We start from the raw sequence: 144,179 nt of genomic DNA on the forward strand, positions 1-144,179 counted from the left end.
AACACAGTTTGTCTCGGACTTCAGCTAGAATGAAAAAAAGACACAAAACTGGATTTATTCCGTTTGTTTAGGCTGCACAGCTGTTTCTTCTTCTCTCGTTCTCTCCCCCTCTCTCTCCTGTTGCTACTTCAATCATGAAAGGATCAATGATCAGCTGATCGGCTTTTCTGACGCAAGTCCCGTCTATCTTGTTTGTTTATCTCCCACTTTGCCAGAAAGAGGAAACCGCAGGATGTCGCACTAAACAACAGCAGCACGTTTAAGCTTGATCAGCTGTTGTTAGAATTAGTATCAGCTGATGTTTGCTGGAGCCACAGCTGTAAAGCTGCTGGTCATAATATCGGTTTGGTTATGTGGTGAGAGGGAAACATGAAGATGAAACCAGGAGATGTCCTCACTGGATCATCAGAGCTGAGCAGGTGATGGAGAAACAGGTTTACCTTTTAGGTGACATGAATGAGTTGAAGGGAAGTTATGAACTGTTTCTGAGAGACAAATAACACCAGGATCCTTTTCTATGTAGCTGACAGCTGGTAACTGTGCAGGGGCGGATCTAGCAAAGTTTTGCCAGGGGGCCAGGTAGGGCATTAACAGGGAAAGGGGGGCACAAAGAAATACTTTTCTTTCTTATTCTCATTTAAAATGTCTCACTTTTAATGCACCTTATAATCCTGTGTGCCTTATGGTCCGAAAAATACGGTAAATTTAAATCTGCATTTTACTGAAGCCAGTATAAGGAGTTGAGAAGTGATATGCTCTCTCTTCCTATTTTTTGTTAAAATTCTAGCAGCCTGGTTGAACTTTACCTGTCTGATAGTCTTTTTTCAAGCTGTATTACACTGCTAAATGCAATTCAATACAATTTTCAGTTGAGTTTTATTCATATAGCACCAAATCACATCACATGTAGAGCCAAACAAAAATTGCTCAAGGCAGTTTGCATATTTATGAATCCCGAAAAGGGGCCTTTCTGTGGGTTCTCTCTGGGTACTCGAGCTTCCTCCCACAGTCCAAAGATTGACTGTGGATATAAACAGCATAAATGTCTCTCTACATCTGTGACTGGCCACCTGTCCAGGATGTGCACTTTCATTTTATGACATCTGACATATTCTACAGCCTATCTCAGATGTACCCATTACTAGTAATAACACTACAATTTCCTGTAATGGAGCAAGGTATTGAGTTACTCTCCTCTGTTTAGTAATCACTTGGAATTATGTTGTTACTTGTGTATGATTATGTTGATGATGGGTGCATGAAAAAACCCTGAATATGTCTTTTTCTTTCTGTGCACTCACTCTATAATCAGCTGATTTCAGTTCGTGTGCAGGAAGGACGAACTTGGAGTGGTCTAAAACTTTTGCGAGGAGGAGACATGAATATTATTTTATTTTTCATTTTTTAGCATGTAGGTGTGTGCAGATGCTTGCAAACACAAAGCTAGTGAACAACCTAGAGTGATGATGAAGCTGAGTGCAGGCTGACCCCAGCTGAGCAGCCAGAGCCTGGCAGGAAACAAAAGCAGAGATGCACAGTCAGCCTTTGTTGCCTCCATTTCTATCTGTACCTATTTCTACTGCAGAATCGATTTTCTGTCCTCTTCAGGCTGGCTTTTGCCAGCTCTGCTTTCGGCATTGTGGTAATGACTTAAATCCCCCAAATAAACATCTCGTGAGTCAGTTGTGTTGGTGTGGGACTGTAAGTTGAAGTTTTACATTACTCCATAGCATGGCCTGAGATGCAATGTTACACACCAGTTAGCAATGCAAAGTAATGCAGTAAGTAACATACCATACCATACCATACCAACTTTATTTCTAAAGCACTTTAACATAAAACCAGGGTTTCACAAAGTGCTGTACATGTTAATAGCATACGTAAAGAAAATTAAAATGAGATACGATAAAATAAATAGATACAATAAATTAAAACATGTTAAAACAAATTGAGTCAACCCCTCTAATCAATGCCAAAGGCTTCAGCGAATAAATATGTTTTAAGAAGACTTTTAAATTCAGAGACAGAAGAGGCCTGCCTAACATGCAAGGGCAGATCATTCCACAACTTTGGAGCAGCTACAGCAAAAGCACGATCACCTTTAAATTTATACTTAGTTTTCGGTACCTTAAGGAGCTGCTGATTGGCGGACCTAAGGGAACGGGCAGGTGTATATGGTTGTAGTAGCTCCGAGAGGTAGGGGGGGGCCAGGCCATTAAGAGATTTAAAAGCAAATAAGAGAATTTTAAAAACAATCCTAAAATGTACAGGTAGCCAGTGGAGTGAAATTAAAATAGGGGTAATGTGCTCAAACTTTTTTGTTCCAGTTAAAAGACGTGCTGCAGCATTTTGCACAACCTGCAGGCGCCTAATGGACGCATCACTAATCCCAAAATAAAGTGCGTTACAATAATCCAGCCTAGAAGTAACAAAGGCATGGATTACTGTCTGAAAATGCTGTTTCGATAAGATAGGCTTTATTTTGGCTAATTCCCTCAAATGAAAAAAGCTAGATCTTACAACAGCTCTGACCTGGCTTTCAAGTTTAAGATTTGCCTCTATTTTAACTCCCAGATTAGTGATGACTGGTTTAACATACTGTGCCAGTGAACCAAGATCTATAATAGTGGCCTCAGAAGCGCCACCAAAAACCATCACTTCTGTTTTCTGTTCATTAAAATGTAAAAAGTTCAAAGCCATCCAACATATTAAAGTAATTAGGCAGTATAAAGCATAACTTTAAAAAAGAACCTGGTACTATGTGGGTTCTTCTTGAGTGGCAACTCTGGTAGTGGCAGTGATGATGTAGTTAGCGTGGCCTTGTCTACATTACATACATTCTTGAACCACAATATTAAAAGCAGCTGCCTAAAAAAGTATAGGTCTGAAATGTCGCACTTGTTAACAAACTATTGGATTGGATTCTGGGAAGACTGGAGACCAGTGCTGTGTTCTGCAGTGCGATTTCCATTATGGAAGTGTGCTCGGCCTGTTTATCTTGGTGGTCTGTGGCAGCATGTGTTTGCATGCAGCTAAGGTTTAAATTGATCTCCCTCCAGCTCCAGCTGCCTGGCAGGTACAGTGCAGTAAGTTTGTCACAGATTTTTTTTTTTTTTTAGAGTGAATGGGATTAAACCAAATCAAAACGCTCCATTAAACAACATGCTGCAGTAAAGTAAACAGGAGTGTGTGAAAACATTTCACAATCACTCATAGTGTTATAGTTTGATCCCTATAGCATGTACTTATCGACAGTATTTGTCATTATCAGCATCTGACTTCAGCTGGACATATACCATAAATACAGTAAAAAACAGCTTTGTGAAACCTTAAGATGAAAATGTGTTACCTGCACTTTACATGTTACATACAGTGTCAGGAAATCCCACCTGTGGAAGCAGCAACAGCCCCGATGAGGGCAGGAGGGATTCCCAGTATGGCAATGACAATGGCAGCAGCATAACAGGTTAACTGGGCTGTTTGTGATGAGGAGGCAGACAGCGTCCTCTGGTGGAAACTCTGAAATGAGAGACTGCCGAGACCCTGGGAGAAAAATAGCAGGATATGGGAGGAAAGTGCAAGAAAATGAGTGAGGCAAGGAAATGCAAACTTCAGCCAGCTCAGTGTTGCCCAACATTTCCCATCTCCATCGACTTCTATCTGCCTAAATCTGCTTATGGCCTCTTATCAACTGTTTAACCTTTATCATCTGCCTGCATTGGCTTTGGTTTTGTTTGAAAACTGGGAGTTTGCCAGCTTTTACAAACTTCACTCTGCTACTTGTCTGTGGTTTCGGTATAATTTTTAATTTAATAGTTTTTTGACAATAATGAGGCAAATATTAGTGACAAAGTAGGGAAAACAGTAAGTAGAAATTTTCATGTAAAATGGGTGTGTATCTGAAGTGAATGCTGAATAATGCTTTGATTGTGTCAGAAATACTTTCCCTGCTTCCCTTTCTTTTTTGAAATGTACACTAGTGTGCAAAAGTCTTGAACCAGCATTCATTTCTTCATATTTTGCTAAGAAAATTGGAAATATGTGCAGCAATTAATTGAAATGTGGAAAACATACATGGAAATAAAGTGTATAAGGCAAAAACAGAGTTTGTGCAATTCTAATGAGCTTGAAAGTCTCATGTTATCATTTATTTTGTATTTCCTCCTTTATTCTTAGCAGTTTTCTTGTGATTTCTTTAAGTATTCTTCAGAAACAGTTCTCCAGGCTTTTTGAAGCTCTTCTTTGGATGTGGGCTGTATTTTGTGCATGTCTGTCAAGATATCCAATACTACTTCATTAATGTTGAGTTCAGGGTCCTTTGTCAGCTCTTTATTGTATTTTGTTCCAACCGAAGGACTTGACTTTAAGATTCTGTTCCTTCTCTGCAGATACTTTTTCAGACCTGCCAGTTCTTCTAGTGTCCTCCACTTGTCCAGTTTCATTTTTAAGGACATGCTGTACATCATGCCAAGACAAGTTTTCGGTTAATAGCTCTTTGGGAATTACCTTTTTGTTGAAAAAAAAAAATACTATATTATACCTGTCAAACTGTGTTATGTTTGACATCTTTATGCTCGAATTACTTATAGGTCAGTATTTAGTGGCTTTAAAAAAATAAGAAAAATAATTTCTCTGGAAATGGTCTGGTACAAGGACTGGACTGAAGACCACTTTAAAAAATACAAGAAAGTCTGGCACCTTGGCAATGACCTATAAAGAAATGAGGAGGAATAAAGACCTCTGCACAATACTGCATACATGCAAAATGCCTTGAAGTGCCTATTTGTAAAGAGGCCGTTAGCCATCCAGTCTTAATGTCTAGAGGCAGTGAACTTGCTAATTTCCATTAAACAATTTTAAACAGGGCAAAAGAAGCAGCTGACAAGAAGTACAGTAGTGCTAGTGTTCACACTGGGAACAAATGATGTGTTTTTGTGACAGGCTTCTAGTAAAAAAGTGCCTTAAGATGCAGTTCAACATTGGTCCTTTTCTAAATTGTCTCATGTGTAGACGCAACACTGGTTCATCACTTGAGTTAAGTTGCCTTTTTATGCTTGAATGATTCATAGATTAGTGTTAAGTGGTTCACATTACTAGACATTTCCACCCACGGAAAGGTAAAAACTAAAGCTATAATGTAAACCAAATTCACATACCCAGTGTTAAAACTGTATGATTTATGTGGATGAAATTCTGTGAGATACACTCAGTATAACGAAACTCTGCTGCCACCCTGCAGACAGAAAAGCCGTTCTTTACAGTGAAAATGACTGCAGTGAATTAACATATATAAAAGAACATACAAGGTCCAATCAAAAAATTAAGTAACAGTGCCTGTAGAAGAATCTCATTCCTTACTGTAGGTGTACCATTACATACCCAACTTCCTCTGCACAAAGAGGAATCAAACTGGTGGATGCTCAGCTTGCCAGCATTAAGAAGTCATCAATCCACTTCCAGATATTGTCCTTATTCAGAGTGCCAACCCAAGGCTCCTGGAAGGTGTGGTTGAAAGCCGTCTCAGCGATGTTTACGGATGTTGTATTAAGGAGCGCAAAGGGGACACACCACTGCAAACAGATTGACATGATCACACCTAAGGCCTGAAAAAATTATATTGTAGTGCAGATGGCAGAATTATAGCAAATAAAGGACATCTTTGGTAGCACTGCAACTCACTAAACTGAGGAAAGCCACAGACAGCTGGATGATGTCGGTGTAGGCCACTGAATAAAGGCCTCCCAACAAAGTGTGGCCACAGCTGCAGAGATCCAAATAGAGTAGCCATAAGGTAAGTCCAGTATCACGCTCATAGTTGCACCTGTTAGAAAAAAACAATAAGCACAATCTTTTAAATGTTGCATAAGGCTAAGCTAAATAGTTTGTTAGATGCTAAGCATGCATGTTTACCTAAGCCAAGCAGAGTACACGACACCCACAGGACGTCGACCAGCAGACATGGCACTACAAGAGCACCGCTCAGTAATTTTCTATACTTTATCTGGAACGGGTCCATCATAGTGATGTATTTTCTCTCCCTCAATGGTTTGGCAATGAAAAGACCGCCTTAGTGGATGAGATACTGTTTGAACTATGTGATTTGGATTACGCTAAGCTACACAGAAACAATGTGCTGACATGTCTGATATGATTAGGAAGTGCGCATCACAATGGCACATGAGTGGTCTTACCTAATATGAAGGACACTGAATACTGTAAAGGCATGAGAGCCCATATTAAACCCATGTTGGGAGTGTACACCCTCAGCCACACCCAGGATAAATCCTCCTCTGACCCACGTAGCTGCAAAAGGAGGACAAAAACACAAGTTTATAGTAGTGTGGGTTCTTGTGCAAGACGAGCACAGTCGCAAGTGTGAGCATATACAGTGGGATGCAAAAGTTTGGGCAACCTTGTTAATAGTCATTGTTTCCCTGTATAAATCGTTGTTTGTTACAATAAAAAGTGTCAGTTAAATATATCATATAGGATACACACACACAGTGATATTTGAGAAGTGAAATGAAGTTTATTGGATTTACAGAAAGTGTGCAATAATTGTTTAAACAAAATCAGGCAGGTGCATAAATTTGGGCACTGTTGTCATTTTATTGATTCCAAAACCTTTAGAACTAATTATTGGAACTCAAATTGGCTTGGTAAGCTCAGTGACCCCTGACCTCAAGGGCGTAGATTTGGCATGGACGGAAGGGACATGTCCCCACCAATATTCAGCGATTATTGAGTTGTCCCCACCAATAAGTTGATCTATTCGAGTAAAGAAAATCAAACCCGATAGAAAGAAAAAAAAAAAACGAGCTGTCAACGTCTCATTCACCCAGCGGTGCAGAAAGAGTTAAATTACGTTCTCTACTGGAGTGCTACCTCATGTGACAAATACGGCCAATGTGATTGGCTGTGCCTTTCAGGGAGCTCTGTTTAGTTTTAGCAGCGGCAAACCTGCGCTGCGAGGAGGAGAGGAGGATGGCAGCAAAAAGGAAGAACCTGGATATCAGTATTTTTCATAGAAACTTGCAAGTCACTTAAAGCCAAATTAACTCATAAAATGTGTCCGTCATAATAACGTTACAGGCTATGTAGGCTTTGGCCCTGTTAGTTAGGGGTGGGTTTTTATAATCGATTTATTGATTAAAATCGATTCTGGCTTGGATAACGTGAAATCGATTCATTAAAATCCTGAATCGATTTTTTAATATAAATTTTTTTGCCCGAAATGCCAGAATCTCTGGTGAAACCTCACAAAATTTCAACAACCACCAAATTGTATGTAACCACGAATAATGTGTTTTGGAAACTAACTGCACAACTATTACACTATTAGTTCTCTCAGTCTCAGAGCAGCATTTCTATTTTTGATTGAAACTGTCAGAGAAAACTGCAGCCTCGAGCAAGCCCGGATATTGGGTTACAGAGGCTGTTAAAATTATATGTCTAACATTAAAATGTTGGTGACACAATAATTTCATCCTAATGGTACTGACATATTCATAGGGTTAATTTTTTAGACAAAATGTCACGAGGTAGTGATGATTTTGCAAATATTCCACCTTGTAGTGCAGTTTGCACAAATTGTTTTAAAAATGCACTCACCCATCACTGATGAGTCAAGATCTGCACAAATTGACAGAAACACTGAAGCAGCTACACATTTTATTCTTATTGTCATGTATGTCCTATTTGTCAGGTGACAGAAGAACCAACACAAAGCTCAGAGAGTAATGGTGACACAAGATCACAGGTGAAATTGGATGATGACTTGTTGGTTCATTACTGTATTTGAAGCACATGTGTGACTACATGTATGTGGAATGTCTCACTGTTTTTCATCAGGTGACAGAGGCAGCTCTGCCATGTTGTAGCTCGGACAGAGGTGAAGAGGCGAGGTCACAGGTGACTGACTGATGATTTGGTGCTATAGATTAACTAGTATTTATTATCATAACAATTGTTAGGCTGTTGATGTAAATTGATTCATTAGTGTATATTTGACAAAGAATCTGAATTGACACGTCTCACTTTTTATATGGCACGAATCCATGTGTTATTTTATCAGGTGGCAATATGTCCTAGTGCAGTCAGAGGGGAAGAGCCAGGGCCAAAGGTGAGGCACATCAAGCACAGAATAATAATTTTAATCTGAGGATAAAACGCATGCACTGAGGCTGAAAGAAGTGTCAGTGCTCTCAGAAGACTACAAAGATAGGTAAGGTTAACAATGACTCAAATGAGTTTAAACAATGCTGCTGTATGTCCACCAGGAGAGACTGGACGGTATAGATGTAAAACAAATATGCCAGCAGTTTATCTCAGTTAACGAGAGGAGCAGGCATGTGTTTGGCTCCTTCACATAGTGGACATTGAGTTGTTGTGTGGGACACCAGTAGCTGTAACAGTAGTTCATGTTTAGAATAGAAAATCTCAGCTCACTGATCTGATCGGGGCAGTATAGTTATAGTACACATTACTTCAGTGTACTATAACTGAAGTAATGTTGTTAAGTCCTTAAAGTCATATTCTTTTATTGTCATGACTGTATTTGAAGCTATTTATATTTTTGTATGATACCTGGTTTATATGGATTATGGCTGAAGTAAACTAAAGCCTAAAATACTTAGTCAGTCATTTGTTTAATAGTAATTTAACATTATGTAATTCACATATAAAACTATGAATTGTGATTTTAAATGGTTTAAAAGCATGTAGAATAGCATATGTAGGCAAGTATATTTCTCCTCTTTTTATTAAGAAGCAAAAACGAAAAGGAAAAAAAAGAAACAGGGCAGAGTTCGGTGGTTGAATCATCCGTCCCCACCAATGCCAAAACCAAATCCACACCGTTGCCTGACCTACATACACAGGTGAATCCAATAATGAGGAAGAGTATTTAAGGAGGTCAATTGTAAGTTTCCCTCCTTTTTTAATTTCCTCTGAAGAGTAGCGACATGGGGGTCTCAAAACAACTCTCAAATGACCTGAAGACAAAGATTGTTCACCATCATGGTTTAGGGCAGTGGTTCCCAAACTGTTTTTGCTAGGCCCCCCCAAGAAAAATCCCCCCCCCGCGCACACGCATGCACAAACACATCCTCCAACCACACACGCCCATATTTTGCTCCATTGCGGTTTATTTCACACCTCAAACATTTAGTAACCAATTAAGCAAATAGAAGTAATCTGCAATAAATTACAGGTAGTAAGAAAATAAACTACTAACTCTTTTACGCTACGTCCGCACCTACACGGGTATTTTTGAACACGCAGCTGTTTCGTCCACACGTAAACGGCGTTTTGAATCACCGAAAATGGAGATTTTTTAAAACTCCTTTTTTGCGTTTATGTGTGGACAGGAATACAGAGTTCATCACGCAACGTCAAAGGTATGTGCCTTTTTTCATGTCACGCTGTGCGCCACGTTATTGTTTACATGAGATGAATTGCAGAATGGCAGATAGTCAGAGACAAAATACTGTTAATCTATCTGCAGGTTTTACATGCTTACATATAAACATGCAGTTACTGTCCCTCCATTTACAAAGGCAGAGGCGTCACGGTGTAATTATTTTACATGTAGTTGTTTTTTTTCTCCTGTTTAATAATATTCAACATTGCTATCAATACATTTTTCAAAAAATGCCTCTCTGTGCAAAATGGGTTTTAAAAAATAAACAGCTGTGGGATACTGTTTGTCCATGATTTGAACCGGGGAAACAAATCGTGGCAGGATCAGCCTGATATTATTTGTATCCCACTGTAACTTTACTGTATAAAGATCTAACATCTCCAAAATGTCAGGAGTAGTTAGTCATTACAAGAAGTGTTTGTGAACTAAAAAATCAAGAATGTGGGATACTGTCCGTAATTTAAACAGCCCAGCGTTGCTCCTGACGAAGGGAAAACCAATTCTGCAGGGGAGACCTACCTCAGCACTTGTGCAGGTGAAGCCAAAGGGAAGATATGCCTCACCATATTTTCTAGTCTTTGGCTTAGAATGAAGTTGGTTTGGAAACATATTCAGCTATGCTTCATCTCCTGCTTTGCATTTGTGTGGGTGCCCGTGCTAGCAGTGTCGAAGCATTGTTTTTTTTCCCCCCCTTTTCATACTGCGCCCCCCCCCCCCTGCAATGGCTCTACGCCCCCCCTAGGGGGCGGGCCCCACACTTTGGGAAGGTCTGGTTTAGGGGAAGGATACAGAAAGCTGTCTCAGAGATTTCAGCTGTCTGTTTCCACAGTTAGGAACATGTTGAGAAAATGGGAGACCACAGGCTCAGTTCAAGTTAAGGTTCGAAGTGTCAGGCCAAGAAAAATCTCGGATAGACAGAAGCGACGAATGGTGAGAACAGTCAGTCAACCCACAGACCAGCACCAAAGACCTACAACATCATCTTCCAGCTGATGGAGTCACTGTGCAAAGCGGAAGCTGCACCGGGGCTGGATCTTTCAACAAGACAACAAAATCAAAAAATCCACTAAGGCATTCATGCAGAGGAACAAGTACAACATGGCCATCTCAGTCCCCAGACCTGAATATTATTGAAAATCTGTGGTGTGAGTTAAAGAGAGCTGTCCATGCTCTGAAGCCATCAAACCTGAATGAACTAGAGATGTTTTGTAAAGAGGAATGGTCCAAAATGCCTTCAACCACAATCCAGACTCTCATTGGAACCTACAGGAAGCGTTTAGAGGCTGTTATTTCTGCTAAAGGTGGATCTACTAAATATTGATTTCATTTATTTTTTGTAGTGCCCAAATTTATGCACCTGCCTGATTTTGTTTGAACAATTATTGCACACTTTCTGTAAACCCAATAAACTTCATTTCACTTCTCAAATATCACTGTGTGTGTCTCCTATATGATACATTTAACTGACATTTTTTATTGTAACAGCCAACGATTTATACAGGGAAACAATGACTATTAACAAGGTTGCCCAAACTTTTGCATCCCACTGTAGTTGTCCAAATATTACTGAGGGCAAAGTTTAGTCTGCTGAATGCATGAGGAAACCATATACAGACAGTAACAACATCTGCATGGATCACTGGCACTATCGTAATTAATACGGAGTCTCTGAACAGCCCTCTCTCTTTCAGTCTAGGAAAGCCGGCTAAGTCTTTGGAGGCAGCATAAACTGATGCTTGCAACAATCACCTTGTTTGCTATGTGTGTTAACTTGTGAAGCCATTAATCTGCATTAACCAGATTAGCAATAACAAGAAAATTAGTGAACTGCAATAATCCATGAAGCTGCAGCCTTACTGCTTTTAAATGATGCACTTGATGTACAATGATCTCAGATTACCTGCTGCAGAACCTCGACCACAGTGGCATGCCATTATATTTAAAAAGGACACAGTGAGTCTGTGCAGAGAGCCAAGACAGCTGTAGTAATGCTGAAGTACTGCTCCTTGACTCCAGCTGAGAGGTCTGTCATTGGTAAAAATCTTGATTCAGGCTCAGATGCAGAAACTGCAAGCATGAAAAGTGCATACCCTCCCTCTGAAATCCTGAACTTTGTGCACCACATTGCTAACTCTATTTAATCAGCCAAAATAAATGGCTCATTATACTCTGCTTCCAATGTCTCTGCATTTCAGTCCATTTTTACTCTCTAAAACATGACAGATAAAACTTTCAGTTTTAATTCACCTATTTCCTCTATTTCAAGCCAGTGCTCTCACACCCTTTACTCTGGTGCTGGAGTACGATATGCATTTTGTGTAACAAACTTCATGTGTGACTTTTCTCTTGTGTTTGGATACAGTGTTTGAAACACTGTATCCAAAATTACTCGAAACTTCAAAAAAAGTTACCAGCTGTGCTTCTGTAGCTAGATGCTGACACATGTAGCCGATACAACTTTACTGACATCTGCAAGTATGACAAGCATGAGGGAGAAAAAAACGTTAGAGCAGGGATGATGTGGTGGGTGCAAGGAGTGGATGCTTGACAGTATTCGCCTTAAACTGCCTGTCAGGTTTAATTATTCCTTAATTAAGTAATAACCCAGAAAACGTTCCATTACTTCAACTGTAAAACCACAGAACAAGTGACATAACCACATATAACCAGCAGGGTGTTCTAAAGCACCAATGCTTATTGTATGGTGTCAGTAAACAGTGAATATGGTTTTGCAAAGATAAATGGTGATGTTTGGGTAAGTATATAGATCAGACTGTACTCTAGTGTCAGATATTGGTTTATCTGGACAGACGAGAAAGCAGTGAATAACATAAACAGAGTACTGCTACAAAGCTTATTCAAACTATAAAATTATCTTAAATAATCTTTAACAGACAGACGGGTGGTAAACAGCAGATTAATCCACATTGTGACTGACTTCCTACCCAAAACTGAATTTCAAAAAGGACAGATCACAGCTGTTTTACTCACCAGGTGGTGTTCCTCCTCAGTCTGCTGTACTTGAGTAAGAGCACTTTTTTTGCTTGAATTAGGTTTTTATTTTTCCATCTTCAGTGGCAGCAAAAAGTGTCATAAAGTCTATAAAACTAAATGTTTTGTTTTCTAGTCCTTTGTCATTGCTATAACTAATTACACAACCAAACATGCAATAACTCTCTAGGGGCGTTTACAGTGTCTCTGCTCTGAAAACTCCTAATTGGGAGTCTTTCTGTTCAGTGACCGTGAGGTCCTGCAAAGCAAATGCTTCCTCTGGGAGGAAGAATTACTGGGTGGAATCAGGCTCTGTGGAGAAGGTGACCCACCCCACTAAGGGGAAAGGGGATCTTGCTCCGCTCCTAACCACAAGGGTGTATCACTTGTCTTTGTTGCTTCACCACTAGTTTTCTTGATCATCTCTATCGTCCAGCTTCATCAGAAACAGAGTGTTAGAGAGGGTAAATGACAATATTTCAAGGCTTCCCTGAATTTCTTTCCTTCTGTGAACACAAAAAACTTATAGTAAAAACTGTATTATGCACTCAAACTCCCACTGTCTTTCTGGACCTCAGCTCAGGATGTGACTCTATTGACCTCTTATATGCCTCTTGTATAACAGGATGTTGGCTGACTCCTGCTGCCAGCCCTCGAGTGGACAAGCCGCTTGTCTTGGAAATGAGTTATGTCAGGTCAGTTGGCTTATTTGAACAGTCATCAGGAGGAACAATGCCACAAATTTTGTGAGCTAACAAGAAAACCAAAACATGCTAAATCACATGATTAAGGTCATGCACCACACTGTGCTGTGATTTGTTATCGTCTTCCACATTTCGTTTTTATTGGGTCTCATTTCTCAAATTGCAAATTCTCCATTCCTCTCCGTGCATCTTAGTCCCTGAAACTAGGTATGTGGCAATGGATTGAAGCAGGGGACGCAGGTTTCCTGCTCGTCCTAAAGTCCACAATCAAGATGATTGTGCTCGCACCGCATTGACAAAGGAGTCAACCACAGCCCGGTACTCTCTCTCAACACCCACACTGATCCATCCAACCACTGCAGAGTCATCAGAAAACCTCTGAAGATGACAGGTCTCTGTGCAGTGGCGGAAGTCAACAATCCAGGACACAAGAGAGGCATCCAGCTGCATTTCAATCTGATGCCACTACTAAAAAAGTCCAACAAAGACTGTTCTTTTTAAGGAAAATGAGATCCTTTAATGTCTCATCTGAGATGTTGTCTTTGTTTTGTAGTTTTATTGAATGATGTCTTTTCGCTGCCTGGTTTGGTAACCTGACGGTGAAGAATAAGAATAAGTTGGGACTTCTGGTAAAAACTACTAGCAAAATTTCAGGGCGCTGGCAAGATGGACTTTTGGCTATTTACAACAAAAATGTGCTTAGGAAGGCTCATTCTATTGTTAATTGTTTGAACCATCCACTTCACAGTGAGTTTGAGTTGTTGCCTTCTGGGCGCCGTTTTTGAGTACCTTTGAGGAAGACCAAGACTCCAGGTTTCTTTTATCCCTACTGCATCCCATCTCCTTAGTGGCAAATGACCATCCTGTGACTTTCTATTACTATTATTGTCATTATTATTTTATATTATTGTTTTGTTTACTTTTATTTTGCCTGCTAAACTAATTTCACCCTGTGGGACAATAAAGAATTTGAATTGAATTGGCTATGACAGAGTGGATAATGTCACATGTGGGGTTAGCAGAGGGAGGCACAGAAACAGCCACCAAGATTAGATGGGTAAAAAACCTGACTTCAGAGTCGAACTGTGCTAGATTTGCTATTATGGACATTGATAATTAACAGTACTGGTTGTTTGATGAAACTGTCTGAGAAGATGTCATTTATTGCATGGGCTGATATGTATCTGAATGTGAATCTAATCTTTATTTAAAACATATAATTAGCAAACATTAATAAACACTAAAAAAAACCTTATATGAAATCAGAAATACAACTATTATTAGCTATTAGCTATAAATAAATATGCTATTTCATACATAGTTTCTGTAAAAGACACATAATTAGACAGAAGAGATAGCTAAATTAAATTAAATTCTTTAATTTTCTTTTGGTATTTCTGATATCTTTTTGTGATATGTTGATTAAGGCAAATAAAATAAAAAGTGGTATTTTTTGTGTGCACACTAAATATACTAAGCGTGTATGTATATACACAACAATACATTTAACCCATTACATCATTTGAGCAGCGGGGTGAGGACGGTGTTGGTAATGACTCCAGCAGCGAGGATGAGGATCATGATGAGTATCGCCAGGCCGCGCCGTACCACCAGCTGTGACACTGACAGAACATCTCCCACTGTAGTGGTGTTGGTGGTTTGACTCTCTTCTGGTATTTGCACCTCCATGTATACGTGGTCCACCCCGGCGCTCTCACCACTGGATCCAATAGTACTGATTGGGGTCTGGATGTGATTAGAGTCTAGGGTTTGGAAAGAGAAGCATGAATAAGACACTGTAATAATGGGATGTTTCAGCCAGTTTGCCCACTCACCTCTATTTTCCATCTTGATCGTGTCTTTTTCTTCTTTGATGCGGACTCCCGCTCGCACTTCAGCCTGATCAGACACAACAGTTAATGACATGCTTTGATGAATGAAAGTGTGATAAACTGTCAATAGATGCAGGTGCGCACCTCTTCAGCAGCCTTCTTCCAATCGAGTTTGCACAAAAATGTGATGAAAAAGATCGACTGCACGAACACGCAAACCGTAAGGCCTGTCCAAAATCCTACAGCAGAAAAAACAGAAGAAGAAGAGTTTTAATAGTTTTTCTGACAAGCAGGAAGTACATTTAATTTCTGACCGCAGCACGCATTTGTCACAATCCACCTGTAACCTGAAAGACACAACATACACTGGTTATATATAGAGATGTAGATGTGTAGATGAATAGCAGCATATGGCATATTATGATACGTCTTTAGCAAAAACTAAGCAAAAAACGCAAAAGCGAGGTGCTTTGCTTGGGATGATGATTGTGGTGTGCATTGAAGTTTGCATGGCCCAACATCTCCTCTTTATTCTTGTCTGTCCAAAGAACATTGTTCCATCAGATGCAATATTGCAAACCTAATCCATGCTGCAATGTTCCTTTTGGACAGAAGAGACTTTCTTCTGTCAAACCTTCATGGACAGCAACAAATGCTTCCCCAAAGTCACTGCTGATGTCTTTCCTCCCTGGCATTATTATAACATACTCGACTAGAAAACTACCAAAATGTCTGGTTTTATTTAATGAATATAATACAATTTATTGTTATTATATAAAATTAGGGATAAATAAAGTACGACATATCTTATTTTCTCTTGTCTTGAATATGTAATATCAATCCAATGCTATGAAGGAAAACAAAGGAGCTTGGAATGCCACCCTCACTCAGTCCTCACCTACAACCCCCATTTTGGCTGCAAACATCAGAGACACACCAGTGGGTAAGCCAATAAAGTAGTACCCGACCAGGTTACACAGAGCACCAACCGACTGTTTTCCTACACCTCTGACAACTCCTCCAGCCACAGCCTGTAAACACAAACACAGATTTCTCTGAATCACATTTTATATTTGACAGTATTAGCCTGAAATGTCGATCACTGCTGTAAAATCATTTCTTACCGCAATTGCATCACCAAGATGCAAGAAACTAAATATCAACATGAGGTCAGAAACCCTCTGCAAAATATCGCTAAAAACAGTGTGCAGTTTCAGCTTCAGTACATCTGTCTGTACATTCACAAATATTGTCAAACATCAAGAACATATGAAACTTAATGAAAACAAGACCTTTAATACAATGGGACACATGAACAATGAATTTATTTGATTATAGCACTCACATAGGCTTGTTTTATTTAACTGAAACTAGATAACAAGGGCAACATGTTTCTGAGACAAAGGTATAAATGATTATCTTGAATAATACATGTAATTAAAGAAGCAATAAATAAGAGAGGAACTCTTCCTGGAATCAAGGTTAAAGGTCAAAGATACTTACGGCTCTGATGTGAAAATGTATCCGATGACATCCTTTGAGACGCCAAAAATAATACTAACAAAGCATGCAATTATGACTGCAATGAGAAAAACCATTTAAATATTAAAATCACAGGAAAAACAGAAAAACAAGGAACACAAAAGGTGGCCAACTTTACAGTTTATATACAGTTGTGGTGAAAAATGTACTGTAATTTCATTATTCTTCTTTTTCCAAAGTGGAACGATTGTACAGCATTCACGTTTAACAACAAAAACAAGTTCAAAAACAAGGCACAAGTTGAATTTATGTTAACACTTTAGAACCTAAACCATGATATAACTGCCAGAAATCTTTCATTTTTTGATAATGGACTGTTTGTTGAACCTTTAGACAAAATATATATCAAATTTTAATCAGCATATATGAGGTTTAACTTGAATCACATTCGCTACATGAGCGATATTTTTGCAATTTAGTCATTAAAATGTGTCATGCAATTTAAATCATTTGGGGGGGGGGGGGGGGGGGGGGGGGGGGAGTCACGCTGATGATCACAAAAAGGCATGTATCAAATACGATACGCTGGGATTTAAAGGGTTCAAGTTTAACTGCAGGCTCAAAATTACATGAAGTATACATAGTCCACAAATTTATTGCAGCTTATTCAACATGTGTTCTAATGCATATCAACTACATACTATTTTGCCCAGGGTCGGGTAAACAAACTGGTCCATAATAGGCAAAAGGTCACTGGTTCAATTTCAACTGGAGACAAATCCCCTTTGGGACTGTGTCAGGATGGGTATCCGGCATAAAACTGACCAGATCAATCATGCAAAGCTACCCCCTGTGGTGACCCCTTATGTTGACGGAACAGCCATGGACCCTGTATGGGTTGTGGAGGTACTCGAGCTTCCTCCCAGACCAAAGAAATGCATGTTAGGTTAGTTAATGGCTCTAATGTCACTGTATACATGAATATGAATGGTTGTCTATCTCTGAGTTGGCCCTGTGATGGACTTGGCACCGAGAGTCCACCATTAATCTACCATTAATTGGCTACACTGTTGGAAGGTGGCTGGATGGATGAATAGTTCATTTATATTTTATGAAATGTATTCTACTTCATATTCTTATGTCATGAAGCTCAGCATGAAATAAAACTAATCCTGCTACTGCTCAGTTAGCAGTATTTTTACTTTTTTCTGTTCATTTAACATAGAAAATAATACTTAGTGTGTTGGTTCTTACATGCACAGATGATGGGGACTTTGCACGACAGCTTGGCCTGCTCGATGTTTCCTGCACCAAGTGCATTCCCAACCCGTACGCTGGCAGCACTAGCAAACCCTAATGCAATCTGTGGGAAAATCCATGTGTAATTCCAAAATGTAATGCCAGGTCAACATATAAGCAAAAGTCAAAAGGTTCACTGGAGTTACCATGTATGCAGTAACAGTCAATTCGTAGGATATCAAGTGAGCTCCCAACTCGGCCTCACTGATCACACCAGCCAGGAATCCTCCCACTTCAACCACCCACCACTCCAGACAGAGCATGAGCATGCTGGGGACAGCCAGCCGGGCAAAGGGTCCCCACTCCTGGAGACAGTCGAGGGACCAACCTGTGTGGGTCAGAGTGACTCTATATGTCATCTTTCAAACTATTGGTTTAAATTATGATTTAATTATGGGCCTCGGATCAACAATTACTAATGAGGAATTTGCATAAATCAGACATTACTATTAAACAATATTTAAATCCCACACATTTGAACTATTACAGAGATGTCTTGAAGTTTATTGGAACCGCAGTGTTAAAGAATAACCTCTCCTCCACACTGCACTCCACAGTTATAGAGTATGACTATTTTTGTCAAACATTAAACTCTTGAGTATTTATAATGGAAAACTTCAGGTATGAAAGGCCAAAAGCTAAATGATGCAACATGATGAAATTATTGGACAGAATTGGAAATAAGGCGAACGACACAGCAAAATCAAAACATTTCAGCAAGTTCAGGATCCCCGTAGAAGTAAAATGACTGACCTGCCCATGTGGCCTTATGCAGACCTCTCAAGTACATGTAAATGAATAAGACCGATGCCAACAAATACTGGGAGATGGCACTGGCTGCTGCTGATCCACTAGAAGATAAAAACATTAGAGATTAAAAGAAGGAAAAAAAATGAACAATTAAAGCTCCATATTTACAGGTGACAATTCAAGCACCCTAAGACAGGCTTCAGCCCCCTGTAACCCTGTAAAAAGACAAGTGAAAGAGGATGGATGGATGGGTTTCGAATTTGCTGTCAGTTCATTATTCCTTTGAGGTTTTTGAGAAACAATTTATATTCATGTTCTACATTTTGTTATATATTTTTTTCAATAGTGCCGCTTTGTATTTCCTTGTGCTTATGGGTTTTATAGTCTTCCGAAGCCTGGTATTGATTTCTTATTAGATATATGTTGTTTGCTTCAAATTAAGCACTTTAAACTAAAACCACTATCAATGTGTATGCCTGTTACATCTAACCCTTCTTTCCTTCCATCATGTGCAGACAGAGCTTTCAACGTGTGGCATGAACTGGGAATTCATAAATTAAAAGACGTGTAATCAAACGATACCTTCATGTCATTTCAACAATTAAAAGATAGATTTGGAATACTGTGCAGCCATTTTTTAAGATATCTTCAACTACGAAATTATATCCGCACACATCTGCCACAGTTTGAAAGCATGTTGTCTGATACCTTGACACTGACACTAAAAATATTACTGTGCTCAAGCTCATGATGTTATGGTCCTGAATCGGTGACCCAGTGTTTTGTGTATTATTGGTGTTATTCTATGATTTCATCTTTGTATATGACTTCTAGCCTTCTGAGTTCTGTTTTTGTATTTTAGTTTTGAGGGTTTTTTTCTGGTGCCTCTGTGTCTAGTTCTTAGGTTTAGTTCTGTGCCCAGTCTGTTTCCTGTTTTACTTTGACGGTCAGTGTATTCTCGTCTTTCAAGTGCACAAGGATCAAATGCAGGACACTTGATCCTTGTGTCCTGCATTTGGGTCTGCAAATTTACCAACACACCATAAAACCTGTGGTAATTCACCTAAATTCACTGGATCATGAATTTAGATAAAGAATTTAAAACACATATAGTTTTCACTGTCTGAATTGAGGTTACATTCAACCAATGATGTCACAGGAATGATGGAGGAAAACTTACGCAACACCCAAATCCAGCTGATGGATGAGGACGTAGTTGAATATTGCATTAAAGACATTTCCGATTGCTCCAGTTATAACTTGAGGCCATATAATTCCCTGTACACCAAAGCACAAAATACAAATAATATTCATGTTAATGTTTTAAAAGCACAACCAGTTATTAAAGTAATGTAGGCCATATGCATGCTTCAAAAGCACTGCACCTGATTTTGAAGATACCTCCCCTGCAGATGGTACATGAAAGCAGCCTGAAGAAAGCAAACATTAAATTATAAGAGACTCGTTGACAGAAGTGAAGAACAAATTTGAGCACATGATCGGATCTTAGGTTAATCAGCACGCTAACACTTTTCAATGAAAACAATGAACATGTCAAATAATTAGTAATAAATCAAAGAAATAAAATTTATCACAGATTCTATACATTGATACACCTCCACTGCAAGTTATTAACCCTCATCCACTTTGTCTGATAGTTTATGCCTCAAAGTTCAACCAAGAATAAATGAGAGGGGGGCATCAAAGTTAGAGATTGAGCAGTATTGTTGAACAATGTAAATCTCCTTAGAAACGAATACCAAGTCAAACATGATAAATGGTGAATGCACTGATTCTTATAAAGTGCTTTTCTAATCTCTCAGAGCACTCAAAGTGCTTTTTACAACACGTCTCATTCACCCATCCGATCCTTAACCTCTTAAGCACCAACGCCCATAGATCTGGGGACAAAAGGGAGGAGATCACATATAGGGTTAGGTGAGCATGCCTAAGTGCTTTTTATCTAACATTCACACTCCAATGGATTCATTGGAGAGTAACTTGGGGTTACTATTTTGCTGAAGGACATTTGGCATGCAGACTGGAGCAGCTAAGGGGTCAAACTACCAACCCTAACCCTTAGTAGATGACTTTCTCTACCACCCCGTGTGCTGAGGTGTGACCGATGCTCTCTGGACCTTAAATAGCACTGCATCTGTTGTTAAGACCCTCAGTTCTGGATATCAACCTGCCTTTTGTTTAAATATTGAACACCTTCCAAATCTGCATCAAATCCTGTCAAACTCACCGGCAGAGCGGGCATGAAGATCTTCACATAGAGCTGGGAGAGGCTTCATGTGGAAATGAAAAAAACAAAGTAAGCCTGTGAAACTGATGATGGTGACATTTGACTGCACATAAATTAAGGTTACATACCATTTTGCTTGTTCTTTTACTTCATTCTGCTCATTACTGTTTCATGCTGTGTTACACAATGGTGGCTTTAATGCGTTATGCTGTAAAATAAGCCCACCAATGATGGTGCTTCCTTTTTATACTTATTGGGTCCAACTAATCCCAAATAGTTTAGACAAACTGAAAATGCATCTCAGGTCTCAGGATGTTAATTATCTTTTTAAAAGTTTTTGGCAGCTTTATCCAAAAGTCAAGGCACAGTAACAATGTGACAAACAAACAAACACAGCACGTAGTTTAAGTAGTGTTGGGTTGTAAACCTGTACAAGGATCTACTGAATTATTTCTCACAGGTCAGAAATGTGTGCAGTAAGAACCAGCACACATTTCCATGCATTTCCACTGCTGAGTTAACAGCTAGTTTCTGCTGCTACAGGTGGTCAAACTATGAGGTTTGGTATAATGTGCTTTTCGATTACTGCATTACAGTGACGCCCCGTTTATCTCGAGTTACGTTCTAAAAATATGTTGTTTTTAGGCTGTAAAACCCGTCACTACACCCGAAAGACAAAACGCCAAAACACAGACTTAACAACGTGGTGTATGCTGTACAGTGCAGCGAGGAATGCCCGGACCTCTACATTGGAGAGACCAAACAGCCACTTCACAAGCACATGGCCCAACGTAGAAGAGCCACCTCCACAGGACAAGACTCAGCAGTCCATCTGCATCTTAAGGATAAAGGTCACTCTTTCGAGGATGCCAATGTTCACATTTTGGACAGAGAGGACAGATGGTTTGAAAGAGGAGTGAAAGAAGCCATCTATGTCCACTGTGAGCGACCATCTTTGAACAGAGGCGGGGGTTTACGACACCAACTCTCTGCCATCTATAATCCAGTTTTGAGATCCTTCCCAGACGCCTTAACGCCCACTCACATCCTGGGCCATCTGATCTCATGATAAGGTGGGGCCAGGTTTCACAATGAACTCACCCGAAACTCTGGCTGATTGGGACCCACACCCAGTTTCACACCTTGGCTCAGGCGATTAGAGGATCATCAGGGGGTCCTTTTGTCCCTCTGTGGGGGGTTACTCCCACTAGGTTTATATCTGGGACTCTCCACCATTTGACCTTAGAACTGAAGAAGCTTCTCGGATGAGAGGTGAAACGTCTTCAAGCAACTTAAAGAAGTCCAGACGCTTTTCTTTGCAAGCTCCTTTGACCGTCACTACACACTTTATACACTTTTCTCTGACAGGCATGAACATTTTCACACTTTTCTCTCCTGTTTAAAGACTCTCAAAGTTCAAACCTTCGTAGAAAAATAAGTCCAGTATTAAAGAATGAAGCCAAAGATCAAACCCTGTTTTTATGTCCAGAACATGGGAATAGAGCAGCTGCCAGAGAATTAAACATTAATGAATCAATGGTACGGAAGTAGAGGAAGCAAGAACAATGAGTTGAGTAAAGTTTAACTCATCTGACTGTTTTGTTTTGCCTAATGCCTCATGGTCTGAAAAATACGGTAACTTCTACCTTCCTTTAGCATGTCCAGAAGTTCATCATTTGTGAGATGGTTAGCATCTTTCTCTGTATCTTGGGTGCTACCGCAGGTGCCTTTGACGGTGCAAAACGTTTCGTCGACATTGTTGTTTTTGTTGGGGAGAAAACTTACAAACATACAGTACAGCACTTCAGAGTCACACTGCTAGTGATCGAAGATTTATGTAAATTTGACAAGCTGAATGCATTCTGTACTGTACAGGAGACACGGCACGGAGGAGATCGATTGACAATGGACAGCCGATCATGGACACAATGCACTGTGAAAACAGAAAAACAAAAACAAAAAAACATGCAAAATTGCACAAAAAAATCCGCGAAACAGCGGAAGGTGAACCGCAGTATAGCGAGGGACCACTGTATTTTTTGCACAAACTAACAGTGCTTGGCATTTTGCATAATTTGTGTTTCTTTAAGAGTGAGACAGACACATGCTCAGCAGTGTCACAACATCCACGCGTCTGTTATTGCTGGTTAATAACAGCTCACCTGGCGACCTCTGGACTCTGTTTGACAGCAAGTAGGAGAGGCTCAGTGTTGATGAGGATGGCCCAACAAGGGAAACAGGCCAGCAGCAGAATCAGAACTCCCCTCTGGAGAATCACACCCACACGCTTCAAGTTACCGCTCCCATACGTCTGCGTGAAACAGGTAGACAGACGCTCGGGTGAGAAAAGTTGGAAAACACAGAATCCCACCAAAGAACAAGGGTATGACTGATCATAGAAAAATAACTCCACACAAAAGCTCAGTGTTGAGATGTTTAAAAGGGCATTCCAGGAGAACCTGGGAACCCAGCTGTGCTGCTTGTGTTTGTCTTGGTTACACAAATAAAGTGAAAGCTCTGGTGAGGACCCTACCTGAGATATGAGGGTATCACAAGTTAACGACAAACCGGTGCCAATGGAAATACCAGTGACGTTAACTACCTGCAAACGAAACACAACATGCATAAAGTGGGGTAAAAAATGATGCATATTTACAGTTCAACAACAAAGGCACTGAAATGTCTGCTCACCGCAATTGATAATGCTACAGCTGCAAGTTCAGTTTTCCCCAGGTGACCACAGAACACCGTGCTGACAAAACTGATCATGAAAATCATGAACTGGGAAATGACCTGAAGCACAGAAGAGGAGATACTGACTCTGTGTTGTATTTAGAAATACATTTAAAGGAAAAATAAATAAGTAATGAATATGGTTAAAACATTTAGTAACTTAAGGATGTTAAACATATAGCAAATATCTAAAATAGATGGATACTTCCCACAAGGGAAATTTCTGTGTTACAGCAGCACGATAAAGAGTAAAAATAGTAAAAACATAAGCAACTGTATGTTTTGGGGGCTTAAAGAAAACATGGAGGAATTTGATATGTAATCCAAATAATGCATAAAAACATAGTAACTTAATTTAAAATTAAATGATTGTAATACTAAACAGATATACACAGTACAGTCCTACAGTGCTTGAGGTCCATTCAGAAACAGGACTTCATAATAACATAAATAACATTTAATGTATTTATTAATAAGACACTAAACCAGGGTCCAGGTCCCACGTTTAAATCAAATTACAGTTTATTGACACATGGTGCATCTTCTGTAGTAAATCCGTTCTTCCTGTCAGTAACAACAGACAGAGAGTGTGACAAACTTCAAATGAGCTTCAAATTTACACACAGTCTTACCACTGGTCCCGCCAGTTTGGAAAGTTGCACAAGCTCATTGCGGTAAACTGACGGAATAAACCGAGGGACACATATGTGGCAACAGCCTCGGGAGCTCTGTGCGCAAGCAGCCGCTGCACTTTCCTTTAAATCCTCTTTCACTGCCTCGGTGCATTTTCCTGTTTTTTCCCCAGAAGAGTCCATAATTGAACAAATACAGATCCTCTTCACAAACAGCTCTGGGTGATTTCTGTCACTCAGGCAGAAGAAAATGTTGTTGGTTTGATAACCAGCGCAGGAGTCTGAGGAGGGGCCAGACACATACTGTCCTCCTCACCTTACAGCCAACCAACTCTTGACTCTGTTTAGGTGTGATTTCTGCTATTGCAAAATACTCAATACACTTGTACAAATAAAGCATTCACTTACAGTTGATCATTAAAATGACAGTTAAAAGATGCTGGTGATATTCCTTAGTAAATGGTAAATGGCCTGTATTTGTATAGCGCTTTTACTAGTCCCCCCTAGGGACCCCAAAGCACTTTACACACCCAGTCATCCACTCTCACATTCACACACTGGTGGAGGCAAGCTACAGTTGTAGCCACAGCTGCCCTGGGACAGACTGACAGAAGCGAGGCTGCCATATTGCGCCATCGGCCCTTCTGGCCAACACCAGTAGGCAGTAGGTGAAGCGTCTTGCCCAAGGACACAACGACCGAGACTGTCTGAGCCGGGGCTCGAACCGGCAACCTTCCGATTACAAGGCGAACTCCCAACTCTTGAGGTACGATTGTCCCCTAATCCAATCGAGGAAAGGCTCTAATCCTTCTGGAAAGTAGCACTTTCCAGAAGGATTAGAGCCTTTCCTCGATTGCACTGGGTCCTTCCACCTGCAAATAAAACAGGGTCCAATGAAACAGAGTGAGACTGGATGAGGTTGTAACTAAAGTAACTAAAGGTAGCAAAGGATGATTTATTTACAGAACATAATTAAGGTGAATGTGTATGTCAGCAAGTCAGTAGTGTAAAACGTGCATGAGCATGTGACAAGGTCAGTAAGAATCAAAAACACATGTTGTAGCTGAGCCAGTGTAGTCTAGGAAGCTGGTGTCCAAACCAAACAATAGCAGTGAGGAAAGGATAACCAGAGAGCAAGGGAAGGATCTGCTGCAGGAAAGAGGGAGCTTTTATAGTTAAACTCACTGGGCTTAGCTGTACCTCAAGCAGCAAGCTTCTTTAATCAGCTCCTGCAGAACGAAGCACAGCACAAAAAACAAAACAGAGACACCCATCACCTGGGGTCATCAAAATATGCAGCGCTCAGATACCAGAATACATCTTTATTAAGTTTCACTGTGAAAAAATGACTCAAAATTTCATAAAAAAAGTCTGTTCCACTTGACAGAGTATTGCAGATATTCAAATATGATGCAGTGAAATGAAAACAAAGCTGAAAAATGGCTCTTCTTTTAAATGTCATGTAAATAAAAGCGCTGGATACTGACAACAATATAAATCTCTAAACAATATTTCCCACAAATATTTGAAGACTTTTATGCAACAGACCTCAAATGGCTTGAAAATGCAAATGATTAGAGGTAATTTGTCTGGCCCTGAATACGTAACAGTCTGCTCGCTGCATCACAAAACAGTTACTTTTTAACAGAGAAAAGAAACACTGTCATCCCAGACTTGAACTGAAGATGAGAAATAAATGAACAGCTGAAAACGACTGAACCAAGATGGGGCTGAGTGGGACAGAAGTCATTACCACAGGTAGCTCAGTGATGAGCTCTGTGCTTGTCTCTGAGATGAGACTGATGACTTACAGTGAGCTCTGAGTGACTTCAAAGAGACGACTTTTTGACGTTTGCTTCAATAAGATTCTTATTTATGTATTTATTTTACAGTGGAGCTGTTTAATCATACATAAATACACACATTCACACTTAAAGCTGCCCAGTATGACCAGAAGACAGTGATTCATAAATTATCAAGTGACTGCTTCAATGCTTTGCAGACTCTTTATTGTTACATTATTATGAATCAGGACAATACTTTTACACAGCAACTTCCTCAGAGGGTTTCAGTTACCTGGACATTTAAATTCAGTAGAATCACCAGCATAAAAATATAAAACCAAAATTTTTACATTTGATTCTGGAGAAGTGGAGACGAACAGGTGAGCATCAGGGAGCAGGGTCAGGTCATTGATGGGAAACTGAGTCAGTCTGAGGGTAAGTGTTACCATGGTAACAACCCCTTGTTGTGAGAATGTCACACACTAGAGGAGCAGTTTATTAGGAACACCTGTACACCCGTTTGATTGTGATTGTACAAAGACATGCAGATATGGTCTTATTTACCATAAATGATTGTCAAACGTAATTAGACAGACAGGGCAAAATTTAATTAAATCCTTAATCTTCTTTGGTACTTCTGATTTAGCTTTTAGGCAGACAAATCAGTTTCTATGCTTAATGCTACAACAAAAATACCCCACAGTTCACAAAAAAATCCTACTAGAGACATGATTTTATCAATTTCAGAATCCTCCCATATGGAACAGATATATATAAAGCTTATAAAGTTTGTATCTGTCTTGTGTGAAACTTGTATGAAAAGCATATAAGAGTGAAAACAGATATAAGATCCCTTGAAAAATTATATAATGAAACTTGTATGTTTTGGATACTTCCTAAAACAATGTATGAAAGTAATGAGAAAGTGGCCACTTTCATGAGTAATCACATATAAGTTTCTTGTTCTTGAGTTACAGCATTCATGACATTTTCAGAAAATGTTACCTCTGACCTTGAGATCAAAGTCACTGAAATTCAAACTCATCCAAGAATTTTAGTAGCTGCACCGAAGCTATCAATTTGAAAAACTTTAAACCAACCTGAGCCGCTGAGTTGTGGCATCATGTGACATCACAGTCATATTTTTATTCTGAAAATACAGACTGTAAAGAATGTTACCTTTGCATCAACAAATCTGTAAAGTCTTCAGTAACCCAACCTGAGCTGCTGAAATATGGCATCTTAAATATCACATTCCTTCCACCAAAACAGACCAAGTGCCCAATCTGGAACCAGTTGCACCTTACAATAACCACCAATGAGTCACAAATGTAGCCTGGGATTCTGTCCTTGATTTCTTTGCATTTTACCATAATTTTTTTTACTGTTATAGTCTGTTCTCAAACTGAAATGTGACCTGGATCTCATCAGACACCATGGTCCTGCACCAACACTGGAAAAAGCTCAAGAGAAAAAAGTTTTATAATGTATAAAGATGCACAGCGCCTTCTTTTTGCTTCAAGAGCAGGTCTAGTCCCAGTGAACAGAGTGTGCCTGAAGACATCTGCTTTCTCATACTTCTGTTTTGTATCTCCTTGTTTTCACTGTCTTTATACAGGATTGTTGATAAAATGTACATTAAGTTCTATGAGTCACAAAGATCAACTGTCATCAAACTGATTATCATTATCAAACAGTGGCCTCATTTTACACACATTTTCATTAAAGGCCTTAATAAAGCTGTCCTTTGTTTACTACATATTCCGCCTTTTTCATCTTATTGAATTCATCTCTGTGGCCGGACACTGTAAGACGGGGCACAGACTGCACACAGCTGTTCCTCTGTTGAATCAACAGTGTAAGTAACCCTCCCACAAAAGAAGGTGCATTTTTATTACTTAGATAAACTTTGTGCTCCAACTCATGACTCTATTTAAGGGTGATTTTTGCTGTGAGGATTATTCATGTTAATTTAAAAAAAAAAAATCATTATTACAAGTAGCTGATGAGCCACAGCTTCCTTGGGGATTTTACAAATCAATGGCCTGTAATTCTTTAACACAGTGAAATTTAGGGAGTTTTTTTTAACAGGCTGTATTTAATTGATCTGGTATGCAACCTGATGAAAGTCATTGATTGATAGCAGAAGTTAGGTGAAGATGGAAGACTCACAATGAGAAATTTGGGAGTAATACTGGCCTTAAGGCAGGAAGTAGTATAGGAGATATGTAATGGAAAACTCGATAAAGCTCAGATACCAGATTAGCTGAGAATCTTGGACCGGTTGTCAGGATCCAGGTTTGCTGTGTGACCTAATAAAAGTGATCTTAACAGCAAAAAACCCCAAATTATGTATATATATAATTTTTTTTCAATCAGCAGAAGACACAGTAAGAAACCCAGACTAGATTAAGGTTAATTAAGATTAAGGTTAATTATTGAAGGTGTTAACAGGAAGCTTGGACTGTGCATATTATTGATAATCGAGTCAGAGAAGATGAATGTTCTGAGTTGCTTGAATGTATTGCCGCTTCATGTGAACCTAGTTCAGCATTTTATCATTTTTATTCATAATTGTTGATTTAATTGGAGGGATTGAAACTGGAACAAATCTGGATTGTAAAGCTATGTTTTCTGAGAGCTAATATACTCAGCTCACAAGAAAAGTATTTATACTCTAAATTTACACATTTTTCTTTTGCACATGAAATTTTTTTTAGTTTTTGTTTTTTTGCCCAGTTGACCGTTAAAATGAAAGTTAAAAACTGATGCCTCAGTGCTAGAGTGGTTCATGTGCTTTTTTTTTTGGTTTTTTTTTAGCACACAGAGCTTAGATATTAAAATGTATCTGTATTAAGTTACATTGTGACAGCATGACTCCAAGCACCATATTGTCTACATGACAAAGTATTACAAATATATAGTGCATCCATCGATCCTTCCTCTTCTGTTTATCCTTATCAGGGTTCCTCCTAGGAGGGCTGGATCCTAGCTCAGCTACCATATGGCGAGAGGCAGGGTTCACCCTGGACAGGTTGCCAATCTGATGTAGGGCTAACACACCGACAGGAAACCATTCACTGCTTAATCATCAATTGACCTAACCCCACTAACAGCATGTCTTTAGACTGTGGGAGGAAACTGGGCAGAACCTGCACCAACATGGGGAGAACATGTGAACTCCACACAGAAAACCTGTGGCCAGAGGGTGGAGCCAAACTCAGGACCTTCTTGTGAGGCAACAGTGCTAACCACCATTCCACCATGTGGCCCAAAAGATGACAACAGAGAATAAAAACTATTTGTACTGAAAGTGCTGAATACTGACAAAAAAATGTGCAGGTTTAAACAATATTTCCAATAAACGTTATGTTATGTTATGTAACAGGTGTCAAATGACTCAAAAAAGGAAATCTGGCCCTGAACACAGTCTGCTGGCGGTATCACAAAGAAGTTACTTTTTAACTGTGATCATGCAGAGAAAAGAAACAATGTCATCCTGGACTTGAACTGACACTCATAAATCACTAAACAGCTGAAAACATCTGAACCACGAGAGGGCTGAGTGGGACATCAGTCATTTCTACAAAATTCTCCCTGTTTGCAGAGGAGCTGTTTCATTACATATAAATACACACAGTCACACTTAACAGCTGCTGAGAATAAGCAGAAGTTTGTGATTGTTGGATCATCAAGGGAAAGAGGACCCACTTTCCACTGGGGACAAAGAGGGAACCTCGGTCCACTCCTGACCATGATGGAGTATTCTTCATCTCTGTTACTTCACCACTAGTTTTCTTTTCTTTTTTTTTTTTTGCCTGTCCCATTTGGTTCTTTAGCCGTCAGAATTGTTGTCTGAAGACCAACAAGGATACCCAATGGATTTATTTTGCCAAATGGATCAACGTGGCATTGCCGTATTGGTCCATTTGATCGACCTTTGTTTTTATTATTTAAACTTTATTATTTAAGCGCGCTTGTATTCAAATGGTTTCCACATGTAATGGTCTGCAAGAGGATGTAGAGAGCCATAGCCCCGTCCCCCAGGGCATGAAGGAGGCATGGAGGAGATCCAGGCCCCAGACATCCAGAGGCCCCAGAGTGCGAGAGCCCAAGGAGGACCACCGGAGGGGCATCCGTGCCACCTTCATGGGAAGGGCTGAGGATCCCCAGACAAGGCGTCACCCAGTAGCCACCGAGCAGAAGCTAGAGGGGGCTGCACCGGCGTGCCCGCCGGCTCTGCCGGCAGCCAGCTGTGCCAGAGTGAACCAAGCCGCAGGCCCAGAGGCCAGAGGCCTGAGGGCCCCCCGCACCACTAGTTTTCTTGATCATGTCTATGGTCCAGCTTCATCAGATGCAGCGTGATACAGAGTATAAATCACACTATTCACGGATTTTGCTCCCAGTTCTTTCTCCTAGATTTCTCCCCTTTTGTGAATGAAAATAAAAAACACTTACAGTAAAAACTGCATTGTGCATTCAAACTCTGTCTCGTCTTCCGGACGGATGTGACCATGTTATCTTCTAATACAGTGGCTTGCAAAAGTATTCGCCCCCCTTGAACTTTCCCACATTTTGTCACATTACAGCCACAAACATGAATCAATTTTATTGGAATTCCACGTGAAAGACCAACACAAAGTGGTGCACACGTGAGAAGTGGAACGAAAATCATACATGATTCCAAACATTTTTTACAAATAAATAACTGAAAAGCGGGGTGTGCGTAATTATTTGCCCTAAAGGACTATTTAGCACCTCCTGGATGTCAGCTCACGAGGTTTGTGTGTTTTATTTTCTGTAATCAAGGATTTTTGATTGATTAACACTACTTACAAGAGCGCATTTTGATGTGTTTTGTTTTATTGTTTTGTCCGTGAGCAGTTCTCACGGGTTGCCAAGACCAGAATAAACCCTGTTCTATAACTACATCGTGCGTACGTCAATCCTTGAGGGTGCTACACTGTCCATAGGACAACTATTAGTCGTGCACTGCACAAAGTTGGCCTTTATGGAAGAGTGGCAAGAAGAAAGCCATTGGTAACAGAAAACCATAAGAAGTCCCGTTTGCAGTTTGCCACAAGCCAGGTGGGGGACACAGCAAACATGTGGAAGAAGGTGCTCTGGTCAGATGAGACCAAAATGGAACTTTTTGGCCAAAATGCAAAACGCCATGTGTGGCGGAAAACTAACACTGCACATCACTCTGAACACACCATCCCCACTGTCAAATATGGTGGTGGCAGCATCATGCTCTGGGGCTGCTTCTCTTCAGCAGGGACAGGAAGCTGGTCAGAGTTGATGGGAAGATGGATGGAGCCAAATACAGGGCAATCTTGGAAGAAAACCTCTTGGAGTCTGCAAAAGACTTGAGACTGGGGAGGGGTTCACCTTCCAGCAGGACAACGACCCTAAACATAAAGCCAGGGCAACAATGGAATGGTTTAAAACAAAACATATCCATGTGTTAGAATGGCCCAGTCAAAGTCCAGATCTAAATCCAATCCAGAATCTGTGGCAAGATCTGAAAACTGCTGTTCACAAACACTGCCCATCTAATCTGACTGAGCTGGAGCTGTTTTGCAAAGAAGAATGGGCAAAGATTTCAGTCTGTAGATGTGTAAAGCTGGTAGAGAGATACCCTAAAACAGCGGTCCCCAACCCCCGGGCCTCAGACCGGTACCGGTCCGTGAGTCGTTTGGTACCGGGCCGCGAGAGTTGAGGCTCAGGTGTGAAATGTATAGTTTTCAGGGTTTTTATCAGTTTTCAGCGTTATTTTGTTATCGTTTTTATCGTTTACTCGGTTTTCCTGGGTCTTTTCACGTGTGTTATGAATAAATTTTCTTTTTTTCGGTACCGGTACTAGTTTTATTTTGTTGTATTTGTTGTACACCTTAAAGGCCGGTCCATGAAAATATTGTCGGGCATAAACCGGTCCGTGACGCAAAAAAGGTTGGAGACCGCTGCCCTAAAAGACTGGCAGCTGTAATTGCAGCAAAAGGTGGTTCTACAAAGTATTGACTCAGGGGGCTGAATAATTACGCAACTTCACGGTTTGTTGAAGACTGGCCAGTCAGTTGGCTTATCTGAACAGTCACCAGGAGGAACAATGCCACCATTTCTGTGATCTAACATCAAAGAGACCTGCTTTGGTGATAATTTATTTGAATTTCAGGAGTGAAACCACACCTCGATACACACCCTTCCAGCTCTATATATTCTCCCCCACTTCATTCACATCTTATTAGCAAATGGAGATCTACCCTTTTGCCCTTTGATTCCTTCCTCAAACCGCAACCGGCATTTCACAAAATTCAAAGTGTTTTTCAAGTGATGTCAACTCATTATAATGTTTGACAAAAATGCATAATTTTTTTCTTAAGTCAGGAATGCAGTTCCTCTTGGTGCCACTTGAGGCTGGCTGTGTCAGTCCTCAGAGAGACCCATGAACAGCTTAAGGCACTAAAAAGCATTTTCACAGCTTCTGGCATCACTGGATAGTTTCCACTCTGATAACAACTGCATGAACTTTTGAAACCCCATTCTCAGGGATACTCAAGTTAGAGGTATGGCTGCTTTGATTTGTCTGGACGCAGGTAGTTTGATCCGATTGATAACTACAAGGCCTAAAGTCCACTATTTTGAGTCAGTCAGACTTCTATTGTTGTGTCACTAGAATTATGGCTTTGAGCATTTTTAATGGACAGTCTGTCTAGAATTGTCGCTCTAAATAGTCAATATCTGTACTCGTGTTTTGTACCCACACAGCTCACTAACAAACGTTAGCTGGTATTTCAGCACGCTATCCTTTCATGTAAATGTGTTCACCGCTGGCTAAAAACAACAAAAAGTCGACTAACATTACTATATCTGTGAGTCCCACTGTGGGGCGGCTCCAAGTGGGCCATAAAAGTACTGCAGTAATGAGAGAAATTCCTTTTTAAGTTACTCCCAAATATCTTAAGTTACATATTTATATACATTATGTCCAAATTTGTATACATTTTATTTATATAAAATGTATATAATTGAATTTAAACTGGTAACAGGAGGTGGTTAGTTAGTTACTATTACTCATTACTCTGACCTAAATTTACTGAAGCTTGAGCACAGTCAGGTCACTGATGGAATCGAAAGCTCCAGAGGGGAAATCACGCCAGTCTAAAGGTAGGTGTTACCATGGCAATAACGTCTTGTTGTGAAGATGAAAGAGTCATGCAGTAGAGGAGCGGTTTATTGGCAACACCTGTTAACTGTGATTGTATCCAGTGTGCTGCAGCCATGATACCAAACAGATATAGTTCTTCAGTTAAGCTTCACAATTCATTCCTCTTGGGGGAAAAAGGAAACATAATTAGACAGACACTGCAAAATTAAAACAATTCTTTAATTACGTGACTATAACAAGTAATTAAATAATTACGTATCCACTTAACACACGCATCCACTTAACACACTGTTTACGGCAACAGCTACACCCTTTTTGCGCATGTTCTTCCTTTTTCAGCTATTTATTAATAAGTGACCTTTATGTATATATATGCCTGTATATATTGTGCTATTCTTAGTTAGCGTATTGTCTGTCTTTGTTAATGGTTGTTTATAATGGAGCACTGTAACGAAAAAGAATTTCCCCTAGGGATCACTAAAGTATTCTGATAAATCTTCTTTGGTATTTGTATCCTTTTACACAGAGAAATCAGTTATTCAATGTGTTTTGGGGACATGCTGGCAAAGGCAGTGAAATGTATTTTGTGTGCATACAAAACACTACATATATACACAGTGTTTGGGAGTAACGGAATACATGTACCGCCGTTACGTATTTAAAATACAAAATATGAGTAACTGTATTCCGTTACAGTTACCGTTTAAAAAGGTGGTATTTAGAATACAGTTACTTTGTTGAAATAAATGGATTACACTGCGGTACTTTCCTGTTTCATATTGTCGCGGGTCAGGACTGTTTGGGTTTTGTTTGACAGCTACGTTCTGTTGTTCCAGGCGGCAGCGTTACGGTTGCCATGGTTACAGGGCGACGCTCTCTCTCTCTGCGACTGTGTGTTTCCTGGGTGAGAGAGAGCGCCTTTTCGTTGTTGTTGTTGTTGTGCTAAGCTAACAAGCAGAATGCTACAAGCATAGCTCTAAAGAATGTAGCATCATGGGCATTGTAGTCCGTGCTGCAGGGAGAATGGACTGCCATACACGTTATGTGTCTGTGAGTGCGAGGAGGGAGAAAAAGGGGAGTGGAAAAGTACGAGGTGTCATCGAGCAATAACGGGAGCTGGAAGCATGTAAATATAATAATAACGACTTCAGCCAAGAAGAGTGCCTGACGAGCCCAGTTGTAAGTAAGCTATTAAGACTCGACTGTACACTGTGTTCGTGTTTTCCTCCGAAAACAATAAGTTCCGTTGAAGCAGCCTTTCAACGCCTCTCTCTGTTTCTCGCAAGAAAAGTTGACCCACACAACAAAGTAAAGCTATTTTTCAGCTACGAGCCGACAGGGACCCCGCCGTAGTAGTCAGAGCTCCCTTTACTACAGTTCGGAGCCGTGGACCTTCAGTAATAGTAATAAATCACACAGCAATAGTACATTCATGTAGTTGTAAAAAGCATGATAATATATTAAGTAATCCAAAGTATTCAGAATACGTTACTGTCATTGAGTAACGTAACGGAATACGTTACAGAATACATTTTGGGGCATGCATTCTGTAATGGAATACATTTTAAAAGTAACCTTCCCAACACTGTATATACAACAATAACCCCAAGGTTCATGCACGAACCCTCAACTAAAAAACAAACAAAACTGTCACTGGAGTTCTGTTTTGGTCAAGTAACTTCGACCTTTTATTGACAAAACGAGTACAGTTAAACAATATTTCTATAAATCATTACTGGAAGACGTCCCACTTTTCATACCACAGTCATAGTTTTATTCTGAAAATACAGACTGTAAAGAATGTTACTTTAGTATTAAAACAGTATCTTCCTTCCACCAAAATAGACCAAGTGCCCAATCTGGAACCAGTTCCACCCTACAATAAAAGTTTTTTGTTCTGTTATATTCTGTTCTCAAACTGAAATGTGGCCTGGATCTCACTGTCCTGCACCAACACTGGACAAAGGTCAGCAGAAAAAAGTTATATAGTGTGTAAAGATACACAGTGCTTTCTTTTTGCCTACAAGAGCAGGCCTAGTCCCAGTGAAGAGAGCGTGCTTTTGTGTTTCCTTGTCTTAACCCTGCCTAAGATGTACATGAAGGAAAGAGGTGGACTGCTCCAACAGTTGCAAGCAAGGATACACAGGTTTATCAGTGATGTTTAAAAGGAGTGTGACTAACTGTATGCAAACAATATCTTTAAAGTTGCTACATACTGCTACAGTGTGAATGGTATTACAGCAAAATATAAAATGAAATGAGAGGACTGGACGCTTCATAAAATGTGCATTAAATTATTTGCAGGTTCTGTATGTTACAAATTGACTGTAAAAATATCATCAAACTGATTATCATTATCAAACAATGGCCTCATTTTACACACATTTTCATTAAAGGCCTTAATAAAGCTGTCCTTTGTTTACTACATATTCCGCCCTTTTCATCTTATTGAATTCATCTCTGTGGCCGGACACTGTAAGACGGGGCACAGACTGCACACAGCTGTTCCTCTGTTGAATCAACAGTGTAAGTAACCCTCCCACAAAAGAAGGTGCATTTGTATTACTTAGATAAACTTTGTGCTTTTTGTCCAACTGTCAACTTTGCATCATTTCAGCAGTGGAGTGAGGACGGTGTTGGTAATGACTCCAGCAGCGAGGATGAGGATCATGATGAGTATCGCCAGGCCGCGCCGTAACACCAGCTGTGACACTGACAGAACATCTCCCACTGTAGTGGTGTTGGTGGTTTGACTCTCTTCTGGTATTTGCATCTCCATCAATACGTGGTCCACCTCGGCGCTCTCACCACTGGATGCAATAGTACTGATTGGGGTCTGGATGAGATTAGAGTCTAGGGTTTGGAAAGAGAAGTATGAATAAGACACTGTAATAATGGGATGTTTCAGCCAGTTTGCCCACTCACCTCTATTTTCCATCTTGATCGTGTCTTTTTCTTCTTTGACGCGGACTCCCGCTCGCACTTCAGCCTGATCAGACACAACAGTCAATGACATGCTTTGATGAGTGAAAGTGTGATAAACTGTCAATAGATGCAGGTGTGCACCTCTTCAGCAGCCTTCTTCCAATTGAGTTTGCACAAAAATGTGATGAAAAAGATCGACTGCACGAACACGCAAACCGTAAGGCCTGCCCAAAATCCTACAGCAGAAAAAACAGAAGAAGAAGAGTTTTAATGGGTTGCCTGCTTGTCAGGCCGGAGGTACATTTAATTTCTGACTGCTGCACACATTTGTTCCCAATACAGCATAACCTGAAAGACTTAACATGCGGTGATTGTCGCTTTCGCATAGCGTCAGCAGTATATGCATCATTTTAATGAAAGACAATTTAAGGTAAGATTAGATAAAGAATACTGTCTAAAATGTTTCATTTAAAAGGTTAAAGATTAAATTTTTCCTATTAGTACTTTTTTTTCTTTACATCGAATGTATTTATTTTTCTATGTAATTGTAATTCTGAGCATTTTGTATTTCATGATTTTGTGTAAAACTGTAAATAATCACCGAAAGATGACAACAACAGCAAATAATATTTTCTCTTATCTTGAATATGTCACATTAATTTACTGTGAAGGAAAATAAAAGAACTTGGAATGACTTCACTGCTCTGCCACCCTCACCTACAACTCCCATTTCGGCTGCAAACATCAGGGACACGCCAGTGGGTAAGCCAATAAAGTAGTACCCGATCAGGTTACACAGAGCACCAACCGACTGCTTTCCTACACCTCTGACAACTCCTCCAGTCACGCCCTGTAAACACAAACACAGATTTCTCTGAATCACATTTTATATTTTTCAGTATTAGCCTAAAATGTTGATCACTGCTGTAAAATCATTTCTTACCGCAATTGCATCACCAAGATGCAAGAAACCAAACACCAACATGATGTCAGAAACCCTCTGCAAAATATCACTAAAAAAATATGTGCAGTTAAAATACAGTCAAACACCATGAAGCATACACAAACTTGAAAAACGACCTTCAATGCAATGAGCTCCATGTAACATGAAATTATTTGATTATTGTGTTCGTTTTTATCTAATCAACAATGTAAACCAGTCTTGTTTCAGTTAATGAAATGGACACTGGGACAAAGGGATGAATAACAAGCGTAACTGTTTTTTTTTAATTTGGCACCCGTATGTGTCTGTGAGTCAGCATGAAAGTTAAAGCCTTACTTAACATTCAACAGTTCAAGCAGCCACATAAAACAACCTGATGTGACCTATACAAGAATACCAAAATAAGTAACGGAGAAACTCGTCCTAGAGTAGAGGTTAAAGGTCAGAAATTATACTTACAGCTCTGAAGTAAAAATGTATCCAATTACATTTTTACAGGCACAGAAAATAGCGCTGACAAAGCACGCTATTATGACTGCAACGAGAAAAAGAAACCAGAATAAAATGCATTACACTCTTTTAAAATCATTCAATTTTAATATTGAAGGAAAAAGCGATGACAAGAACACAGAAAGCACTTTAAATACAGCAGCCAGGTTTATTAGATTACATTTTTATTGATTTACTCTGATGGGTCAAGAGGACACAGGCAGCCAGTGGATTTAAACCCATGACCGTTTTGCTGTGAAGTACCTTCCTGCATGGTTTATAGCTCGGTACAGCTTCCTTCCACAGTCCAAAGACATCCATGCTAGGTTAGCTAATGATGGGATAAGCTCCCATCAACAATATGGTATTGGATAAGCTGTTAAGGAGGTGGCAGGACGGATGGATTTATATTTTATTACATTTATGCTTCATATGCTTATTTAACAATATTTTATTCAAAATTTTCTATTCATGAGGCTCAATATGAAATGAAACTAGAGCTGCTACTGCTCAGTTATCAGTATTTTTAGTGCTTTCCATTTATGTAACACAGACAATAATACGTCGGTTCTTACATGCACAGATGATGGGGACTTTGCTTGACAGCTTGGCCTGCTCGATGTTTCCTGCACCAAGTGCATTCCCAACCCGTACGCTGGCAGCACTAGCAAACCCTAGTGGAATCTATGGAAAAAGTCCATGTGTAATTCCAAAATGTAACGCCAAGTCAACATGCAAGCAAAACTGAGTGGAGTTACCATGTATGCTAGAATGGACAGCTCGTAGGTTATTGACTGAGCTCCCAACTCGGCCTCACTGATCACACCGGCCAGGAATCCTCCCACTTCAAACATCCACCACTCCAGACAGAGCATGAGCATGCTGGGGACAGCCAGCTGGACAAAGGGTCCCCACTCCTGGAGACAGTCAAGGGACCAACCTGTGGGTCAGAGTGACTCTATATGTCATCTTTCAAACTATTGGTTTAAATTATAATTTTATGATAGGCCTAGGATCAACAATTACCAATGAAGGATTTACATATATTTGACCTTACCATGAAATGTTATTTAAATCCCACACGTTTTAACTATTACAGAGATGTCTTAAAGTTTATTGAAACCCTCCTGTTAAAGAATAGTAACTGTCACGAATGACACAGCAAAATAAAAACATTTCAGCAAGTTCAAGATTCCCTGTAGAAGTAAAATGACTGACCTGCCCATGTAGCCTTATGCAGACCTCTCAAGTACATGTAAATGAATAAGACTGCTGCCAGCAAATACTGGGAGATGGCATTGGCTGCTGCTGATCCACTTAAAGACAAAAACACCGTAAAAAATAAACATTTAATGCCACATATTTAAAGTGACAATCAAATGAAACGCTATCAACAGAGCTACCCAAACTAAAATTAGAAGGTAATGTAAGTTTTATTTGACTTTTTAGTCATTTAATCTATCGTGCAATCTGTGTTAAATTCACTGAATCATTAAATAAAGAATTTAAAACACATTAGTTTTCTTTGACTGAATTTAGAGTTACATTCAACCAATGATGTCACAGGAATGATGGAGGAAAACTTACGCAACACCCAAATCCAGCTGATGGATGAGGACGTAGTTGAATATTGCGTTAAAGACATTTCCAATTGCTCCAGTTATAACTTGAGGACATATAATTCCCTGTACACCAAAGCACAAAATACACATAACATTCATGTTAATGTTTTAAATGCACAGCCAACTATTAAGGTAATGTTGGGCCATATGCACGTTCAAGCACCTGATTTTGAAGATACCTCCCCTGCAGCTGGTACATGAAAGCAGCCTGAAGAAAGCAAACATTAAATGATAAGAGACTCATTGACAGAAGCGAAGAACAAATTTGAGCACATGATCGGATCTTAGGTTAATCAGCACGCTAACACTTTTTACTGAAGATAATAAACAGCCAAAGCTGAGAAACATGTCAAATGACAATAAGTTACAGTTACTACAGATTCATTGCATTTATATGCCTCCACTGAATGTCATTAACCCTTGTCTACTCTGTCCCAGAGTTTGTGGGATTGCTTTCTGATTTTCTGCAATATAAGTGCCTTAATGTGACTGTTGTGAATTGGAGCTGCTAAAAAAATGAACTGAGCTAAGAATTTGGACAGTTAGCTAAGGTCCTTTGAATCTAGGCAAGGCTTGTATGTTGTCCCTGTGCCTGTGGGTCCTCTTTGGGAATTCCAGCTTCCTCCCACAGTCCAGAGACATGCATATTAGGTTAACTGGTGATTTTTAAATTGGCTGGAGATATAAATGTGTTCGTGAATGGTTCGTGTCTCTTCATTAGCCCTGCTATACACTGTGCAGGTTGTACCCTGCCTCTAGACCTGTGACAGCTGGGATAGGTTCCAGTGCCCCTGCAACCCTGATTTGAACAAGTGGAAGAAAATTTACGGATGGCTTGAACTGAATCCTCTGGGAATAATGAGTGTTTGATGTTAATACATTGTAATAACAACCTAAAACGTTAAGCTGCTTCTGGAGAAAAAGTCGTCATCAACCAAGATCAGCAGGCGTCAAACATGAAAGACCGCACAAACCTAACCATGTGTAAATCTATTAAACTGTTAAGAACTTTGCATCTGGAACAGAGATCTAACAGATCTTTTAGCTGTGCTGAAATTGGTTATTTAACACCTTTCAAAACTCTGTCAAATCAAACTCACCGGCAGAGCAGGCATGAAGATCTTCACATAGAGCTGGGAAAGGCTTCATGTGGAAATGAAAAGACAAAGTAAGCCTGCAACACTGTTGATGGTGACTGCACATAAATTATGGGCACATTGTATTTTTCTTGTTCTTTTACTTCATTCTGCACATTACTGTTTCCTACTTTGGTAAACAACAGTGACTTCATTGTGTTATGCTGTAAAATAAACCCTGTGTGACCAATGATGATGCTTCATTTTTGAACTTATCAGATCCAACTAATCCCAAATAGTTTAGACAAACTGAAAATGCATCTCAGGTCTCGTGATGTCAATTACGTTTTTTGCAACTTTACCCAAAAGTCGAGACATGTCACTGGCATGTTAACATAGCATGTAGTCTGAGACGCTGCTGGGCTGTAAACCAGCACACAAATCTAACCAGTTATTCCTCACAGGTTAGTAATGATGAACCCTAAACTCACTTGCATAGAAAGCTGAGTGACTTTAACAGCTGACATGCAAATTGCTGTTTTCCTGAGTTTAATTTTAAAGCCCTGCAAGTACAAAGTTAAATATTTCCATAATCTGTGTGAAGAGGTCATAATTTGTTCTCCTGAATGAAAAATTCATGCCTTTGCATTACTGAATTCACATATTTGTGTTATGTTTAGAAAAAAGTCAGTGAACAGTAAACAGTAAGAACCAGCACACTGACAGTTCAGATTAAAAACTGAACAACGGTGGTGAAGAAAGTGGAGGATTTAGCAGTTAAACAGACATTTCTAGTCTATGATACTTCAACAAATGAACAAAACTGGTTTAAAAATATTTTTACACAGCTGGTACCACAGTTCTTTTTCTTTTTGGCTTTAGCTAAAATCTTTGTTCAGGAAAACGTCTGAATTTTCCAGTGCTCAGTTAACTGTTCACTGCCACTGCAGGTATAATGTGCTTTTAGATTACTGCATTGTTTTGCACAAACTAATAGTGCTTGGCATTTTGCATAATTTGTGTTTCTTTAAGAGTGAGACAGACACATGCTCAGCAGTGTCACAACATCCATGCGTCTGTTATTGCTGGTTAATAACAGCTCACCTGGCGACCTCTGGACTCTGTTTGACAGCAAGTAGGAGAGGCTCAGTGTTGATGAGGATGGCCCAACAAGGGAAACAGGCCAGCAGCAGAATCAGAACTCCCCTCTGGAGAATCACACCCACACGCTTCAAGTTACCGCTCCCATACGTCTGCGTGAAACAGGTAGACAGACGCTCGGGTGAGAAAAGTTGGAAAACACAGAATCCCACCAAAGAACAAGGGTATGACTGATCATAGAAAAATAACTCCACACAAAAGCTCAGTGTTGAGATGTTTAAAAGGGCATTCCAGGAGAACCTGGGAACCCAGCTGTGCTGCTTGTGTTTGTCTTGGTTACACAAATAAAGTGAAAGCTCTGGTGAGGACCCTACCTGAGATATGAGGGTATCACAAGTTAATGACAAACCGGTGCCAATGGAAATACCAGTGACGTTAACTACCTGCAAACGAAACACAACATGCATAAAGTGGGGTAAAAAATGATGCATATTTACAGTTCAACAACAAAGGCACTGAAATGTCTGCTCACCGCAATTGATAATGCTACAGCTGCAAGTTCAGTTTTCCCCAGGTGACCACAGAACACCGTGCTGACAAAACCGATCATGAAAATCATGAACTGGGAAATGACCTGAAGTACAGAAGAGGAGATCCTGACTCTGTGTTGTATTTAGAAATACATTTAAAGGAAAAATAAATAAGTAATGAATATGGTTAAAACATTTAGTAACTTAAGGATGTTAAACATTTAAGAAATATTGAAGCAAATGTATGTTGTTGAGCTTTAAGCAAAATCTGGACTAATTTGACATATAATCCAAATAAGCCATAAAAACACAATTAATGCATCTAAAATTAAATAAACATGATGCCAAACTGATAGGTTTGTAGCTTGAACCTATTCGCTGGAACGTTGAAGACAATATAATTACACAGCAAAGCAAGACACAAGGCACCAAAGTTCTCTGGTTTACTCATGCATGAGGGAGACCTGCCTAGAGCCAAGTGTCGTCCCACCACTTGACCTCCATCAGACTCTCAGCCAGGCTCCCCATAGCACTCCTTTTATTGTGGTTACATGAATATGCATAGGGTCATTAACATATAGCATCTTACATAGGTATACATGTGAACAAAGAATACTGTGTGTGTGTGTGTGTGTGTGTGTGTGTGTGTGTGTGTGTGTGTGTGTGTGTGTGTGTGTGTGTGTGTGTGTGTGGTACTGCTGATCAAAGGGTCATATACATGAAAGCACAAAGGCAAACATCCTTGACACGGGAAGAGGGTAGCCCCCCCCTCACCCTAGATGGTTCACCCTAGATAACACGGTGAGGAACTCCTGCAGCTCATCTAAACAAAAAGCACTTAGACTAGAACAGACGTAGCTACGTTAATCCTACCATAAAACAATAAGAGAAGGTACGACCTCTCTCGTGCTCCCAGGATGTGGGTGTGCATTCTAGTGTGGAATACACACCAAGCCTCTGCAGCCTGTTAAAGATCACACAACCTATCACTACACAATTAATTATACACCTCTAAGCATACATGGTTAAATATTTCTAAGCATAAATGACAACCAACAATACAAAACCTAACACAAACCTGTCTAAGCAACTAAACAGATATAAACAGCTCGATCCTACAGTCCCGGGTTTGTTTAGTTTAAACAAACGGGACGAGATATAACACAGTCTTAATAACGAGTCCCAAGTTTACTGACACATGGCACAACGTCTGTAGTAAATCAGCTCTTCCTGTCAGTAACATCACACAGAGAGCGACAAACAGGGATGCCAAATAATGTCCGAATAAAAACACCACTACAGTTAAATATAGCTATTCAGTTGTGTCCACACAGTCTTACCACTGGTCCCGCTAGTTTGAAAAGTTGCACAAGCTCATTGCAGTAAACTGTCGGAATGAATCCAGGGACACATTTCTGGCAACAGCCGCGGGAGCTCTGTGCCACTTCACCTTCCTTTAAATCCCCCCTCGCTGCCTCTGTGCATTTTCCTGCTGTTTTTACCGAAGCGTCCATAATTGAACAGATCCAGGTGTTCTCTGCAAACAGCCGGACTGCTTTCTGTCACTGCTTCGCTCTCAGCAGCTACTGTATCTAGTAGAGGCTGATGTTTTGATAACGGGATCACGATGAGGAGGGGCCAGACACGCGCTGTAAGTTGAGGAGTGTCCTCGTGCATGTGTATACTGCTGCTGGGAAGTTTGGGAGTGTTTACACTTGTAAATAGCGCGTGCCACAGCACGGCGACAGACCCGCTAAGTGTGTGTTTAACACTCTCTGTCTAATCTATGGGGAAGGAAGAGAAACCAAACAAACAATTTTTATTTTAGTTCAGTAATTGGAAAAAAGATAAAAAATCTAGGTGGACAATAATTTCATAACAGTAGAAGTATGGGTGCAAAAAAACAGAACAGTCTTCCTCACACTGACTTGCATAAAGTTCGGTCCTCAAACTAATATACATTAACATACTTTCATCAGAAAAAATTTTGAAAATTAATAGTTTTTGCAGGTCAGACTGTCTGCAGAGTCTGTTTGCGATGCTGGATTGTTTTGCATCTGGGCAACTTTGGTTCAGGTGGTTGAGCAGGTTGTCTTGCAGGATCCTTGGGTACTGACCCCCGAGTGTGTGTGTGTGTGTGTGTGTGTGTGTGTGTGTGTGTGTGTGTGTGTGTGTGTGTGTGTGTGTGTGTGTGTGTGTGTGTGTGTGTGTCTGACAGGCAGAAACAGATGGTGACCAAGAGGACAAGAGAAAGAAGGTAATCTGACCCTGGACCTCAGGGGGATTCAGACCCATGCGCTTTTCTAGGAGAAATAAATGTAGGATATAATACAGATATGCTTTTAATAGCAATAACTGTTGTTTAGTTACATTTCAGTGATTCTTTTCAGAGTCTGTATGTTACAGTATTTGATATCCCATCTTTGTACTTTAGGATGCATAAAGAAACCATATAGTTTTATTTCTTGAAAATTTGAAGTCATCAGGCTGCTGACCACATGATAACTTTTCTACCATTTCAGATCTGTGACAATGTTGGGTCACAGAATAACGCTTCAGACACACAAGCCTGGAGAAACTACTAAAAACCTCTGTGTAATGGTTTTTGTTGCCATTCACAGAGCATCTGTGAATATTTCACCATTTCTTCTGTAGGTGCAGGATGGCGCCATTATCTGTCCAACGCTATCAAAAATGGTATATCCAGTATTTTCCTGGGTGTGTGTGTGTGAAATTGTAAGAAAGTCCTTAGGTATAGATAAAAGCAATATATGAACGTGTGTGTTTGGGTCAGCTGAGTAGGAAGGTGCTACACATAGCAGCATGGCTGCTTTGTTTGACAGGCGCACAGACACAGATAGCTGTAGGTGGCCTGGTTTCTCCCTCTGACCTATCCTCACTCCTGTGTTTGTGTTGTTGGTGCCTTTTAAACAATTTTATCAGAATGGCGTGATAAATAATAATAATACAGTGTGTTGTTCGCCTGCCCAAGAGGCTGTGCATTATTTGTATATTACTTAGCACTTAGGAGGTATCTGTGGCTATAAGATGGTAATATCACAACATTCCTCTTTTATATACAATCTATGTTTTTAACTCTTGAAAATGACTCTGAACAAGGTTATGCAAGTGGTGCAGGACTTCCATAAATATTAACATAGAGAGAAAAGACTGGAAATATTGATAAATGATAACTAAATAATGGGTAAATAAACAAAAAAACTAACAGTATACTATATGTAGATTAATTGTAAAATATTGGTCAAATTAAAGGTTTTTTTTTAAATTTATGTACAGATTTTTAATGTATTTATTTCGGCGTGAGTCATTTCGATCTTCTACGTCTCATGTTCACTACACCTGAATACGTCTTAGTCTAGGAATACAATTACAGGGTGTTTTATAATGTTGATAAAGATTATCTACCAGTAAGAGGTTTAGTTTAAGAAATTAATCTGGTTTAACTAGACTTATCATGGGAAAGTCACCTAAATTAGAGTGGCCCGCAGTAAGAGCTTTCCTTCATGATTAAAAAAGTACCTGCTGGACTGACACAGCATTTCCACAAGGATAGTCTTTACAGCTGGTGGTTAAAGTGAGCACCTTCAGTTAATGGAGCCGTTTCATCATGTAGCTGGTGCTACAGAAGTACAAAGTAAGCAAGGGGCAGCTAACTTCAAATGTAGTGTCTGAAACTGCTCAGCAAATTTCACCAAACACAAACTGTTACACATAAACCGCAGTTTGGCACACACTGTGTCTGCGAGCCACAGCTGTTCCAGCGGTCTACAGTCGCCGTAGTAAAGAACTGGCAATGAGTTATTCACGTCACTGTGGAGGAATTAAAATCAGCTTGCAAAAAAAAAAAAAAAAAAAAAATGCAGTTAGTCACACTTAATTCATGATTTAGCAAAGGGGGAAAGTCGCTTTTTGACATAGGACCATGTATATTTGGAAAGTTGTTTTTCACCTTAATAAATAAGATCTTCTAAAAACTGTAGTTTGTACTTACTTGGATGAGCTTTGTCAATATTAAAATTTGTTTGATAATCCTAAACCTTTTACATATGCAAAAATTAAAAGAAAAAGATCTCAGGAAGGGGGGAATTTTTCACTGCATGGTATATGTTTAAATGACATTTCCAACAAATGGTCATAGTTATGAAACAGAGCTCAAAATGCAAATCATACATAATGTGTCTGGGCCTGACTACGTGACAGTCTGTGCAACAAGTTACTTTTTAACAGTGATTATGCAGAAAGGGAACACGGTCATTCATGACAGATGATCTGGAAACTGGCGAAAATGACTGAACCAAGAGGGGGGTTGAGTGGGACAGAAGTCATTTCCACGGGTGGCTGAGCTCATTGCTACTGATCAACAGGATCAGGTTTCTTTATTGTGAATTGATGAGACCTCTGTTTGTCCCAGAGATGAGACTGATGACCTACAGTCATTTCTAAATGGGTTTTATGGAGCTGCTGTTAATGTGGAATTTCCCTACATAAGCCAACTTTTTGAAGCTTGCTTCATGAAAAGCCTCTTTTTGTTCAGGAGTTATTTATTCATACACGCTCACACTTAAAAGCCACCCAGTATGGCTACAAGTTTGTGATTGTTTAATGCTTCACTATTAAACAGTAAACTCTTTATTTTCAGATTTCCAACAGAAGGAACTCAAAAACATCAAAACAACAGAGGAAATAGAAAAGAATGGCAGATCACTCAAAAATGTATTTGTTCAGCAAAGTCTCAACACTGACTAAACAGACCTTCATCTATTCGTTTAAAGCCTAAACCGATCATGAAAATAAAGATCTCTCTGATACATCTATTTTTAAAAAAAAAAGTCCATAGTATGGTCTTTTGAAGCAAAAGGAAGATATAAGAAGACATTGTGCAGTGAAATGTTTGTTCTCGTGAAAAATGCTGGCATAAAATGTTACTGGTGGACGTTTAAGTTCCTTGTTTCCACCCAGAAAATACACATTTTCCATTTGCTTACAATTAATAGTAAACTCACTCACTCACTCACTTACTCAGCAGATTTCCTCATAGACTGCATACTAAAATTGGATACTGGATGCCCCTTGTTGGATAGTAAGCAAGTTACTCAGAGCTTCACATTTTAGCCTTTGCAATCTTCGTGTTTTGAAAACTGACAGAAGGATTGAGTGGTGACTCACTAAGAAACCAAGTGAGACTGTATACTCATACAGTGAAGTGCATAACTGCCTTTTTCCTTTGCGATGCTAATGGGACCATAATTTCCTAAGTGAACATGATGTTGTATTTAATAAGATGTAACACCTGTGACAGAGCCACAGGTGAGAAAATGTTTACTGGGGCAAGCAGAACAAGCAGAAGAATTGCTTGCTGCTGTCTGTTATAGAGAATGCACATGTAAGACACTTTAGGTATCACACTTTAGGTATCACATTTCAGACCTGAAAGCATCATCCATCTTTTGTATACAGTCTTTGGGTTTTGATACCTGATACAAGAAATTCTAAATGTGAATTTGGCCTGACGTTAGCATCCGCTCTTTTGGTGTGCAGTAAAGAAAATATGAGAGGGCTGCAGACCAGGAAATCAAAGAGTTTCTGGAAGCTGCACAGAGCTGAAGACTGGAGTAGATTCTCAGTATGGTCAAGCTGATGAGCAGCCCTATGACACTCAAAAATCCATCATTTTAACAGCTTCATTAGAAAGTGACTGATGATTATTCCAGCAAGAAGGATGATGATCATGATTATTAATGCCAAACCACGCCATACAGCCAACTGTGGTACAGACAGAACATCTCCCACTGTGGTGGTGGTGAAGGCTCTACTGCCTGAACTGGCTACAGTTGGGTCTGTGTTTCCTCCCTCAGCACTCAAACACGCAGACTCAGCTCCACTGACCTGGGCCTGACTCTGATGTGAATCTAGAGGTTTGGGGCAGTTAGAGAGAGAGAGTATTTGAGATTAACCCAAAACGTTCATGCGAGCCTCAAAGCAAGACTGTTTCTTATTACCAGTTCTTACCTGAGTGTTCCAGCTCAGCTGTTGCATTTTCCTTTGTGATGTGAACCCCTGCTCTCACAAGAGCCTGATCACAGACATCAAAGACACTGATTGTACATTTTAGCTTCAAATAAGAAAGCTTTAAACTTAAAGCAACTGATGTAGCTACTCACATCTTCTGAAGCCTTTTTCCAATCAAGTTTGCACAAAAAAGTGACGTAAAATATCATCTGAAGTAAGAGGCAAATGACAAGTCCTGTCCAAAGTCCTGTCACCGATCAAAAAAAAAAAAAAAAAAAAAGTTCCTGAAAGCTGCTAAACAAATCCTCTGAGACAGAGTAACACACACACACACACACAGTTTGGTTTTACCTACAATCCCCATGTTTGCTGCGAACATCAGGGACACACCAATGGGGAAGCCAATGAAGTAGAATGCAACAAAATTACACAAAGCACCAATCAGCTGTTTCCCCACACCTCTAAGAACACCTGCAGCCACGCCCTGCAAGTATCAAACACTGGTCATGCGGATGTCTCACGTGCTTTGTGAATGGTTATTCTGCATGATTTCTCACCGCAATGGCATCACAGATGTGCATGAATCCAAATATAAGCATGACATCAGCAACCCTCTGAATGATGTCTCTATAAAGATATAGAAATAAGACCTTTAAAAGGGTTTTTAGAAACATACTTTAAATTGATATTCATGCTTTCAATGTAACATCTATCTCTAGTCAGCAAACCAATAAAAGGAACAAGTTCAACTGCAGCAGTCAAACTGCATTTGAACCTGACATTGTTATTCCTCACTGCGGAGTTTATTGAGCGTGCTTCAGCTGCTTGACTTAATTATTTAGTAAGACCATAACATTAAACATAATAAAAAAAGTGGCAATATAGTTTATTATTAAGTGTTAGTTTTCCTTCCTTGATTCCTTGAAATTGTCCAATCTTCGTCTAAGGTCCAGTTATTCATGGTTGAGCCCAGGTACTTAATGATAAAGGCAATTTGAAAAAACCAAAAATAGACAGTCTCGAGTGTTTATTGAATATACCGAGTAACCACTCACACTGCTCATAAAAGCAACTGATCTCTTTCATTTAGTAAATTGTTGAATCTCCCTTTGGAGCAAGAATCTCAAAACTAGTTACAGACATTTACTTGAACCACTTGTAGGATTTCCACAATTGCAAGGATGGCTACTGTGTCAAGTCTCCCAGTTTATAAATAATTGTTATAATTAAACAGTCATTTTCGGGGAATGCCACAGGATTGGCTTCAGTTGGGTTAAAATCAGCACTCTGACTTGGATTTTCAAAAACCCCTATATGCTTTCAGTCATCATCTTGCCATCATCTTTACAATATTCAGCTCATGCTTCACCCCTGTCACATTTTCCTATAAATCTGCTTTTAATTAAGTTGGAATTGTTTAAAAGGCCTCTGGCCCCCGAGAGAACAAGCCTCGAAGCATAATAGCACCTCCACCGTGCTTCACACATTAGGAAGATTTAGTGTTTTGTGCCACCACACTTTTTGCTGGGCTCTTGGGATAATTTTGGTTGGCCGGCCACTCCTGGAAAGGTTCACCAATGTGCCATGTTTTTGCCATTTATGTATAAGGGCTCTCACTGTGGTTCTCTGGAGTCCCACAGCTTCAGAAATGGCTTCATAGCCTATTTCAGACTGAGAGATCTCAGTTGCTTTGTTTCTCATTTGTTCCTGAATTTCCTTAGATCGCGGCATGATATCTGCCACTTTGTCAGGCAGGTCGTATTTAAGTGATCTCTTGATTGAGAGTAGGTGTGAGAGTAATCAGGCCTGGGTGTTGCTAGAGGAATTAAACCAAAGATGTGATACACCACAGTTAATTTATGCTATAACAGGAGAGGGCAATTAATTTTTCCACTTAGTGCCATGTAGGTTTGGATTTTTCCCCCTTAATAAACACCATCATTTAGAAACTGCATTTTGTGTTTGTGTTATCTTTGTCTACCACTTAAATTTGTTTGATGAGCTGAGATATTTAAGTGTGACAAATATACAAAAAGAATAGGAAATGAGGAAGGAGGCAAAAACGTTTTCACATCACTGTATTTGAAGTCTGGGTGCCTCACAGGATGAACACTAACTATAAACTGAAGGATTTGTTAAAGGGACCTACCTGCTAAACATTAAACAGTCACAGATCACCGTTGTGCATCAACATGAAGACGATGACCACAGATAATGTATAATAGTCTGAATGGACTTGTGTAACATCACAGACTCAGCTAGACATCCATGGTGTCTGCAACAAAGTAAAACTGAGTGTGTGTCTGTGAGTGCACTCACTGCTCGGAGGTGAAAATGTAGCCAATGACGTTCTTGGTAGAGATGATGAAAGCCCCAACCAAACAGGCAACTGCCACTGTGGTGCACAAACAAAGTAAAATGCACAGCGTGAGAGAACAGCTCACATGTAGAAATTTCAAAGAGAGAAGGTGAAGACACGACCTGTGTTTTCAGGGACTGTTTGCATACGTGTTGATAACACATGTAACCAGCCGTTTGCTTTCAATTATTTCTTTTTAAGATTACTCGTTTCTTACATGCACAGATGATAGAGACTTTGCACGATAGCACGGCCTGCTTTGGATTTCCTGCACCAAGAGCATTTCCAACTCTCACACTGGCAGCAACAGAGAATCCCAGTGGGCTCTGTGAAAAGATATGTATTTACACAGTGATAATGTGAAGTATTGAATTTCATGAAAATAAATGATCTCATTAAAGTTAGTTTAAAGGGACATGGCACCACTACCATATTGGTATGATAAGTTCAAAAGTAGAGCTAGAAGCTCGTTATCTTAGCACAAAGATTAGAAACAGACGAAAACAACAAGAGATGCTAGAGCCAGTCTGATTTGTTGTAGTGTAAACTTGCACAAGCTCAAATAAAACTGCCATTAGGATGAAGACAACACAAACACACACACACACATGAAGAAACACACAAAGAAACCAAAGCAACTACTGCCAACTTCATTAGAAGAACAGAAGGAAACTGCCAATAAGGCTGGTAGTTTTCCTGGGCTGCAGCGCTGCATTGCATATAATCCAACAATGTTCCCTTGGAGTGGTGAGCATTGATGAGCATGTGCAGTGTGCTGCACAAACTGGAAGTAAACCATGCAGCAGGTGAACAGTCACTGATTTTACAATCCCACATTCATTGTCCTTTATTCATCAGGAATACAGAGTTGTATGGTGGTCATGCTTAAAGGGATCAAAGTCCTTCTTCTCAAGTATAGATTATACAAAGATTTTTTTGTTATAATCTTTTTATAAAATATGTTCTTATGAAGGATTATTAAGATATTTTAAAGCATTTTTATAGCTAAGATTAATTTAAAAGGTTATTAATGGGGTTAAGGTTATTAATTTCACTGTTTCATGAAAACAATAGAAAATAAATGGATGGATGAAATAGTCTCTCCAAAAACAGGAAAGGTAAAAATGAAAAAAAGTTACCATATAAGCTACAATGCAGAGTTGGTATGCTATGGACTGAGCTCCCAGCTCAACCTCACTTATCACACCAGCCAGGAATCCTCCGATTTCAAATATCCACCAGGACAAGCAAATCATGAGCATACTGGGAATAGCCAGCTTGATGAAGAGACCCCACTCTTGCAGACAGTCAAGCGTCCAACCTGCAGCAGAAGTTTGAAGAAAAAAACAAAACAAACACCATTAAAAGACGGCCAGCTTTTTAAACATTCACTCGAAGATCACGCTGTGGTCAAGAAAACTGACCTCCCCATGTGGCTTTGTGTAGACCCTTCCAGCAGATGTAAGCACATAGGAACAAAGCCAGCAAATACTGTGACATGGCATTGGCTGCTGCAGATCCACTTCAGTAGTACCATGAGCAGAAGAAGTGACCAAAAATAGAAGTAGGCACTTATTAAGAAATATAACGACACAGTATGAATGGAAAATATCAAGATTAAAACATGTACAAAGCGTCCACAAAAGCAGTTAAATTAGACAGTCTTAAAATAACATTTCATAATTGCTTTGAGTTTTTTCTTCTCCTGCACATTTTTTTTTTTTATGATTTTATGGTTTTGCCAGATTAGATCAACTGGAAGGATTCTATACTGTAAGTATACCTGAGTAAAAGTCAGGGATCTATCAGAATCAATAGGTTTACAGTTTTGAGCACAGTTATACTTCACTGTCTTTGCTAATCTAAGAAATGTCCAGATGTGCCACTGGAACTATGTGATGGACTCTCAGGTTCAAAATCTAAATCACTAAATAATTGTTTTTTTGTCTTTGTTTTAAAGCTTTAACACACCATTCCCGTGAAACACTTAAAGACACATATCTGCACCCTTCTAACCACTTATCATTCAAAAGTGATTAAAACAAAAAACAAACAAAAAAAACTCACGCAACACCCAGCTCCAGGGGATAGAGGAAGACGTAGTTGATGACAACATTGAAGACATTTCCAATTGCTCCAGTTATAACCTGAGGCCACATAATTCCCTGTAACGAAGAGCAAAACGTTTTCCATTTAAACTTAACTTTGTTACATGTCATGAATGTCATACATGTCTTATGTTAGGATACTGGACCTGATTTTGTAGATACTTCCCAAGCAGTTGGTACATAAAAGCAGCCTGGAGATAGAAAACAGACAAAAAGTTTGAACATTTTTTTGTCTTTGAACACATCTGTTGATTCTTGTATGATTGCCGATTGTAACTATTGTTTCTAAGAACTTTGTATATTGTTACTTTGTAATGTGTTTAAAAACTTTAATTGGATAGCTATTAAAATTTTAAAACTGATACATACAATCAAGGAGGTGATATAAGATCAGTAAACTGCAACTTATGTTCTGTTTGACTAATATTGTTGACATATTTTATTTTACGTTTGTTTCATGTATGTCATGGGTTCAACAGTAAGGCAAATCTTGTGTGGATCGTTGAGACAGCTCATTTAAAAAAAATAGAGTTCCATTTTTGTGGTTCACCTCCCTAAGGCCCGGTTCATTTTGGATGATTTCGCAAGTGTCCCTTACGAAACAGGAAGTGCTCAGAGTGGGTGTTCTCCCTTTTAGACATTCTCTGATTTTACTGATAGCTTCCACCATTAGCTTGTGCGTTCACACACAGGATCATGAGGGAAAACTGAATGCATCAAACTCACCGGGAGAGCAGGCATGAAGATTTTCACATACATCTGGGCGAGACTTCAGGCCAGAGAGACAAACACAATGTGTGAAAAAACTACATATCTACAATGCAGGTGTGATTACAAGTGCTCTTTGCCTACAAAACTGATTTGATTCTTTATGGCCTAAATTCAAAAAGGTGCTTGAAACATTTCTCAGACATTTTGACATGCAAGACCTGCAGAGTTGCTGCAGATTTGTCAGCTGCACATTAATGTCGCAAATCTTTTGATCTACCACATCTGCTTTACTTCTACTGTAGTGCAGATTTTGACTTAAAGTATATATTGTGCATTTACAGATGATAATTATGAATTTGTCTAATTCTGCTCTAGCTGTTCCTGTTGAACTTACCTGGCGACCTCCGGACTCTGTTCCACTGCGAGTAAGAGGGGCTCAGTGTTGATGAGGACGGCCCAGCAGGGGAAACAGGCCAGCAGCAGAATCAGAACTCCCCTCTGGAGAATCACACCGACTCGCTTCAAGTTACCGCTCCCATACGTCTGCATGAAACATTCAGACAAAGACTTACTGATCACATGACAAAGTAACAGTTCAGGAAAACAAACTTGATACCACAATCTCCTTGTTAAGTTGTTTAAAAAACATAGGCCCCAACCTGAGATATCAGGGTATCACAAGTTGCTGATAAACCAGTGCCAACAGAAATACCACTGACGTTAACCACCTGCAAATAAATAGATACATTCATTTAAAAAAGCATGTGTTCAGAATCCAAATGAAGACTTACAGAAGGCAGCGACAGAAAAGAGCTGATGTACGCCTCACGTGCGTCTCCTTACCGCAGCTGCTAGTGACACTCCTGCAAGCTCAGTTCTCCCCATGTGACCACAGAACACCATACTGACTGTACTGATCATGTAGACCATCAGCTGAGAAATGAGCTGGGAAAACAAAATCAAACGCATCATTATTATCCAGCAGATCATAAATAAATAAATAAGGAAGAACTGTTTCATTAGAATTTTCATTAGTCAGAAATAGCTCATGATATACTCGCTTCTAAACTTCTTGCCGTCTTTTTTAACATCATATATTTTTAAACGCACAGATCAGGCTTCTAGGAAGGCACCAGAAGTCAAATTCATCATTTAATACCGACGTAAGGACAAACCAAGATTATTTGAGCCAAGAATTTAATTTAGAACTGTTAAAATGTTGTGACATGAAATTTTCTTTCTGTGCTTCAATAAAGTACGCAAGTATGACTGTACAAGTGTGTTTGTTTATGGTTAGTGTTTAAATGACCAAGCGTGTGGTTTAAAACAGTGTTATACATTTTTACATATGAAAAATAACATGCTGATGCTGCTGGCCTGAAACTTGAAAAACTATCAATTTTCAGACTGATGTTTAATTTTTTTTTCTTTTTTACTTTCCTAACTTGTTCACAACAGGTCACCAAAGAGGGCAGATTTGTGTCTCTTTAGCCTGTTAGGCTTTTAGCCTGTAATGTGTAAACCACTACAATAAATAAACTGCATAAAAAGCAAAGAAATGTGTTCAGTGGATCTTTTCTTTATTGTCGCAATGCTTCGCTATGACCGTTCTTATACCAGTCCCCGTTATATTGGAGATGGTACTAGGGCTCACTCTAAATAATTCTGCAACCTGATTCTGCAGACCACCAGCTTGAATTTGCCCTTCAAGGCACAGGTCCTATCCAGATCAGTCAAACATGGCCGGCTTGGAGCAGACACCAACTGTCCCCTCACAGCTGCTGCTAATCAGGCTTCAATCAGGCACCCGACTGTCAGCATCTAGAGTACCAAAAACTCAAAACACGAGTCAATAGCAGAATAAGCTGTTAAGTTTTTGATGGGCACCACCCAGAAATGTGGCATCATTTAAGGGGAAATAAGCAGGCATGTGTATTATTTTTTTTATACCTTTTTGAATTTTATAATTTTCATCACTTTGTCTCTTATTGAGATATTTAACTTAATTTAAATTATCTTGTTAAAGTTTCTATTTTTAGTGTTTTATCTTCTGTCGTGCAGGATCCTGCCACTTTCTGATAAACAGATTTAACACATTCAATTAGTAAAACGTGCAACAGTCTAGTTATAATGCTGATTTTTAATACAGCTATGTGGAATCAAAGCATTAAACAGTATGCAGCATGTTGTAACTCAGGCCTGAATGTCAGAAGGCTATAAAAGATTTAACATTCAGTAAGCAAAAAATAATAATAATAATAATAATAATAAGACTTTATGTCCGAGTGTTGACTTTTCATTTCATAACCAGATTGGAAAGGTCTTATTTGCGAGACTGTTACAGGAGTTGCACTCAGGTCAGAACTAGCTTAAAATGAAGCAGGTTTTTAAAATTTCATCTTTACTGTTGGGAATAAATAATTTTTCAGTGCCTCAATAATGCGTCTTACCACCGGTCCTGCCAGTTTAACAAGCTGTAGCAGCTCATTCCAGTACACCGGCGGGATCAAACAACGGGTGCTCTTACGGCAAGGAGAGCATCCTTCACCGGAGCTCTGAAGTTCATTCAAGTGTCCGTTCACTTCCCTTAAATAATCGGTAACCGGTTCTAGACCTTCCATGACCAGGAAACGAAACGCTCTAAACCGACTTGGATCCCAGACACCATTTACGGCCTCGTCCCCTGCAGTCACGGACACATGTCAGGCACAGCAGATATCCCACAGCTTGATCCACGCGGAGAAATCCACTGAAATCCCCTCGTGCTTCCACTGAAACGTGACGCGATATGTGACGTAAATGTCTAGGAAACGCTGTTGACGATAAACATGAGTGTGTTTTATTACAAAAACAAACAAACAAAGCTAAAACAAAAACGTCTTCAAAACAACAGTGTGTGATTTATGTTTTGGAGTTTATTTAAAAAAAATACGGGCAGGCTTTTTGTGAGATTATTCCACATCGTCTTCCTCTGCTTTCATTGCAGCCACGTCACGCTCACGAGCAGAATCACGAGACCAATGCCGAATATGGTCCTGAAGAATGTAAAAAAAAAAAAAAGGCTTGTCATACTGTAAAGACAGCTGTTCCATTTTCATGGAGATATCTGCAGACATGTATGGAGACAAAAAACAAACAAACAACAACAACAAACAAACTGGGAAACTGCTGATTGACGTATGAAGGATTTTAATCGGAATACTATGAAAACAATTGTATCAAAGCTGATGGAAAAAGTGTGTGAATGTCATTTTAACAGCCTGCTGACTAAAGATCTCAGCTCTCTCTCTCTCTCTCTCTCTCTCTCTCTCTCTCTCTCTCACACACACACACACACACACACACACACACACACACACACACACACACACACACACACACACACACACACACACCCATCAATGTCCTCTTGGCTTCCTTTTGATGTAATGCAGAAAGAACCCTGTATGTGTGTTGCACCCTGCACGTTTACTTCTCTATGCTGTGCCACAGCAAAGATTCAAATGAGATAATTTTGTTTAAAATACTTAAAGAAATACATAATCACGTTTTCATTGTTGCTTATATAGCACAGAATTTTAAGTGTCAAACATATCACTATAAACATCAGCAGAGATCCAAACACTTCAATTGGGCTATTATTGGATTTCACATCAGAGGCTATGCATTAGCAGACAGTAATCGCTTTGGGGTCCTTAGATACTAAGTAAAGCGCTATACAAACACAGGCCATTTACCATTTAGCAAATGATTTCAAAAGACACTGCTCTTGCAGCTGGTACATAAAGGTAGTCTGCACAGAAGTAAGACAGATATAAGTTGAATGGTACAGGATGAGCTACATACATTATTTGTTCTTCATGGTAGGAGCAACCAAACATCATCCAAAACTCTGTTCGAAGTTAAGTTTCCTCTGTATTAAGGATCCAGACCAAAGCCCAGTTCCAAAGACGCTGGAACTCTGTGTAAAATATAAACAATATTTCACTTTATTCATATTTTATTTACAGAAAACTGTTTGAAAATTGTTTAAACTGAGATGTTTTACCATTTCATGATATATATTGGCTCATTTTGGAATTGACAACATGTTTGAGACAAGAATAAGTCCCCCCGAAAAGTTGGGATGGCACGCAAAACGCTGGAAAAGTAAGTGATACTAAACAAGTTAACTGGCAACATGACTGAGTGCACAAAAAGCAGCTTAGCTTGCCGAAAATCAAATCAATAAATTAAGTAGTGTTTGGTTATTTTTTTGTCATTGTGATAAATAGGGTTAAGACCAGGGGCGATTCTAGGATCAGAGGCTTGGGGGTGCTGAGCACCCAGAGAGCTGCCCGTCCAGGCAAGGTAAACTTTACTCGTCACGATGAGACTTCTTCCCTGTCTCTGTCAGTCCCTGCATCCTTAAATGTCTCCAGTTGTCCCGAGTTCCCTCTGACTGTCTCCTTGGTGCATTTAAACCCCTGTTCCTCCCTGTCATCGTCTGTTGTCTTCATCTCCATTATCAGTCATCATAATTTTACCCTCTCTGTGCAAGTCTGCGAATTTCTTTATTAAATCATAAGATTCTTAAATTCATCAAGTCTCTCTGTGCCTGGGTCCTCGTCACAAAACATGACATCACTGTTTTGTACACTTTAACACAATTTAATCCCCACATTTGTGAAAGAAAAGCAAAACACTTTTTTGAAAAGTCTGTAACAAAACCATCAAATCTGATAAAGGTTATTTAAATGCTGCTAAAGATTACTACAGCAAAAGAAAAATGTATTGGAATTTTAAAAAAATAATACATATCCTAACGTTAATTACTGCGGGAGAATAATGAATGATGCTCATAGTGAGTAAAAAGTAAACTGAGTGCATTTTTTGGACAGAGATTCACTTTTAAAGTGTATGTATAACATAATACAGATACATAAAAATACACTCCAAAAATAGAAGAGTCCTTGAAATGTACAAAATATTATTAAAATATTAGAAAAATGGAGACACCGTGTCACCTTGAGGTTGGCAAATCTGTCTAACTGAAGGTTAAATGCAGTTAATATGTCCTGTTTTAAGCCAGGCACTTCCACCTCCGCTCAGCCACCATCGCTCTGGCAGCAAGGGCGCTGCTGAAGCACCCCCAAAAATAGGCTAAAATCGCCCCTGGTTAAGACAACATATGATCTGATGACTAAGGTGACTACAGCAGTAGATGTGGTCTTTTCAATCATGTCACATGATCTCTATCAGCAGGTTTGTAGAATTGTTAAACTTCTGTTTATTTGGGTTTAAAAAATCTCAGGGAAGTCTCAAGAAACGCAGCAGCTTGTTTAGTTTCTGCTCATGCCTTCGTGCCTGAGGCGCTGACACAGTATCAGGTGGCACTGCCGCCCTCTAGTGCTAAAACTATTTAATGCCACCAGCTGTGTCGCTGCTGACCGCAAAGCCTGAAAAATGTGATGTGACAGAGAAAACCGAAATGACAGAATTAAGCGTCTGCAGGGTGAAATCTCTCAGTACTTCCTTTTGGAAAACCTTTAGATTTTTAGTCACATGATTTTATTGTCTTTTGCCTTTCAAATATATTGTACACCTGTTTAGGATGAGGGGGGGGGGGAGCTGCTAAAAGCGGTGAGCTTCCTTTTGTTTCATCTTGATGCATTCTCAATCATCCAGGGAAACAAATCTCCAAAAGTCACCAACTTGGAGTGTTTCAGTTTGCCATCTTAGGGAGAAATCAACACACATGGGTGTAGGTCCTTTGTTGCTGAGATTTATTGATAAAAACAGTACAAAAAATCAACCATTTGTACACATTTTTACAAATAATTATAAAAAGTGAGTGAGTACATTTCAACATTTTCAGCAATCACTCACAATCCTGGCACTGCCATGGTATCTGTAGTCTGCATTTACCACATGTGTATCTGTTGCAGTGAACACATCGCACAGTGGCATGATTGTTCTTGCAATTGTGTTTGACCTGACACATGGCTCTTTTTCCAGGGCTCGGTGTGGAGGGTTGTGTCAAAGGCAACTGTTCTTTTCTTGCCTTCTTCGCAGCTACATGAGAGTGAGCTAACTCCCTTGCAAGCTCCACCAGGAAGTCCACCCGTCTTTCCTTCGTCCCGGAGCATGCTTGATACAGCACATGTGCATTCAGTGCTGCCATGTCAATCATGTTATAAAACACGGCAACTGGCCAGCGCCGTGTTCCTCTGCGGACAGTGTACTCCCGAACCATCTGGTCCATCACATCCACGCCACACTTTGTTTTGTTGTAAAGGGTGACAGTGTTTGGCTTCCTTTTGGTAGTGTTATCAGTCTGAACCACGCCGTGCATGCTGCTAAGAATATAGACTGTCTTCTTCCGTTTGGCCGCATACGCCGTCAGCGTGGCAGCAGAGGTTGAAAACACCTAAGAAATAAGATAAATTGTTATTTCCATAGCACTTTTACACACAATGAAAGGGAGACAGGTCCCCACCTGTTCTTCACGCCACACTGTGCCATCTTTCGCTGTCTCAGTCCCCAAACAAGCTCTCTTTTTAGGTGGAGAAGCAGTCTCCTCATCTGCAGTGTGAACAAATTCAAATTGTGAGCAATGGGAAGGTCCAGTATCTCCTCCTTTTTCACATCGCTTTCACTTGCGCAAAAACTTCTTAGACGGAAAACCACCATCCTCGGCACAGTCAACAAGATTCGCAGGGAAATTCCTCAATCCACTAGACAGACAGATCGCAATGAATTCACCACTCAGGTATGTTGCAGGTCTTTTCTGGTTCTATGTTTATGTGTTTCATTGTGTGTAAAAGTGCTATGGAAATAACAATTTATCTTATTTCTTAGGTGTTTTCAACATCTGCTGCCACGCTGACGGCGTATGCGGCCAAACGGAAGAAGACAGTCTATATTCTTAGCAGCATGCACGGCGTGGTTCAGACTGATAACACTACCAAAAGGAAGCCAAACACTGTCACCCTTTACAACAAAACAAAGTGTGGCGTGGATGTGATGGACCAGATGGTTCGGGAGTACACTGTCCGCAGAGGAACACGGCGCTGGCCAGTTGCCGTGTTTTATAACATGATTGACATGGCAGCACTGAATGCACATGTGCTGTATCAAGCATGCTCCGGGACGAAGGAAAGACGGGTGGACTTCCTGGTGGAGCTTGCAAGGGAGTTAGCTCACTCTCATGTAGCTGCGAAGAAGGCAAGAAAAGAACAGTTGCCTTTGACACAACCCTCCACACCGAGCCCTGGAAAAAGAGCCATGTGTCAGGTCAAACACAATTGCAAGAACAATCATGCCACTGTGCGATGTGTTCACTGCAACAGATACACATGTGGTAAATGCAGACTACAGATACCATGGCAGTGCCAGGATTGTGAGTGATTGCTGAAAATGTTGAAATGTACTCACTCACTTTTTATAATTATTTGTAAAAATGTGTACAAATGGTTGATTTTTTGTACTGTTTTTATCAATAAATCTCAGCAACAAAGGACCTACACCCATGTGTGTTGATTTCTCCCTAAGATGGCAAACTGAAACACTCCAAGTTGGTGACTTTTGGAGATTTGTTTCCCTGGATGATTGAGAATGCATCAAGATGAAACAAAAGGAAGCTCACCGCTTTTAGCAGCTCCCCCACCCCCTCATCCACACACCCCCACTCCCCTCCCTCCAGAATTCCCAGGTAACAACCCAATTTACATATGAATGACTAGCCAATTTAGCTTCCACTTGCCTGAAGCTAAAGCTTAGCTAAAAGCCTACCAGCCATTTGGCTGCTCTCCGGGTTTTAAAGGTAGAAAAGCCAAATGGCTGGGCTCTGGGCCTTCCTAGTGTTAAAAAAAGAGGTTAGGACAACATGTAATCATCACAGTATCCTATAACACAAAGTCAGTTAAACTTCAGTGATGTCAGTCAGACCACTGTGGATCCATTTTTACCTGCTGTGGTGAAAATTAAAGTCTTTTTTTCAGATTTGCTTTTTTTTAAAGTGTCTTTGTAGCTTGAGATGGTGTATTCAGCTAGCCCAGCACCCAGCACAGCGTCAGAGATAAGCCATCACATGTGTGTAGAGGGCATCAGTCCAGCAGCAGGCCCAGTATTTACTCCTCTGTTCAAGAAGGAAGAGGAAGATGATTACGAGGGTCCCACAGAATGACCTCCAGTGAGAACCCATGTGCATGTATTTGGTGGAAATGTTAGAAACAGAATCTGTGAGCATGGAATCAGAGCATGGGCGGGGAATTAATTTCCCCAAGAGGCTGTATGAGAAATCAGGACTCAACATGGGGCCCTCCACAACAATCCCAGTTTCTCATGTGGACTCTTGGGAAATATAATTGCCATCCCTGCTTCAGAGGGACGTGCTCACAGCCCAGCACGGTACAGATCAACTGACATTCGCCAGAGAACATCAGAACTGGCAGGACTGCCACTGGCGCCTTGTTGTCGTCACAGATGAGAGCAGGGGCCCGTTCTTCGTACGTCGCTTACTACATCCAAGATCAAATGACACATCCAAGATCAAATCATCGCGCTAACTCTGAGCTCGCTATTCCGGTTCCCCGAACACACCTGTTGTCGACGATTAGTATAGCTGGATGAAGTAATGTGAGATCACTGGGTGGCCCAACAGGGGCTACGCATCGATAGTAGAAACATTGATCGGCAACCCTTTGATTGGTCGGCGAAAATGTCGAAGGAGCGCGCTCGGTATTCTTCGGCAGCAGAGCAAGAACTCTTGAGTGAGGGATTTTAGGAGTTTAGGTTTAGGGATTTTAGGCTGGCAGAAAGTTGCTGACAAATTAAACTCGTAAGTAATTTAATAATAACAATAATAATGGAGTGGATCTATATAGCGCTCTTCAAGGCACCCAAAGCGTTTTACAATGCCACTATTCAGTCACTCTCACATTCACACACTGGTAGCTGTCACAGCTGCCCTGGGGCAGACTGACAGAAGCCAGGCTGCCATATCGCGCCATCGGCCCCTCTGGCCAACACCAGTAGGTGGTAGGGTAGATTTATCATATCACACTATATTATCCAATATTATATTACATTATATTATATTACATTATGTTATATTATATCCCCTTTCACATTAGAGCCACAACAGGACCCACTAGAACATGGGAACAAGTAAAAGTGAAATATAAGAATATTCTACAGAATGGTAATATTTATCACTTATATTGCTTTTCGTCTCTTGGACAGAGACCCTGAAATAATCTGTTTGTTTGTTTATAACAGCAACCAAGAAAAGGGGCAGCGCAAAAAAAGACAGGTGGTGGTCCTGCACCCCCTCGTCAACAAGTTGGTTAAGTAAATAATACCCTCACGGGAAAATCGATATCTCTCTATGAGCACACTGTCGCGCTGAGCTAAAGGATCCTGTCTATCCCGCAATATACGCTGAATTCTGAAAACTCTCCTTATCAATCTTGCACCTTCCGCAATGGGTTGGTCGCGTATACGGACAGGACATGGCTGCGACAGGCTTCCCAAATCCACCTTCGCTTTTATAGCCGTGGTCTCTCATCTTGATTACACGAAGTAAATTGCAATTACTACTCTGAAATCTGAATTACATCTGTAATAATCACATACATGTAATAGAATGTTAATAGTACATTTCCCTTTTTTAGGAAATGACCTGTATGTATCTGTGTGACATCAATAAATGGATCAAGTGCTGCATTATCTTTAGTTACATTGATGTTATTTATGTATGGTACAACAGTGGTAAAATATCGCTGTTGCTTTCGTATACATGAAGCGGAAATACCTGAGTGGCCGCGATCTAATCCTGTTTACATAAAGTAAACCTGCTCCCGAGCAGGTTTACGCTTACGGCTCTGTTGCTATGACAGCAAGTCCCGGATGGGCTTCGAAGAACCGAACGATCCAGGATCACGCGAAATCGTCAACAGTCAAATCCGGCTAACTTACTTAGCGAGGTACGAAGAACGGGCCCCTGGTTCACTCTGAGCACATGTGACAGATCCCACAGCATCTCCAGTCTCTTTCATATGTGCACACTGAACTATGACGATTGATTTTTCCCTAATTTTATTATTTTCCCAGTTTAGTTCAACTTTCTGTTTTTCCCTCTTCTTTATTATCTTTGTTTGTGTTGATTATGTTCAGCTGTTCCTCTTTCCTGATATAGAAACATGAATTAAGCAGCTGCATCTTAACAATATGGTCACACTATAATATACAAGATTCAACTTTGAAGTAATGCAGCCAAGAAAAAAAATGCAGAATAGTTATAACCGTTTTAATCTGTTGAGTGGTGAATGTAAATACTGTCCCTTGTTCTAACGTCACCTTTTTGATTAAGGATATAGAGAGTGGACCAAACCACTGTGACCCACAGGAGGGGGGAGTCCACTTTTTTCATCTTCAAAAGTTGGTTTTCTTACCACAAGAGCTGCCAGTGCTTATTACTAATATTTAGTATCATAAATGTATCCTTCTAATATTGCATTGAGAAGGACGAGAGAGAAAGCTGATCTGGACACCCTCGCCTTCTCAGAGTTTGCACCCCTGTTGCATTGTCTGTCTGACTCAGCAAAGATGATATTGGATGAACAATAAAAGGAATCATGAAAAGATCATAACATAGTTTTTAATGGTGGGAATTGAGCATTACAAAGCAAGCACAGACTTCATCTATCCGTCATTCACAGATAAAATCCCTGAAGAGATAACAATGCATTTTATGGATTATAACAGCATGCTTCGTGAGCACAGAGGACTTAAAAAAAAAAGGTTTTCCATCATTACTTTTAGGGAAACGTCCACACGGAGATAATGGTAAAACTAAACCCATTCTTCTCTGCAAACTGGAAAAAATAATACAGGAAAATATCTTATTGGAACCTAATGAAACAAAACAGTAATGTGAATAAAAGCGTTTTGGCTGCTATCATAAAAAGAAACACCGTTTGCAGTTTACTGTATCCCCTGAACTGAAGTGGTGAAATGAGTTTTGATGGTTATTTCTGCAGTGAACATGCAGGTCTTGTGTGTCGAGCCTTTTAACTGTTAAACATTCCCAGTGAAAATGCTGCCATACAGCAGCTTATCCACAAATCAGCGTTTTACATAATTTTCGTGTCAAATTTTAAAGAAAACTAAGAAGAGGCTGTGAACCAATCACTGGGTCTGACCGGCCTACATAATGTGTCAAAGGCTGAAAAAGCTAACAATACTGCATTCTGTGGCCAAGTTATGTCACTGGTCAAGTAGTACTTGTAGTCATACTGGGAAATTCATAATAATGCACTTAGTATAAGGGACAGTCGTTTTTCTTCATCCTCAGAACTCAAGCAGAGGTGTGATGGTTTTTATAATCTTGAAAGCAATCAGAAACTCAAGAACTGTCACACACCATAAATACCTATTGATAAGTATCTTCTGTAGCCTGCGGACTGTTGTGGAATATACAAAAATAAATTAATATATGGAAATAAATGCAAGGAGCTGTAATGGTAACGTCACCATCCACTGGAAGGTTTCAGTCAAAGAGAAAATAAATGAAAGAAAATGTTGAGAATCTTTGACGTTTCCACAGATCCTATCAAATGTTGGTGTAAAAGGACAAAAAACTCAATGTGCCGTTTCATAAAATCCTGCAACGCGCATACATGAGCATTCCACTACTAGGTTTATAAAACAGCAAATGGCTTCAGGCTTGAAATCATCAAATCATGTCCCACACTAGTTTTTGGTTTTGTAAACATTAACATTCAGAAAAAGTCTTCACTGACGTCCTATTAAGATACAGTATATAAGAATCCGTAAACTGCAGTCAGATGATCAGAAGAGTTAAAATGGTCAGTCTGTTGAATAAAAGGCCAGTGTATGAATGGATGAGTCAGAGTTACTCTGAATCGATTACATGTGTGCTTGTGCATGTGTGAAAAAGGCCCACTACTTTGACACACCACTGCTCCTCTGTCTATGACTGTAAACATTTCCATATTTATTCCTTGACATTCCTTTCTTCCAAACTGCAGTATCTCATTAAATAAACCAATCAATAAATAAACAAACAGATAATAACATAGAATACATTCAAGTACATCAGCTTTGATATTGGAATGCAAGCTTGCAGCACTCTACAGTCTGGCTCTTGGCTATCCATCTGGTTTGTTTGGTACAGTACGTGCACAGCTAGTCAGTCACCACATGCGCCTCGGCAATCTCTGCCTTGATAACCAGAAAAAAAACTGTTAACCGGCCCCAGTTTTTTGAGCTTCCTAGGAACAGCACCGCAAGCCAAGAGTCCCAGGTCACACTTATCCACACCTACAGCAGCTGTGAGCTCACTGGTGACCTCACGGATGTGGAGTTGAACGCCACAGGTCGCAAGGCTGAAGGTAATTTCTCGAAGGGCTGTGGTCGCCTCAGAGTGCAGTTAGGGTGCGGAACAGCTGAGTGAGGCAGAAGACTGAGGCGGTGAGTGCTGTGCACTGTTTGGCTAGCAGCTTGGTGCTCAGGTCCTGGCAGCTGCGTTTGCTGCTGGCACGCTCCGCTGCCAGGCAGAAGTCCCTGAATGAGCGGGCCACATCTGCCAGACCTGCGACGGCCTCTGCGTTCCTCCGGTCACACCTGTCGCACCCAGAAAACCAGAGGCACACGCCTGCCAGCTCCACCAGGGTCCGGAAACTGTTGGCCAGAGAGTGAAGCATCTCCTCTGGGCTCTGTCCGATCCCCACCACCTTTTGGCAGCCTGACATCAGCCGCCGTGCTTCCATCTGGAGCACCCTTTTGTTCTCTGTAAAGTGAGCAGGGCACGTTTCTCTTGGGTGACGAGCTCTGTGTCCTCCTACAGATCGGTCAGCATTGCTACTTTCTAGAATGGAAAGAAGCTGGTCTACATCTAAGCGGAGTACTTGGAAACCCGTGGGAGGTTCTGGGTAGCGCTGCTGACCCAGCCGACTCATGGTGTCCTTGTGCGTTTGAGAAGTGAAAGGGTCAGAGGTGTCGGAGAGAGGCGAGAGGAGAGGGCTGAGCTCAGAGGTAGAAGAGGAGAAAAGAATGGAACGAGGAAAAGAGGGGGAATGGGAGGACGTAGGGGAAAGAAAGGAGGGAACAGGGGAAGAGCTCATTAGAGGAAGACCTGCCCCAGAAGTCTGCGTTACTCCGCTGCTCTGTGTGCGGCAGGAGAACTCGTAGACCGTCAGCTCATCATCGAAGCTGTCCTCGCTGCCGAAGCAGTTTGTGTAAACAGCTGGGCAACCACAAGCATCCAGTGGCACCTGCACCCCCTCTACGATCGACTCGCATCCAGAAGATAGCACAGAACCACATCCAAACTCTGACTTCAGAGGTGGAGCAGACACCACCTCGGCCTGGGCCTTTGTCTCTGTTGGATCCTCACAGATAGTGAATACTCTGCAGCCTGAAGGAGGTGTTTTTGGTGAGCCTGAAACTTTCTCTGAAGGTCTACAAAGATCCATTAAAGGCCTGTCGCTACTTGTCCTTCTTATTTTCTGTGGCTGAAAAGGAAGCCTGGGCCCATTTAGATTCTCTGTGGTCACCACGATTGCAGGAGGGATGGAAGGTGATCGATTGGTTATTTTATAACCTGGTACGTCTGCATCTGGACTTGTGACTTTGGAGTTTGGTTCTGGAGAGTCTTTTATGGGACCAGGAGTGTCCATCTTTAAACCTGCGGCATCTCTTTGGAGTTGGCTCACTATGGAGGCTGGGGGCTCTGTTATTGGTCCTGGTGTGTCCTTATCAGATCCAGAGTACAACAAATTTCGATGTTGGGGCTTAGGCTCAGTCTGAACAGGCAGGTCAGAGCTGACCTCCTCCTTCACCTCTGTCCCTGAATTAAAACTCTTTGCTGATGTTAGCTCTACAAAAAACTCCCCGTCCACCTCTGATCCTGTGACCGTTGTATCCGAATCATCTGACTCTACAGACTCTGCAGTGTTGCCAACTTCTAAGTCAGCATTTTGTTTGACATCATTAACGTCTGTTACTTTAATGGTGACCTCTGCTTCTTCCTTGGTGTTGTCCTCAGCAGGACTCTGGGCCACGTTCCCAATCCCGGGTTGACTGAGAGACTCTTGAGATCGTGATAAATAAAGAGGCAGCTGTTGAATCTTCCCCCTAAGCGTTGATGCAGATAATCGGCCCATGATGGCAGGGGAACAGGTTTGGAAGAGGAAATGAGTCGGAGAAGTAGGTTGTTTAGCGAGATCGGTGATTGTAGCCATGCTAGTTTTTTCTAACTTAGAACTAACTAAACTTTCTTTATCTTCAGCACTTTGGGTTTCACTTCTGGGTTTATCCACGGTTTGATTTAAAGCACTGAGAAATGTGATCTCGCTTTTCAATCCAACACCTGAATTAAAAGTAGGAGACGTGGCGCTTGTTGCAGCTCCGAGCTTTGCTGTAATTGAGTTTATAGCACGAGTATAATCAGAATGAATTCTTGTGCGAGACTTGATTTGTGACTCGCTTTGACCTGCTGATTTAGCTCTACACTTTGTAGCTTTAGTCCTGTCATCTCTCCTGTCACTCAGTGAATTACTCACTTCATCATCATCATCATCAAAAACATTGTCAGAAGTGGTGCTGTCTGTAACTTCATCGCTTATGGTCAGAGCCCCGATGGCATCATCGTCGTTAACGCTTGTGACTTTTACGTGTGCCTGTTCTTTGTCATTGCTTGTCTTGGGATTGTGTTCCATATAATCTGAAGCTGTAATTTTGTTTTGGATTTCCATGTACTCGCTGCCCTCTTCCTCCTTCACTAGACAGCCACTCTGGGATTTGTGAAGGACTGGTACTGAGGGTAGAGGGGATGAAGGTGGGGGTGGTGGTGGTGAATATGAGGGGCCTTTAAGCATGTACTCCTCTGCATCTTTCATCTCTGGTTCAATCAAACTGGACACCAAAAGGCCGTTACTGCCCTTTTTATTCCCGTCTGGTAAACATGTAGACAGTATGTGGATTTCTGGTGGCGCCTGCACACCCACAAGTGGTCTCTTTAAGCTAGACGAGTATGCTCCCACTCCCTCTTTCTTCTCTTCCTCCTCTTTAATCTTCTGTTTAGTGATTTCTTGCAAAAACATATGACTAGTGAACGGTCCATTCCCTGTCAAAGCTGCTGACTCCGGCTTCCCTTCCTCTTTCCCTTCCCTATCCTGCTCCTGTCCCTCCCCTTCCTCCTTTCCGTCACCCCTCCGATCGGCACTCTCCTTTCCGTCTGGATCGACACGGCAGCGGACAACAGTGATGGTTGGAGACACTGATTTCACCAGATCGGTGACCGATTTGGACTCCATTGCGTCAGGTTCCATCTCCATTTCCTGTTTCCTGGTTTTGGGAGCAGGCTTTGGGTCTCTAGGCTGATCAAGAGAACCAAAACCTGGTGCACGCGAGCAGAGTGTTAACAGAATGGGCTTTGACTCAAGCTGAGCAGGTTCCCCTTCAGAGTGAGTAAGTGAGGAGACAGTGGGGCTAGGATTCTTGGTTTGCTCTGAAGGTTCAGGATCTGAACTGAGGATCTGGGCATCGCTGACTTCTCCCAAATGTTTTTTATGACATCGCTTGGAAGCCAGGGCCTGCTTTGACTCTGGATCTGGCTCTGGATACGACACCCTGGACGTGTAATCGGTTTCCATGAAGGAACGCCGCTTCTTCGATCTTTTCCTGAGCTGGAACAAAGTTTCTCTGCCTCCTCCTTCTTCCTCTCTCCATTTTCTATCATCTTCTGCTTCTCTAACTTTGTCTGTGTCCGGCACAGAGACTCTGATATCACTGAGGCTCAGTGTGCTGAGGAAGTCCAGCTTCATCTCTGTGCAAATGTCTGCAAGATAGCACAAAAATTTCAGCTTTTGTGTTTAAAGCAGAACAAATATCACAACAAAATTTATATTCTTCTGTGTGCAGTGCACAGACACACAAAATAGGCCATAAATGTACATTCAATGAAAATTACAGGTTTTGCATCACTTTTTCCTTTAAGGTTAGTTTTTCGTTTTGCACAGCAGTTGCCATTAAACTATTTGTCTGCAATTTTTTGTATTAGTTTTGCTCCAATGTTTGCTGTTAGTAGCTAATGTGGTGGTAGATGGACACTCTACTTAAAGGGGATATATTCAGCTCATTTCCAGTGTCATATTTTTATTGTACTCTACTAGAGTAGAGGGGGCCTTGAGTAGCCCATCAGCTCATCCTCTCTGAAATAAGCTTGCTTTTTATATCAAATCAAATTAAAACAAAAAATCCCGTAAATTGGAGCAGTTTAAGCTTTTTCCTTCATGGGAGTAGAGGTAAAACATAACATTACATGTCAAATGTAGAACAAAAACATTAAACAATGTAAAGGAAAAGTACATAAGCATTATTCATGAATTATATTTAAAATAGTTCTTCCATTGACATGTTTATATAGGTCCAAATTATGTATTAGATTAATAGATGAGTCAATAGAGTGAAATCTAACTTTTATAGCTAGTCAAAGCTGGATCATCCACCAAAAGATTATAAGATAAATAAGATGGTGTCTTCCGAATATTAATGGGGTGTGGAGAAAACATGCAGTTATAGAAGATTATATTCACTTTGGTACTTTTTTTCCAATAATAATCCCCTGTAATTCTTTGCCTTTGGAAAGTAATCGGTAAGAACATAACCCCTTAAATGTAGTAGAATGACGGTATGAAGTACTGTAGTGGACTTTGGAAATATTTATTTGAGGCATATCATAAAAGCCCTCAGATGCAGTTAGACTATACTTCTATCCCACCTGGACTGATGCAGTAAAGGAAATGGCAGTTTTTTTCTTGCATAAGAGTGTCATCAGGATCAGTAGACCACATCTACCATTATTGTTAGGTGTGGCAATTATGTAACAAGTTCTGGCAATTATGTAACATTTTCAGTAATCCAGTAAATATTCTAACTCTTTTAGGGAGTAACCACTTCAGCCACTAGATGGCAACAAAGCAGAATTTACAACCTTTATTGCTGATCAGTATACAAGACTTGAAAATTCTTGAGATCAGCCTCACAGTGAAAAGTAAATCACCTCTTGGCACAGCCCCTGATGTCGGGTCTTCAGGTGAGGTGAAACGATCCCTGGCGTCAAAGAACTCCTCATCAGAGCTGCTGTCTCCAAAGCCAGGGGGCGGGTGCAGGATGGGTATTGGCTCCAGGTCTTCATCTTGAGTCTCCTCTCCCTCCTCCCTCTCTTCTCTCTGTTTATGAGAAAGGCTGCGTGCACTGTCGGGGGTGATGTTGGAGCAGATGTTGTAGTAGCAGCGTGCGTCGCTCTGGTCAAAGTTAAACACAAAGTCTGTGTTTGAAGACGGGGAAGGCGATGACGAATATTCTTTAAAACCACCTTCCTTGCTTACACTTCCTCCCTCTCTTCCCCCATCTGTTTCTTTTAACGCATTCCTCCTCCTCCTCAACTCTTCTTCGTCGTCGTCTTCCTCGCTGGCCTCTGGAGGGCTCGGCAGGAAGTCCACGAGGCGGGAGAGCTCCGCGAAACACAGGGAGCTGTCATCAGTGCAGAGGTTACCTGAAGATCTTTGGGCATCAGCAAGGCTCTGAGAAGAAGTGGAGACGGGTGAGGTGAGCTGGGGATCGGCTCCATCGCCTGATCTCCTGCAGGCCCCTCCTCCTCCTCTGTCAGGAGTTGTGAGGTGAATCAGGGGATGGGAGTGCGCAGGTGGTGGGGCAAGCAGGTGAGGCTGTACATGCCCATGAGAATAAGGGTGAAGGTGAAACGAAGAGTGGACACTGGTGTGACTTTGTGAAGCAGCACTGGGGTGGATAGAGGAAGAGGAGCATGACATCAAGTCATCTTCCTCCAGGCCATCGAGAGTGTCACTGGAGGCGCTGGTGAGGACATGAGAGTCCGTATGACATGAATCTGATACAGACGGTTCCTCCTCTGCTGCTCGCACATCCTCGTCACATCCCATCTCCCCTTCCTGTCTAGCGTGTCTCCCCGAATCATTGTCCGTTACGTGGATCTCTATTTGTCCACAATCCTGCACTCTCTTCACCTCCTTCCTGTGCTCTGAGCTTTCATTCTCGTCATTCTTATCGAGCTGAAACTTTTCTCTTTTAGTGTCAGAACCCTTTTCATCTTTTAGCCTTTTATCCTCGCCAGGTTTCTCTCCCTTTTCACTCTCATCTTTGTTTCTCCGACTGTCTTTTCTGTTCCGTCCATCTGGATCTGATGAAGATCTGATTCGAAGGCGGGGCTTCTTGTCAGACACCAGGTTGACCAGCGGTTCCATGTCTAAGTCTGAGGATTCATCGGAGTCACTGCCACACCGTGAAACATAACCTGTGAACATGAATCCAAATTAAAACGAGATAACATTTATTGATTGTTACAGGTGTGATGAACGCATTGTTGTCTTTGTACCTTCCTCAGCAGAGATTCTGTGCTTCTTGGAGTCATCTATCCAGGGAAAGACGTTGAGGTCAGGGTCAACAAACACTCGGCAGTACCCTGCTATTAAGCAGGACATATCCTTAGCCGCAGCTGACTCCAGTAGTAAAGTAATGGGCTTTATGAAAGAGAATGGAAAAAGAGAGGTTGTGGAGAAAGACAATTCAGCAGTGTAAAGGCACTTAGCATAAAGTTCAACCACTGTTTCTGCTGAGGTTTGTATATTGTATGCAAGGGGGTGCAGAGAATAATATAAAGAGGTTATGAAAAACAGAAATTGTTCATCTTAATTCATTAAAACACTGCAGTAAAGGTGGGTCGTGTTAAGATGAATGCTAATTAATATTGTGCTTAAGCAGTTAAGGAGGTCTGGAAGTCAGCAGCTTATTAAGAGAGCTTTTAAAGCTGATTAACAATCATCCAAACAGAACAAAACTCTGTTTCCAAACTGCAAAACTGATAAGGATCTGCACAATTACTCGTGTTCACCTAATGAAAAGGGGAAACATGCAGATCAAAACAACATGTGCTAAATACAAAATGCACCAATAAAGAGATGAAAAATAATACTAATTAGTTTCCAGCTTAAGCAGAAACCTCCAGAGCTGACAAAAATGGATAGACTGTGGATAGACATTGATATAAAATATCTAGCTAATGTGAGAAAGACATTATTTAATGAAGGGCTATCCTAAACGTCAAGCTGGGTGAGTGACAAACTGTGGGAGGTGGCTTCCTCATCCGGTGACATTTTGACTAACATTGATCATAGCTCACAAAACTAACAGGAAATGTCATCAGGAAAGTGTTTACAGTGTTGCAGATGAGGTATTCTGTTCCTCTTGCATATTAGGTTTGGGTGTGTATCCTTTTAGGTCTCACCTTGATGTCCTGCAGGTATATTTTGACCAGGCTGACCTTTTCCGATTCAGGCAGCAGCTCGATGCGTGTTATGCTGGTGAATTCTGTGAGTGTGGACAGGATGCTCAGCTTGTGGTTGACGATCTGACTCACCCCGTGCCGTGCTCCCACTAATAGGGTCACCATCGACTCCCTGTCCTGGAGCTGAACAACACAGAGGAGGTGGAGAAAGTGCAGAGAAAGAAGATGATTCAAATTATAATATACAACCAAATCTCAAGAACAAAAGTATACAGATCAAATCCTACCATCATGGTGGCACCAAAAGATTTCCCTCCAAATGATTTGAGTTCACTCAGCTCCTCCAGATAGTTGATCCGTGTCTGATCGACTGACAGGCCCTTTTGCTTGGGATCATACAGGGATTGGCTCTTCTTTATGTGGTAGCCGATGGCCTTTCTCAGATCCTTTTCTCGCATGTTCCTCAGCAAGGTGGATGACACAAAGTTCTCTATGCCCCAAGTCTTTCTGAGGGAAACACACAAATGCAGATTGAAAGGGTTTGTTTTTGTTTAAAAGGATATTAAAACTTTTTCACACACAAAGCAACTAGCCTGTTAAACCTGCATGTTAAACAGGGAAAGGCACTCATTTAAGCAAAAAGAGATTTGTGGTCGTCTTCATTTTTGGACCGCTCGCTTTATGAGTCGCCACAGCAGATGATCTGCCTCCATCTCGATTGCATCTTCTTCCCTCACACCAACCGTCTGCATGCTCTCCTTCACTACATCTTCTTTCTCTTCAACATATACTGTATATCCCACTATCTCTCCTCTGCACATGTCCAAATCATCTCAGCCTTGCATCTATGTGTCTCCCGATCGCTCAACATGAGCTGTCCCTCTGATGTACTTATTTCTAATACTCTCCCTTATGAACAAACCCAATGAAACCCTTAACACCTTAAAATCATAAATCATGACAGGTGTCACTACCATCCTGTAAACTTCACCTTTCACTATTGCTGCTATCTGAGACACTCGTCTCCACCCACTCCAACCTGCCTGCACTTTCCTCTTCAACTCTCTTGTGCACTGTCTTCTGCTTTAAATGGTAGTGGCCAGCTGTTTAAACTAATCTCACCACAGATCACAATGTTGTCTGCAAACATCACAGTCCAAAGACACTCCTGCCTGTCAAACTATTCATCACCATTGCAAACAAAAAGAGGCTCAGAGGCTCCACAAGGTCCCAAACTAAGAGATGATTTTAGCTGCAGGCGATGCACTAATAGGGCTGGCTCAGGTTGTTAATTGTGATTTGTTTAGAAAAAAGAAGGTTTTTTAAGTCTTGTGTGTATCTGTGATCTACATCTCACGTACTGTCAACGTGCACGCAGCTGAATTTGTGTAGGCTCGAAATAAAAAACGTGTTAGAGCACAGCTCATGAGAAAGCTGTGTGCCCTGTCCATGGTCCTGAAATTAGAACAGTTAAATTTGAGCGCAATAAAACTTTATTAAGGAAAACGTATTTTAAAGCATATTAATGTAAATGTGCTGGTCAGAACAAACAAATTCCAAACATCAAATTGAAAAATGGGCTATTAAGACTTCCTGTGCCTGATGTCCATGCCATATTTTTTGCATTTGATATTAGTGGTGCAACGGATCAAAAATCTCACGGTTCGGATCGGATCAGGGTTTTAAGTCACGGATCGGATCAATTTTCGGATCAGCAAAAAAAGAAAAAAGACAAAAATTTAACATTTACTTATTGAAGTATTTTTTGCCTGTTAAAAACATTCAACTGAAGACTCATTCCACGCAATTATTAAAAAAATAATAATTATGGTACAATATAGGGCAGTATAGGTCTTTGTATCTACCACTCAATTCAATTCAATTTTATTTATAAAGCGCCAAATCACAAAAACAGTCGGCTCTTTATATTGTAAGGTAGACTCTACAATAATACATACCGCTCATTATATCGCAATCCGCTGTGATATAATGAGCTGTCACGGTCATGTAGCTTTGAAAGTAGCTTGTCCTGGAGGTCCCTATGGGCTCAAATTGCGGTCATAAATATTTTGTACTTGTAAATCAGTTTTGCACTTGTAAATCAGGAGTTGTATGTGTAAAAAGAATTTGTTTGTGCATAAAAAAGATTTGTGTGTGCCAAAAAATACGTGTGAAACTGCACTCAAGTTTCAAGTTACAAGTACAAATTTTGACCCTATTTTTCTTCCTTTCATCTGATTGGTCAATGTCATGTCAATCACAAATTTAACAATCCAATCAGAGAACAGATGGGTTTGGCTATTGAAAGGGTGCTTTTTTGAACTGCAGGTCCTTGAAGGGTAGTTACCAAGCTTTCTTCGTTATGAATTAGCGATTCATGTTTTTATTGAACATTTGAAGATAAAAAAACAAATTTTTTGTTAATAAAGTTTTATTACACTCAAACTAAACTTATAACTTATAACTTCAGCACCATAGACAGCACACAACATTTCTCATGAGCTGTAGTGTAACATGTAACTATTAGTGGTGGACCTTCACAAATTCAGCTTCATGCCCTCTGACAATACATTAGTATGTTACTACAGTCGCAGACACAGGCAGCTGAGGGTTTTAACACAGACAACTGCATGTCTTCTTGCGACTACTGTCGGCCATTGCTGACCAAACAAAGAAAGCAGGTTTACAGCACTTCCACATTAGCTACGCCATCTTTTCTGTACAGTCCACATATAAAGGTGTGTCTATATCTCACGTGATCATCTTCAGGTTGGTTTTGGGTGACTGTCCACAGCTCGCTAGCCTCTCCATAATGTGTAGTGCAGCAAGTCGCAAGGCGGTGTTACACCTCATCTCTACTGCAAAGCGCTCCTGCAGTACATCGTTCACCCCCTAGCACAAACAGACAACATACATCAGAATTAATCATTGTGTAGCAACTGATTTGTCTTGTTTGCAGCAGTTTGTAGCTAATTGGAGAAAAACGTCCAAAATAGCAGGGTCAGCTTTGGTATTAAAACAAACACAAACTTCCTTCTTTTAAGAGAATCACGGTGCAGGTGGGATTTAATGAAAAACTGCACACTTACAAACAAGCTGACCTTTCAGTCTGATGATTTGCATCACGGTGAAATGAGCCAACTGCAGCAATAAGTGTACTTTTGGAAGTGTTACAACACTTTGCCTATTGATTTGATTCAGAGTTGAGAATCCTGTTTTTCTATTGATGCTTTAGGTCAGTTTGCAGTGACTCAATTAATCAGAATTGATATTAATAGCAGCCATTTCATATAAATAAAGTAACTATTAATATCCTTAAATAGAAAAACAATAATTATAACAGATAATAAAAGAGAGTAGTGATCTGACAAGCCCAGCAGTGTGCACATTCATCAGTCTACCTGCAGGTAGAGGTACTCAAAGGCAGCGGGATCCTGCTGCAGCAGCATCTGAAGGTTTTTGGGCATGAAACAAACACGAAATAAACACCTGTAGTCATGGGCCTCTTTCTTCTGGACCACCTGCAGAAACACGGATGCTTATATTATTTGGAATGCATTTTATACTTTTTTTTTGTTTAAATGTAATTTGTGTGTGTGTGTGCATACCTGCTGTATCCTCTCCTCATCATGTAGCAACAGCAATTTGCTGATGCTGTGCTGCTGCTCCAGCACTAGCGAGAAATGCTCAATGCGGCTCAGAGAAAGCTTTTCCTTCAGTGTCATCACAATGTCCTGATGTGCAAAGAAAATTACACCTTCAGAGATAATATTTTATAACATCAGGGAACACATTTGCTGAGGTGAGCTGAGTTAAGGTGTTAAGGTGTCAGAGTGGTAACAGAAAGTTTCAGAGTAGCTGTCAAATCCAGGAAACAAATGCATGCCTAATACTAATAACTGCTGAGGAAGTGAGTAAATCACTCAGCTGTATCTGGTAAATTCAATTCAACGTTATATGGTTACAGTTTAATGTGGAGCTTGCTGTCAGACTGATTGACATTCAGGAAGAAACGCACTCCTACAGGGTCTAGTTTAAAACTTTGATTTAGTTTTTGTCTCAGGAGGAAATCTGAGATTTTTTTCCTGCTTCACGAGCCTCAGCTTCAACTCTGAAACTCTGCTAGAGCTGCTAGGTGTGTGTCATTATAATGCCACACTCCAGTATCGCTACAGAGTACCTTGACTGTGGTACTGGGCTCAAATTTGAAGGCCTTGGTCTGCCCGTTCTCGAGGTACACCTTCAGTACATTGGGCAGGAAGAGCAGGGAGTTCCCCTGTGAAGAAAATAAAAACAATCTGAATTTAGTTGGTTTCAGGAGTAAAAGTCTGACAGGGAGCAGGGTGGCTCTTTCTGTGTGCAATAATGTGGGAAATCTTAAAGGTGTGTTGCAGTTTCTGGGTCTATGAGTCTGTTAGGGTCCACTTGGGAGTGAATGTCCGTGTGCCTGTTAATTTTTTATGACGGTACAGGGTTGTCTGTAGAGAGACTGTACTACAATGTACCAACGAGGCATGCTTCCTGCAGGCAGACTTCAGAGTATAACAGGATTGACTGCTGATCTGTGGCGCCTACAGCTGTTCATGTCTGAATCTGTAATTCCTGTCTTGCCATCATTGAGCTGTAGTCTGGAAGTTTCTTCTCCATAAAAAAAAAAAAACCTTCTTACACTTATGTGTTTAATTTTATGTTGCATTACTTTTGACTTTAGCTGCTGATCTGTCTGATAATCATCTTTGGGTTTCAGTAGGTATATATTCATGGTGGGAAAGTTACATTAGTGGTACAGCACTATCACAGTCTATCACCAAAATAGTGTACCCTCAGAGACCCATCTTGAACCCCACCAAAAATGCACCACTCAATGCTGTTTCAATAGCATCTAACCCTAACCCTTTTCATCTAACATGCTTGTCTTTTAGGAAGAAACTCTTCAGAAAGTTTTAATTCCAGAACTTTCTTGCTGTGAGACGACTGCACTGTTCTCTGTACCGCCACATCGCTGGCATCCAAAACAGAATGAAACCTCCAACAATGTTTTATGAGTAAAATATATCAATTTTACAAAAATAAAAGCAAAAAACTCAAGGAACTGCCTTCCGCCAGCTTCACCCGGTCACCCTGGTTTCTTCACAGCCTTTGAATTAAGCTCGTCTTGTCTGTCATCCAGTGGGGAAAGTGGGAAAAACGGAGCCTTTTAAAATGTGGGACACATCAAGTGGGAGTCCTGGTCATGAGACAGATTTGCTGAATTTTCCTGACGTATGTTTGTCGCTTGAACACAACCACTGTTATTTTTAAATGCTGGCAATCCAGACTGAGAATACTGAATATGTTTAGCACATTATAACAGACCATAAAGTGAGAGAGCAGTGTTATTTCATCTTCAGCTCTTCTCACAGAGCATTTTTCTTCGCATCATATCCTCTGGCCTGTTTCTGTCTACCCGGCTCGTTCTCCGCGGTGACTCATCTTTCCCGCTACATCCCTCTTCTTTTATGATTTAAGAAAGTGTTTTTCTGTATTGACACTGTGATACAATGCAACATTGATGTCTACATGTTTTGAAGTTGAAACAGAGGGCGTTCAAATTTTAGACAACCCCTCCCTTGCTAGCTTCCTATCCCCCGTTACATATTTTGTCTTCCTTTTAACGATGATAAAAACATCCCGCCCCCTCCCCTCCACCTCTCTTGGTCTCTTTACCATCTCCTTCTACCCTTTTTTTTCTCCTTAATCTGATATTTATTGTCCTGTAATCACAGACATTAGGACCGGAGAATGGGGAGGATATTGATCTGTGTTTTCTCTGTGTTTAGTAATGGGCTCTCCGGCCTCAGTGGTTTTCCTCGTTCTGCTAATTTCACATCCGCTTGCAGGGTAGGAACCCTGAACAACCACAGGCAGATTTATAAAGGAACAAAGTGCATCGAGTTTGCAGTAAAGCTGAATCTAATGTTGGTTTTACTGACAAGCACTCATCGTCATAGTGCAAAGGAACATCTAGAAACCATAAATCACGTTTTAAAGCTTGTCTGCGGTTTCCACTATTTTCTTGTTCAGGACAATAAAATTCAAAATGAAAAATTTCTTTGGGTCTTCACAAATATGACACACCACTTCAAGTGGTGCTGTTAGCATTGTATGTTGTGTCGAAAATGTGTTCCTATAGCACAGAATACATGTTTATGATACTTAAGGCATTCTGTAAGTAAAAGAATCTGAGGAAAGATCCTGCTTACAGCCGATTTTAAAGAAAAAAATCTGAACTCTAACAGAGTTATGTGTTCATCATTAGTTACCATGGTGATCGAGCTAAATAAAAAAGAGAGAGCCACCTTTGGGTGACTGAAAACTCATCACAGAGGCCACTAACCATTAATATCCCTTTCTTCTATAGAACTCCGGTCTCTTTGCATAATTTTACTACCTGCCTTTATTAGTTCTTATCTGTGTTTGATTTGCTACAACTGTTCCCAATTAGCCAGTCAGACTTCCTTTTATACCCCTGGTTCAATACTTCCTGTTGCAAGCGTGCCATATTCACACCAGTCGAGCTTTTCCAACTACTGCCTACAGTTTCTTATTGTCCCTGTACTATTCTTTGTTTTCACAGTGAATGACACCTAGGACTGTTTCTGGATTTTGCCTGCCGCTCACTTTAATTGTCTGCTTCGCTGTCTGATCTACTGTTAATGACCCACAGCTGGCTGGATTAAAGCTTTTGATTTTGAACTGTGATACATGGCATCAACTAAACTTCGGTTCTGCAAACTAGTGCAAAAAATCTGAGAAAGTTTCAAAAAATCCTAAAAACCAACATTATGTCTTAAATGTAAGCAGTCAGAAATTTTCATGGTTCAAGCACTTAAAATCTCTTAAAGTACTTTTCTTCTAAATAAATGAGCTTTACATTCAGTCTTATTGAGAGAACGACACAGTGTGTATGACTGAGATCTAAGTACAGCTTTGAATGCCTTTTTTAAAAACACACATTATGATATATTTTTTTAAATGCAGCATTGATGAGAGCCATGTTTACTTGCTGTGTATTAAATCAACCTCCTACATGCCTGCATGTGCACACCACAGACTCTGAACCTGCTCACTAAATGGCATCTCTGTTGTGCTACCCCACATCAAATCAGGAAACCTGTCAGAATAAATTATCCATGAAGTGTCTCAGAACTGAAAAAATAGACTTTGTCTCAAAAGCTTTGAAAAATATATCAGAATACTATGAGCTTTTAGGTCCATTAATCTGGTATTTTAATGTAAATTCTGGTCATGTGTATATCTCGTTATTGACAGTGGAAGGCTGAGTGAAGATTATAAAGATAAAATTATTTTCTATTTTTGGACAATGTATTGGTCAGAGATGCTTATGCAGCACTCTGGTACTGCCTTATATGGATTTATTTTGTGTTGTGCCCGTGGCCTAAGCCCACTTGTATATGCAGTATATTCCAAATGTACATCAGGTTACAGCGAAAATATAAGAAGCACTCTTGAGACTGCAAACCTCCGCCAAGGCCCCTCACTCTCTGGGCAGTATTTACTTTTTAGGGAATAGCATTGTATTTTGTATACAAACATTATTTTGGAGTAGATAATGGATAATAGGTATTCATTTGTAGATAGCTGGACATGAATAACTTGAGGTTATTATGTATTATTGTACTACAACACTCTGGGCAGCTCATTCTCTTTGTGATGACAATACTTTATTTCTACAAATTTTGAGGCCAACCTGAAAAAAGGGCAGATGTGAAATGTAAAAGTGATATCACAGATAAAAACTGTGGTGTGACATTCAGATGCAGATTATAATGTGATATTTAAAATCCCCATATGTGAGCATGAATACCTAAACGATGCCAATGCAAACAAGTGCAGTAGAATTTTAAGTTTTAAAGACAAAAGACATGAAAGTTTGACCTTATGTGACTTCGAAGGTGAGGCCAAAGGTCAAATGTTACAGTGTTTTTTTAAATGTTGACAATACACATCGCATTTGTAAGAAATCTAGTTTCTAAGTTATAAGGCTTTTTGTCAATATTCACCCAATAAATCATGATGCTGACCTTGAAGACCTTGGTAGATGTAGATCAAATTTTAATGAGTTGTTAACATGACCCCGCTCTACAGCCAAATGAAGTTTTATCAGAATTAACAGTCAACATTTTGACCTCTCTTGTTTACAGACAGATGCTATGAAAACCATAATCTCCTTGATGGAGATAATGAATTAAATACTGAAAGTGTCAACCTGGCCATAAGCAAGACAAACATGTAACGATATATCCTTTGGTTAAAACAGTCAGACCCTCATGTATATAGAGTCATGTTTAAATATTATCTGTGCAGTTTGACTCCATTCAGGAAAATAGGTGACTGAATACAATCAGTGAACTGAGTCGTGTAAAATGTGCTTCAGCAAGTCATAATCAAGACTGTAGTACACTGATGCTTCTCTATATTAAATCAGTCTATAATATTTGCATCCTGAACACAATGCAGAAAGAAATAACACGAAGAATTATTTATAACAGACGTAAATGCAAATAGCTGTCATCAGATTTGATCACCCAGACCGTGTAGAGCTGGTTTAGATGGGGTGTTAATGACTCCTGTGCACTGATGTAAATGTGGAGAGCTGAGCATGATCTATTACCATCACATGACATTTCTATAAAACTTCAAATGTGACATCATCTATCCACAATCACATAAGCTGTCTCAGAGACACAATGATACACTACAGAGGCAGCCAGAGGATTTAAAGTTGGCAGTGCTACGAATAGCTGCATAGTATATTTTCAAACTCACCTGTGTGTGTCCGTTAACTTCCACCTCCTCAGCAAAGTGGACTTTCACAGGGTTGGACCTGAGCTTGGCCCTCTTCTCCGGTGTGATAAATGATGACTTTGGGCCCTGTGAGAAATACGAGTCAATAAGCTGTGAAGCAGTTTCTCACAGGATACGTATGTTCTCTTTCTTTCTTACAATCTAATCAGGGCTGAATTTGGTGCAGTGCAGAGATGTATAAATACATGTAAGGACATTATAAGACACTCTCTGGCTTTTGTTTTTCCCAAGCTGTAGTTTAAACAAGCACTTATAACATGGAGTTGAGTTTCATATATAAGACACACACACACATATATATATATCTCCCTATCTCTATCTATCTATATGTATATATATATATATATATATAACATTCAAGGTTATAAATGACCACTGTTTGCTACTGTTGTTCTTTATAACATGTAACAACACTAATATGTAAAAAATGTCTAAAAGGTTCATGAATGTGATGATTGTAATATTGGTCATCACATCACAGCATCATGATAAATCGGCTGAAGGACTTGTTTGGGATTACTGGTGTTGTTTTAAAATGGTTTATGTCGTATCTATCTCAGAGATTCTTTACTGTCTGTATGAATCATGTGTTGTCTGAAACATCAGTTCTGCCTTCTGGGGTACCTCAAGGATCTGTTTTAGGTCCTATTCTCTTTTTGCTGTATATACTCCCTTAAAGCCAAATTATCAGACGTTACAATAATATTTCTTATCATCTCTATGCTGATGACTTTCAGTTGTACTGTTCTTTCAAAGCTTCTGAGTTTTATAAATTGTCTTGCTTAAATAATTGTCTGTCAGAAATCAAACAATGGTTAATGACAACTTCCTTCAGTTAAATGCAGATAAAACAGAAACTTTGATTATTGCACCTGATCACACGCTCTCAGAAATTAAGCAGAATATCAGTTCTTTAGACCCTTCATTTCAGTCGAGTCTCAGAAACTTGGGTGTTATATTTGACAGTTCAATGTCTCTTGAGAAACACTCTAAACAACTTGTCCTGAACTTTTTTATCATTTAAGAAACGTTTCTAAACTCAGACTACTGGTGTCAAAGGCAGAACTTGAGATGATTATTCATGCTTTTATCTCTTCTCGTTTGGATTATTGTAACGGTCTTTTTACTTGTCTCAACAAATCAGCTCTGGATCGCCTTCAGTCTGTACAGAATGCAGCGGCAAGACTTTTAACTGGTACAAACAAAAGGTCACACATTACTCCAGTTCTGGCTTCTCTTCATTGGTTGCCAGTAAATTTTAGGGTTCATTTTAAAATTTTAGTTGTAACTTTTAGAGCTCTGCACGGTGAAGCTTCCCAGTATATCTCTGACCTGTTGAAACCTCATGCTTCATCCCGAGCACTTAGGTGTTCAGGTCAGAGGCTACTGGTGGTCCCACGTACTAGGTTTAAAACACGTGGGGATCTACTGACTCCTTTAAAAAGCAGCTGAAGACATTTTTATACAAACAGGCTTTTAATTAATTTTAACTTGTATGTCTGATCTTATTGTGAAGCACTTTGTAATTTTTATCTGTGAAATGTGCTATATAAATAAATTTTACTTACTTACTTACACATAAGTTATAATATGCCTCCTATAAAAACTGCATGGAAGATGTTTGCTAATTTAGCTTTCACCACAGTTTATAAACCAGTATGGCTCTGGTGTCTTTATTTACAGTGGTGCAGAATCAAACAAATATCTGCATATGAATAAGCAAACTTTGCATGTACAGGAAATTTAGTATCTTTTTAGTATCAGAAGCTGGTTTTCATTTGAAGTCTTGCATTCTAAGTTATCTTGACCAGTAATGTTTGAGGAAGCTTTATGCATGGATTTAAAAAGCTAATGTGCAGAGGGGAGAATAAATTTTCCAAAATTAACCATCAACTTACATCTGGCAAGGATTTCTTGTTTGTTTGTTTTTTTGTTGGACCTTTTTTTTTAAAAAGAAAAATGCATTCATAAACAGTGAACGATGCATGGGTCATGGCTCTTGAAACAGATAATCATATCGCAGCGATAATGAAAAATCTGTTTCAAATCAGCAAGCTAGTAAACAGATTCCCCACAATGAGTGATGTCTTCATCCTAAACTGCTACGACTTAACTACGAGTGATGGTCTTTAACTACAAATCTAAACAAACTAATGCATGACTCCAAAGAATGTGGACTCAAGTAAGAATATTGGTTTTGGCAATGACCTCCAAAATGCAGGGTTGTCCATTACAAATACATGGTGCTAATGCAATATATTATGGATTTGTGTTTAACATTTAAAAATGCTGCTTGTAAAAAATTCTCAAGCTCTTTGAGTGAATCTTGTGCTCATCGAATCATATACTGTATACAGTAGATGTTAAAACTGGAATATCCATACAAGTGGAAGCCTTTATATACAATTATTTTATCATAAATTTATACTGCAATATGAATCATGCTGTGTGGTAACAAAGATAAACACATTGTTGCCTTCATTGCTGCACAACAAGTGACAGTTGGCAGATTAAAGCTCTTAAAGAAACTGCCAAGCAATTCTCTTATCTCACTGTCTAATTATAACAGAAAAGTCTCTTTTTATCGTGGTTCAAACTCTTGATTTGACAGAGACGAATATTTTCTAAGAAATGCTGCTAATTCCTTAGAGTTCAGTAATTATTTCTTGGGGGAGCTGTGAGCTATGAAACACACAGTAGAGGCGCTTCCATCACCAAAGTGCTGATGCAGCCATTTATTTACTGATCTATTTCACCTCAGTGCAAACACATACGTCAACTTCACCAATACAGGCTGAGGTCCACAACATGTGCCCGCGCACACGCACAGTTTGACTGATGAAAGATGTGTGTGCAGAAGAAGAGCTGCCAGTTTGAATGTGTGTACTATGGTGTCACAGTTAATGGGGATATAGCGGTGAGACCCTGAGGACAGGACTGTTGTAAGCAAGGATGCCTGATCCCGAGGTATCTGAATAAGTTTGCTGACAGGCTTCCATACATAAAAACACTGTATATGGACAGTATGTATTCACGTGTGCACACAGTAGACACATTGTGCGAGTGCGCTTTTACTACCTAATGAAAACAGGAAACAAGAAATACATTAAGTTCATCTAAAGTGCTGCTGGAAGAGGACCAGCCATTATCCACTTAACTGTAAGTCTGTTTGTGCTGTGTATGTCTTTGAAGTGTGTTTCTCTTTGATAGATAGGGCAGACTCACCAGCATTGTTCTGAGTACCGTCATAGTCAACGTATCTGGGCACTCCCTGAAAAAAAAAAGTACAGAAAGGGAGGGTGTTAAGATGACACATGGTATGCATTGCTTAATTTTAAATAACTGCAGAGTATGTACCAATCATCAGGCATATGCATGTGTGTTTGTGAATGCAGCTGTCTGTGCAGACCTGATTATCTCAGTAGCTTGCTCTGGGGTCAGGTCATCGACAGAGACGTTATTGATCTTCACAAGCTGGTCGCCAGGGACGAGCCGACCATCTGCAGGCCCACCTGCACACACAAAATGTCCTTGTGTTGTCGTGCCCGAGGGTGTTCAATCAGCCTGCGCTCATACTGCAACTGGCGCTGCTGACAGGCTGTAGCTTGTATTCTAGTGATTTCCTTTCATCTCACTCAGTGCATAATTTTTCATACAGCTCTCCAAATCTAACTGTGGGACGACCAATCATTGTGCTTCCAATTTTGGGCACATATAACAACTGTGCTATCTCCACCTCATTTACTGTACTTCTCAGTACCGACATAATATTTTATTTATCATCTCTATAATCCAAAAACGATTGGCTGCTGTCGGCGCTACTGACGACATCTGTTATCTTTGTCCTTTCGGTGAATGAACATGTAAATGTGTTTCAGTGGCGATCAAAAGCTATAATTAGAAGCACAGATTATATTCAACTACTACACATTATTGCTGCTGCTGTGCCTTTGAACTCTGCATGTTAAACTATGCTCTGGTTGAACTGGTACAAGATGTGAAAGAAACTGTATTTTTGTGTTGCATACAGTTAGCTGATAAATTACTACATTTTACAACATCACACTTTTCACCATAGACTGCATATAATAGCTACTTCAGTTAGAGCTGTGCTACTTTAAGCTCAGTGTTTTCCCCACGGCAGATTTGGTGTTTTAAAGTCAGGCGTGACAAGCAAAGGGTGGATGTGAATGAGAAACCAAAAGATGCTGCACTCTCATAGGGTAGTGACTTGTCAATCACATCCCACAGCATGTCTTGCTTTATCATCGCTTTTAACTCTAACGGGAACAGCACGCACATTACATCATATTCCATAAAACTAGACACTAGCAAACAAGATTAAAAAAATCATTTGAAATTTGTTTACTGTGTTTACAAATTATGGGAGTCAAGCCGTTTTCAGAAGCTCCGTCTGTGATTTCGGCTAAAAAATAAAACTGCAATCGATCTGACTTGCTAACAGGAAAGCAAAAGAACTGAGCCTCAGATCACAAATAGCATACGTGAATCTATTCTGAGGGACATCCATCATCTCTGTTACTTATTAATAAACCATATCATCCACCAACATGTGTTTATTCTGTACATCAGGTAACCATATAATTCAGAGAAAGCATTGAATACTAGTATGTTATCACAATTAAATAACTAAAATAAACATAGACAGATGTTGGGCGATATTGATGGGCCTGAAAAAGCCTATCGAATAATGGATTCATATTTCACAGTCAAGATGCTGCAACACGTGCTGCAGACAGACGGACAGGGAGAACGAATTGAGCCAAGACTCGGTGGGGCCACTGGAGACATGAGCAACAGCATCTTTATGCGTGTGTGTGTGTGTGTGTGTGTGTGTGTGTGTGTGTGTGTGTGTGTCTGACAGGCAGAAACAGATGGTGACCAAGAGGACAAGAGAAAGAAGGTAATCTGACCCTGGACCTCAGGGGGATTCAGACCCATGCGCTTTTCTAGGAGAAATAAATGTAGGATATAATACAGATATGCTTTTAATAGCAATAACTGTTGTTTAGTTACATTTCAGTGATTCTTTTCAGAGTCTGTATGTTACAGTATTTGATATCCCATCTTTGTACTTTAGGATGCATAAAGAAACCATATAGTTTTATTTCTTGAAATTTTGAAGTCATCAGGCTGCTGACCACATGATGATAACTTTTCTACCATTTCAGATCTGTGACAATGTTGGGTCACAGAATAACACTTCAGACACACAAGCCTGGAGAAACTACTAAAAACCTCTGTGTAATGGTTTTTGTTGCCATTCACAGAGCATCTGTGAATATTTCACCATTTCTTCTGTAGGTGCAGGATGGCGCCATTATCTGTCCAACGCTATCAAAAATGGTATATCCAGTATTTTCCTGGGTATCAGTATTGAGTATGAAACTCTATAGCTGTGTCCCAAAACATAGGCTGCATCCTCCGGAGGCTGCATTTGAAGGCCGATTACGTCACAGCCAGCCGACGAAGGCTGTCCCAATTCGTCGAGTCCTTCAAAAGCGGCCGACAAATGCGTCGTTCATTTCCCCGATTTTGAAGGATGGGTCGGGTGTATCCTTCGTGGCCCACCATATCCCAGAAACTTTTAACATATTTTCAGGCGAGAAAGTAGCTGTGTAAACTTCAAATATCTGCTTGGTTTATCAAGACATTGCATATTTGCAAAAGTGCGCCGACGTTTTCGGAGACGTCTGTTACCCACCCGCTCAATAGCTAGCCGGGGGGTTCAATGGTCACTTGAGCCGGCGAGAGCTGCGGACTCCCAGCTTTATTGTTTACATGCTGTCTTTCGCTACTGAGGTTAAACATCACTCGGATAACTTAAAAATGTAATTGTTTGGCTTTTTTCAGTGTTTTATTTGTTCCGGAGTAAATCGGTTTGGCTGTGAAAAAGTTATTAGTAGTTAGTAGTTATTATTAGATTAAATACAACTTTATTAATCCATCAGGTGGGTTCCTCTGGGATTTTCACACAGCTGAATACAAGTCAAACAGAAAACTGATTAAACAGAAGTGTGAGACGGTCGAGAATTTATGGCAGTGTCCTGTTATATTTTAGATAGCAAGGAGCAGATGGCCGAGTTTATTAAACTTCACTGACACAGTGGTGATGCAAATCTGAAGGCTAGACCGTCCCATTTCACAGCCTCGCACTTCTGGCCTTCTTGGTCTTCGAAGGACCCGGCCCACGTAGACCGTGAAGGCCGAGTCCTCCGAAGGATGCAGCCGATGTTTTGGGACACAGCTTATGTTATGACAACCCTGTTTGTTCTCTTCAAGAACATGGCAGCACAATTTGCAATGTTGCAGCTGAACAAACAACAGACTTATGTCTTGTTTGACAGAGTCCAAATACGCTTGGCTGTAATTCACAGTGACAAGTTTGCTAAAAAACAAACAGTTAATCAGCACAAACACTTTACACCAACAGCCAGCACGGTGGTGGAGGGGTGACGATTTGGGCTTGTTTTGCAGTCACAGGATCTGAGCATTTTGAGGTCACTAAGTTAATCATGAACTCCTTTGAATAACAAAGTATTCTAGAGTCAAATATGAGGCCATCCGTCCGACAGCTAAAGCTCAGACAAAAGTGGGTCATCCAACAGGCCAATGATCCAAAGCACAAAAGCAAGTCTACAAGAGAATGGCTGAAAAAGAAGAAAGGTATTCCAATAGCCCATTGATTGAAAAAAATGCAATACAGTGAAAATAAAGTTACAACCTAATGGCGCAAATTGAGAAAAACAAAACATGGTTGAGCCACTCTGATGTGGTGGGATCTTAAGAGAGCTGCAAATCTCAATTAATTTAAGAAATATTTTAAAGAGTGGACTAACTCCTCCACAATGATCTGAGAGACTGATAAAGTCATACAGACAACAACTACTTAAAAAGATTCCTGCTAATAGTGGTTCTACACGCTACTGAATCATGGAGTGTACTCGGTACTTTACAAAATTGTATAGATTCCATGATAAATCTCTTTCACAAATACTTCTTTTTTTTAAAAATATGCAAAACAATTTTGAATGGTGTCATCAAACCGAAATAAAATCTGTTGTGCTGTTGAAATTAAAAATTTTTCATCCAGTTATATATTTATAATTTTCCTTTTTATTTTTTGTGATTAATAGTGTGGCGTAAAAAAATTCTGTATACATTTATTAAACGTCAGACTTCTAAAAAGGAACTGATTAAAGGAGAGATTTCACCTCTGCTTTAGAAGTGATTTATAGCAGGCTATTGCCAGAGGGAAAAAACGAGGTTCTGACTGAGGAAGCCTTTTGTGCAGCATGTGCTGGCAAATCCTTACATCTCTGTAAATTAATTTAGTTAAGAGGACTGATTTAAGGTTTCCAACCACACCCCCCAGCTGCATACACATTCCACCTCTTTGAAACCCGAACCATACTTCTAATCTTAGTCATATCCGTCTATTGCATATCAGGCATTTGCCTGGAAGTGATTCTTGGAGACAGTGCATCGTCCGAATGTATGTGCTCCCTGAGAGCCTCAATCGAGGGCTAAAAACGCCATCTTCCTTGAATCCTTCCAAATGTGTTTTGGAACACACACACACAAACACATAAGCACCACAGTTCATTTCCTCTGTTAATATAATTTTGTGTGCATGTATGCAGTATCTGCAGCCTTGGAGGCTTCACTTTTGTCAGTTTGTGTTGCACAGTACACTGGCCAGAGGCCTGCAGGGGTCTGGCACAGCTCCACGCCTTCATTTGCTGAGGAGATTTACTTTATGCAAAATAAGGGCATGGTTCTAGAGACAACAGGGAGAATGAGCCAAACAATATTCTGTTCCTGAGTGAACTGTATATACAGTATTTTACCTCCTAACAATCACAGCCTCGTTTTCAGTAAAGCTTTTAGCTGAGTAAACATATCAGTCCTAAACATATTAGTAATAGCAGCTTATACAAGCATAAAGTAGAATAAAACCAGAGGTGCATTAAATGATGATTCTGTAGGTTTACATACCAAAATCCTTTAATTTATGCTGTGGCTGTGGAATTACTTGTTCTTTGCTACTCTCCACTCATGAGGTGTACAGTGGCTAACGCTGTCGTAAGTTTTCACCTACAGAAAGAATAATAAAGGTGTGATTTTAGGTGGGAGACATTGACAAAGTACTAGAGCTCTGCAGACTGTGGCAATAGAAATTGACTCTTGGCAGGTAGGATGAAGTCTCTGTGGGAGAAGAAGCCTAAGCTGGTGAAGAGGTTCCTATAGCAGGGCTCAGGTGAACATGCAGTGTCAGCTTTAAAACAAAAGGCCCTGATTCAAACTAATAATGCACTCCTTCTACTCCCAAGGTAGTGAAAAGTGCTGCAGTAGATTTAGGGACAAGAGGGCTACAGATCACCGCATAGAATAGCTATTTATAAACACAACAAGGTTTAGTATAGAGACCCATTTGATTTAAAGTTCAGAAATCTGTGTCACGGCTATTTCCTTAGAACGGTGCTGTTGCAAACGTTACCTGAGGTGACCTCCTCCACCAGAATCGGGTTCTGGGAGGAAAGCGTGAGGCCATGAGAGTTGAGGTTTGGGTCGCGCTGGATCTGAATATTGAAGCGGAAGGGATAATTCCTCTGGTCAGAGCTACTGGACTCTGCTGTCTTCCCTTCTGCTGCAGCCCGATCCCTGGAGGAGTAATTCAGGAGTGACATCTTACTGCAGTATCTGTATTTCTCACAGAGCAGTACTACTGTGAACAGCCTTATATTTGTGGGGATAACAAAAACAAGGAAATAATTGTGAAAAGCCACAAATTAAAGCATTAATTTATTTGTTACTGGATGAGAGAACCTGTTTTAGAAGGTTTTACAAATATGGGCTTCCTTTGATGATGACTGTAGACAGGTGCATCTCAAGGCAAAATATATCAAAGATAGTAAAAATGGTAAAATAATGGATTTATACAAAAAACAAAAAAAAGACATAATACCTGCTCAGAGAGTGAGATCTGCTGCCCAAGTCTCTGGACCGTCTCAGCCATCGTCCCACTACCTGCTCTACTCGGCTGGTCCTGCGAGACGGGGAGCGGCTCCTGTCCTGCACCTCCATTTACCTGGCAGGGGTTGTAGATCAAAGGAGCCATTTGTGTCGTAGATTTAGTTAAATGGCTCCACATTAAACAAATATGCAATGTACAATGTAAATGTTTCATAAAAGAATCTAAACAGGAGGCTGGAGAGCTTCCTGGTTGTTTTCCCTCTAGGTGAACGTGACAAACAAGCCTAAGACCACAAGCACCGTTCACAAAAGTGTGCAAACACAAGAGGCAATACCTGGCAAAGCTGCAGCACATGTTTGACTAGAATGAAATGTAAGAGTGTAAGCCCTTAATCACTCTCATGACAGGAGAGACAATCCCTCTTCAGCCAGAGCTCCAGGGAGCTGATCAGAGTTACAGTTTTCAGCTTTTGTTGCTTCGTGTTAAAGAAAGCCCAGCTGCAACACTAAGACTACACTCCAGATGCAAACAATCCTGCACATGGCATTTGTGTGCTTATGCGTAAATCTGTGCTGTGATATGATGATGTTAGGGGTACAAATCAGACTCTATTACATTAGTGTATGCAGAATACAAATTCAATGAAAACACCCTGCAAAAAAATAAAGGAAAAACAGTAAGTGGAGACACAGTACCCACACGCACACAAGCACACACACACACTGGGTATTAGATATTTAATATTTCAACTGAGGCCAGCAATGATGTTACTTGTTGCATCATGCTACTTAAAAGGCTCTTAGCCCAAATTATGAACCAATCACTTACTGCATGGTGCCTCAATAAACATCAATATTGGTAGTTTATCATTCCAATAACAATGGTGTTTCCCTTAAATGTGTCCCTGTTGTGTTGCTGTGAGACAGGTGGTACTTATAAATGATTGTTGGTTGGTGAGAGAGATGTAATGGACATGGGACACCTCTGGCGTCTGCGGGGCTCGGTCAGACTAATGCACGGGCCTATGATGCAATACTAAGTTAATGGGCCTCTGTGGAGCCATACAGTATTTGAGGTAATACAATATCAGCTTACATGCACGTGTGAGCTCATTAAGACCTACAGACTTGGGGAAATCTCCACAATTTTGGACATTCTAGCTTTTGTTTTGTGTGAAAACCCGTGCGAAAGTTGAGTCAGTTCTAAGAAGAATGTTAAGCAGGCTGAAAAAAAAAAGAGTAAGAAAGGCATTTTTCTTCCTGACAATTCCCTCTGCAACATGTCAGCAAAGAAAAGCAGCATGACATCACTTTGCTGACACAGAATATCAAGTTCTGCTGCTGATGCCTCGTAACAGTTGAATGAAAGTTAAAATACACGTCTCCTCAAAACAGGGGTTCTGGATTGTCTCCCTAATGGCTGCACCTTACAAAAGTGGTCACAAAACATTTACTCATGCTGCAGCCAGTCAATTTTGGTGTTCGTAAAGCAGATCTCCACCATATGCATCTCTTACATGCCGCTATAAAATCCAGTGCAGGCAGATGATAGTAGCAAAAGGAAATGTTGCATTCAGTGAAGCAACGGGGTGAGAAAAACAAGATCAGTCATCAGTAACTGTAGTGTTGACAGCAATTAAGTCAGGCACATCATGAACAGGAGGAGCTGAGGTAAAGGTGGGTTACAAAGTGGTCTGAAGAGGAGGCGAGCTACACAACTTAAATAGCTCAAACTACATGAGATTTGTAGTGGATGTGTAGGAAATATCATCTGAAACATTACAGATTACAGATCTGCTTTTATCGTGTAAATGGATCATGTGCCTACATAAAATAACAGTTCCATAGGTTGGGCTCCACTGATACAATTAAATGTAACACATTTAATTAAATTAATTAAATGTAACACACTTAATTGTGTGATGAAAGGTGTATCCATTGTCTTTTAAGAAAAGTAACAGGTTTTCAAAAAGCCTAAATGTAGCACCTGAAGATGCTAGGCAGAGCTTTGCAGATGCACATCTACATGCTGTAGCTGTTAGCTGTCACCCAGTGGCAGTGTTGATACTGTGTGGAATGTGGACCAGTATATTTGTGCTACATGTGCTCATGTTTGTGCCATTGTTGGTCCTTTGTTAGCCCCTGCCACAGAAAAGACAACAGTCACCATATTTGAAGAACTTCTTGCTGATAGAGTGCCATTTCATGGCTCTTCTTCTGTGGTCCCCTTTTGTTTCAATTTTCAACCAATCAGGATTCTACCTATGCACAACGCTCTGTTGGCTTTTTGGAGGAGTGCACACAAGTGAGTCTCCACTACCTCTGCACTGGCTGAATTCCCACAATCCCTCTCTCTGCACAACCAAAGAGCTATGCAAATGGAAACCAACATGGGACCATAAATCTGGCTTCCCTCACTCCCTAACCACACACACACACACACACACACACACACACACACACACACACACACACACACACACACACACACACACACAACCTTCCTCCCAGATGACTGAAGCAGTCAGACAAAGACCTGGGCATTAGCTGATACCTTATACCCCCTTCACATCCTTACGGGCTGAACCTACTGACTATGACTGGGAAAGAGATTCTCTGACAGTAAGCATTCATGGAGAATCACCTTACTTACTATGAATGATACAGGGGTGAATGAAAAAGTGAACAAATGAATGAATGACTGATTTATTTTGGAAATGTATTAATGATAATGATTTCATATAGAATCAATGAGTAACTGGAGAGGTTGATGAATGGATAAGGAGATGCTCTGAATGGAACAATGACGTAAAGCACAGTTAGCCCTGTGACAAGGTGATGAGCAGAAGGATGGATGAATTAATGAATAAAGTTTGGACTCAGAGATGTAATCAATGAGTGAATAATCTCACAAGGCCTTCCCAGTGAGCAGCTGCAGGAAGGAATTTCCCCCAGATGGGCGTAATGATGGACATAGAGGAAACAAAAGATTAGAGAGGAGAGGAGACGGGAGGAAATGTGTGACAAGTACAGGAAAGTAAATGAAAGGGCAGAAGACAGGCAAGTGTGATAGAAGGTGAGACAGGAGGCGGGCTTAGTGATGAAAGTGATGAGTGACATAAGCAGACAGCAGTGGCTCCTGGGGGATCTTGACTCATAAGTACATTATCCATCCATCTGTCTGTGAATAACTCTCTCCTCCTCTTGTTCCCTCTGTTCTCATCCTATCGGCACCTCACTTCTCGCTATTCCATATCACACTCTACCGATTTGCTTCATCTGCAGTATCTCACTTCTCAGGTTGCACAGACCCAAAACAGAAGTGTACTCAGCTTTGCTAGGGACTGACTAACCCAAGAACCGCAGCAGCACGAAGATCACACAAGTTAAATGGTTACATAAGAAAAGGTACAGACCCCGAGACACTGAAGTAATGGATTTACAGAGCAGTGACTTACTTCTAAAAGTAGATTAATCAGGGATGGATCGTAGCCAAATGTCTGTGCATTTTAAAATACAAACACTGGGACAAAGCATTCATCTACATCCAATCCCCTCTAATCCCATAAACATGGTTTCCTTCCTAAGTAGCTTTGATTGAGTATACTGATGAAGTACAAGCCCAGGGAATTAAATTCACTACAGTAAAACATAGGAAAAAATCTATTTTCCAATGGACATATTCAAGGCAGAAATCAAGGCAGCAAAGGAAACTGAGACTGTACTTTCCTCTCTCATCAATGATACAACATGTCAAATATCTCTTTCATAAATATTCTAGCTCCATTGTTAGTGTTTCAAAGCTCTAACTCCTGGTTTATCGTAATGAAAAGTTAAGAAAATAGGAATTTTATCCATTTTCAGTCGTGTGATTTGTATAGGATGGACTGTTATTGGAATATTTCAGGCTGAATTGTGAAACTACACCTCTAGATTGTTGTTCTTTAGATCTAGTTTGTTTTGCTCTACTTTACTACACAATACAGTAAACTATGTGAATTTATCATGTGCTCATCTTGGGAAATCAAATGCGTATGGTAATGTGAAAGAATGCACGGGACACTGGCATCTTGATACATCACAATTGTGCAGCAAACAGGAACAGAGTCGGAGGCTCTTGGTGTCGTAGTGGTACAAGTCACATGTCTGTCAGCTCGGGTTGTATCCTGTTTGGGAACTCTGTGTTTTGCACTTTTTACTTCTGCTTTCACTTGGTGGCACATTAAATCTATGATAATCTTATTAACATTGAGCTAAAAGATCAGCCCTGCACTTCAAAAAATTAGGCTTACCCAGTATATTTAAACACAATGAGGAGTGATCTTTTACAAGTTTCCATATGTGATGAGTTTTAAGGAGACTTCACTATACGTCAGTGTGATATTTGCTGCAGGTTGCTTATTTATTTTTATGACATGGTCACAAAGAGTCAACAAAGAAATAGATTAGCATGAGGATTATTAATATGCAAGTGCATATAACAAGGTAAGCTTGAAAACATTTAATGGCCAGCACAGTCTCCAGACTTAAATCCAATCAAGCTGGTTTGGAATAAACTGGACAGAAGAATTAAATCAAAGCAATCTACAAGTGCTGCACATTTATGGGGACTTCTGCAACAGATATGGGAAGAGCTTTCTAAAGAATATTTGATTTCTGTTGTAGAAAGAATGGCACGGGTGTTCAGCTGTTATATCTGCCAAAGGTGGCTACTTTGATGAGCCAAAAGTTTAGAATACATTTTGGTCCATATATTCATTCTATGATTTCTTTTTCAACTCCAATTGCTTATTTGTACCATGCTTTCATTTCAGAGTGCAGTGAGAGATTAAACTGTATGATTTTCAATCAAATCTGGAAAAACTGGGGTGTTCTAAAACTTTTGACCAGTAGTGTAGTTGGAATCAGCCAGATACAATGAGCTCTACTTTACAGTAAAATATAAACATATATGTTTATATCATATATTTGTGTCCATCTATCCCATTTTTATTCCTGTCTGTCCATCACATGTTGCATTGTGAGGTTATTTGTACCTGAATCACTGTGCCTAATGATAGCCAGTAATAATGCTAAGATAATGGACCATGATCTAAAATTTGATAGTGTTAAAAAGTATAATTCCACCTCTCATCTAGTGACTTTATCTTTGATAGACTTTGCTGTTTTTGTTTTGATTCACGTAATAGCCTCTACTCAGGAAACATCATCTTAATACAAAAACCAGGAAGTACAACCAGAATCTGTGTTGGGTTTTTTGCATTACCAAAGCAATACTTTTAGATGATCCAGATAATGGAGAGTGTTGAGAAACCACAAAGACATTTTTGTCCATGATTTTAAGACTGGCCTTAGGAGATTTACAGGTAACAGGTGCTTAAGATGCAAAAGCGACTCTCAGAACCTGCTTTAACATGTTGTTTCATTCCCATCATCTTTTATGAATGGAACTTATGCACACAGTCAGGAACTGACCTTAGGACAATGAATAAAAAATGTTTTTACATTAATAAATAATGTATGTACAATGTAAATTTAAACAGAGTTTGGAATTTGAGCTGAAAAGACACTGTATAATTTTGTGGTTTGTCCACAACACAACAAATACTTCTACTGTACTGACAGCAACAGCATGCACTGCCAAGTATTAGCACTACCCAGTGACCTGCATGTCGTTTCTGGCAGAGTTCCAACGCAGGGCCAATCTGGCAACCCTGCTGCTGGGACAGGTGTTATGAGGTACTCGTCGTACAAAAAAATAACTTCAGGTCTACCGAATCACCTCTAAACTTGCCCACAATTAATTACATTATATTTATGACATCAATGTGAGTAAGCATGATAAACAAAATAACCAGGAACTAAGATGTGCTGTCCATGTAACTCTGTTCCTCCCTCCTTTTCACCCATGAATGTCTTGCAGCCATCCAACTACTGACCATGTCATCACTCAATCATGTGTCCCCTTCCATCTCGTTCTATTAGATTATTGCTCATGTGGGAGGAATCAGATTTCTCACATCTGTTTCTTGCTTTCTCTGTGTCTCAACGATACTGAAAAATGGAGCTGAAAGAAGAAACCAGAAAATTGTCTATTACACCTGATACAATTGCTTTGTTATGTTATTTTTGATAAGTACCATCCAGTTCAGTACAATTTTTAATTCATTTTGTGATACAATGATGCTCATCAGTGTGCTTACACACACACACACACACACACACACACACACACACACACACACACACACACACACACACACACACACACACACTAGCAACAGCTCAAAGTGGAGCTTATTTTCTAATCCAATGCTAAAATGTGTATGTATTTATAGAACATTATTTAGATTAACACTGCATGATGGTGTCATTTTCCTGTTGAATGACGTTTTTGCCTTTGTTATTTTGTCCGTTTCCACAGAGTTAGAAGAGCTCAAAAGCGATCCATAGGGTGTGGTCAAATTTGATGTCACATTAGAGTAAAATATGCATTTTTAATGCATTTTTTCAATGACATGGAGGCTTCATCTTGTGTAATATGTACTTTAGTTCTGATAAAAGATGCGATTCAGAAACATTTACCTTTTGCACACGATATCACTTTTGTCAAATGTTTGACTGTGCAGTAATCTGACTCTTGCTTCCACTGGAAATTGGTTAGTGGGCTTTCATCCAGACAAAAAAGGTTAAAAAAGGTTGGCTCTGTGCCGTTGTTATTGATCAGGATCATTAGTGGCATTTTTTTTTATATCTGTCTGAAGAAAACCTTTGCGGTTAAATTTAGTTGAAAAGTCAAGTCATTTTTTAATGCCGTATGACTCCCTGAATGCATTTATGCCACAAAATGTCTACAGTTTGGTGTAGTAAAATGTGAGTTAAACATGGCCCTACAACAGACTTACCACTTGTTGAGTCCTGCCTCCTGCCATAAGACCATGAGCTAGCCGGTCAATGCTTAATTAGAAACTAAAATATGATTCAGGCTGTAAATGAGTAAAATGCCACTGCCGGTGTGCTGAGCTTTTCCTCACACATCCTCTGAAAACTATGAATAAATGTGCTGTTTGCATTTCCTAGTTTTTTAAAAATCTATTACAAGGTTGTTTTTTCCCCCAACACTGTGATATGCAATACACACTATAATCATTACAATATTAACACAGTAATCAAATTACATATATATTAGCTCAGGTTGTTTTTTTTCAGATAGCTGTGTCTGCTATAAAATTAGAGAAGTAAACAAAAATCTCTGCCAGAATAGTTTTACCTAATGCTGAAGCTGGGCAGGGTAAGAAATGCTGCAGAGAAACACACACACACACACACACACACACACACACACACACACACACACACACACACACACACACGCACACACACAAGCTGACTAAAGGGGCTACAGCAGCACTTCTCCTTCCCCACACTTGTGTTTTCTCATGTACATTTATTCATTCACTTTGCCATGATAGCTATCTTTTGGTTGTTTCTTATTTACTTTGATTTGAGTTGATCTTCTCATTTAATTTTCTGGATTTTGTTTCCTGTTTTTCTAACGTCCTTCACCTGTGTTAATTACCTGCAGCTTAGTCTTTGCAGAGTTTGTATCTATAGTGATCTTTCCTCTGTGAAGAAGATGTTCCACATGTTTGTCATAGCTAGCAATTTAAACCTACTCTGTTTAGTTCTATTTTCTCATGTGTAATTTCGTTTATATTCTTACAGTCTTTTTGTTTCCTGGTTTTGTTTTTTGGCCATTAAAAGCTTATTTTCATTAGATGCCTCGTTTAATTGTACACAATAGATGCTTATTAGAATTTCCCTCTATCATCTTCTTCTCCATGTGAACCATGTCAACCTCTCACACAAGTTAAACATTGAAGTCGTCTAAAGAATTTTTGACATCATAAAAACTAGCAGCTTAAAGCAGTGTGGTGTACAAATTTCAAGCCTCCACAAAAAAACAGTCAAATATGGTTAGGGTGAATGCTGGGAATCGTAGTATAGCCATGATGTGAAAGAGGGTTGTGACATTAATCTCTGGGGATGATGCTCAGTGGCAATTGCGCTTAAATCAATACTAGATGTAAGAATATCATGTATATCATGGTAAAAATGTATGTGTGTATATACTGTCCATGACAATAAAACTACATTCTTAGTTGTTATATAAAAATGTCCTATTAATCATCAATGGCATAGAAAAGCTCTGCATTTATGAGCAAAACAAAGAGATAAGCTAACACATGTCTGAGAGCAACATTTCCACAGCCTCCAATACGTCACAATACACCACAAAACTGGTTCTGGGAAAACTGGAAACAACAAAATTGTTTCACTGCTTGAGGTACAACCGTAAAGGTGGAGACACTGGTAGCCAGTGATGTGCAACAAAAAAGTAAATAAATGACACCACCAAGCATCATCATAGCTCTGGGGCTGTGTTGAGAGCCAAAGCAAACTGTGCATGGATGCGGTTACATACTGATCGGTCTAGGATAGGATTCCAAACCAAATGGTCGTAAAAGTCCTAAAAGCAGTTAGCAAAAAAGGTCAACCCCAGATACAACATCCCAGGTAGAAAACATTTTATTCTGGACATTACTGTGAAGCTCCTGTATTGTTATAAGGTTAAATAAGTTTAATTATTGTTAAACTAAAGTGTTAACCAGTTTAGCAACTTCACACTCTGACCTCAGGATTATCAGAAAACAACATCTCAATCATCCAGGTCATCGTAAAGGACCAAGGTCATTCCTTCAAGGACACCAATGTTCACATTTTGGACAGAGAAGACAGATGGTTTGAAAGAGGAGTGAAAGAAGCCATCTATGTCCACTGTGAATGATCCTCATAAAACAGAGGCGGTGGTTTATGACACCAACTGTCTCCCATCTATAATCCAGTTTTGAGATCCCTTTCCAGACGCCTTAACGCCCACTCACATCCTGGGCCTTCTGACCTTAGGAAATCACATGATAGGGTGGGGCTAGGTTTCACGATGGCTGTATCCCAATTCAGGGTCTGCAGCCTTAAAGTACGCGTTTCAAGGCCGATTACGTCACAGCGGCGCGCCGAAGGCTGTCCCAATTCAAAGGTTGCTCGAAATGCGGCCCTGAAATGCGTCCTTCATTTCCCTGAATTTTAAGGCTGTGGCAGTGTAGACTTCGTGGCCCAACGTATCCCAGAATGCATAGCGCGGCGGTGGGTGTGGATAATTTTGCCGAAAAAAAACGGCGAATGAGGGGCGCCCGAAGAGTAAACTTTAAGTAAGTACTGAATATTATGTCACTTATTTATGTGCAAATGTTTAATAACGAAGAACATTAAAACATTACTGTTGGCCACATGTCGGCAAAGTTATGTGACATTAGTGACGTTTGTACTAACTTGGTTTTAAAGCCTCTACTTTAAAATATACGCCGTTCAATAGCTGAGCTTAATCTTACAGAGAATGATCAAAGCTCATGTAGAAAGAAACAAACAAATGAACAAAAGATTTTCTCCTTCATTTCTGTCCAAACAAAGCTGTATGACACGTTTCCAGCTGTTAGTATCATGGTTGCTAGGCAACCTGGGCAGTGCAACGGAGGCTAGACCGTCCCATTTCACAAGCCTTGCACTTCCGGCCTTAGCGGTCTTTAAGTACGCGGCCCTTGAGGATCGTTGAGGCTGCGTACTTTAAGGCTGCAGACCTTGAATTGGGATACAGCCGATGAGTTCACCTGAAACCTTGGCTGATTGTGACCTTTTCACACCTTGGCTTGTGCGATTAGGTAGAGGATCGTTAGGGGGTCCATTGTGCTCCTGGGAGGACACTCCCATAGGGCTTAAATATGGGACTCTCCACCATTTGATGTTAGAACTGAAGAAGCTTCTCGGATGAGAGGTGAAACGTCTTCAAGCAACTTAAAGAAGTCCAGACACTTTTCTTTCTAAGCTCCTTAGACATCGGAAAACAACGCAAAAACTCATTGGAAAAGGATGGAAAATGTCTTTGATTATACTTGCACTATTAAATCCTGCTACCTTTAATTTGCACTCCCCAACTGTTGCGCAGTATTTTTTTTTTGTTATTTTGTTTGATTTTTTTTTATCACTGAAAATGTATTTATTGCAAATTTACTGAAGCATTGCAATATCATTTTGAAGCTATATTACCCACCCCTACACGACAGTCTCTTGTCTCTCAAAAGACTGTGGCTGCTGTTGACAGGAAAGGCTGTGAGCAGAGACTGAACTCTCAAAATACAGTGGAAAATACAAATAATCCAAAATAAGTCACAAAATATACACAGGCGTCTGATAATATACTTGGGTGGCCTCGCCAACTAAAGTGTGGGAAACACTGTAATAACCACTAAACATTTTGTAGCTTTGACACAGCAAACATGTTAGCATTGGGAATAGACCGAGCACCTTGAAGCAACTGTTGTGTTCTGAATTGGTGCTACATTAATATAACTGAACTGAGCTAAAAAAAATAATTTGTCTGTAAAGTCAGATGGCACTTGTAGTCTTAAAGAAATATAATGACATAAATAATATTATCCAAAAACACAATTCACTCAAAATGTCCAGAGCAGGGGTGTCAAACATAAGGCCCAGGGACCAGAACTGGTCCGGGAAAACTCTAGCCCCTAAATTGCTTTAGAAAATGTTAAGTAGGGCTTAAATATTTTGACTTTTAAACCTATTTTAATACGTTTTATAGGTTTTCCTACTGATAAAGACCTTCCCCACAGCTTTTCACACTATACCAAAGTAACTAAATAACTGAAAGGCTCCTGTTATTTTACTTTGGGCTAAAGAAATTTCAAAAGGACATGTTCTGGGACTTTTAAAATTACAGGACACTGCCCAATGCGCTACTATTACTTTCTTCTTTAGTTTTACATATTTATTTATTACATTTTAAGCCCAAATAGTTGTGCTGACACATTTCTTTCCTTCACTTCTTTTTCCTTTAATAAAATATCTCAGGAATTAAATGTATAGTTAAACTTTACACTGACAGAAAGGGAAGTTTCGCCAGTCTGGCCCACCTATAATCAAAGTAACCTGTGTACAGGTTACTTTGATTATAGGTGGGCCTACAGGTTACTGTGTACATAAAATGAGTTTAACATCCCTGGTCTAGAGAAAAGCTGCAAACTCAAGTCTTGGCACTCCACAGAACAATCCATCCGCCCATGCACCCTCCCTGTGACTTCTCTGTATTTTTGGAACGTTAACTAAATTAGCTATGCATACACGATGAGTATAGTAAATTCTGAAACATGCATTACTTACAACTTTTGCCTAACACTCTTACTGCACGCACAGAGACACACAGGCGCGCAGAGTAGGCAAATGGGATTACAGAGTGTGTCTGCAGGCTGTGACAGGGAGTTTGTGCGTCACTCCTGCTGAGCCAGATTAGACTGAGCTTCACCTTAGCCTTACAGGTCTGTTTGGAGTAACACACTGGCTAAACTAGACAGACACCAGTTTACTGCTCACTTACCTCTCCACTGTGCGTCTGTCTCACTGTGTTTATCCCACAGTCTTTAAATCCTCTAATATTGCCATCTTTTGTTGTGTGCACACACAAATCACATACACAAACACAATCTGTTTCATTTCACTATTAGAGAGACAGACATTCACACACCTGCTCTCTGCCCTGGGTATCAGGGCTCCATGAAGGTGCCAGTTACAGTCCCGCTGCCCTCGCTGCTCGCCCATCACTCCACTGAAGAAGACCAGGGTGACGTGTCTTCATCTCCTGACGACAGGCATGAATCAGAATTAAGAGTTAGGGTTGTTGGAGCCTGAGTCTCTCAGCATTGTAATATTATTGACAATTTGAAACATGATTTTTATCTTCTCATCTGAAAAACTACAATTAGGGTGTGAATAATGGAGGAAAGCTTTCCTTTTAGATCGGTGAATCATGGGGAAAAACAAGCAAACTGGAGATGGAATGAGAGTGGGGGGCACTGAGGCGGAAGACAGAAAATGAGTCTAAGAAAAAGACAAAAACAGACAAGCAGAGAAAAAGAAGAAGAGTTTGACAGACAGTGCCACATGATGGCAGCGACAGGGGCTGGACAAAAGGGTTGAGGGCAGTAAACTGAATCAAGGGAGGAGGAGTACGGAGAGACAGATGAAGCAAAAAACCACACCGAGCTCCATCACAGCAGGATGGGGCTGCCTGCATCGGCTGCATGTGCTGTTTGTGGAGTCCCACTTACCCCTGCTCTGATCCAAACACCATCCATATTTAATGAGGCCCTCACAAAGCCCTGGGAAAAGAGATGCTGGGAACTCTTCTGTCCCCTCCCTCCCTTATTCCCATCTCCAACTCCCTGCTACTCAAATTCTAATCCTTCTGTCTCTTCTCTTTCATAACTCTCACTTTCTATTCATGTCTTAACCTATTAGCCCAGCATGTGACTGTGAATTAATTTTAGTCTGAGAATGTCACAATTTCCTCATTTTTTCTTAAAACAGGGAATCAGCTGTTTTAAAAAAACGACAACATGTGTGCGCTGTCACTCACTTTTTCATTCAAAAGTGAGGCTACGTGTGCTCTTTGTGACTGTATGTGTGTGTGATTGTATAACTGTATGTAAGTTTTTGTTATGTGAGCGGTAAGCTGGATTTTGTGTGTGTGCGTGTGTGTGTGTGTGTGTGTGTGTGTGTGTGTGGTTGTGCATGTGTGTGTTAAAGTGCTGCAAGCATCAATAATGTATGTAGATAATGCAGCCACTTCACTCTACCAACAACTAACAGGCATACCGACGCACACAAAGGAAGACAGAATGAGGAGAGAGAGAAAACACATGAGGCTGCAAAGAACAGAAAGATGAGAAAGAGAAATGTGAGCAATAAAAGGGATCAAGAGGGTTAGGGTTTGACGGGCATGGAGAACATCCGGTTTGCCTACTCTGTGCTCCACTGATTATGTAATTGATACCTCAGAAACACAAAACACTTCATTTTGAATATTTCATTATGTTTTTCATAATTTCTAAATCTGGTTTTAGGTTCGCTTGTCAGGCGATCTTGATTGAAGAGAAGTTGTTTTACACCATTATGAAAGTCACAATTCTCAGGAAACACAGGTAAGAGGAAAGATGTTTCTGGAGAGGAACAGGGTGAAACAGTGCAACGTTCTGCAAGAGGCAGGAAAACCATATGTATGTTTCATCTCGGTCCTTCATAACCAAAGCTGACTTGCAGCAGGCTCATTTCTGTGATGAAGACTAAATTTCATATTGTTTTATTCATTGATGAATGCTGTGTACACTAATTGGTCCAGATGGATATGGCTGGGGAAGGCTGTTGAATGGGAGCCACATTTAAGCAAAACTGCAAACATCAGCAAGAATGTGGCAGAATGATGATCTAGCTTTTAATATGGGAAGTGAGATGGTTGGTCTTTGCAGAATTCCTGAGGGTGTCACTGTCACTTTGTTCTGATATGTGAAGCTCCATCCGAAAACCCTATTAAAATTATTTTTATATGGTGTAGGCAAGTACACCACCTCATGCTTCAGAAAACAATCCTGTCTTTAGTTGCAATGGGAATAATCACAAGGAGGGCTCTCTCTAACCCTACTGAGAAAATGTAGAGTGTTTTTAAAAAGAACCTTCATGTGGGTGGGCAACAGTGCAGCTTTAGATAATACTTTTAAATCCTTAAACAAAGGTGTGATATTTTTCTGACTGCTTGGGAAAAACAAACAAAAATGGCATCTTCATGATAATTATAACCATGATGTCACACATGGGCTCAAGCCCTCTGGGAAAGGGTGGGTGGGGTTTATGCAAGAAGCGTCCAAGTGTTCCTTTCCTTTGCCTGGCTGCTCAGGCATATAGACAGTTACAGTTTGACTTTTACTTTTTGTCTCACCACAGTAAAACCGTAGAATTGGCTCACAGAGGCTGCAAAAACAAACTCGCTCAAGTTTAGAGATCTCTAATTAATAGCATTTACATTTGACGGTCAGTGTACAACCTACGTTAAAACACAAAATATTTTCTTATAGACGGTAGGTGTACTGGCCTCTTTATGCTTTAATACTTTAGGGTGCTTTTTAGCCTTTACTGGGATAGGATGGTGGAGCAAATATGGAAAGCTGAGTAAAAAGAGCCTTGGCATGACACACAGAAAACGACCTTAGGGTGGACACAAACGTGGGCCTCTGCATTAGCTTTACAGCATATGGGAGGCCTGTTAGACCCAGGGAGCTGGTGCCCTGTTTATGTTTTCTCATTAATTTTGTTTCTTTCCTTTCTCCTCTTGACATTAATGAATTATGCTCACAGCTTGAAGGGTAGCAGTGGGGACCGAATGCAATTAGGAGTTCACACACTTACCAGGATTGTGTGGAACCCCACGATTGTTAAGTGACACTTTGGGTGACTGTGTAGCATTGTGCATTAGAGGTGGGAATCACCATTTTATTTTTTTATTTTTTTATTTAGGACAGTGCATGTTAATGAACATAAAAAAAAAAATTATATATATATATATATATATATATATATATATATATATATATATATATATATATGAATGTAAACATGCCAGATTATAGCCAAAGGCTAATTTCCATCTGTTGTCCTTAAACATAAAAAAGTAGACATAATAATTCATAAAAATTCATCATTCATTCATAATAAAAACTCCATCACCAAACTTACACATACACACCATTCTGTTCCCAAATAAAACATTAACCATACAACTCACGATACGATATTATCACAATACTTAACGCACGATACGATATTATTGCAATTTATTGCAAAAATATTTTGCGATATTCAAATTCTGTACATAAAGGTAAACTTTATCAATATTCATTTTATCTAATATCAAAGTCTCACACTCAGTCTTTCTCTCATTTCAGTCAGTTTTATTGCTGACAAACTGAACGGTTTGTATTACAGTCTAGTCCAACTTAACTGAATGCAACCATCTGGTACAATTATAGCTATTCTGAACTATGCAATTTATGAAAACTATGCAGGCCCATTCAGCAACTGAAGAATTTGAAAGTAAATTAAAACAAAATATAATTTTACATTAATTAAAAAAGTTTTAAACTTAATTAAAATAAAACATGTCTTAAATTAAAATAAGTAAACTGTCATGTTTATTGCTGCCAAAAAAAAAGTTAAACACATTTGGACAGTGAAGGAATGTCAGGATTCTTGCTCAGAAAAGGGAGCTGATCAACAGGCTCTGAAGTCAGAGCATTTTGAAGTCAAAATATCGATTTCTGCTGTCCCTGTATCGATACATTATTAGCAAACAATTGTGTGTCTGTATGTGGTGTGAAAATCTGGAACAGTCTGAGTTTACAATTGAAACAATGCAAAAATATTCATAGATTTAAATTCCTCTACAAACATTTGGTCTGGTCACAGTATACTCAATGATGGTTTTTAGTGTGCTCTGTAATGTCTGTCCTCTTACCATTGCTGGTATGGATTCCAAGAGAGAAAAATAAATAAATAAATAAATAAATAAATAAATAAATAAAGAAGAGTGTGCGTATGTATGTATATATACGTGCATGTGTGTGTAGATATATATGTATGTATGTATGTATGTATATGTATGTGTGTTTGTTACTTGTAATTATTACTGCCTGTTACCTGTGGTAATGCAATTTATAATTTATATATTCTGTATTCAGTTATGAAGGCTCTAATTGTTGTTTGCGAGCTGCCGTTGAGATGCTTGTATGTGCCCGGGGCTGTTGATGGGTCTGTATGCAATGATGGGCGTAGCTGCGGGAAGTTTATTGTTTTTTTGTTGATGAGTGAGTATAGGGGTGGGATTTAATAAGTTTTCTTCGTCCCACTCCTTTTTCAGGCAATTTTTGTTTTTTGTTTTGTGCATTTTATGTTCAATATAGGTATTTGTTGTGCCTGAAAATGAACAAATGAATGAATGAATGAATGAACAAAATATCACGATACTAGACAGTATCGATTTTTCCCCCCACCCCTATTGTGCATGCAGGTGTGGTTGTGTGTCTCATACGCTGCATGAGAAAACGTTCCAACCATCTGTCCTTGTTCTGCTTTTCATCCAGAGTAGATACAGCACTAATCTAAGAAACATCGGTTCCCAGATCTCCCTGTCATACACCACCGCTTCTAACTCTTCCTGGAAAGATGAACTCCAGCTTATGGGTCTGCTTCGGGTCTCCTTCCAGCTGGGTATGCCTAGTGCATCCAAGTGAGATGTTCAAATCACATCAGCAGAGAGTCTACCCTGCACCCCTCTGAAATGGCAGATCTCCTCATATCTACCCAGAAACCTAACTCCTGATCAATTTTAATATTGCCACCAACTGCTAATGCCCAGGGTTAAAAGTAGGAACACAGATCGAAGACTAAAGCAACAGCTGCTCCTTTGGGCTCAGCTCTTCCTTCGCTACAGCTGCCTGCAGTAATGCGGATGCTTTGCTAATCTGTCTGTCAATTTCCAGTCTTCCTCCCTCAAAGGAAATTCTCCAAGGTACTTAAAACTCTGCCACTTGGGCAATCCTTCCTTTTCCAGCTGAGATACAAAGCCTTGTGCTTACAGGTGCTAATTCTTATTCCCAGTTGCTGTGCACTTTGTTGCAAACCACATTTTCCTCACAATAATAAACAAGACATGCAGTTTAAAATAAATGTCTGTTCTACATTCAGGTTGGTGCACATGCACACAACATGGTGACTAAGTAGTTAGCACAGTTTGCTCAAAGCAAGAAAGGCTGAACCTGAGTTCAAACCCAAGTGGGGCCATTGGATGTAGAGTTCGCATGTCCACTTGTGCTTGTGTGGATTTTCTCCAGGAATGCTGGTTTATGCTATCTACATCTGGGCAGTCTGACAAAAGAGAATTTTAATCTTAAGACTTCCTTCTTCTGGTTAAATGAAGGTTTTTTTTTAAAAAAGTTACCATAGAAGGCTACCTAGGGTAATGCATCTTTACCATCACTGCAGGGTTTGAGCCATTCTTTTTTCCATACAAAAATACAACTGCTAAAATAACTAATGTGTCTTATTACCTACTGTTGTCATAAAATTAGGTCAAAAAATTTGAAATAATTAAGAACCAGGATAATGTTATACTATCAATGAACCTGTTCAGCTGATGTTGTTTCACTTATGTATCTGAATTAGGATTTCTAGTAAGTTAAATTCTCTCTTAAGGACATCGTCTCTTGCTGGTACAGAGTGTAAAGTGTTAAATAAGCTTCTTTGTCACCTATTGTGTGTGCAGAGATGTACCTGGGGCAACACAGCTCTGCTGTTCTGCCTCAGAGCTGGTGTACTAGCAGGTTGACAGCCTCGAAGCTGCCAGTGCTAACAAGCTATCTGATGGCTTATACACAAAGCCAGTATCTATGCTCCCCATCTATTTAATGCACTAGTATTATTTGCTGAGCTAGCCTTACATAAAAGTAAATAGAGCGAACGCCAGTGTGCGACAGCCAATATGTGCAGCAGAACATGTTGACCTTTGCTGTGATATTTAAATAAATGCATTGTTTCTGCTGCACTTCTTGAAAGATAACTGGCCAGATGACCAGCCGTTCTTTTAGAGGAATTTTAGAGATATTTCTGAGGAAGACAAACACACCAAACTGAGAGGAATTATCTGTGAGAAAGAGACAAATAGTGACATCACTTCCTGTTCCTGACATCACTTTATGTTGATTATCCACTTAAGCAGGCTGCATTGGGTAACTTAAGTCCTTTAATGAGGATGATGCTTTTTAAAATGGCTCACCTGATCTTGTCAGTATTTACTTTTGTTGGTTGGGTCCATCCATTTGAAACAAATATTTACTCTTTACAGTTGCTGTGCCGACCCCTGTAGACAGCTCAGATGTATAAAAACACTCCACTTTGAATAATATTTTGTTTTTAATGAGTCTATTCCCATAATTATGTAATGTTGTGATTGTGTTGGACTGTGAAGCCTATCTCAAAAGAGCATTTGCTTATGCTCACCAGCCACAACACCACTACCACGAGGCAACAACAGACCTTGAAGGCGCCTACATGGTAGTCTAGCCAAGGAAGGGAGTAGGCGGTAATACACTTCTACAGCACACTATTAAGACTGAACTGCAGGAGAGACCCTCAAAGATCTGGTAGATGAATATTGTGCAACATCAGCTACCACTGATGAGCCACTGCTGATCAATCCATGTAAAAGTTCTCACTTTTCCTCCTTCAAGAAACGTCTTGATGATATAAGGCTCTTTTCCAGTCATCTTGGGGACAGTTGAAGCAAAAACTGAGCAAGTTTCAGTTTTTCAGAGGGGTGAAAGCACACAGCTGTACAGAAAATAGAGTCAAAACGATAAAAAAAAAACTCAAGTGTTGCACAATCATCTTTTTTTCTTTATTCCTTTATTGCTGGAAGCCAAATAACAGAAAACTGAATTAATTACCCAGGGCTAACTAACAACTAAGTTAATTTTAAAAGCACAGGATGTGCAAATCAGGCTTCAAGTTACCAGATTATTATTACGCTTTACTGGATAAGAGTGACATCACATCACACTTCTAGCTCATAGGTTCCAGATTTTATGTGAATAAAGAAAAGCCTGTGTTGTGCTGACAAGCTCAAAAGTGTCAAACTGCAGATCTTATTTTGCGTAGTCAACTTGCAAGAGAAGTAATGTTTAAGAAACTCATTTCTGGGGAGAATGTGACTTTAAGTCGGAAGCTGCAACCTTCAAGTCATTCATACATAGAATTGCATAGTATGCGTAGAGCTGGGCGATATGAGATTTTTTCATATCACGATATGTTTTTTTCATTTCAGGCGATAACGATATCTATCACGATATAAGCCAAATAACTATATTTGTAAGATTTAAATGTGCCGTTGCTCACAAGTAAAATGTGAAATAATCAGCAGCTTGTTTTTAAATATTTATTTCCCATAATAAGTTCAACAGGGTAGATGTACTTAAGGAACATGAGACTTTTTCAGATAAATAAAGGCAAATATTGCAAACTACACAAAAGGCAGCCGCTAAAGCGTTTAAGTTTCAAAATAGAACAAATGAAACAGACTAAATTGCCAATTCCACTTAGAAACAAAATATTAATTCTAAAAATAAATCTTAGTTTGTTTTACAGAAGAACAGACAAAACTGACTAACTTTTGTCAATATCAAATAAACTGAGAACTAAAAGGAAATTCTCAATCTCTCCTTGTTGTATAGCTTAGCTTTTCAAACAGTTTTAACAGTTACTTTAGTCTGACAAAAGCCGAATGACGAATTAGCGCTTCCAGTCAGAGACTGAGGCTACGTCCACACGTACACGGGTATTTTTGAAAACGGAGATTTTCCGTTTTCGTTTTAAAAAATAATCCCGTCCACACATAAAGGCAGAAATGAAGGAAAACGCTGCTATGAACATGCCAAAGCAGCAGGTGGCGCTAGATTCCTAACCGTGCAGAAATGTTGGCCAATCAGAAGTCTAGAAGCCTCGGTGGGAAAAAGTAAACAAAGCTGGGGCATAGAAGCAGAACCGAGTCGTATGTGTGGAGGGACAGTAACTGTGTGTATATGTAAGCATTTAAACACTGCAGAGAGTAGAATTAACAGTAACAGTATTGTAGAAATTCATTTCACCGAAACAATAACGTGGCGCACAGTGTGACGCATGCTCCAGTTTATTGTATTTCCAGACTTGCTTTCGGCACAATTTACAGTGCACGCTACTCTGTTTTTTGTCAGACTTGAAATAGCCGAAATACCTTCAAACTACGGAACTTCTATGGCTCTTCCGTTCGACAATCTCTCCGGCATTGGAACCATCATCTGTTTTCTCTTCGGTCACGCTCGGTTGATTTTTCTAGTCGGCACACTCATTTCCTCCATTACGCGCTGGCTCCATTACCGCTGGCTGTTCCAAAAAAACACAATGCCACTTTGCTGTATACAAGTATGTGATTTTTGTTTCTGCGCTATAATTTGGAGCGGCTGACCTTTTTTTTTTTAAGAGAACAAGAGCGGCCAGGTCTATCGCGATAGCTTTTAATTTTTTCAAACTATCGAGTAAAAGTTATATCGCGATACATATCGTTATCGTTCTATCGCCCAGCTCTAAGTACGCGTAGTGTTTAAATGTGGTTTCATTACAAAAAAAATACCCATGCCATATTATGTATTTTTTTATATATAATTAGTAATTAGAATTGCATGACTGAGGATTAGTTGATAACATTTTCTTTACATCTTTAAAATATGGTGTCCTGCGCCGCACATTTTTGCAGAAATGGAGGACTATTTAGGAGTAACTACTGCTGTCACGGTTCCTCAGTTTTTTCTTGTGTTCTGACTTTCTGTGTTCTTTATCCAAGTCTGAGTTATTATTATGAGTGTATTCTAGTTTCTCATTGTTTCGTCATCTAGTTCAGTATTTCCAGTGTTTCCTAGTTTCGTTTTTCATGTTTCTAGTTACTCTCGTATCTTAGTTATCTCTTGTTCATCTGAGTCTTGTGTGTCCTTCCTGGCATCCCATGTATGTAGTAGCTCATGTCTCCATGTTTGCTTACATTTTGTGTATGTCAAGTTTGTGTGTCTAAGTCTGTATCTGTGTTTAAACTTTGTTTTATTTTGGTTAGCTTGTGTTCCTTGTGTGCTATTTTAAGTTTTGCTTCCATGACCTGCATACCCCACAGATCTTGATAGTTGTTGCTTATAACCAACAGGGTTTTTTTGTACTGCCACAAAGCAAGGAACTCGACAAAAAATGTCAGACATACTATTCATGAGTAAACAAAAGTACAACAATAATAAAAAAAATTATCTTCACTAAAAATGTTTTGAGAGGTTTAAACAAAACTATTATCTATAGAACGTCCCTCTTTTTCTGGTATGAGATATAGTAATTTAGTAATCCAAAGTATTCCAATTACTTTAAAAAAACAATCAATTGCATCACTAATGTCAAAAGTTAATTTGTCCTAATCGACTGGTTGCATTTCAAACTGCTCTGACCCAACTCTCGTCCTATCTGTTAGATGTTTGGTGGCTTTTCAGTGCGTCACAGTATGCGTGTGAGACATGGTGAGTGTCAATATACTGGACAAAACTGTGACATTCAGCCAAAAGTTGAGTGACCTTATGTCTCTAAGCTCAAACATGCAAACATATGCGTGTCTGTCAGCTTGCTCTGCCTGTGCTGTAAACTGTCACAAAGTGCTGAAATGTAAATTTTCTACAGCTGTATGACGGCTCCAGGCAACAAGACAATGGAGTGAGTCCTAAGAAAAAGCTTAAAATACTCTTTATGATTAATAATGTCATGTCATATTTAATTGTACTACTGCAGGAAAATACATTTTTCCATACATGGGTTCTAAAACATCATCAGATCTTCTTCTAAAAGAACTAAAAAAACAAATTAAACAAAGAAATCATAAATATTAGATTTGGTTATTTATTTATAGAAGAAAATCCAATATTAAATATCTGTCAGAGGCAAATGTATGCAAATCTCAAGGACTAATGACTAAAGGTGATAATGTTTTTTGTTCATACACCAGCTGGAGGTACATAAACACAGGTATAATAGACAATGAGACATATATTTTATGTTTATGTGCTTTAAAATGAATGGCATGTTACGCTCTGTATATCTTTTGTTTTGCAGCAGTAATAATATACTCAAGTGTAATCCCACAACTGAAACACCACATCCCATTATGCTAAACTGACCAGAATCCCACCAACACTCAAATGAAGATCAGATCTGAAGTAAGAAAAATTTCTACTAACTCAGCAGACAGACAGCTGTCAGCATGTGATCCTCCCTATCCAGTATGAAATGATGGAAAGCCTCTGATACAGTAAAAGCGCTTAGAGAACTACTTCTGCTGTTGCTGGAAAACTCTTTAATCAGGTGTTTCACACTGAAGCCAACGTGTCTAAAAGGGCCGTCTTTATGGCAGAGGAGATTAGGGTTGACCTAAAACCTTTTAGACCTCATTAGAGCAGCCATCCCGAGGTTGAGATTCACCTCTCTGCAGTAAGAAGCTGGGGAGTTTTTCGCTTTCTTTGCTTCTAATTTTCCAACGCCTTCATATTCTCAGATGTTTGGAGAAGCCTTTTGAAAGGATTTATCTCTTTCAACGTTTCAAGTAGCTTAACTACAGCACAATGTGAAGTCAGAAAGACAGCTGAGTTTTGGGAATGAGGGTTCAAAAAGTCCCATCTCGGGCTGAAAATCCATCTCATATTTTTTAGCTGGTTGTAAAGATTTAAGGCTCTGACTGTGAAGGAGGAGCTGAGGGAGATTACATTTGGAGCTAAAGTTGAAGAGTGTGCTTCTTCTCAGTATAGGTGAGAAATGTCATTTTAAGCACTTTTTAATGGTTTGAACAGTACTACACACCAAACCTCAATGACAGAACAAAAGTGCCGAAAGGCCTTTGAAGTATCCCCACACACCATTTTTGCCTGATCAAGTTTAGGCACGTGTGCACACAGAGAGGTTGACGGACACACCCGAGTTTTCACTCGCTATTAAACTTGACAAATAGGCAGCATCAAAAATGTAGTCAAGCCTAAAAATAACATCATAAATTAGTAAAGCCCGGGAGAGCCATCACAACGCAGTCGGCCCCACAGTCTTCTTCAGTTTCAATCCTGAGCATCAGGGCACGCTTTGTATTAGTGTGTCTGCACGAAACGAATCGATTTTGGGACTCACAGTCCAGCAGCAGCAGCAGACTGTGCCACCTATAAGCCAAACACAGTGGCATCAGCCCAGTCTCTGTGAAGGCTGAAGCATGATGCAGCAAAATATCTGGAGACACATCTTACTGTAAAATGCATGTAGCTGTGTGTGTGTGTGTTTCTGGTTGCAGTGATGCATTAGTAAAACACATTTTCATTTCACACAGACTATGCACTATTAGTTTATTCATCAATTCTTTAGCAGCAGTTGAACACAGAAACTGAGCGACTCCCAGTGCTTTAAAAGCAGCCTGGGAATGTCTCTTTAATGAATGGAGTGGAACTTGTGGAACATTAGGGACGCCTTCCAGCCCTTTCTACACAGTCTACGTCTCAGATTGTTGCTGAAGCTTTAAAAAAAATCCCTCATCCACCTGCCTCCGCCCCTCCATTAATCTGACTGAGATGGATTTAAACAGGTGAAGCTGTGAATGGGTGCCATCTTTCACCTGCACTCTTTAAGCTGCGTGTGTTTTAAGGGGAAAGATCGGAGGAAGTTAATGAGACTTCTAAATGTGGCAGATTAACTTTTTTAATTAAGAACATGAATTGAAAATTAAACCTTTACTTTTCTTTGCACTGTGAAACTAGCAGGCTAACAATAAGCAAGTTTTTTTTCTTATTTGATTTTTAAAACAAATGTCCAGCCAACTGAGCCAAAGCACCGTCTAATTTGCTTCGAGAGCTTGCGCTCATGCACGTAAGGGAAATAAAGGTAATATCGGTGCACAGAAAATGTTTCTAGCACCTCTATGTGTGCTCAGTGTTCATCCTGGTTGGTTGTAGGTGTAAAGACCTTACCGAGTAGCGGGTTTCCGCTCTCTAATCCCCTCCTGAGCGCAGGGCGGGCCGTCCCGACCGTCCTGTACGTGGAACAACTTCGAAAAGCGCCGCAAAAAACCCCGCCGCACCTCGAAGAAGTGCAGTTAATCCATATCACCTGGGTGTGGGCAACGAGAGGCTCGAAATCCCCCACAGAAAGCAAAAGTTGCGTTTGACGAAAGTCCCCGCGCAGGTAAGCGCGTGTGATGCGGATGGGGTGAGGCGCGCACAGCTTAGGCGACGGTAATCCTCTCTATCTGTCTCTCTTCCCCCCCACCTCACCCACCCCAGTCTCTCTCTCCCCCCACCTCACCCTCCCCAGTCTCTCTCTCTCTCTCTCTCTGAAACACTCACAGGAACTTTCAGCAGTGATGTCAGACTCCGACATTAACGAGAAAACAAACAGCAAAGAAACGTACGGCGCGAGCTCCCTCTTGTTTGCACACCTGCATCTCTTTGTATCTTTTGTCCGCTTGCGCGCATCCAGTGCTGCCATACAAATATGCCGAATACTGATATACAAACAGGGCGGGGGGACTGGGTTCAAACAAAAAACCTTCCTGTGCTTTATTTAAACTGGGAAGCCACACACGACACACGACCAGCTGGCTTAAAATAAGAAAGAAGTAGTGGAGATAACTAAATTGTCCCCTTTCGCCCTCTACTGGCGTTTGTGTTGCACGTTTGTGTTTCACCTCCTGAAATATCCAAGGCTAGGTTTGCATGTTGTACTTAATCTTTTCATTTCCACCTGTTTTGTTAAGTATCCCCAAACAGCAGTAGCTCTATTGCTATAAAACCACAAAAATAAACAGCCTCTGTGGGTCACGTGTCCAAATTACAGTATTACAAATTACAGTATTCGCAGCTGGACAACCTAGAGGGACTTTAAGTAAAAATATCAATATGTTATAAAAAATATTAATATGTTATGGTGCATTTTAATGTAGTAGGCAAGTCTGGTAACAGATACACTAGTAAGACGAATGTATAGCTGTGTATAGATTCTTGAAGACTCCATACCTCTACAGTGGGGATAATTGTGTGTTTTGATGGTTCCCATGGAGTGTACAGGTTAAAAAAAATCCATCTAAATTCTCCCGTTTGTTGAATCTGAAAGCCATAGAATTGTATTTATTTGTTTTCATCAAACCAGTCACTCGGCACATTATGGATAAAGGAATAGAAATATTTCATCACAGGATAATGGCAATGACTCAGAACCACTTTGTGCTAATTTAAATGCTATTTGATGGAAACTTGAGCGCATAAGGGTCCCAACAAGTAGCAATGACTGTTGTCATCTGCAATTAAATGTGCATCAAGTATGCGTTCAGTTTTTGTTCTTCACTCATAATGAATCCAGCATTTTGAACTCAAACATACAAACACCTTTATGGAGTGAAAGATGATGCACATAGTGATGCTGAGCAGCATCGCTACAACAACAACAATCAACTTATGGTACTTTATTCTGTAAGGTAGAGACCCTACAATCAGACAATCCCCTATGAGCAAGTACATCGAAGTGATGAGAAAAGAGATTTTCCTTTAATAGTAAGTTAGGGGTAACCTCAGCATGGGGCTGAGGGATAAAAAAAGAAGCATAGTAAGATAATAAACAGGAGAAAAAACAGACTACAGACTACACAAGATTATGCAAAGATCCATGATGTGTAAGCATCATCAAGGAAAACAATTCAGGAACATGGAAGATCTCCCAGCAGCCCAAGCTTTTTGTACTTTTCTCACAGATTTCCTTTTTTCAAACTTTATTTTTTTCACATATGAAAATATGGGCTCATTAAAAAAAATTGTTATCCACTACATCCAGGTTCATGGATGTAGTGGACAAAGATATGCAGAGGACGTATATGACAGAGGATCTAAGGATCGGATGCAGTGGAGCAAGCTGTTCCACTGTGGCGACCCTTAAAGGGAGCAGCCTGAGGAAGAAGAAGATCCTGTAGTGGTGCAAATATGCAAACAGGGATTAACAATATCATCATCAGGAGTGGAGCAATGTTGAAACAGAGTGGAGAGGTGCTTCAAGACATTACAGAAAATGTAAAATTCAAATGCAGAACCAAGATTTGTGCCTCATTTAAAATGCAGGTTAGGCCAACTTGGGGTTAGAATCTTGCCTAAGAATATCTGGCATGCAGATTGGAGCAGATTGAACCACCAACCTTCTGATTAGTAGGTTACCCGCTCAATGTATGGGCTACGGCCATCCATACAATAACCGTCGTGTAGTTATATTTCTCAGGGGTGCACGTTCGGTTACGCGAAGGGTTAACATGTATGTCATGAGCATAGATTCCCCACAGGAGTCTAAATCACACATTAGTATGACAGTAAGCATAAATTATGTACAAAAGGTAATAATAGCTTCAATATTATCTAATGTTGTAAAGATAAAAACATTTCCAAATCAAGATGTTTCCGTGTTGAATTAAAATAGATGAATTGATTTCCTATCAGCTGGTACTAAACACAAGCAGAGAACCCGCTATTTTAAATTACAGTAAGAACAGAAAGAAAAAGCTCTTTTAGAAGTCCAGTGCACCAGCATGACTGAATCAAAGGCGCCATCGAGTGCAAGATCAGACAAAGTAAGAAGGAGAAAAGGGCAAGTAGATTTTGGATAGCATGTGGACAGTTAGTGGTGGGAATTGAACCATATGTAAACTTAATGGTTCAGCGTTTTTCCCCCTCCTCCACATGGTTCCTTGCATCTTCATCAGGAAGCTCCTGAAACTCTGCTGCTGATGGTGGATAAAGCCCAGCAGGCCTGATTTGGTTTGAACTCATCTTTTATTGATTCCATCTCTCCCAGCACCCACACCTCCACCATCTCTGGGCAGGTCTAAATCTCGCTCCCTAATCGGCTGCAGATGTGTGGCTTTGCCTTGCTATGCTGATCTTACACCCAGTGTTGCCAACTCCTCAGTAAGGAAAATCGCTATTGGTTGTCCTAAAAGTCGCTAGAAGTCGCTAAATGACGTCATCGCCTAATTTGCATAATTGGTCATGCTAATCTAATTGTAACCTCTGTTGTTGGAGAGAGAAATAACATCGTGGAAGAGACTTAAAGTGAGTAAAAACGTCCTAAATGCATTTAGAGTTTATTTAGAACTACAAATTAAATTTCTTTTAGCAATTATTGTTTTTTTTTTAATGTCACAATTCTAACCCTGCTCCTTTACCCGGGCTTGGACCGGCAAAAGTGACCCGAAATAGGCACTCTGGTGGAGTTACTTTGTGTGTGTGTGTTTATAAGTAGTTTTAAATCTTGTGATCCACAAAACAGCATAAGAGTAAAAGAGTAAAAGAAGAACTGACTGCGTTACAGCACCCGCTGCTTGTTGTCTTTTTTTCTGAAAACTCGCTAAATATAGCGACAAAGTCGCTAAGTTGGCAACACTGCTTACACCGACCCGTGGCACCACCTTGTGATTTAAAGTGGTATTACATGAGAGTGCAGCACAGCCCTATTTCAGAGTCAGTTGATATCTCTGCAGCACAACATACAAATGTCTTGAACATAAGATAACAGCAGTTATTTTTTTCACATTCTGTTTGTAGTTTTAATAATTTTTACAAGGTGTTTATAACTTTTTAAATAACCTTGCTTGATTTTTTTGCTATAAGTAAAATGTAGAAGTTGTCATTATAACATAATCTTTGTGAATTCTGTTAACTTTTAGGGGGTAATGTAGATAAAAAATGTAACAAATGTAATAACTATCACATGAAACAGTTATCTTACAATCAATTTACACATCTGGCCACAAGATGTCAGTGTTACACAACTGCACTGCTGCTTCCACACCGTCTATTTTTTTCCTCCCCTCTCTCCCTCTCACTTTGCCCCACTAACATACACATTCACAGGTCTCACATGCAGATTTAGCACTTGTACAGCCTCCATGCTGCTTTTATTAATAATATCATAACCACACAGTCCACTTCCAGTCACCGCTCAATCCCCTTCATCCTCTGCAGGAAGCCCACACTGCCACGCACGTCTACTCTAATTTAACAGAGATTAGGAGAGGAAGCTCTTTTGTTGCTCTTGCACCGACCCCCCCACTCCCTGCTTTGTGGTCTGTTTGATCTCTGTCCTTGGCCATCAGCTGGTGGACAGAACTATTTTGGGTGGGTGCAAGGGGATTTTTAGCCTGTTCATTGTCTGAGTCACAGAAAATTTCAACTAGAAAAGAAACATGGAGGATGCAGTAAGGGTTGAAGCATATTCTGCCATTAAATTTAGATAAATTATTGTATTTTATCTACATGGAGTAAGAGCAGTATGGTTTTCTTGCATATACAATACAATACATTTCTCCCCTTGACCAAATGCTCCATAGTTTCAAAGCAAAGTCCAACAAACTTTGACTACAGAACTAAGCGTATACATATTCTCATTGCTTCCTTTCCCCTTTTCTCTCCATAAGAAGATGAAAAGATCTTTCATGTTGTTTCCTCTTGTTGCATTATTTATTGCTGTGTGGTGCTTTATTAGCCGGTTTCATCTCAGATTTTGCAGGCTGTTTTTGGGGGAAGCCTTTGAAATGTGTTTCTGACTCCAAACAATCCTTTTCCCGTTTTCTCTCAATTGCTCCAGTCGCCTTCTCTCTCATGATAACAAAAAAAGAAAACCCTAGATTTTCAAAGCGAATTGAGCTACCCTCTGAAGCCAAAATCCATTCAATACTGTCCTAAGGAAGGGAGATGTTGTTCGTGGCTGACATGAAAGAAGAACAGAGGAGCCTCTTTGTCATTAGCCTTATTAGCATCATTAGTGGAGTATGGATGAACTTCAAATGATTGGCTCGGAGTTATTTGTGTTACCACAGAAGCAACATGAGTACTATTTTATGTACCATGCTGGAGACTGTATATGAAGTGGGTGCATGTTTGAGAAAGCTGATATGTTTCTGTTCCAGCCACTAGATGGTGGAGCTACTCCTGATACAAAAAAAAGAGACTAACTGGAAGAAAGAAAAGAAGTGAGTTACTGGAACACATTAGAGAACTGGGGATTTTTTTTTTAACCACATAATAACAAATTAAAACTGGCCAGTTTCATTCCGGTATTAACCAACACTACCAGGGTAAACACACCTCACAAAGTCTTTGTAGATTTACTCATCACATATTTAAAGTACCAGCCAGTAAAAGTTCAAGCATTCTTAAATCGAAAGACGGAAGGATAACGTAGCCAAAAGTACCCAATTCAACACTGGATAAAAATGTGTTTGTCTGGCCTGGCATTTAGTTATTAGCTTAGGTGGCCCATACAGAACATTTCATTGGTTTTTGGATGAAACCTGAGCTCTTTATTATAAAAAATAAGTTGTTTAAAAGTGTCTAAAGTTGCCTCTGTGCCCCCTCTCTATTTTAAACTTGCCATGTTGATAGTGCTAAACAATATCTATTAAAAATCCATTAAAGATGGCAATGATTTTATACAGCAAAACATTATTTATAAGCACGTTGTCATTATGAGTAAAGATAAAAAGATTTCCAAATGAAGATGTTTCTGTGCTGAATTAAAAATGGATGACATGGTTTCCTCTCAACAGGGAGTAAATACAGGCAGCAAAGTTCCTACTGTAAGTTACAGTAAGGACCAAAAAAAATCTCCCTTTAAAAGCTTAGCGCCAGCATGACTGAATCAAAGGGGCCATCGCATCGGGTGGGAGCTGAGATGAAGGGAAAAGAAGAAAAGGGCGAATAGATTTTGGATAGCATGTGGACAGTTGGTGGTGGGAGCCGAAACCTATGTAAACTTAATGGTTCAGCGTTTTTCCCCCTCCTCCACATGGTTCCTTGCATCTTTATCAGGAAGCTTCAACCACTCTGCTGCTGATGGTGGATAAAGCCCAGCAGGCCTGATTTGGTTTGAACTCGTCTTTTATTCATTCCATCTCTCCCAGTACCCACACCTCCACCATGGCCCGGTTTCTCCTGGCAGGCCTTAATCTCTCTCCCTAATCGGCTGCGGACGTGAGGCTTTGCCATTCCCCACAGGGCTCTGCATGGGATATGGCCAAGTTTTCAGAGTGAGTGCCGAGGTGCTCTGCGCAACAACGGCAGAGACATTTGTCACTTTCAGGTAGTGAGAACTCAGCACGCCCACTTGCAGTCTTAGTGGCAGAAAAGAAGAAGGAGAGCACGAGTGGTGCTGTACCGAGGCTGAGGTCATGCCACATCATGCCTAAATGCCATCTGAATTAATGAACTCACAGTAACAGCTGATGCTGGCATTTGAGACCAATTGTATCCTGCATCAAACGCTCACCCGTACTTTGATTCTCTGGGGGAGTCTTCCTCAAGGTTCCTATTGTGGACGCAAGTCATAATAAACACACATAAACAGCTCTGGCTTTCATGTCGGCTTTTTAAAAGAGGAATAAATAAGTACAATCCACTTCAGTGAGGCCTTTGTGGAGAGGAAGCAGCTGGAGATGGCACTGGGCCCTGGTATTGTTTGCCAGCAGCTCCCTGATCAGACCACGGTGCCTTGCAGGCGTCTCCTGGAGAAACAGGCAAGACACATCACCAACATGAGTGGGACAGTCGTGAGTCTGAAAGTGCAGCGATGCTCAGCATAGGTCATCTCGGAGCATGTCCGCAGTGGATGTTCCTCCTCGATACTTCTGGACCTTTTAGAAATTACTGTAGTGTCATCATGGAACCAAAAGTGATCCAGTTACCTTTGATAATTTCTTCAGAAAAACAGACATCAAAAACATTTTCATGTTAAGTGAGGATGGAAATTGTGCATGGCTCAAAGGTTTACTTTGGACTAACCCCTAATGAAAATTCATTTGTCGGTCTTCCATAACCTCCTGAATGGGACTTGCTTTAAAGGATTTCTGGGCCGAAATTGAACAATATTGCATTTTTCCTTCTTTCTTCTTTTCTTTGCCCCGAGTTGGTGTTTTCTTGCTAATTCTGCCTCTCTCTTAGATGTGGTTCGAGCTATTTACAAATCCAACTTTTGGAAAGAGTGTCCAACTCCCTTTCGTCTGGGATTAGATAGAAAGAGAGAGGGATGAGGGCTACGGAGGGAGGGAGTAAGAGACAGATCATTGCACATAGAGTGCTGCTGAGGACAAACTTGAAAGGATTAGCAGGAGAAATACGAAATATCTAGCAAGTAATAAAAGTGCATGTTATTTGTTGTCGGCTAAAAAGTGAGATCAGTGGAGCTTCAAAGGACATCTGATTAATGCTGTAAAGTCACCAAGAACTGACAAAAATGTGTGACCAAAGAGCTATATGGGATATTTAGTGATACACGGAGCATGGCTTGGATTTCTAGCCAGCTGGCAGCAGATACTGAGAAACAGACAGGGAAAGTGTAAAGGAGGCCAGCAACGATGATCCAGCTAAAAGAAAGGGAGAGGTGTGTTTTAAGTTAAAGCCTCGAAATGCTCAGAGGGAAATAAGGTGCTCATTAGTGTTGAGGAAACATTTGTAAAGTTCTTATTTGTCACCCGGCTGTTTGGTCAAAAGCTAAATCTATCACTTAATCATCGTCATAAATAATATGCAGTTTGTTTTGTTTCCTTGAGAACAGGGTCAATGAAGTTGCCACTACAGCTTGACTATGTTTAGTTTTTTGCTAAAGAAGAGAGCATGTTTGGAATGAATCAGTTTGTACAAACTATTATCCAACCACATCTGAGTCTGACAAGCCATTTGTTTGAAGTGCGTTGGCTCACTTTACTGTCGTTTCATACCAAGTGCACAAATGCAGTGTTGCCCAGAGTGAGCCCATTATTTTCAATGGAGAGTGGGTCTGCCAAGCTACAATTGAGCCGTAACAGTACGCACAACTTTGATTTTCCTTCCAGATTGTGTAGCAAAAGTCCAGCTAAATTGAACTCGCACCCCCAAATATTCAGACTCACACAAGCATGTCCGCTGGCACTCGAGCGCTGACAGGAGGCCAAAGGTGTGATGGTGCTAATTTTGCTGAAAGAGAAGAGAGTGAATAGAGAAGCTAATTTTGTTTGACAAACATTTATGCAGTTGTACGCCCACCCTATGAGACAAGAGTGGCGTAATATCATGATTCTGCACATTACAGTTGTAGCAGTCTTGCTGGATGGGTAATACACTGCAATGTGATATTACTGTATTGGAGTTGGTCCAGCAACTTCATTGCAGTTGACCAGTGATGTTGTTGTGATGTCATTGCTTGCAGCTCAAGGAAACAGAGCACACAGCACAGATTTGATTTCAGGATTTTCAGCCAAACCTCCACAATAAACAGATCAAGTATTATTGTTGCATAAACCTAACAAACTTGTAACTAGAAACCAAAAACAAGAGAATAAAAAGGCAGCGTAGTTTAATTAAGTCAAGATAACTTTTTTAATGACTATGACTGGGCACTGCAGGCATTCTGGTTACTGCTTGAAGTCCACGTTCTATTGATTAGACATGATTTGGGTCCATGTATCTAAATAATGAATTCAGAAAAATAAATCAGCCATATGTATCTTAAATGCATCTGCATTCATAAACGATTACCAGCCGACAAAAACAGAAGCCGCGAACTGGATGTGCTGGCTGCATATCTAACGATGGCAACAATGAATGGTTGAACTGTGGCAGTAGTGCTTAATGTACAGCCAAATCACTATTATAAATTAAGATGAAAAGACTTCCACATGAAGATGTTACAGTGCCAAAGTGTTTTCTCTCATCAGGGAATGAATATTTGAAAGAATATTCTGTGAGGATAGAACACCAGCACTTAAAGCGCCAGCATGACTGAATCAAAGGGTTGATGGTGGGAACTGAAGCCTATGTAAACTTAATGGTTAAGAGCATTTCCTCCACCCACCCCTGTCTTCTCCTCCTCAGCACAGTTCCTTGCATCTTTATGAGGAGGATATCTAGATATGTGCATACAGAATCTACAGAGACAAGATCTTTGGTAATGCATTTAATGTATTATGCTTCATACAATATACAGTAAGCTAGCTATGCACAGCGGCTGTGAAGATACTTGTACTTCCTCTCAGTACACCAGAAGTGAATTAGTATGTTACTGAAGTAGTGAGTGGCATTATCAGACTGATGATGTGGCTGTTGTGCACGCTTGCGAGGCTCGAGTTGGAAACAAAGCAGTCTGTAGATCAACAGCGCGCCAACACATGCTGGCCTTATGTTTCAGAGACTGTCTGTCTTCAGTGCACATTGTTAGACCTTTTCTCTCACACACGCAGGGAAAAAAAGAGAGGCAGACAAAGAGAGAAAAACCTCCATTCTCTCTTTCCATCTGGTCCAGATCTAGCTGGTATGCAGATGGTTATGGAAAACCAGAGACTTTGAAAAACAATGTTTCTTTACATTAAACAGCCTTTGGCGAAGGTAAAGAAAAAAAAGAGCATTCGTTTACCTGAGGTTTTTAAATCAGCGAATGATAAACATTTGCCATTTTGTGGATGATTTCACTCAAAGTACCTTGCAGGTTCACAAAGGCAGCATGGGTGGCCTCAGTAAGAAACGAACTCCTTTACTGTGGAAAACTTTGTCGGCTTTTATTAAAACTTCAAAATGTGGAGAAGAAGATCATGTTACAAAAGATCCTTTTCATCAAAGATGTGATTGTTGTTTGTTCCTATCTGATTTATTAAGCAGCTGAGCTGAATACCGCAAATGTGTTTAACTGCTGTTTGGTTGAAACAAGTGCCATGAGAATATATTAGTCATCAACAGGAAGCTGATACTAATAGCTCCCAAGTTGTGGTTTGGAAGGACACATGTCGTGACAATTAACCAGGGGCTGGAGGAAGTGGGTTACTGGCAACACAATGCCCCAGAGCGGGCTGATATATGCCTGTCTGATAAACACTTTGGTCAGAGGAAAAACCAAGTGTCAGCCGGATATGCTTTTGAAGTCTGCTTGTATTGTTTTTTTCAGATAAAAGAGACAGGTGCCTTTGTTGTTGCAGGGTTGAAGGAATGTGAGAAAAGAAGCTGCCATTTTGTGTCATTATATCCTCTTTCATATTGGTTCCCACTGAAAAAGGCACGGACAGTATTTACAGGAAAGGCAAAGCTCCATTACCTGTGAGTTTTATGTTACCTTGAGGTAGTGGAGGTTAAAAAGACTAATGGCCTTTGATGAAATGGAGCAACACTTAAGCCCAAGAAACCAAGGGTCTTTGATCACTTAACCTGATCTTCTTATATTTAACAGCAAGACCCAAGGAACAAGCATGGGAACGGGCTGTACCTCCTTTGATGGTCTGCAGGTTCACATGCACACCTCCTGCAGAGGAAACATAACAATGTACTAATGGTGTAAATCATACAGCTGACACAGGACTAAGGGGACACTCACACCGAAACACACACCTCAAATTTTAGAACCAGCCAACCTTCCATAATCATGCATGATTTAATTATTATGTTTTTCATTAAAGTGAATTCAAGAAGGTAGACCATTAAATGAAACCAATAAGATGGTAAAAATTACACCAACAAATTACTCCAAAGTTACAGTTGTGGTGTACTCGCCACTGAGAGCGACACATTGATCCCGTCATCCAACTCTAAAAACTAAAAGCAGCTCTAATTATTATTTAACTGGTAAAGTGGTTCAAATGTAATGTGAAAGATGGAGCTTGTACTGACAAATTCACTGAGAGTTATCACCAGAATCTACACAGCTTTTAAAGCTCCACCTTTTAATCCATACTATAGACAGATAGTTGGTTTATGGACTCGAGTTTTGAAGTCTTGACTTTGGCCATCTGGTAGTCACCATCTTTTTTTTTTTTTTAGAAAAACTAAACCTTACAAGTGTGGGTTGAGAATGCTGCACGTACATAACTTCTCAGTCTCAGGACAAAGCTACATCCTAAAGTATAGCCTGCTTTAATGTATATTAGACTGAAATTGGGACATAATTAACAAAATGAACACAGTTCTGTAGCGAAACAGACTTTAAACTAACTACTGGGACCACACATTTATCAGAAAATCTCAAAGACCTCTGTTATTTTGCAACCAGAGGATTTGCCTCCTGTTGGCCATTAGAAAGAACACACCTACACCTTAACTTAATTCTTACATTTTCTTTAAATGAATAGTTTATGTTCTCAGCTCATTTGCTTTGGTTATGTTCTGATTTCCTCTCAGTTGATGTACTAATCTAGTGCTAGTGTTCATCTGTGGGTATTTCATGTAAATAAACAATAACATTTGCTTCCCAAAGTAGGGAAATATGTTTCAAGTTGTCACAGAGTTACTGGATTTAGAGTTTAGAGTTTTCTCCTATAGTTTTAACAGTTTTTTTTAAGACACATATAACTCTGTCACCCTTCACTATCAGGTTCATTACATTAAGAGACAGCTGATTCCAAAACCAAGTTTATACATGAAGCTCAGCCTGCCAATAAACCCTCTAGATTGATTGATTCTTATCTTAGTTGTGAAGCAACCACGATTCAAAATCGATCAAAATTGGTTTTTTGTTCCACGATGGTGAGAACAGCAGAAAGACTGTCACAGAACAGAGCAAATATCAGTGTCAACGGATGTGACACTGATGAGCAGGTGGGTCTGCAAAGCGGCTTGCAGATGCAATAGCAACTGTAAACATGCTGAAGCAGCCTAATAGCACATACCATATTAGGTTTTCCAACAGTGGGCAGCTGAGCCTCAGCTAATGTGAGTGGACACTGAGACCAGCTGATCTGCTGTGATTGCTGGGTGAGTTTGCCATGCTCTATTGCTCTATTTGAAAAGTTCTGACTTTCTTACTTGACAGGCCTTATTGTGAGCAGTTTAGTGCAGGAAATGTTTTCTTTATTTTTCTTTATTGTCTACATTAACCAACTAAAAGAAGCATGTACCTGTAAGAGCATCCTGCCACAAGGATGAGCCTCGTGTGTAGATCGATGCTTTTTCTGTACAGCGATATGAGGTTTCCCTTAAATAAAAATAAAATTACTTTGTAATTTGTCTGATTTCACAGTCAAATGATATAAAGGTCCACTCTGAAATGCCCTGACATATTCACGCTGGTACAAATATCATCATTAAACCATATCTGTAAGTAATGGCTAAAAAGTGGACTCTCTCTTCAGACTTGTGCCAAATTTGCCAGATGGCCAGTCTGGGTCTGGCTTTTGCGCTGCCTTTTTTTTTCTTCCTCTCCCTAATGTATGCTACATCTGATTCACTGACACTGACCTACATGGCAGTGGGAGAAATGAAGGATAAATAAACCTTTTTGTCTCGATCCAAAGGAGAGAAAAACAATCCGTGGCCAAGTTTAACGATGATGATAGTTTGTCTTTTATTTGAGCAGAAAAAAAGGCCACTGTTTAAAGTGGGCTTTGATGTAAGCCAGCCTTTCTGACTTGTACCATTAAATTTAACACTGAGTTAAACTCTTTTTTTCTCTCTCTCTTTCCCTTTGGTGCTGTGCTGTGCTCAGTTTGATAAACTTCCATCAAAGTGCATATGCTGATCCATCAGACATCTTATATAACCTACGCTGTTCATCATTACTGTAATTTACTTCTACTGGAGAGATCAGCTTCTGCTCACGGTCATTATTATTCCATTGCAGTTAAATGGACTCCTAAGTGTCATGAGTTGCTGTTTGGGTAGGATGAAAAGGTTTGCCTTGAGCAACGAGAGGCAGACCGAGTCAGCGAGAGAGTGGCTGATCATTGTATGAAACAGGCTTCCTCCCTTCGTACAGTTTTTGTCTTTTCTTTCTTCTTTTAGCACAGAGCTGACTTCTAAAGAGTGCACTACTGAAATTTTAACCCACATTTTAGCCTCCATAAGCTAAAATAAATCTCATAACATATTAGCTTACTGTTAATGTTGTTAAAAGAGGTCAAACATACAAAAAAAAGGTGCATGTGCAATCATGGTGAATGATTTTATATTTGGAGCAGATCAAAAATATTATGCCAGAGGATTCTTGTCTGTTAAAGTTCATGCTACCTTTCACACAGACAAAGTTAGTGATTGGCAAGCGGACATAATGGAGCATTATGCGCTGTAAGAGACCAATCTTTCTCCCAGGAGCAGTGTTGGGAAGTAACTAGTTACAGTAATGTGTTCTTCTCTGTCTTTCTGCTGAACCCGTTGTGGGTAACCACAGCACCACAGCAGATCATCTGTTTCCATCTCTTCCGGCACTCTGCGTATTCCTCTGTCATGTTGGCCACCTGCATGTCCACCCTCACCATATCCACAGTCCTCTTTGGCCTTCCGCTTGCCTGGCAGCTTCATTTTCAACATCCTTTCCAGTACACTCACTATTTCTGTCAGTGGTCAAGTAAGTGGGAAATGGACTGGTTCTTATATATCTTATCCATCCTAAGCACTCAAAGTGCTTTATAAGACATGCCTCATTCACTCATGTGAAGTGTTTTCAATCTAACATTCACACATCCATCGCAGAGCAACTTGGCATGTTGATTGCAGTAGCCAGGGATCAAACCATCAACCTTGTGATTAGTAGATGATTTGTGCTGCCTCCTAAGATAGAGGCGACAACCTGGAGAGGTCACCAGTCCATAACAGACCACATTTATTAACCATAATTATTTAAAATGAATATTCTTCTTTTTTTCTCCTTATTTTAGTGACGTATGTAAGGTAATGTAATTTAATTACTTTTATAAAATAATGCATGATGGAAGTATTTTAATTATCTCATTATATTTACCCAAAGCAACAGGTAATATTTGGCTTACATTTCCAACAGTGCTAAGGTGAGGTGAGAACCCTTTGGCTACGTCTCTGAAAACAGTACAGGAGGTCCGGTATAGTCAGAGGATATCAGTTCTGCACACGCTAATGAAACTCTAAATCTTCCTTAAACCATATTGAGCAGTTTCAGAAAAGTATTTTGGCAAATATATAGGATCTTCCCTCTGTAGCGGTCCCCAGGTACTGTTTACCTGCATGCTCAAATCTGGTCTGCTAGTACCAATCACAATACACAAAATTTTGTAAACAGAATTCTTGCTACATATTCCTTAAATTGATATGAAGATATCTGCCTAGAGAGATTGCTACTGACTAAAGTAGAGATTGGGTACTTTAGCTTATTTCCCACGCGGTTGCCACAGTGGATGGATCTGCATGTTTGATTTGGCACAGATTTTAAACCGGATGCCCTTCCCGATGCAACCCTCCCTTTTATCTGGGCTTGGGACTGGCACTAGTACAATAACTTATGACCTCTCGAGGCAGGGTGTGTGTCTCCTCCCAGTCTTCAACCCGTGTGCTGTGTAAGCTAAATGTATCCAATTTTTAGACCTTCATGAGTGCAAATCTATTGTAGGTTTAAATATTTAAAATCTGTATTTAAACACAGCATGACTTAAGTTGAATATTTCTTACAACTTTGATATGCGATGTGAAAAACTACAAAATCCATGCTCACTTGTGCAACAGATAATTTTCTTGTCATTTGCAGGAACAGTTTCAACAAGGTATAATTTCCCACTGAGGTTAATTTCGAGAATAAAACACATAAGAAATTGGGAAATGCACTTTGAAGTTTAAGGCGAGTCACAGCACAGTGTGACGCGGTTTTGCAAGTTAAGCTGGGCACCCTTACAAAGTACCATTGAGGGATCTTTAAAGATTTGCCCACCATTAAAGGGGGCTAGTGGTAGCAGGTGGTGTGCTGGAGGAAGAGGATCTCCCTGTGGTCTCATTCAGGCCTGACAGAGAGGACTGAGACAGGTGGTCAAGCCCTTTAATGTTTGTAGGCTTTTAATCTGTGCATGTGGCTCTAAACCAGGGCACACTGTACACTGACCGAGAACTCTTTACTGGCAGTGCTACGATATAGTTTCTGCTTCTGCTGCTGGCTGTTTCATGTGGCTCGAAAGACTTTGTACATGGCAAGGCTACTTAATCCCCTAGTGACAAATGCATTGCTTTTGGTGTTCTTGACACGTAATGTTGTTCAAGCATTTAGAAACTTTGTCACCTGTCAATGACAACTGGCAGCTGACGTATAACAATTTAATTACTCTCGTTTGTTCTTGGGTTATTCTTGGATGTTGGAAAATGTTGTTGGTAAAGATGAGAAGCGCTGCTCATGTAATCCCGGGTATCAGAAGCCATTTCAACAAACATAAAAGTAGCAATCTGATAGTTAAGATGTTTCCAGAGTTTAAACGTGTTTGAGTTTCTGATTTATGCGAAACTTCCTGTCCACTTAAGTTTGGCTCCAGACGATTTGGAAACCAGTAAATGAGTGTTTAAAGGAAATGGCTCACAAATGGGAGTTTCGTCTGTGTTGTGGAAACAAGCAGGTGCTTTCTGAGGCCCTTAAAGCGCACTAGTATCACTTTGCATAGGGGCTGCCCCTTGTTGCCGTTTCTGCTTGATGGATTGCATCATTATCCTGACATTGTTTGTCTGTGTGTGCTAACAGGATGAACTGCCAATACGACCGTTTTGGGTTTCATGTTCCCAGGATCCCAAAGTGCCAAAAAAAAGAAAGAAAATTTTTTGTTTTGGTCGAAAGTTGTTGAGGCTCCTTTGTAGTTGGTCTGCTGGTTTCTTTGATCTTGGCAAGGTCTCTGTTAGTGATGACTTTGACAATGGTGGCAGGTTCCCAAAAGCAAATGAATCACTTCTGTTCAAATGCCTAAGAGTACCGAGCGGCAGCCTTCAGGGCTGAAAAAAAGATGAAGCCAAAAATTGCACTTCCTGTTGTGGCCACTTGAGGCAGGTTTTTAAAGTTAGTCAGTCCCCACAGACTCCCATGTCAAAATGTCCAGTATTAAAAAGCACGTTTACAGCCTGGCACAAAAATCATTTTGGCTTGTAAGGATGGTTTGCCTTTCATCTATAAGGGGAGAATCTTTTCTTATTCCTTCATGTGGACTCTGGCGTGAACGGTGTGGCTGCTTTGATTGGCACGTGTCCCGATGCAGGTAGCTGTGGTAAATATCTGTGTGACTGAGCTTGGCCAAGAAGGTTGGGTTTAAGCTCTGATGAGTGAAACTGTAATATTTCATTAGTCTGGTGCTTTTAGTAACGTGACGCTTAAATATCGTTTTCACACCTTGAAGATCAGTATACGTTCTTAAACATACAGACACATAAAAGGATATAATCAACCATACGGTCAGACATTCATTCCAAAATACACAAACACACACACGCAAATGGTTGAAAACTATACGACTGAGTTAAAGGGAATGCTAACCCATAAAAGTGAGTTTTTAGTATATGTTTAAAACAAATAATAGAGTCAGACGACCTGACTCACCTCAAAAGCACAATCACTTCTAGTTTTAAAATCAGATCGAGGGACAGATCGAGACCCTGGTTAGAGAAAGAGAGAGTCTGGCTGCTGTGATAAGGTCTCACAAATCTGCTTTATACACAGAAGCCTGTCCATGTAGATCTTTTTGTGTTCGTTACAGAATTTTAAAGGTAATTCAGAATTTCACTGGAAGCCAGTGAAGGAATACAAAAATAAGTGTGATATGTGACCAACCGTCAGTTCTTGTTAGCAGCCATTCTGCTGCCTTCTGCACGGAGGACTGAGTGATGCACGTGAAAAGTGAATTGCAATAATCAAGCCGGGTGAATATTAAGTTGTGAACTAGAAGCTCCAGATGATTGAATAATAGTAAATGTTTAATTTTTGCAACATTTTTACAACAGAGATGTCTTCCTTTTACTGAGTATGATGGAATTAGACAGCACTCACTTTCGCTCTAAAAGTAAGTGCCATCTAACACAGAAATCATTGCAGAATCACTCTAAGAAATCCAAAGACCCCACTATAAGCAGTTTCATGTAGGATATATTTTCTTTCTACCAAACTACATGGGCTAAACTGCATTTACCCTTGATGGCAAGGGTAAATGGCACAATGTAAATGGCACCTGCCGTCAGCTGAGCTCTCATGTTAACTACTTTACACTTCTTTCGGCTGGCAGATGTGGAGAGTAGAAAGAAAAAAACCTTCAGACAGAAGTTTCTGTAAGCAGTTGGGCTGTGATTGCTGCTGAGTTTTACAAATCTGTCTCTGGCACTTTGAGGACCACAAAGCGAGGGCCATTTAGTTCTATTATATTTGAGAAAAGGCAGCATTTCCACAACTTAAAACTCCAACACTGGGCAGCTCACACTATATAAATGTGTATGGAAGAAAAGAACTAAAGGTCACTGGAAAAGAAAAAGTGTCAGTTTCAAATTTAAGGTACTCATATAATAGGGGCAACCGTGGCTCAGGGGGTTGGGAAGCGTATCTGTAACCGGAAGGTCGCCGGTTCGATCCCCAGGCTCTCTGTCCTGGTCGTTGTGTCCTTGGGCAAGACACTTTACCCTACCGCCTACTGGTATTGGCCAGAGGGGCCGATGGCGTGATATGGCAGCCTCGCTTCTGTCAGTCTGCCCCAGGGCAGCTGTGGCTACAACCGTAGCTTGCCTCCACCAGTGTGTGAATGTGAGAGTGAATGAATAGTGGCATTGTAAAGTGCTTTGGGTGCCTTGAAAAGCGCTATATAAATCCAATTCATTAATATTCCATCAAAACTGTATTTTTTTCTCCACTACATTTATCTGACAGATTCAGTTTCAAGTTTCATAGATTTTTATTAACAAAATTAGAACATATATTTAAAAACAATAATACTCTGTCAACAGGGGAAGTCTTCCAAGATTTATAAGAACATTAACCCGATGAACACATCCATGCATCTATAATTAAATAGGTCTTACTGTATAACGAGTATCATTCATTTCAGTAATTTAACTTTTTTAAGGTAATATTTTTAGCAAAATGCGCTGTAAACTGTGATGCTTGCAACACACCTGAGTTTTATATGTAAGAAGTATTTCTGGAGTATTAATCTAGTATCACTAGATGTGATGTCAGATTTCATCTCTGTTGAACCAGATTTTAGGTGGGCACAGAGAACAAATTATTTTGTATAGTAAAGATATCTAGTGGAACTAAGACTCATTTCTAAGTCTTCTTCTCCTTCTTTCAGCAACTCCCTTTAAGGATATCTGCCTCTATTTCACCTTATCCCTAGCATCCTCTTCTGTCACACCAATCCTCTGAAGGTCCCAGCCATACATCCACGAATCCCCTCTGCGGCCTTCCTCTTTTTCTCCTTCTTGGCAGCTCCATCTTCAACATCCTTTATCTAGTATATGTGTTATTCCCCCTCTGTACATGTGAAAACCATTTCAACCTTATATGTACTTTCTAATCTAATCAAATCCCCCCTCCCCGAACAAAAACTGGAAGAGGCTTGAAAATTTTCTAGAAAAATAACATTAAGAAAACACCCACATGCACCACAGCTTCTAATTTTATCTTATCCTGTGAACAACAGGCTGAATTAAGGGGCACTCCACTGATTCATCACTGTAATTCTGGGGCTTTCCAAAAGATAACTTGGAAAAAGAATTAGACCAGATGCGGTCAAACTCTCCAGACGTCCTTTAATGAATTGTTAGTCTTCAAACTCACACTGTAACAACCCAGATGACATCATTATGAGATCATTAGGGTTATTTTCTTAGAAGCTCCTAAAAACCACAGGAGATGTGCAAATGTTTACACATCTCAAGCAAACTGTAAAACTAGTGACATACTCCTTAAAGTGGGGGAAAAAAGAACCAAAATCTAGCTCAAATATTTCCCAGGAGGACATTAGTTTCAAAAAACCAAACAAACGACTTTCTAACTTCTCAGGTCAGTAAAAGAAAAGCACACAAGTCAAACTGTAATCTGTGACTGTAGCTGGATTCCAACTTTCCCCTTGTTTTCGGTATCCTTCTCACAAGGAAAGTGCTCGGCCTCTTTTCATTAGTGCCTGTTTGTTCATCCTTGGTAATGATCTCATAAGGGGCTTTTTAGTAGAACACGGTGCTCTGTGATTGAATGGTTTTATGTGGAGTCAAAGCACTCAGGTTTGCACAGCGGGGTGCCACTTCAGATCACTCAACGAAAATCCCTGTGGAGCTCTGGGGGAAAAACCATCGATTGCTGCTCAGCCTCCCCAATTTTTTTCCCTCTTGCAAAATAATCCACTTTAACCGTCCCACTCCTCTCTCCCTTCCCCTGGAACTAGCGATTAAGCGCTTAACCAGTTTACATGAGAGAGAGAGACGTGTTTGAAATGCAAACAAACAAACACCTGGGATTCTCAAGGTCGAGTATATTGTTACGTGAGTCGCTGTGGCAGTGTTTAGTTCCAATTTACTTCATCAGTATGTAAATGTAGACGGTTGCAGGCAGCGATAAGCACTGTAGCAGTATTTTAGCTAACAATTTAATGATGTTCTATGTAACATCAATTAAGACTTTAAAAAATTAGAATGATTATTGTTGGTAATTTTTCAGGTAACATTTAAGTGTGACAGTGTTACCTGAAGGACAAATTAAGGTGTGGTACTGCTTTGTATTTCTACAACCAAAAATGTAATCATCTAAGAAAAACTGATTGTTGACAGTTGTCTATTACCAGACTGATATAGCTTTGTAAAATAAAATCCTCCAAATTAGGAATGATGTGGCCCAGATATAAACACGTTGTCTAGCAACCACCTACCAGCAAGCTAAAATGACCTATTTGTAAAGTTTATCCAGTTACTGCGAGCATGTACTGTTGAAGGTAATATGGCTTAAATGCTTGTCGGGCATGCAGCAATGTTCATATAGAGTTGTGCGTTTGGTCACCTGATGAAGGTGAATATGATATTTATTCTCTTTTTGGCTCTGTTTTTGGTCTCATGATAACCTTCAACCTATCTGGTTCCTTTTAATCTTTTCTAAAGATGACATCTGACTCTGTTTCATCCTATCACTAGCAGCCCTCTCCATGTCCTCCTTCACTACATCCAGGAATCTTCTTTGTGGTCTTCCTCTTTTCCTTCTGCCTGGCAGATCCATCTTCAGCATCCTTAGTCCAAAATATCCTTATCCCTCCTCCGAAAAGTCTCTGCCTTGCTTCCCTAACTTTGTCTCCACACCACTTGACCTGAGCTGTCCCTCTGGTGTACTAATATCTAATCTCGTCTCTGCTGGACACTCATCTTCAGCTCGGCCTCCTGTCTTATTAACAGTGCCAACATATCTTGTAAAACCATCTCTTTCACTGTCGCTGCTATCCATCTGTCACAAAGAAATCTTATTAACAATCTGCATGTTTGATTTTGGGAGAGATTTTATACCAGAGGCCGTTCTTGATGCAACCTTGGGACTGGTGCTGTACACCGTGGCTGGGTTAAGGTCATGTTTGGCTCCATAGCTGCTATATTGAACAGCCAGTCTGAAATTCATAGCTGACCAGAAATATGATTTGATGCATGGATGTTATTTCCACAGTCCATCACCATTTTTTCCCTTTATTTATTTGTGTTTTCTTTCTATAGTTTTGTTTTGTTTTAGAACTTGAGTATCCAGTGGTACCGGCCCCCACTGTAGTATGGTTGATAATAAGCACTGCATTTTTATAGCCTGACAAAAGTATCAGCTTAACCCTAGAACACTATCGCTATAAATAGTAACACGATCACTAATGCCGGGTGATTTATACCCGGTATAATATAACCAATGAAAAGTAATCAAATATATCAAAATATGACAACACATGACAAATTAGAGTGGTCTTCTTTTACTTTCAACTGTGCCATGTCTAACAAAATGAAAAATAAAACTCCTAAAACAAAATAATGACTCTGGAAAGCTGGTCTTTGGTCCACCCATTCCTGGGACATTTGAGACTTCCCTGGTGAAGGCACAGGCTCCTCGACACGCAAACAGCTTCAGGAGAGAGAAGTCATGTAAATGTATTTTCTCGGGTGTAAATCACCCAGCGATAGTGTTCTAGGGTTAAGAAAATATACCAGAGCCGTTACTGATTTTTCAGTGGCACCATAAGTTGTATGCAGCAAGTTATGTACAGCGATAATTTCAGAGCATATGTTACTGTAGCCAATATTCTTAATCTGATGATCTCATCAACCCCCATTGGTTTACATTTTTTCCCTGGAAAACCTGAACATACAGTCCCGATCAAACGTTTAAGAAAAAATGGCAAAAAAATCATATTTTGTATTGTTGGATCTTAACAAGATTACGGGTAGAGCTTAAACATGCAAAAAGAAGAAATGGGGGTAAGACAAAACATTTTTTGAGGATGCAATTTATTGAAAACAACACTTAATCTCAAACAGGCTGTTTTACAGCTGATCAAAAGTTTAGGACTACGCCTCAAAAAAACCTGTAAACTTCCCCAAAACAGAAATCAGAGTTCCAAACATGAACTCAGTAATGAGTAGCTCCACTGTTATTGTTGATCACTTCAAAAATTTGTTGGCATTCTTGATACAAGTGTTTCCATGAGGTGAGTGGGAATATTTCTCCAAGTGGTGAAGACGGCCGCACGAAGGGGCCAGACAAGTTGTTGTCTGGAACTGTTGTCCATTTTTGTAAACTTCCTTTGCCATCAATCCCCAAAGGTTTTCAACTGAATTTAGATCAGGGGAACATGCAGGAGGGTCCAAAAGAGTGATGTTATTCTCCTGGAAGAAGACCCTTGTCCTCTGGGCATTGTGTACTGTAGCATTTTCCTGTTGAAAAACCCAGTCGTAACCACACAAACGAGGGCCCTCAGTCATGAGAGACGCTCTCTGTAACATCTACACATAGCCAGCGGCCGTTTGACGCCCCTGCATCTCTTGAAGCTCCATTGTTCCACTGAAGGAAAAAGCACCCCAGACCATTATGGCGCCCCCTCCACTGTGGCGCGTAGAAAACATCTCAGGTGGGATCTGCTTGTCATGCTGGTAACACTGGAAACCATCAGGACCATCCAGGGTAAATTTTTTCTCATCAGAGAATAAAACCTTCTGCCACCTTTCAATGTCCCATGTTTGGTGCTCTCTTGCAAAGTCCAAACGGTCAGTTCTGTTAAAGGAGACGAGACCTTTGAAGACATTTTTTGTTTTTGAACGCCTTCAGTCTCAGATGCCGTCTGATGCAGTCGGCACCAATCACGGCCTTAATTTGGATTGAGGATCGTCCAGTGTCTTGACGGACGGCCAATTGGATCCTCTGGCTCAGTGCTGGTGAAATGTTTTTGGGTCTTCCACTTGACGTTTTTGTTGTAAGAAATTCCAAATCACTGTCTTACTGGGTCTCAGCAACGATGACGCGCTACAAGAGACCCTGCTTATGCAGTTCACCAACCCGACTACGTTCAAAAGGGGAAAGTTATTTTGACTTTTTTTATTTTGCCTTTTAAAAGCATGTGGTCCTAAACTTTTGATCCGCTGTAAAACAGCCTGTTTCACTTTAAGCATTGTTTTCAATAAATTGCATGCTCAAAAAAATGTTTTGTCTCACTCCAGTTTCTTCTTGTTGCATGTTGAAGCTCTACTAACATTGTTTTTTTTGGGGGTTTTTTTTGCCTGTCCCGTTTGGTTCTTTTGCCATCGGAATTATTGTCTAAAGGCGAGGAAAGATGCCCAACGGATTTACTTTACCAAATTGACCATCCCAGCCTTGCCATAATGGTCTATTTGATTCATCTTTTATTGTTTATTTTATTTATTTATTTATTTATTTTATTTTCACTTGCTGGATACGGGACAGACCTGAATGAGGAAAAGAAAAGGGAGAAAGGAAGAGGGGGGAAAAACAGTGGAGAAGAGGGACGGGGATAAAGGGCAAAAAACCCCCACTAACATTGTCTACTAACATTGTTAAGATCCAACAATGCAAAATATGATTTTCTGCCATTTTTCAACTGGTCTTAAACTATTGCTCAGGACTTAAAACTCACAGGAAATGTATTATGAAAACTTTACACTGAGAGCAGCTTCCCACTGCGTCTGAACGCAGAACTGATGAAACCAATATGAACAAAAACAGCAGATCTGTGGGTCAAAACATGAGCTGTAGATTCGCGAGATAAGCGACAGATTGCAAAGAGCCCTTGAGTCATAGTTAATATAGAAATAATAATGAGAGCAGCTTTTGAGGGCACAAATCCACTTCCAACATTGCTAACAACAGCTAATCGCTTATCTAAAAGTCAAAGAAGAAAGGATGGAAAAGTCTTCTTAGCAGCCTGGTGTTTTGGAAACAAACCAACTGATCTGTCCATCTGTTGACATGTCTCATTACCCCCAACTCCCACACACACATACACACACTCACAAGATTTAGATAGCATCTTCCTTAGTGTATCAGAGTGCCATCTGCAGGGCTCAGCCTGAGCCTGTGACATCAGTTCCTCTCACAGATGCAGGCACTGGTGGGAAATTGTACCAGCATGACATAATGTAATGGTTCCAACATGTGGTGAGACGAGTCGTATCCAACTGACAGTGGATATTTTCAAGTATGCTAAACTTTATAAGAAAGTCATCTCCTCTGTCCACTTTAACCGCTGTGGCCTCAGCCAGATTTAAATATCATGTTATGAGCAGATCAGGTCTTTTTTACCTTTTCCAGCCTGCTTAAGGGACCACTTGTTGCAAACAGCTTAGACTCAATTTCCACCTTAACTTTTAAGGTGTGACTGCACATTAATCTCCATTTTTAGTGATGTCACTGTGACCTCTCCTCTCACTTTGCTATTATTATCAAATTTCTCAAAGTGTTATTCCAATAACTCAATATGACTCCTCTAACTCTTTCATCCTGCCCAAGGATCTTCACACATCTTGTATCCATCATCTGTCCCTCCCACACATAATACACTCCTCCACTGTTCTCACGTTAATCTACCCGTTCCTCCCTCACTCATTTCCACTCTCCTCCAGCCGTTTGCTCATGTGAGAGCTCTCGCTCTACTTTCTCCGACATGGTACATCAGGAACCATTGAGAAGAGTCAGTTGTGTGCACTAGCTACGTTTGTTTTGGCACCGGCTCAGGGTTCTAATATTGCCACTTCAGATTAAGTGTACTAGATTACTTCTCGTGAGGCTGCAGTAAAAGATCAGAGGATGTGGGAGGAGATGCCCACTAATCCAACTACTTATGATTCTTGCACTTTGGTTCCACTAACTTAAACCAACAGTGATGGAAAAGAACTTGTGAAAGCATTTTACTGTAGCCTGCAGGACAATTGTTTTCCTTTTTTTTGTTGAATTTGTGGGTAAAATATTCTCATGCAGTCAACTCGCTCTATCAATCTGGAAATAAGACAAAAAATAATGATAACGCAGAAACTGTTCCAAAAGTTTCCAAGTTTTTGGAACAGTTCAGCTGTTTATAGTTGAACTCTCCCCTCTTGTAGTTCAAACACACACACACACACACACACACACACACACACACACACACACACACACACACACACACATGCACTGTCAGCGAGGGTAATAGTTCTGCCACTCGTAATGAACTTCAGAGAAAGCAACCCCAAATATGTAAGCCGATGTTTGTGTATGTGTGGGTGTGTGTAAGCTGCTGTGCAAATGGGGTGGCCTTTGATGTAGCGCTGCTCGGATCCTCTAGTAGTTAGCCGTTCCCAGGCTGTCTGAGCCTGTCCTTTTCTCTTTCAAGGGCAGGACACAGAGAGATAGAAAACCTGCCTTTCGTTCTCATTCCCCTGCCTCTTGGTTTTTAACGTCTTTAGCTGATTCTGTGAAAACAAACTAAAAAGCCATTTTTCCCCTGAAATACTTTTATAATTGTTTTAATGTGTGAGCAAGCATGTTTGTGTTGTGAAAAAAATAAATGTGTGATAAAATGTGATGGTGCATTTTTAGGCACATGTGTAAATTATTTACATATAAAAAGATGGGCGTCACCCACTAATCTGAGAAGTCCGGTTTTTGAGCCTTGATTTTAAACATTTTGGCCGCGTTGTTCTAATGCAGCCACAAGTGGCCATATTTGGATGAAGGAGAGGAATGCTAAGTGATCCTGGAGTGATCAGCTAAAGCTAGCAAGCTTGTTCAGCAAGCATAGAGAATACAGGTACAGTGCACAAACACAGATACCAGCTATTTATTAGTACTATGTGTTTATTCATTTTCAATCACTAATAAGAAGAAAAAGCAGATTTTTGGGGCGGGTTGCACCTTACTGGATTAAAAAACACCAGTTCAGAAAATCTACTGAACTACCTGAAATGAAACTTAACATAGCGTTAACAATTACAGTTAACGCTAACATCGGATGAGTCATACTCCAACCTTAAATCATTTTGAATCCGAATGGTTGACCTTTTAAAGAGTTTCACCCCATGTACAGTTGAAGTGGAAAATCATAGAGGCTGTTATCATGTTTATTTCTGCTTTAAATTTTGGGATTGTAATAAGAGCATCTATGAAATTTGGAGCCAGAGGTCGCAGCTTGTTAAATCCCACTTAATGGGAATGCAAGCAGTCAAATATTTGTGAAAGCAGCATGCACTCGCAGTTAAGATTACAAGATGTTTCCAGTGTTCCAGCAGCATTTTCATTTAGTACCTTTCATTTTAAATGCTGTGGAAGTTTCAGAAACTATTATTCAATATAAAATCTAATATAGTTGTAGTCATGTTAATGTTTATAATATTGAATTGAGTGACAAAACAAAACAATGGCAGAAATAGTAAAATGAAGAAAGCTAGGCAGATCAGACCACTCCACCATCCTGACACCACATTCCTCACTGTAAACCTCTACAGTGAAATGAAGTGCCTTCTTGGAGGTAGCATCTAGTGATCAATAGAGGAACTGCAGCTTCAGAAATTTTCTTTAATCACAAAATAATGACTTTTGTTCCCTCTGAGGAAATGCTGATTCTTCTGATTCAAACATGTTTTATTCTGGTACATTGTTGATTTTAATAGGATGAAACTCAAGACCATCCTTTAGGTTTCTGTTAGAAATGTTTAAATATGGATTTAATCAGCTCTTTATCACCATTACCACAACATTTAATTTTTAAAAACAGTAATCATCTTTGACCACAGACTGCATGTGAAAATAGACATACCCATCATGACATCACTGTTTTGTAATGGGTACCGCACTTTACAAAATGACCATTACTTGAAACTAGTGACTGAGACTCGGTGTTAACAGAGTTATGGTCATTTCTCCTATATAACCAGAGGAACTAACTCCTATGTTTTTTGTGTGGTTTACATGTATAGTTGGGATATTTTCCAGAGTTTTCTTTTTTCACGTGTCGCCCACTTCAGGAAATAGTCCACTTCAGATGCGTTTGTACTTCTGGGAACACTCAGAAGTTTTGGCAAAGGTGCTGTCAGGGTAGAGTGCACAGGAAGCAGCACACATAACATCTAGTGGTAAATGAACCAGACTGTTAACTTTGCTAGTCACACATCTGTGTAATCTGACATCACCCCGTCTTTGTAGCTGGCAGGTTAAAGACGGGTTAACGTCTGACTGCATCAGACATTTTTGTTCTCACATGTCCCTGTGTGGCAGAAAGAAAAATGACAGGGTGCAGTGCATGCAAAGGCTTATGATTGATGAGCTGAGAGCAGTGGAATCACAGTGATCCCCATTCACTGCAATAAAATATGTTTGCTGGATGAATTCACTGAAGAATGTTTACTCTTCCAGGTTTTTACAATGTCAAAGATGTAAATAAAAATAATGAAATGGTAATTTTTTGAAAGCAAGTTTTTAATACCAACAGTCAGTAATTTACGCATGAAAAAATATTTTTGGGTCTGTGGAAGCCTCTGTCTGCTTTTTCTTTATTTTATTATTTTCTTTTTTTTTTAAACTGCGGCCACAACTCCAAAATCACAGCCTAGCACTGATCCTGGGGGCTTGCTTTATAGTCCTGTATAAATCACTTCCTTTGAGGTCAAAGGCCACATATTTTTTCCTCCTCACACCTTTCCTGTAGTCTCTCTAAAATAGTGCCTTTGGAAACATCCAAACTGCTCCTCCTGTGTCTGGGATGTGCTTTTAACACACCAGATAGAGTCTGTGAGTGTTTGTGTGTGTGTGTCTGTGTGTTTGTGGATGTGTGTGATTGAAGCAACCTGCAGGTGGAGGAACATCCAGTAACCTACAGTGTCTCCAGCCTTCAAAAAGCTCCTTTATGTTCAACCGCCAGATGTGGAGAGAAGCAGCAAGAAACTGTGGCACGGCGCCAGAAGGAATTGTGTCAGAAAGCTGTTTTAGCAGGTCACCGTTCTTTCTTTTTGTCTGTTTCACATTATTGTTTTAGTGTTGCTGAAATGTTCAGAATCATCAGTACACTCTTTTTTTTTATGCAAGGAGACTAACTGATCGCACAATAGCCACTTCAACCAAACCACTTAGTTGCCAAACATCTCTCCTCTTTGTTCAGGAGCAAATAAGCACATGTCAGCATTTGTTGCTTCCCCCCCCACAGTTAACACTTAACACAGCTCATTCCCAACCGGCAATCTCACATTCTGTGACCCAGTACACATCCTCAAACAGACAGGCTCTCTCACTGAATTCGCCCTCTAGGGGTGGAGAGGTGAAATGCAGCCACAGAATAAGAATGCAGGCATCTCCACAACATTGGAGATCACAGAGGTTTTCTTTTTTTTCATTTTTGGTTTGGGATTTGGTCAAAGTCATCTCAGATCTCATCTTATCTCCGAGGCAACACATATCTCAGATAAAAAGGAACATTTATACAGCGGATGGGCAGAGATGCGTGCTCACACTCCGGCATCTAGTCAACGACATGACAGATAAATGCAGACTTGCGAGGGCAGCACATTATGGCCAAACGAAAGTGTTAGTTCAGCGTGAAAGTTGCTATCTGTGAGTCGTTCACTTTTCAAAGATGTAAATTTAGATGTATATGAAAGGTTTTCTCTAAAGCTTTTCAGCCTGAAAGATGAAGCTATCAAGAAGAAGGTTCCCCTCAGGGAGACTCTGTATCTGTTATCTCACATATACCACAGAGCACATGGTCAAACATTACTTATGTTGATGCACACACCTACAGCTCACTTCTCACATCTTTGTATAGAACATCTGCTAAACCGCAATCTTTACCCCTCCACCTGAAAATGAGATATTTTCCGTCTATTGATTCCCTATTAGGGCTGCACAACTTTCCCCGGGAACAGATGTTAGGCAAGCATCAGAGAAATTGATGTTTTTAATAAAAATGCAATAATGAGAAAAAAAAGTGGAGGAGGAAGAGGTGGAAGAACACTCTTCTCATGGAGGAGAAACCTGGAGGTAGGTGTCTTAGTGCGTGTGTGTGTGTGTGTCTTACTTGGCAGCTCTTTGCACAAGTTTCGCCTCTACTGATGTGGTTGGCGAGAAACTTTTTTTAAAAGCGCATTTGAAGAATCTCAGATGTTACAAGACGAAACGCCCACATGTGTTTGTGTGTGCGTGCGTGCCAGTGAGCGAGCTCAGATTGACTTGACTCTTTCACTTCAATCGCATCTTTGTAGGTCTGCTTGTGGATCCTATAAGCAAAGCGCAGGGGGAGAGGTTGCATAGCACAGCTTCAATGGTTTCTTTGGCTGAGCCATAAGGGATCTATAGCACCAGCAACCTGACTGGCAGGCAGATGGGTGAGGATGAAATGAGAAAATATCAGATAAGAAGCTGTCAAAATTCAAAAATGCACCAGTCAATAATCAATGTTTTTACCCAAATACCTGAAGAAGAACCCCAATGTTTGAGAGAGAGAGACGCAACTCACGCAGACACAAAACAAAAAGAGACATCAGCAGAAAGTGAGGAGATGCACTGACTCAGTAGAACAGCAGACAGACATGTACTTAAAGGGACATAAAAATGGAAACTCTTCTCTTTCTAAAAGCTTATAAATCCAATATCGCGAGAGGGGCACACGATGGTGAAAACCCCAGTTCTACAAAATGATCACAAACATTGTCTTCACAAACCCAACTCTCATCTCCTCCTCCTTTGCCGATGTATTTACTCGGCTGACAAATACATGTGTCGGCCATCGATGAAGTGGGAAAGATGAGCACATGAATAATAAATCTATAGCAGCTGTACATTTTTAATTGATTCTTCCCAAGTACAAACAGCATGGAGATAGGGATGCTTCACACGCTCCCTCTGGGAACTGGTTTGATTGTCTTTCATCCACTAATGTATTTGTTACTATTGAAGACCGAATGAAACGGGAATAAAAAGGGATGTGATGAATATTTGACGAGAGTTTGTGACGTGACGTTTTTTCACTGAGGTTTTCTGACAGTCAGTTTTATCCTGCTGTTTCACTGATCCTTTGAGGAGTCTTTGTGTGACCTCTGCCTTGTTAAAAAATTGGATTTGCATTTATGTTTTATGATGGCTGGTCACTTGAGAGGGTCCATCAAGCAGACAGATAATCTTTGATAGCTACAGAATCACAATATCACAATCACCATCAGTCATTGTTCTTCTGTCTTTTAGATCAACCTAAAATCACTCACACAGCACTACCCTCTCATACAAAGCAACCCCACAGGTTGTATATAGCTGTAGCAAGAAGTCTGCAGCAAGCAACAGAAATCTTGACCCAGTTATTCAATGAAAAAAAAATCTCATCATTCTGGTTTCCAGATGCTAGAGCCACTTTTTTCCTTCCTTCAAGGAAGTCGGTGTACACTGTGAGGCCAGGATGAAGCAGAAGACAAAGTTAGCACCTAGCTGCTAATCACAGTAGAGCATGAGTTAGTCAGGACTGGAAATTAACTGAAAATTTGGACTTATTTAGATATAAAAATGGCCCCATCTGAAGGATAGTGGTGGAGTTGACGGGAAGAATGCCATAAACTTAAAAACATCACCCTGAGTTTGAGGAGCATCGCTGTAAATAACGCAATGAAGAGCAGTAAGGCTGCGATGTCCTGCTCTTTTTTCCCAAAATGAAATTCGAGTTGAGTGGATACAGTAGTGGAAATCCAGGGAGATCTCCAAAACTAATCAAAACGAGCTCTTCCCATTAATGAAGCAGGAGTGTTTGAAGCAGTGTAGCGCTGCACAAAGGCTGATTTCATTTTGAAGTCACATTCAAGTCACTTAAAGTTTTGATGGCTTAAGATTTGAGTAAAAGTAAAATAATCTCCCCATAACCAAAGTAAATAATCTGATAAAATACAAAGAAAGATAAACATGGTGCAATAAACATATTACGTTACAGCCTCAGTGCAAGTTTGCAGTAAGTTGGTTATGATTGTGAGCCCAAGCAGTTCAACCAGGACATTTGATAGATTGATATATTGTGTTTATACCTCTGTCACTGAGACTTGAGACATATGCATCAAAAGTTTTTGTTGGATGAGAGAAGTTCAAACAGGCTGTGGCATGCTGGTGCATTTCCTGAGGCAGTTTGCGCTGTAAATGACCTGCAGGCTGGTTGCTACACCCTGACAATCGTCTGCACTGAGTCAACTCGGTGTAGAACTCCAGAGATAATACAAACATTATCACGTGTCTCAGTGATAACCTTTTTTCA

General features: G+C 40.1%; 4 protein-coding genes and 1 long non-coding RNA gene across 11 annotated transcripts; all 5 read right to left on the reverse strand.

The window, feature by feature from the left end:
- Positions 1-14,520: 14,520 nt before the first annotated feature.
- Positions 14,521-24,328, reverse strand: LOC113023643 (multidrug and toxin extrusion protein 1-like). Of its 2 annotated transcripts, XM_026169856.1 has the most exons (16): positions 24,093-24,328; positions 23,419-23,520; positions 23,261-23,329; positions 22,890-23,038; positions 20,728-20,770; positions 19,865-19,909; positions 19,660-19,757; positions 18,483-18,580; positions 17,876-18,057; positions 17,685-17,793; positions 16,452-16,527; positions 16,073-16,142; positions 15,847-15,979; positions 15,093-15,187; positions 14,952-15,015; positions 14,521-14,879 (listed from the first exon to the last, which is right to left on the reverse strand). In XM_026169856.1, exons 1-16 carry the CDS (start codon positions 24,273-24,275, stop codon positions 14,635-14,637), a joined length of 1,761 nt encoding a protein of 586 aa, XP_026025641.1. In that variant the 5' UTR covers positions 24,276-24,328; the 3' UTR covers positions 14,521-14,634. The 2 variants fall into 2 exon arrangements, with proteins under 2 accessions (XP_026025641.1, XP_026025640.1); XM_026169855.1 differs by having other exon boundaries at positions 14,521-15,015.
- A 10,375-nt stretch (positions 24,329-34,703) lies between these two features.
- Positions 34,704-43,856, reverse strand: LOC113023644 (multidrug and toxin extrusion protein 1-like). Of its 2 annotated transcripts, XM_026169858.1 has the most exons (16): positions 43,071-43,854; positions 41,733-41,834; positions 41,575-41,643; positions 41,204-41,352; positions 40,124-40,166; positions 39,187-39,231; positions 38,989-39,086; positions 38,620-38,717; positions 38,160-38,341; positions 37,977-38,085; positions 37,372-37,447; positions 36,913-36,982; positions 36,687-36,819; positions 36,111-36,205; positions 35,970-36,033; positions 34,704-35,897 (listed from the first exon to the last, which is right to left on the reverse strand). In XM_026169858.1, the coding sequence occupies exons 1-16, from the start codon at positions 43,242-43,244 to the stop codon at positions 35,653-35,655; spliced, it is 1,752 nt and encodes a 583-aa protein (XP_026025643.1). In that variant the 5' UTR covers positions 43,245-43,854; the 3' UTR covers positions 34,704-35,652. The 2 variants fall into 2 exon arrangements, with proteins under 2 accessions (XP_026025643.1, XP_026025642.1); XM_026169857.1 differs by having other exon boundaries at positions 34,704-36,033; positions 43,071-43,856.
- A 2,331-nt stretch (positions 43,857-46,187) lies between these two features.
- Positions 46,188-55,749, reverse strand: LOC113023645 (multidrug and toxin extrusion protein 1-like). 4 transcript variants are annotated; one of them, XM_026169859.1, is made up of 16 exons: positions 55,389-55,749; positions 53,782-53,883; positions 53,598-53,666; positions 53,333-53,481; positions 52,954-52,996; positions 52,374-52,418; positions 52,187-52,284; positions 51,544-51,641; positions 51,259-51,440; positions 50,337-50,445; positions 50,080-50,155; positions 48,318-48,387; positions 48,112-48,244; positions 47,913-48,007; positions 47,761-47,824; positions 46,188-47,660 (listed from the first exon to the last, which is right to left on the reverse strand). In XM_026169859.1, exons 1-16 carry the CDS (start codon positions 55,557-55,559, stop codon positions 47,419-47,421), a joined length of 1,746 nt encoding a protein of 581 aa, XP_026025644.1. In that variant the 5' UTR covers positions 55,560-55,749; the 3' UTR covers positions 46,188-47,418. The 4 variants fall into 4 exon arrangements, 3 of the variants coding, with proteins under 3 accessions (XP_026025644.1, XP_026025645.1, XP_026025646.1); XM_026169860.1 differs by lacking the exon at positions 55,389-55,749 and adding an exon at positions 54,611-55,083; XR_003272599.1 differs by lacking the exon at positions 46,188-47,660 and having other exon boundaries at positions 48,116-48,244.
- A 105-nt stretch (positions 55,750-55,854) lies between these two features.
- On the reverse strand, positions 55,855-61,054 carry LOC113023195 (uncharacterized). Its single transcript, XR_003272520.1, has 3 exons — positions 60,888-61,054; positions 56,785-56,899; positions 55,855-55,973 (listed from the first exon to the last, which is right to left on the reverse strand). It is a non-coding gene; the product is annotated as an uncharacterized LOC113023195 (long non-coding RNA).
- A 2,507-nt stretch (positions 61,055-63,561) lies between these two features.
- Positions 63,562-113,976, reverse strand: frmpd1a (FERM and PDZ domain containing 1a). 2 transcript variants are annotated; one of them, XM_026169863.1, is made up of 16 exons: positions 113,704-113,976; positions 101,790-101,903; positions 90,129-90,251; positions 89,661-89,824; positions 84,549-84,651; positions 84,365-84,410; positions 81,101-81,205; positions 76,452-76,547; positions 75,880-76,005; positions 75,673-75,792; positions 75,027-75,163; positions 72,559-72,778; positions 72,272-72,454; positions 71,363-71,507; positions 70,010-71,281; positions 63,562-68,785 (listed from the first exon to the last, which is right to left on the reverse strand). In XM_026169863.1, exons 3-16 carry the CDS (start codon positions 90,245-90,247, stop codon positions 65,364-65,366), a joined length of 6,258 nt encoding a protein of 2,085 aa, XP_026025648.1. In that variant the 5' UTR covers positions 90,248-90,251; positions 101,790-101,903; positions 113,704-113,976; the 3' UTR covers positions 63,562-65,363. The 2 variants fall into 2 exon arrangements, with proteins under 2 accessions (XP_026025648.1, XP_026025647.1); XM_026169862.1 differs by having other exon boundaries at positions 101,790-102,142.
- Between the last annotated feature and the right edge of the window lie 30,203 nt (positions 113,977-144,179).

The sequence above is a fragment of the Astatotilapia calliptera genome, chromosome 6, assembly GCF_900246225.1.
Source record: "Astatotilapia calliptera chromosome 6, fAstCal1.2, whole genome shotgun sequence".
NCBI lineage: Eukaryota > Metazoa > Chordata > Actinopteri > Cichliformes > Cichlidae > Astatotilapia > Astatotilapia calliptera.

Coding starts and splice junctions, on each gene's coding strand:
- LOC113023643 (XM_026169855.1), bottom strand. CDS start 24,275: ATGGACTCTTCTGGGGAAAAAACAGGAAAATGCACCGAGGCAGTGAAA. Junction 19,910..20,727: donor TCTTCATGCCCGCTCTGCCG/GTGAGTTTGACA, acceptor TGCTTTCTTCAG/GCTGCTTTCATGTACCATCT. Junction 15,188..15,846: donor AGCCAAAATGGGGGTTGTAG/GTGAGGACTGAG, acceptor TTTCTGCTGTAG/GATTTTGGACAGGCCTTACG.
- LOC113023645 (XM_026169859.1), bottom strand. CDS start 55,559: ATGGAAGGTCTAGAACCGGTTACCGATTATTTAAGGGAAGTGAACGGA. Junction 48,245..48,317: donor ACATCTGTGATGCCATTGCG/GTGAGAAATCAT, acceptor TGATACTTGCAG/GGCGTGGCTGCAGGTGTTCT. Junction 47,661..47,760: donor AGCTGAGCTGGAACACTCAG/GTAAGAACTGGT, acceptor CCAAACCTCTAG/ATTCACATCAGAGTCAGGCC.
- LOC113023644 (XM_026169857.1), bottom strand. CDS start 43,244: ATGGACGCTTCGGTAAAAACAGCAGGAAAATGCACAGAGGCAGCGAGG. Junction 41,353..41,574: donor GTGATACCCTCATATCTCAG/GTAGGGTCCTCA, acceptor TGTTTCACGCAG/ACGTATGGGAGCGGTAACTT. Junction 39,232..40,123: donor TCTTCATGCCTGCTCTGCCG/GTGAGTTTGATT, acceptor TGCTTTCTTCAG/GCTGCTTTCATGTACCAGCT.
- frmpd1a (XM_026169863.1), bottom strand. CDS start 90,247: ATGGAGGTGCAGGACAGGAGCCGCTCCCCGTCTCGCAGGACCAGCCGA. Junction 75,793..75,879: donor ATGAGGAGAGGATACAGCAG/GTATGCACACAC, acceptor GTGTTTCTGCAG/GTGGTCCAGAAGAAAGAGGC. Junction 71,508..72,271: donor TATACCTGCAGGACATCAAG/GTGAGACCTAAA, acceptor TCTTTCATAAAG/CCCATTACTTTACTACTGGA.